Source organism: Mustela putorius, unplaced genomic scaffold, assembly GCF_011764305.1.
Source record: "Mustela putorius furo isolate JIRA1106 unplaced genomic scaffold, ASM1176430v1.1 tig00000166_pilon_pilon_pilon, whole genome shotgun sequence".
NCBI classification, from domain to species: domain Eukaryota; kingdom Metazoa; phylum Chordata; class Mammalia; order Carnivora; family Mustelidae; genus Mustela; species Mustela putorius.
Window position 1 is genome coordinate 5076714 of NW_025421301.1, and position 136943 is coordinate 5213656.

Below are 136943 nucleotides of genomic sequence, written 5' to 3' on the forward strand. Positions count from 1 at the left end.
TGAGATGGGAGCAGATGGTTCATCCTTGGGCTGTGAGGTCTTTGTCTGAGACCTGCGAGTTGGTACACATCTTCTGTGCTGGAAGGCACCACCAGCTGTTCCAATTAAGATAGGGATGCTTCACCACTCACCCCTCCTCCCTTCTCCTCTCCTGCCTCCATCCTCATTCCTAGACTGTTAGCAGCTGGGAACACTGACTCCTCTATAGGTCTAGCATCATTGCCTTTATACAACCCCACCAATCCCAGCACCCCTCTGGCTTTAATTCTTACCCATCCATGACCTCTCTGAAAGAGATTCTAACTGCATGAGAACTTCATCTTCTACTCTCCCTCCAGGAATCCCATTATGACTCCTTAAGGCTGAATGAGAGATTCTGTTTCTGCCTCTCATTGCTTCCTTTTTATATTTCTGATATAGCATTTATTGTAATACAACTCAATTGTTGGTCTACTTATTTGTACACTTTAAACTAGGAGCTTCTTAATTAAAAAACAAAAACAAAAACAAAAACATTATATTGAAAGATAGAAGTATCATCCCAGAGTGGGCTCAAATGACATCTGAAGTTCTGAGTCACGAAAGGGACAAAATTGGTGGGTGACAATAAAGACCGTGAACAAACTTTTCCTACTACTTCCATAGTACTGGGGTGCATGCAGATGTGGGAGGTAGGGAGACTCCTGCCATTTGTGTGGGTCTTGCCTGCATGTATTTAGGAGCTCATCAGGTAGGCAAAATGCCAGATACTAAAAGAGTTCAGTCCATAGACTGTGACTTACAAATAAATTATAAAAATACTCTGTGCTTTCTTATTTTCTTCTCCCTTCCCTGCCATGCTCTCCTGTAGTGTTTATGAGCTCTGCAATGAATCGTAGCATATAAGTAAAATAGAAGATCCATTTCCTTTTGCCTCTAAGAACTTTGTTATGCAATAAAAACAACATTTATTTTCTCCAAATACATCCCCCTAGAAAATACCTTCTAAGGCTTTCCAAATAGCTCAGAAATAGGGTTCCAAACCATCCCTTTAAAGAACAACTTGAGTCTAGTCCTTCTCAGAGGACATGCCAGCATCAGTTTTTCTTGGCTTAATTTAATTTCAGAAATAGTACATTTTCTTCTTCCTCCTCTCATCCCAGGAAGAAAAAGAGTCACAGTAAAGCAACCACAGTTAAGAGATAAAAAAGCTAAAGAGCAAAAGTAAGGACAAAATGGCCTGAACTACAGATTGAGAAGCAGAATCAAAAAGAAGAAAATACTTCAAAAATATTTTTTCCTAGTAAATTAGAAAAGTTAGATGGAACTAACCATTTTGTAAATAAATATGTTAGCAAAATTAACTCAAAGAAAAAAAAAAGAATCATAGAATCTCTGCTGTGGTCAGAATGTTTGTGTTTCCCCCTAGATTCATATATTTAAATTCTACCCCCCAAAAGTGATGGTATTAGCAGACGGGGCCTTGTGAAGATGCTTAAGCCGTGGAGGGTAGAGCTCTAATGAATGGGATTAATACTTTGTAAAAGGGACCCAGGGAGATCCCTATCTTCTTCCACCATGTGAGGACACAGTGAGAAGGTGCAGGCTATGAAGCAGAAGAGGGCCTCTGCCAAAGTGCTACCGTGCTGGTGTCTTGATCTTGGACTTCCAGCCTCCAAAACTGTGAGTGATAAATGTTTGTTGTTAATAAGTGACCTGGTCTGTGGTGTTTTGTTATAGCAGCACAATGGGCTAAGAAAACCCCAAATAGAGTTACAGACATTCAGGACAATCAGTTAGAAATATAAAGCTCTGCCCATGAGGTCAGAGGAAATGTGATGAAACCATTTTACAAACAAGATCTACCAACTGGAGAAGGAACAGATTCCTGCCATATAGGGATTTTCTCTTAAAATAAAAAAAGATGTGTTGCCTACTTCAAAGCACATATAACATGTACCTCAAAGCACATATTACACATAATACACATATTACACATAATACACATATTACATGACCAGGCTACAATGATTAAAAAAAATGCTAATCTCACTTTGTAAACATTGACATAAAACTCCTAAATAAAATATTAGCAAAACAAACTCAATGATTAAAAATATGGTAATAATTATGACCCAAGTGGCCCCAAGAATATGAGTTAAGTTCAGGAAAATCTTTTTTTAAATCTATCTATATTTTATCAATGATCCCATCAGCTGATTAAAAAATGAAAAACAGATTATCTCAGAAACAAAACCATCATTACTCACAGATAGTATTCATTATCATATAGAAACTTAAGGGGCACCTGGGTGGCTCTGTTGGTTAAGTGTCTGCCTTTGGCTCAGGTCATGATCCCAGGGCTGGGATCAAGTCTGACATCTGGCTCTTTGTTCAGCAGGGAGCCTGCTTCTCCCTCTGTTTGTGCTCTCTTTCTCCATCAAATAAATAAAATTAAAAAAAAATAGGAACTCAAGAGAAAAATAGACTAATTATTAAAATTAGTATCTGAGGTCAGAATGTATACTGAACACAAGATAAATACATAAAAGTCAGTTGCATTCCTACATACTGACATATATACACATATTTTAAAGCATACCATATACAAGAACAACAAAATATAAGTACTAGAAATAAACCTAATGAAAATGTTCACATCCTTGTGAAGGATATTATAAAATTTTATTTTTTATTTTCTTTATTTTGTAAGTAATCCCCACACCCACTGTGGGGCTCGAACTTACAATCTAGATCTCAAGAGTCACATGCTCAACCAACTGAGCAAGAAAAGCCCACTATAAAACTTTCAGAATGACATTAAAGAAATTCTAAATAAGTGGAGATGTAGAACATGTTTAATAATAATAATAAATATCATAGAATTGTTAAGTCTCCTTTAATAAGCTTTAAAGCCAGTGTAAATCAGTCACAATCTCACAGCATTTTCATGGAATTTGACAACATTGTTTTAAAATTTACATGAAAGAGCAAAGAACCAAGAACAGACATGATAATTTTGAGGAACTTCACAGTGAGGATCTTCATCCTAGCAGCTATGCAGACATTTCTTTCTTTATTTATTTTTAAATTAAAAAAATTTTTTTATAAGCATATAATGTATTATTAGCCCCAGGGGTACAAGTTGGTGAATCTCCAGGTTTACACACTTCACAGCACTCACCATAGTACATACCCTCCCCAATGTCCATAACCCCACCACCCTCTCCCTACCCCCCTTCCCCTGGCCACCCTCAGTTTGTTTTGTGACATTAAGAATCTCTTACATATTGTCTCCCTCCCAATCCCATCTTGTTGCATTTATTCTTTTCCTACCCCCCAGACCCCCCACATTGCATCTCCACTTCCTCATATCAGGGAGATCATATAATAGTTGTCTTTCTCCGATTGACTTATTTCGCTAAGCATAACACCCTCTAGTTTCATCCACATTGTCACAAATGGCAAGATTTCATTTCTTTTGTTGGCTGCATAGTATTCCATTGTGTATATATACCACATCTTCTTTATCCATTCATCTGTTGATGGACATCTAGGTTCTTTCCATAGTTTGGCTATTGTGGACATTGCTGCTATAAACATTTGGGTGTCCCTTCGCATTACTATGTTTGTATCTTTAGGGTAAATACCCAGTAGTATGCAGACATTTCTAAATCAAGAAAAATGAAACATGCAGTACAGAGGCAGGGACAGGCAAAGAGACTGAGGAACAGAAGAGAAAACTCAGGCATGAATGCATTCATATACAAAAACCTGGCATATGACAAAGTGGCTTCGCAAATCAAAAAGCAAAGGGCACAATAGTCTAGTACTTTTCACATTTTGTTTTACCAACACCCCACAATAAGAAATACATATTCTGGTGGTCAGGAAGATGGTAGAGTAGAAGGATCCTTAACTCACCTCATCCCACAGACACACCAGGATAATCTGCTCTCTCTGCATAAGTACCTCAGAGAACAACCTGAAGACTTGCAGAACAGACCTTCCACAGCTAATTATAGAGAAGATGCCACATCAGAAAGGGTAGGAGGGGTGGAGATGCAGTTGCGAACCAAACCCTCAATAAGATGAACTACAAATGGGAAAGACACTACAAGTATGGATAAACAAAAAGATCGGAGCCCACACCAGGGACTCCCAATACTGAGGACCTGGACTGGGAAGATGAGTCCTCATAACACCTGGCTTTGAAAACCAGTGGAGCTTAACTATGGGAGCTTTTAAAATCATTGGGACTTAATTCCAGATACTTTAAAAATAAGCAGGCTTAACTGGGAGAGCTGGGGGTGATAGGAAACTGAGTCCCCACCCATAAAGAGCCAGCATAATGAAAAACTCTGCCCAAAACACAGTACAGAAGCAGCAGTTTCAACAGTACCTGAGGGATACAGTGAAGGAGATTTATTTACTAATCTCAAAATGTGAGCTGGAGGGCAGGATCTTCAGGAGAGCTCAAGAACAAAAGTGTTGCAAGAGCCATTTCTCTTTCCCTCCCCCCAACCATAGCTCACAGCAGTACACTCTCCAGCTTTTGTGCTAGCACCCATCCCTGGGATGGAACCTGCCCCCCATCCAACTGCCCCACTAGGCAGGCATCTCTCCAAAGTTGCTCCTACCCCACCATATCTTGCAAGCTGTTCCAGCAAGGTCTGGTTTCACTCCAAACTGACTCCTGTCCTAGGAAGTGAAGGAGATAGCCCCCCCCCCACCAGTGCACAGCTAGCTTTACTGCTGTTCCTGCCTACCTATGGGCCTGCTCTGGCCCCAGACAGGCCCTTCAACAACAGTGTAGGAACAAAACTCTAGCAGGCAAAGCAGATCATTGCAGCCAACTGTGCTGAAGTCAAACATGGCTCAGTCACAGCAGAAGATACACACAACCTACAGAGGAGACACCTCTGGAGTACCTGGTTCTGGTGGGTCTTGTGCTATAGGGCATCACAGGACCTCTTCTACACAAAGACACTACTTTCAAGACCAGGAGATATACTTTCAAGACCTTGTTATTACACAGAAATAGAAAGTTAGGCAAAAATGAGGAGACAGAGGAATATGTTCCAAATGAATGAACAAGAGAAAATCATAGAAAAAGAGCTAATCCAAAGAGAGATAAGCAATATGCCTTATAAGGAATTCAAGGTAATGATCATGGGGATACTCACTGGACTTGAGACAACACTAAAGAAAGTCATTAAGCCACAAGGGAAGAGAGCAAAAGAAGAAAGGAAAATAGCATTTTTCACAGAACTAAAACAAATAATCCTAAAATTTGTAAGGAATCACAAAAGACCTCAATTATTGAAAGCAATCTTCAGAAGAAAGAACAATGCTGGAGTAAATTCAAGATTTCAAGTTATATTACAAAGCTATAGTAATCAAAACAATATGGTACTAGCACAAAAACAGACACATAGATCAACAGAATGAGTAGAAAGCCCAGAAATAAACCCATGCTTATATGGGTCAACTAATCTATGACAAAAGAGGTAGGAATATGCAATAGGGGGAAAAACAGTCTCTTCAACAAATGGAGCTGGGAAAACTGGACACTACATGCAGAAGGGTGAACATGGACCAGTGTTTTATAACATACATGATAATATCTCAAAATGGATTAAAAACCTAAATATGAGACCTGAAAACATAAAACTGCTAGAAGAAAACATAGGCAATGATCTCTTTGACATCAGCCTTAGCAACATTTTTCTAGATAGGTCTTTTAGACAAGGAAAATAAAAGCAAATTTAAACTACTGAGACTACTGTAAAATAAAAGCTTTTGCATAACAAAGGAAATCATTAATAAAATGAAAAGGCAACCTACTTAATGGGAGAAGATAATTGCAAATGATATAGAGGTTAATATCCAAAATATATAATGAACTTACATAACTCAAAACCCAAAGAAGTAAATAATCCAGTTAAAAAAATGGGCAGAGGACCTGAATAGACATTTTTCAAAACAAAACATATTGATAACCAACAGACACATGATAGATGCTCAATGTCACTAATAGATCAGGGAAATCAAAATCAAAATCACAGTGGAGAGGCCCCTGGGTGGTTCAATGGGTTAAGCCTCTGCCTTCAGCTCAGGTTGTAATTTCAGAGTCCTGGGATCTGGCCCCACATTGGGCTCTCTGCTCAGCGGGTAGCCTGCTTCCCTCCATCTCTGCCTGCCTCTCTGCCTACTTGTGATCTTTGTCAAATAAATAAGTAAAATCTTTTAAAATTAAAAAAAAATCAGAGTGTATATCCCCTTATACCTGTTGGAATGGCTAAAATTAAGAAGACAAGAAATAACAAGTGTTGGTAGGATGTGGAGAAAAAGGAACACTCGTGCACTATTGGTGAGAATGCACATTGGTGCAGCCACTGTTGGAAACAGTATGGAGTTTCCTCAAAAAATAAAAAATAGAAATACCATACAATGCAATAATTCTGCTACTGGGTATTTACCCAAAGAAAACAAAAACACTAATTTGAAAAGAATTCTGTGTTTATTCCAGCATTATTTTTTTAATATTTTATTTATTTATTTGACAAATAGAGAAGCCAAGTAGGCCAGAGAGGCAGGCATAGAGGAGGGGTGGGGAAGCAGGTTCCCTACTGAGCAGAGAGCCCAATGTGGGGCTCGATCCCAGGACCCTGGGATCATGACCTGAGCGGAAGGCAGAGGCTTTAACCCACTGAGTCACCCAGGCGCCCCATCCAGCATTATTTATAATGGTCAAAATATGGAAGCAACTCAAGGGTCATCAATAGATGAATGAATAAAGAAGATGTGTAATCATTATCTCTCTCTCTCCACAATGGACTATTATTCAGCCATAAAAAAATAATGACTTTTGTGACAATTTTGATAGACCTAGAGGTTATTATGCTAAGTGAAAGGTCAGACAGAAAAAGAGAAATATCATATTATTTCACTTACCTGTGCAATCTAAAAAACAAACCAAATGAACAAAGAAATGAACCAAAAACAGACTCTTCAATACAGAGAACAAACTGGCCGTTGCCAGAGGGGAGGCATAGGGATGGGTAAAAGAGATAGAGGGGATTAAGAGGTACAAACTTTGAGTTATGGAGATGAAAAGTACATGGAGATGAAAAGTACAGCATAAGAAATATAGTCAATAATATTGTTAATAACATACGGTGACTACTCTGTGGTGAGCACTGAGTAATATGTAGAATTGTTGATTCAATGTTGTACACCTGAAAGTTATATAGTGCTGTATATGTCAATAAAAAAATAAAAATTTAAAAAACAGTCACGTATACATATGTGAATATATTGACAGAATATTCAAGAAAGAGTTACAGTTACTACATGTCATGCATTCTGGTATTTCTTATTCATACCATTTTATTAAAAATATAATTCCTGCTACAACCCACAAAGTGGATTCCATAACCATTATGGAGTTGTCACTTGCAGTCTGAAAATTTGCACTGCACAATAAGGTTCTCGATAAAGAATTCTGTGTAGTAGAGTGCTAGTGTGTCAAAGAACAGGTTCTTCAGGGTTGGAGGGGGAGTTCAGTTGCAGTGTTTGCCCATTGCTGTGGTGTAAGTATTCCCACCATGACTACTACAAGCCAGGAATGTGTTTTAACAACCAACTAACAAAATTCCTGAGGATTTAGCAGTGGACTCTCAAGAGTTGGTACAAGGCAACCCCAGCACACCACTGATTCTAGGAAAACTGGTTACACACAGGAAAAAATAATGATTGGACCTCTATATCACACCACACATGAAAATTCATTTCACATGAGCTAAAAGACCTGAAATGTGAAGAACAAAGTTACATGTGAATGTGAAATTCACACCTTATAAAAGTAAAAAATCAAATACAAATTCATGGGTAGAAAAGGATTTTTAAAGAATATGAAAAATACGACTCAAATTTAGTGAGGTTTTGAAAACTAAATGGTATGGCAGTCAGGAGACATAGCTGCAGGAACCCATAGACGGGAAAGAAAAGAATAAAGAGATGGTACTCTCAGGGACTCAGACTGCCCAGCAGGCAGTGAAGGTAAAAGGGGCCATTGGGCAGAGTTGCAGCCATGACAGGGACCGGACAAAGGGAGCTGGGATAGTGGGGAACATGAAGCACTCCTGGAGACCCAACCAGAAGCAGAGTAGATGGGGGAAGGAGCCTGGCTTCTTCCCTTCAATCTCCTATCTGGGCTTCGCATTCTGTACTGAACAAAAATGGCAGCCAATGGGCAAAGGACCTTGGGAAATGTTTTTCAGAGATGAGCTCCCTCCAGATAGAAGACAGCAGGGATATAGGAATAAGGTGTCATATACAAGAATATTAACTATTTGGGGATGGTAAAATATTGGAAACTAAATGTCTATCAATATAAGAATTAATTTTTTCAATGTTATAGATTAATACAGTAATGGAATACAAGGCCATGGTTAAAACAAATGAACTAGTACCACATCTATTAACATGCATTTATTACCTAAACCATGCTATTAAAACAAAGCAAGTCACAGAAGATCATATACAATATTATTCACATGAAGTTTTAAAGCATTTTATTTTATTATTATTTTTTTAAAGATTTTATTTTATTTATTTATTTATTTATTTATTTTTATTTGTCAGAGAGAGAGCGAGCGAGAGCGAGCATAGGCAGACAGAGTGGAAGGCAGAGTCAGAGGGAGAAGCAGGCTCCCTGCAGAGCAAGGAGCCAGATGTGGGACTGTGGGACTCGATCCCAGGACGCTGGGATCATGACCAGTCATCCATTGAAGAGACTGCCATTTTCTCATTGTATATTCTTTCCTCCCTTATCAGAGATTGACTGACCATATAATTATGGATTTATTTCTGGCTTTTCTATTTTTGTGCCATACTGTTTTGATTCCTACAACTTTATAATATATCTTGAGTCTGGAATTGTTATACTTCCATTATTTTTTTCATTTTCCAGATTGCTTTGGCGATTCTGGGTCTTTTGTGGTTCCATACAAATTTCAGTATTGTTCTAGCTCTGTGAAAAATGCTGTTGGAATTTGATAGGTATTGCATTAAATGTGTAGATTGCTTTGGGTAGTGTAGACATTTTAACAATATTGGTTCTTCCAATCCATGAGTATAGAATGTTTTTCCCTTTCTTGAGTCATCTTCAATCTCTTTCATCAGTATTTTGTAGTTTTTGGAGTACAGATCTTTTTGCCTCTATGATTAGATTTTCTCCTAAACGAAACCATTCCTGGCTATCTCTGTTTTTGGTGTAATCTGTAAAGAGGATTGTTTCTTAACTTCTCTTTCTCCTGCTTCATTATCATCTCCTGCATAGAATTGAAACAGATTTCTACATATGGAATTTGTATCTTGCAACTGTACTGAATTCATTTATCAGTTCTAGTGGTTTTCTGATGGTGTTTAGGATTTTTATATGTAGCATCATGTCATTTGCAAATAGTGAGTTTTATTTCTTGCTTAGAAATTTAGATGCCTTTTATTTCTTTTTGTTGTCTGATCACTGTGGCTAGGGGGTTCAGTAAAATAATTGAATAAAATTATTGAATCAAAAGTTGAATAAAAGTGGTGAGAGTGGACATCCTGCTTCTGACCTTAGGGGACAGACTCTCAGTTTTTCCACCAATGAGTATATATGATGTTGGCTGTGGGTTTTTCTTATAAGGCCTTTATTCTGTTGATGTATGTTCCCTCTAAACCTACTCTGTTGCAGGTTTTTATTGTGAATGGATGTTGTATTTTGTCAAATCCTTTTTCTATATCTATTAAAATCATGTGTTTTTTAAAAGGATTTTATTTATTTATTTGACAGACAGAGAAAGAGAAATCAAAGCAGAGGCAGAGGGAGAGGGAGAAGTAGAGAACAGGGAGCCTGATACAGGGCTCGATCCTAGGACCCTGGGATCATGTCCTGAGCAGAAGGCAGATGCTTAACTGATTGAGCCTCAAGTGCCCCGGAATTCTTCATATGGTTTTTATCCTTTCTCTTGAAAAATGAGAAGATATGAACAGACATACAGATGGCCAACAGACACGTGAAAAGATGCTCAAACTCATTCATCAACAGGAAAATGAAAACCAAAACTATAATGAGATATCACCTCCCATTTGTCAGAAAGGCTAAAATCAACAACACAAGAAACAAACATTGGGGAGGATGTGGAGAAAAAGGAACCCTCTTGTACTATTGAGGGTGGGAATGCAAACTGGTGGAGGCATGTGCAAAACAGTATGGCAGTTCCTCAAAAGGTTAAACATAGGACTACCCTACAGGGCAGCAGTTGTACTGCTGGGTATTTATCCCCAAAATACAAAAACACTAATTCAAAGGGATACATGTACCCCTATGTGTATTGCAGCATTATTTACAGTAGCCAAATTATGCAAGCAGTCCATGTGACAGATGAAGAAGATGAAACATGCATATATATGTATATATATATACATCTTTATATATATACACACACACACACACTTATATAATAGAATATTATTTAGCCACAAAAAAGAACAATATCTTGTCATTTGCAACAATGTTGATGGAGCTAGAGAGTATTACCTAAAGTGAAACAAATCAGAGCAAGACAAATGCTATATGATTTTATTCATATGTGGAATTTGAGAAAGAAAACAAGCAAGCAGCAGGAAGGAGAGGGAGAAGAGGAGGGAGGGGGCAAGAGAGAGAGAGAGGCAAGCCTAGAAACAGAATCTTAACTACAGAGAACAAACCATTGGTTACATGAAGGGAGGTGGGGGAGTGGGTTAGGTGAAGGGGATTAAGAGTACAGTTATGATGAGCACAGAGTAACGTATAGAATAGTAGAATCACTGTATTGTAAGCCAGAAACTAATATAACACTGTATGTTATCTACATTGGAATTAAAATAAAAATCTTAATTTTTTAAAAAAGACATGCATGAAGGATGAATACAAAATTCAGAGTAATAATAACTCTGAGAGAGGTATAGAGGAAAATGGAATCACGGGGTTGTCCCCAGGAATCCTCCAACAGTATTTTAATGCTTTGTTTCTCAAGCTGGGTGAGCAATAATTACCTGTCCATTACATTTTCTTTCTACAGTTTTGTGTGTCTGAAATATTTGATTTTTATTAAAAAGATAAGGAAGTGCTGGCATCAAATCCTAATGTTTGTCAAAACTCTATAACATGTTTATAAGAACTCATAACATACAGCTGGTATAATGCTTCATAAATTGTCCATTAAGTAATTACTCCATGCTTCTGAACTTGTGAGCTTTCTTTTGAATAACTCCACTTCTTTGTTTTGTCACGTATATAAAAAGCCAGAACAACTTGAGATGGTATTAGTGGCTAACATTTATTAAGCACCTACTCTGTACAAGAAACCAATCATCCCCTATATTATAGGAGAAAAACATGGCACCAAGAGATGAAGTCATTTTCCCGCCCAGCTGGTCAGGGACCGAGTGGGGTCCAGAGCCTTCTCTATACTTTCTCTTTTGCCCCTCCCAGAGTCTCCATTATGTTTCTGTCTCGTTTATGAGTAACTTTTAAACAAGTATGGGTAAAATAAACACTTCAGACAGATTCTAGAACTGACCACGATGAAAAGCTTTGTAATTTCTGAGACTGAAAAAACAAAATTCAGAGAGCGTCCTTATAAGTGAGACCACCTTATCAGACCTGGCTCTGAGGCCCGAAGTAGCTCCCACCAGTCCGATGACCTCGGGTGAGCTAATCAGACCACCTGAATTCTAGTCCCGGCTCTACCACTGCCGACTCATAACTTAGCTTTTCTAAGCCTCATCACAAAACCTCGTTGAGTTTGTCTGAGTTAAATGAAAACAGGCACAGTGCCAGGTCTATAACCTCCCTGAGGCTGTTGCTTTCTGGGCTGAGCCAATGGTGCCCATCTCTTCCCACACTCAGTCATCTCCCATTTAACCTTAGGGGAAGGATTTATACCACAGAAATTGGCCATTTCCACATTTCAGGGGTTTTTGTTTGTTTGTTTGTTTTCAGAGGTGGTTGCCAAACATTTCCCTGAACCCTGTAAGTGTTGTTGGAAGTTGCTTTGCCAATTGAAAAGCACTATATATATTAGCTACTAGTATTTAAGCTTTCATAGGCAGCAGCACAAAAAGGAGAACTTTTAAGGGTGAATACACCTCCAGTAAGAAATTTGTTCATCTCTCAGAAAACCTCATGCAGTACACAAATTTAAGGCCTTCCTCTGCACCCCAAGCTGGTATGATGGGGCTCCGGGGAACCAGTGGTCTTTCCAGGGAGTCAGTCCAGCTCAGTGGGGCAGAGCTCCAGGGTCTGGTTATGAATGAGCTGATGGCATCTGCAACGTGTTACTTTTGACTCCTGTGCTGTATTCTTTTCTTTTTTTAAAGATGTTATTCATTTATTTGACAGACAGAGAAAGAGCACACAAGCAGGGGGAGTAGCAGAGGAAGAGAGAAAAGCAGACTCCCTGCTGAGCAGGGAGCCCGATCCCAAGGACCCTGGGACCCTGGGACCACGACCAGAGCTAAAGGGAGACCCTTAACTGACTGAGCCAGCCAGATACCCCATCTTGTGTTATGTTCCTCCTGAAACCTCCGTGAGTACAGACAACCTTGTCTTTGGTTTCCTTTGCCACTCCCTAACTGGGTGAGGGAGAATACCTTCTCAAGGTTTATTGGACAAAATTTCCCCCTTTTCAAAGGTTTAGGATAATACATTTAAGATTTTAAATAATGAGTATATATATTAAAAATGCCACATTTAATACAGGAAAGATACTGATGAAAACCTAGAGGTATAATGATTTCTGTGATTTTTTTCTTCTGAACAGCACAAGAATGTGGCTACTCTGAGAACTGCCCTGTGACATTGCTTGTATAAATAAAATATTAAGTTTCTCAGAAAGTGGAAAATCCTAAGCATAACAAACACCTGAATATATTTTACTAAAATTTTCAGCAGCCTCTTCCCTTGGACACATTTAAAAGGCAATTGCAGAGCAGAAATACTGCTTTCCTCAGCACGCTCTCAATCAGAGGAAATGGGGTTGTAATGAAGTCTTCGCAGGCTGCTTCAGCCAACACCACACATAAAAACATTGCCTTTCCTCTTCTAATCACCGCGGGCTGACAGGCTGATTGGAAATTCCCAACTCAGAACATAAGCTCTTAGAATTAGAGAAAAAATGTTGCCAGCTCATTTACAGATCTACCTCCAAGGGTCCAGTTGCTACAAAGCGATGGACAAAATGTGCTCTGTATAAACGGTTTGCTCCATCCAATGGATGAGCGTACAGGAATTGGTATGGTTTCCATTTGCCCTCATGGCAGCAGAGTTAGACGCTCAATATTTGAAGGGTTTCCCAGGGAAGCAGAATCGCAGGTGCTGAATCATGCCCCTACTTGTCCTCAACTGCCCGTCCCTCAGCCTGGCCCCACTAGAATGTCCCCCCTAACTATGCCGCTACAGTTCCCCTCCTGAAATTTCAGTCACTCATAGATCAACCTCGCAGCTGCCTTCTGTATTCTTATTTATTTAACATTTTTATTTTGATCAAATCTCAATGTCTCTAAGCTTGTTTTTGCCCTAAGCTCTAATAGATGTGGGAGCCCACATGATCTGCTGTCACACAGTGGCAGAAAATATTTGCAAAACATTTCTGATAAAAGACTTGTGCTTAGGGTACAGAAAGCATGCTTGCAGCTCAGCGGCAAGAAAACAATCCAATTTAAAAATGGGCAGATTTAAACAGACACTCTACAAAAGACAATATACTGACGGCCAATAAGTACATGATAATATGTTCAACATCACCAGGCATCAGACAAATGCAAATTAAAGCCACAGCAAGATACTACACACTAAGATTTTAAAAGACTAATAGTTCAGTGTTGGTGAGGATATCGAATAAACCAAAGTTTCATACAACACTGTATATAAAATGGCACAAATATTTGGGGAGGGAAATCTTGGTATTTTCTTAAAAGTTAAAACAGTATATTCAAAAGCACAATTATCTACCTAGTAAATACTTGTCTCTACCTTAGACATAGAAATATATACAGAGGGGCACCTGAGTGGCTCAGTCGGTTAAGCATCTGCCTTTGTCTCAGGTCATGATCCCTGGGTCCTGGGCCCATGTTGGGTTCTCTGCTCAGTGGGGAGTCTGTTTCTCCCCCTCCCTCTGCATGCTGTGCCCCCTGCTTGTGCTGTCTCTCTGTCTCTGTCAAATAAATGAATAAGTACAACCTCATAGAAATATATACAGAATAAAACTTTTTTTTTTTTTAATATTTGAGGGAGGGGCAAGCAGGTAGAGGAGCAGAGGGAGAGGGAGACAAGCAGGCTCTCTTCCCCGCTAAGCGAGGAGCCAGATAAGGGGCTCGATCCCAGGACCCTGAGATGATAACCTGAGCCGAAATCAAGAGTCAGATGCTTAACTGACTGAACCACCCAGGCACCCATAAAACAGGGTGGTATTTTTTTTTTTTAAGTTAAATATGTAGTTAGCATGTGACCCAGCAACTGAACATTTAGTTATTCATCCAAGAGAAAGTAAAATCCACAGAAAGATCTGGACATGAATGTTCTAGGGGAGGGGACTGTTCTGGGGGAATAGCGAGCTTCTGTGAGTGACACCTCATTCTAAGAGCTGAGAGCTTGGGGAAGGGAGGCAGGCAGGAGCCCAGGGTGCCCTCGGCTTGCCTGGTATGGACCCCAATCTTGGTCTGTTGCACCCAAGGTACAGCCCTTTAGTCCGTGAGTGGTGACTGGGGGGCAAAAGAGAACCTTAACCAGGAAGGAAAACACATGTCGGCATTTTAGCCAGATCACCCTGGCATTGATTTGAGGTCTGCCAAACTGGCAACCTGGGGTGAAAAGAACTCTTTGTGAAGAGAAAAGCATAAAAGAAACCAACAAACTAGGGCTGGTTAAGGTTTTACTTTTCCTTTTTAAGTTATTAGTCAGAATTTTAAATATTGTAGACCAGAGTCTGGTTCATCTGGCTTATGAGTAGATACGGATCCAAACAGGCCAAGTTTATGGGCCAGAGGTGGTGGATCACAGAGGAAGTTGGAACCTCTGTCAGCACGACAAAGCTGAGCATTCTGAACACGGGAGGGCCTCGCATTCCTCTCAATTAATCACATTAAGGTAAAAAGTGAGAGTCCATAGCAATATCTTGATAGAACACAATGCTCTTACCTTGGACAAGTTTCTCTCCATTCTCTTTGTAGGCTCTAGAAGATGGAATGCTTCCCCCTAAAGGTCAGTGCCCTAATACTCACAAATTTTGAATATGTTACATTAAATGGCAAAAGACCTGGCAGCGGTAAGCAACAAATTTTACGACTGGGAGATTATTCTGGATTATATGGGTGGGCCCAGTTGAATCACAGGAGCCTTTCAAATCACCAAACTTTCTCCAGCTGGGGCAAAAGATGTAGTGGAAGGGAAATTGGGCAATATTCAAAGCCTGAGAGGGACTGGACCAGCCTGTGGCCATAGAGACAGCATGAGAAAGAACACAGGCAGCTTTTATAAGCAAAGACTTGTCCCCACCTGACAGCTGGGAACTGCATCCTACAACTGCAAGGAATTGAATTTGGCCAAAACCTTAATGAGCCTGGAAACACAGTTCTTTCCGAGAGCCCCCTGGGAAGAGTGTAGCCCAACAGACAACCTGATTTCAGCCATGCGAGGCCTTCAACAGAGGACCCAGCTGAGGCCCGTTATGCTCGGATTTCTCAACCATGAAACTGTTTTGGCAACAATAGAAAACTAATACATAAACCCATTTAAAAAAAATTTTTTTTATTTTTTATTTTTTTTTAGAACCAAGCAAGCAACCAGAATTCTTAAGCAAATGTGACTTTGAATACAATCCCCTTTCCTCATTGCCAACACGTGATGTAGGAGTCTTGGAGTCCTTTGATCAAAAAAAAAAAAAAAAAGTTACCATCTATACTCCCACCTATGCCCTTCAGTATATGGCTGTAGACAATGGAAGTCTGAAGCTCTATCTAGAGGATTTTCTTCTACATAGTCTCTGTTAGAAAACCCTGGAGTACAGAATGGGATTCAGTGAGATCAAGACTAACCAGGGTACCATCCTACCTAATCCAGTTGAGGGATGACAGGTGTGGAGAAGTCAGGTTGGAAAGGGAGATACCCAGACTGAATGGTTCTGAAGGGCCAAATAGGTGGAAGGTAGTCCCAGTGAATCCAAGAAATGCAAGAGAAGGGGACTTGGGGTGAGATGCTCATGGTGGGAGTTGAGTATGGGGGAGTTTGTGGAACATCCACAAGGCATCCAAGAGGTGCCTAGATATTGAAAAGTGAAGCTCAGTGATTCTCAATTAAAGACTACAATTTGGGCATGATTATTATATAGGTCCAGAAGATACTTATGGATTTCCTCTTGCTATAAAATACAGTAAGAGAGGGGATGAGTCAAGATGGTGGAGAAGTAGCAGGCTGAGACGACATCAGGTAGCAGTATATCAGCTAGATAGCTTATCAAACCATGCCGAACACCCACAAATCCAACAGGAAATCAAAGAGTAGAAGAGCAAAAGTTCTAGAAACAGAAAATCGACCACTTTCTGAAAGGTGGAGAAGTGAATCCAAAGCAACAGGAAGATAGACCGCAGGGGGAGGGGCCAGCTCCCAACAAGCAGCAGAGCAACGGAGCACAAAATCAGGACTTTTAAAAATCTGCTCCACTGAGGGACATAGCTCCAGAGGCTAAACTGGGGTGATGCCCATGCGGGGTCAGCGTGGCCTCAGGTCCCGTGGGGTCACAGAAGGATCGGGGGTGTCTGAGTGTTGCAGACCTCATAGGTATTAGAGCAGGGAAGCCAGCTACAGAGACAGAACGAGGAGCAAGCTCTCAACTCAGAGTTACCTTGAACTGTAATCCATGGCACAGGCCACTGCTCTGTGAGTGGGGTCCCCACAAGATCCGGGAAGAACCCCCGGAAGAGTTCAAGGATCTGCGGGGTTCAGAGACTCCAGGTGGAGCTGTGTGCCAGAAGCAGAGATGCTTGGTCACAGGCTGGGTAAGCTTGGAGTGCAGCCGGAGGCTTGGGAGATGAGAGTGATTGAGCACTTTTCTCCAAGCGCACCTGGAGGCCAGGGAGACAGGAGTGATTGAGCGCTTTTCTCTGAGGGTGCACTGCAGAGTGGGGCCCCGAACTCTCGGTTCCTCTGGGCCGGAGATTGGGAGACTGCCATTTTCATTCCTGTCCTCCGGAACTCTATGGAAAGCGTTCAGGGAACAAAAGCTCCCGAAAGTGAATGTGAGCGGATTACTCAGCCTGGCCCCTGGTAAGGGCGGTGCAATTCTGTCTTGGGCAGAGACACTTGAGAATCACTACAACAGGCCCCTCCCCCAGATGATCAACTAGAAATCCAGCCAAGACCAAGTTCACTTACCAAGGAGAACAGCGGAATTCCAGAGGAGGAGAAAGCAAAGCATGGAATTTCATGGCTTTCTCCCCATGATTCTTTAATCTTGCAAAGTTAATTAATTTTTTAAATTTTATTTTTTTTTCTTCTGCTAAATTTTTAAACTTTTACCCTTTCCTCTATTAACATTTTTAACTAGTTTATCTTAACAATACCTTTCATAAAAAAATAATAATCTTTTTGAAACTTCATTATTATAATCATATTTTATCCTTCATTTTATCTAACTTTATTTTTTATATACACATAGGGTTTTTTCTTCTAAAAAATTTGGAGTACAACTTCTAATAGATCAAAATACACCCTAAATCTAGCACTGGGCTTGTTCTAGTCTCCAGCCCAAGCAAATTCTCTCCACTTTCTTTTTCTTTCTCCCAACCAACTTACCTTATCAACTGCTTTTTTAGAAATTAAAAAAATTTTTTTTTCATCTTTATAGTCATATTCCATCCCCTCATTGTTTTTACCCTTATATATGTTTTTCATTCTTTAAAATTTTGGGAGGTAGTTTCTTCTAAGAGACCAAAATACTCCCAAAATTAAGTGGGTGACCCTGTTCCAATTACCTAATATATATACATATATTTTTTCTTTATTTGTATTCGTTTCTTAAATTTTTTTTTCTGAACTTTTTTTTACCCCCTTTTTTCCCCGATGATTTGGGGTCTCTTCTGATCTGGTTAAAGCACATTTTCCTGGGGTCTTTGCCACCCTTTTAGTATTTTATTTGTTCCTTCATATATTCTTATCTGGACAAAATGACAAGGCGGAAAAACTTACCACAAAAAAAAAGAACAAGAGGCAGTACCGAAGGCTAGGGACCTAATCAATACGGACATGGTAATATGTCAGTTCTAGAGTTCAGAATGATGATTCTCAAGGTTCTAGCCAGGCTTGAAAAAGGCATGGAAAATATTAGAGAAACGCTGTCTGGAGAAATAAAAGCTCTTTCTGGAGAAATAAAAGAACTAAAATCTAACTGAGTTGAAATTTAAAAAAGCAATTAGTGAGGTGCAATCAAAAATGGAAGCTCTTACTGCTAGGATAAATGGGGCAGAAGAAAGAATTAGTGACATAGAAGACCAAGTGACAGAGAATAAAGAAGCTGAGCAAAAGAGAGACAAACAGCTACTGGACCATGAGGGGAGAATTCAAGAGATAAATGACACCATAAGATGACACAACATAAGAATAATTGGGATTCCAGAAGAAGAAGAAAGAGAGAGGGGAGCAGAAGGTATATTGGAGAGAATTATTGTAGAGAATTTCCCTAATATGGCAAAGGGAACAAACATCCAAATCCAGGAGATGCAAAGAACACCCCTCAAAATCAATAAAAATAGGTCCACACCCCGTCACCTGATAGTAAAATTTACAAGTCTTAACGACAAAGACAAAATCCTGAAAGCAGTCCGGGAAAAGAAGTCTGTAACATATAAGGGTAAAAACATTAGACTGGCAGTGGACTTATCCATAGAGACCTGGCAGGCCAGAAAGAACTGGCATGAAATATTCAGAGCACTAAACAAGAAAACCATGCAGCCAAGAACACTATATCCAGCAGGCTATCATTGAAAATAAAAGGAGAGATAAAAAGCTTCCAGGACAAACAAAAACTGAAAGAATTTGCAAACACCAAACCAGCTCTACAGAAAATATTGAAAGGGGTCCTCTAAGCAAAGAGACACTAAAAGTAGTAGATCATAAAGGAACAGAGACAATATACAGTAACAGTCACCTTACAAGCAATACAATGGCACTAATTTCATATCTCTCAATAGTTACCCTGAATGTAAATGGGCTAAATGCCCCCAATCAAAAGACACAGGGTATCAGAATGGATAAAAAAACAAAACCTATCAATATGCTGCCTACAAGAAACTCATTTTAGACCCAAAGACACCTCCAGAATTAAAGTAGGGGGTGGAAAACAATTTACTGTGCTAATGGACATCAGAAGAAAGCTGGGGTGGCAATCCTTATATCAGATCAATTAGATTTTAATCAAATCAATTAGACTATAATAAGAGATGAGGAAGGAAACTATATCATACTCAAAGAGTCTGTCCAACAAGAAGATCTAACAATTTTAAATATCTATGCCACTAACATGGGAGCAGCCAACTATATATATAAACCAATTAATAACAAAATCAAAGAAATACATGGACAATAATACAGTAATAGTAGGGGACTTTAACACTCCCCTCACTGAAATGGACTGTTCATCCAAGCAAAAGATCTACAAAGGCCTTAAGTGACACATTGGAGCAGATGGACATCACAGATATATTCAGAACATTTCATCCCAAAGCAACAGAATACACATTGTTCTCTAGTGCACATGGAACATTCTCCAGAATAGATCACACCCTGGGTCATAAATCAGGTCTCAACCGGTGTCAAAATATTGGGATCATTCCCTGCATATTTTCAGACCACAATGCTCTGAAGCTAGAACTCAATCACAAGAGGAAAGTTGGAAAGAACCCAAATACATGGAGACTAAACAGCATCCTTCTAAAGAATGAATGGGTCAACCAGGAAATTAAAGAAGAATTTAAAAAATTCATGGAAACAAATGATAATGAAAACACGACGATTCAAAATCTGTGGGACACAGCAAACGCTGTCCTGAGAGGAAAATATATAGCGATACAAGCCTTTCTCAAGAAACAAGAAAGGTCTCAAATACACACCCTAACCCTATACCTAAGGGAGCTGGAGAAAGAACAACAAGGAAAGCCTAAACCCAGCAGGAGAAGAGAAATAATAAAGATCAGAGCAGAAATCAATGAAATAGAAACAACAACAAAAAAAATAGAACAAATCAACGAAACTAGGAGCTGGTTCTTTGAAAGAATTAATAAGATTGATAAACCCCAGGCCAGACTTATCCAGAAGAAAAGGACCCAAATAGGGGCACCTGGGTGGCTCAGTGGGTTAAAGCCTCTGTCTTTGGCTCAGGTCATGATCCCAGGGTTCTGGGATCAAGCTCCTCATTGGGCTCTCTGCTCAGCAGGGAGCCTGCTTCCTCCTCTCTCTCTCTCTGCTTGCCTCTCTGCCTACTTGTGATTTCTGTCTGTCAAATAAATGAATAAAATCTTAAAAAAAAAAAAAAAAGAAAAGGACCCAAATAAATAAAATCATGAATGAAAGAGGAGAGATCACAACTAACACCAAAGAAATACAAACAATATAAGAACATATTACGAGCAACTCTGTGCCAACAAATTGGACAATCTGGAAGAAATGGATGCATTCCTAGAGACATATAAACTACCACACTGAACCAGAAAGAAAGAGAAAACCGGAACAGACTCATAACCAACCAGTAAGGAGATTGAAACAGTCATCAAAAATCTCCAAACAAGGGCACCTGGGTGGCTCAGTGGGTTAAGCCGCTGCCTTCGGCTCAGGTCATGATCTCAGGGTCCTGGGATCAAGTCCCGCATCAGGCTCTCTGCTCAGCAGGGAGCCTGCTTCCTCCTCTCTCTCTCTGCCTGCCTCTCTGTCTACTTGTGATTTCTCTCTGTCAAATAAATAAATAAAATCTTTAAAAAAAAAAAAATCTCCAAACAAAAGCCTCGGGCCAGACAGCTTCTCAGGGGAATTCTACCAAACATTTAAAGAATTAATTCCTATTCTCCTGAAACTGTTCCAAAAAATAGAAATGGAAGGAAAGCTTCCAAACTCATTTTATGAGGCCAGCATCATCTTGATCCCAAAACCAGACAAGGATCCCATCAAAAAAGAGAATTACAGACAAATATCCTTGATGAACACAGATGCAAAAATTCTCACCAAAATACTAGCCAACAGGATCCAATAGCATATTAAAAGGATTATTCACCACGACCAGGTGGGATTTATTCCAGGGCTGCAAGGTTGGTTCAACATCCACAAATCAATCAATGTGATACAATACATTAATAAAAGAAAGAACAGGAACCATATGATACTCTCAATAGATGCTGAAAAAGCATTTGACAAAGTACAGCATCCCTTCCTGATCACAACGCTTCAAAGTGTAGGGATAGAGGGCACATACCTCAATATTATCAAAGCCATCTCTGAAAAACTCACTGCAAATATCATTCTTAATGGAGAAAAACTGAGAGCTTTACCCCTAAGGTCAGGAACACGGCAGGGATGTCCATTATCACCACTGCTATTCAACATAGTACTAGAAGTTCTAGCCTCAGCAATCAGACAACAAAAAGAAATTAAAGGCATCCAGATCAGCAAAGAAGTCAAACTCTCACTCTTTGCAGATGTTATGATACTGTATGTGGAGATCCCAAAAGACTCCACTCCAAATCTGCTAGAACTTGTACAGGAATTCAGTAAAGTGTCAGGATATAAAATCAATGCACAGAAATCAGTTGCATTTCTTTACATCAACAAGACAGAAGAAAAAGAAATTAAGGAGTCAATCCCATTTACAATTGTACCCAAAACCATAAGATACCTAGGAATAAACCTAACCAAAGAGGCAAAGAATCTATACTCAGAAAACTATAAAGTACTCATGAAAGAAATTAAGGAAGACACAAAGAAATGGAAAACATGGATTGGAAGAACAAATATTGTGAAAATGTCTATGCAATCTACACATTTAATGCAATTCCTATCAAAATCCCATCCATTTTTTTCAAAGAAATGGAACAAATAACCCTAAAATTTATATGGAACCAGAAAAGACCTCAAATAGCCAAAGGAATATTGAAAAAGAAAGCCAAAGTTGGTGGCATCACAATTCCGGACTTCAAGCTCTATTGCAAAGCTGTCATCAAGACAGTATGGTACTGGCACAAAAACAGATACATAGATCAATGAAACAGAATAGAGAGCCCAGAAATAGACCCTTAACTCTATGGTCAACTAATCTTCTACAAAGCAGGAAAGAATGTCCAATGGAAAAAAGACAGCCTCTTCAATAAATGGTGTTGGGAAAATTGGATGGCCACATGCAGAAAAATGAACTTGGACCATTTCCTTACACCACACATGAAAATAGACTTAAAATGGATGAAGGACCTCAATGTGCGAAAGGAATCCATTAAAATCCTTGAGGAGAACACAGGCAGCAACCTCTTCCACCCCAGCCACAGCAACTTCTTCCTAGGAACATCGCCAAAGGCAAGGGAAGCAAGAGCAAAAATGAACTATGGATTTCATCAAGATCAAAAGCTTTTGCACAGCAAAGGAAACAGTTAACAAAACCAAAAGACAACTGACAGAATGGGAGAAGATACTTGCAAACGACATATCAGATAAAGGGCTAGTATCCAAAATCTATAAAGAGCTTATCAAACTCAACACCCAAAGAACAAATAATCCAATCAAGAAATGGGCAGAAGACATGAGCAGACATTTCTGCAAAGAAGACATCCAGGTGGCCAGCAGACACATGCAAAAGTGCTCCACATCACTTGGCATCAGGGAAACGCAAAAGCACAATGAGATACCACCTCACACCAGTCAGAATGGCTAAACTTAACAAGTCAGGAAATGACAGATGCTGGCGAGGATGTGGGGAAAGGGGAACCCTCCTACACTGTTGGTGGGAATGCAAGCTGGTGCAACCACTCTGGAAAACAGCATGGAGGTTCCTCAAAATGTTGAAAATAGAACTGCCCTATGACCCAGCAATTGCACTACTGGGTATTTACCCTAAAGATACAAATGTAGTGATCCGAAGGGACACATGCACCCAAATGTTTATAGCAGTAATGTCCACAATAGCCAATCTATGGAGAAAAACTAGATGTCCATCAACAGATGAATGGATAAAGAAGATGTGGTATATATACACAATGGAATACTATGCAGCCATCAGAATGAAATCTTGCTATTTGCAACAACATGGATGGAACTAGAGGGTATTATGCTTAGCAAAATAAGTCAGTCGGAGAAAGACAACTATCATATGATCTCACTGATATGAGGAAGTGGAGATGCAACGTGGGGGGTTTGGGGGGTAGGAAAAGATTAAATGAAACAAGATGGGATCGGGAGGGAGACAAAACATAAGAAACTCTTAATGTCACAAAACAAACAGGGTGGCCAGGGGGAGGGAGGTAAGGAGAGGGTGGTGAGGTTATGGACTTTGGGGAAGGTATGTGCTATGGTGAGTACTGTGAAGTGTGTAAACCTGGTGATTCACTGACCTGTACCCCTGGGGCTAAAAATACATTATATGTTTATAAAAAAATTAAAAAATTTTTAAAAATACAGTAAGAGGAGGAATGAGGAAGAGATAAATATAGAGATAAAGGATTTTGTGAGCTCGAGGTGATTAGAAGAGGATTGAAGAGAAAAATGTTTATAAAAGATGAGAAAAATTTTGGCTGGGGTGGAAATGACTGATATATTCACTAATAAACTACAGAAAGGTTGTGCCCAGAGAGTTTATAATCTCTCTGAGGAGAAACAGGAGGTGGCAGGCAGGCAGAAGATATAGAATGTTCCCGTTAACCAGCAGAGAGCGCTGGCAGCCAGGACAACTGGGTCCCGCCAGGCTCAGGGAATGGCGGAGGCAGGTAGAATGGGCTGCAAGAGCAGGAGGCCAGGGAGATGGGTCCCTCAGCCACCAGAACACGTGCAGCCACATCAGCTGGGGGTTTGTCATTTCAGCAATGTTAATATTGTGTTCCTGGGGAGTACCTCATTCAGTGAAGATGTGGCTATTTGTAACATTTTCAGGGAAATTGGAGACACCTCCCACCGTCCCCTTTCTGGGAAAACCGGGCCACTGTACTGAGTAAGAGGGAAAAATCTCAGTTCCTGTAGCAGCCACTTATGCATTCAACAGTTTCCTCATGAAAAGCTCACAGTGACTTTTCTGGATGTCCTTTGCTAAATCCCAGTCTGGGAAGGTACTTGGAGGCTGCAGGCAGCATGGGGTAGGGAAGAGAATGAATTGCCTACACACCAGAGCACCGAAGGGCTCCCTGCTGAACTGCCAGGTGTGCAGGAAGCAGCCAGCCAGGGAAGGCAGCATTTAGGACACAGTGTGCCTCTGGATGGGCTCAGAGAGAATTACAGTTTAACCCATCCCCAAGCTCCAAATGATTATTTTAGGTCATGGGACCAGATGCCACTTTCATGATCTTTCCTGACACCTCTAATTTTGGCTAGGAATCAAAAGAGTTGTTAAGATTCTCTTCCACTCTCTGACACATCTAATTCAAAACCGCGTATGTGAGGTGTCTCCAGAATCTTCTATTGTTGCCTTTTAAATGCCCCTTAGACACAGAATGGATATTGCTGCATTCAAACACATTTCCACCACAAGAATTAAAAAGTACTAAGTATACTTTTATTCTACTCTGTATCAATGAGACACACACACACACACACACACACACAAATGTTTGGATCATTTGATAAGTTGTAACATTCCAAGTTTTAATAGTATTACAAGGACATAAATGATCATTTCCTGAGTTAACAGTGCAATGTAAAATTTAATCTGTATTGCTAAGAAGACATTTTACGGCATAGAAACATGATCAAAATGATCATTTACCTTATCATGTCATAAAACACAAGAGCTTACTGTAAAACAGTGATACACTTTAAATGGTAAGGAAATTTGTGACTCATCACAAAAGACTCCTGTATGGACTTGTTGCCATGATTGATTCCAGGTCAGAGATCAGTAGTAAAATAAGTTATGGTACAAAATAAAGTCAACAAGTCATCTATACGGAAGGAACATTTGATTTCATTGAAGAAACTGAAACCTGGATTCTAGTTGACCTTTTAGTATGTACAAAAATGTGCTCTTAAAAAACCCTAAGTAATCACAAATTTAGACAAAAACAGTTGAATAAAGGACAATGACAGCTTTTCATTATGCTGTAAAACTATGGATCTCATCTTTGGAAAAGTTCAGCTCATGCAGCAACCTGAAAAACAAATACAGAGTACATGTTTCTTTGGGAAAATGTTTAAAAATAAGTAAGATCAAAGTTTATCATCTTAACCATAGTATTTTTTTTTTCATTTTCCCTGCTTAGTATGTATTTTCTAGAAAAAAAACACAACACTTCTAAAAAAATTTATTATTTTTCAGTATCAACAAATATCTAGTCAGTGTTCAAATTTTTGATTATCTAATAAGTGCCATTATTTTTAAGTTTGTTTAATGCCAATTTAAGTCTACTCATTGTGACTGGCTGATGTCTTTTAGATACCTTTTGATCTACAGTATCCCTTCTCTCTCCCTGCTCTGCAATTTCTTTGTTGACAAAACCAGGTTTTTATGTGGCGAGCCTTCCAGAGTCTTCATTTTGCCTCATTTTTGTGGTGTACTTTAATAATATGTTCTGATGCCCTCTTTTCAAAATATATGTTCTGGGGTGCCTGGGTAGCTCAGTGGGTTAAGCCTCTGCCTTTGGCTCGGGTCATGATCTTGGGGTCCTGGGATCGAGCCCCGCATCGGGCTCTCTGTTGGGTGGGGAGTCTGCTTCCCCCCGCTGCCCTGCCTGCTGCTCTGCTTACTTGTGATCTGTCTCTCTCTCTGTCAAATAAATAAATAAATAACAAATTTTTAAAAACTTAAAAAAATATGTTCCTAAGTCCTCTTATTTCCCACAATTTAATACCCTGATCCAGAGGCTTGATTAAATACAGGTTCAATTCTTTTTTGATAAGACTACATCATAGGCGGTGTTTTTCCATCAGAAGGCACATAATACCTGACTGCTCTCTTTTTGGATGCTAACAACCATTGGTGATTTACGTATACATCCATTAATTCATTAGGAACAGAAGTTGGTGACACATACTACAATTCTTTCTTCATTTATCACCTAAGGAACTACAGAGAAAAACAAACTTCTGCAAATTTATTATGTAGTTACTCAGTAGGAGAGCTCATACAGAAAAGGCAAATAATGTATATTTTCCCCCTTTATTCACCAGTTTTCAAAGTAAGGAGCTGATCCCCCTGGCATTCTATCTTCATTCTCCCAAATTGAACAAGACAAGCAGAAATACTGCTCAAGTATATTATAATTCAACTTGTAAAACATATAAATAGAGACTGAAATCTTAGAAGTAGCTCTTTAAAATGCTGCTGGAAACAGAGAAAGACAACGACCATAGGGTTTCACTCATGTGGAGTTTAAGAAACAAAAAATGTACAAACAAACAAACAAGACCAAAAAAGAAAAAAAAAAAAAAGACTCTCGAATACAGAAAACAAACCAGGAGTTTCCAGTGGGGATGGATGACATAGATAAAGGGCTCAAGAGCCCACTTATTGTGATGAACACTGAGTAATCTATAGAAATACTGAATCATTATCATGTATGCATGAAACTAACATAACTATGTTATAAAAAAGAAAAAAAAGTTGCTGAAAATAAAAACATTTATTTAGTAATCACTGTATGTAGTCCCTGCGCTAATCATTTCACATGCCTAAGTATTATTTATTCCCTTGCACAGATAAGTGTACTAGCTTGGAAAGGCTGAATTGGCTCTACAACACCCACTTAGTGATTTCAAGATCACAGTAAGTGCTAGGGTTGGGACTCAGACTCAAGTTAGCAGCTTCTAGACATACACACATATTCAGACAAAGTAACAGTCTGGCACAGGAGCCATAGGACCAATGGGGTACAATAGTCAAGCCTCTGGCTGGCTGAACTCATCCAACCCTTCCAGCCATGCTCGCTGTCCCTCACTGGCTAGTGGCTTCATACTGGCCACGCCAGTCTTGTCTTTGGAATATCTGACTCCTCAGTGTGTCTGCTTGTTCCTCTACCTACCATACCCTTCTCCACTTCTTCTGACCGGCGACATTTTGGCCATCACTCAAAAAATGGGTCTTCCTCCTCTCTCTCCAATACATACCCCTAGGTAAAAGTAAATTGTCTCTTCCTGAATTTTCAGAACACTTTGTTTTTACCTCTTGTAAGAGTGTTTGTGATATTCTGAGTCCTATTTTACTTATCAGTGTGTGTATCTGTTTCTACCACTAGACAGTGTGGACCTTGAAAGCAGAGATGGTTTTATTTATCCATGTACTCTATAAGTGGGTACTGTGTAGATGAAAGCACATTAACTGAGCAAGTAGTTATCTTGCTCTTTATCTATATTACAGTAAGATCCGTTTCTGAGTCTTTCTCTGTTATCACATCATACAAATTTAACAAATTTTCACCAACATGGAGAGTATGTTTGATATGGTTACACATAAGTAGCAGACATGAGATTAACTTTGGAGGGCCTCAGGGAGGGGGCCTCAGAGTCATTTTTCAGGACAGCAAAAACTATGATAGAATAAGAGACCCAAGTAACTTCCAGGTAAGAGATACGCTGCATCCATTAAGATGGTTAAGGCGAGGAAGTCAAAGAAATGAGAGACCTAAATGAAATGCCACAAGGGAAGGTGCTATGAATTGCAGGTACAGGCAATCTTCAGAGATACTGTGGACTTGGTTCCACATGACTGCAATAAAGCAAATAGTGCCAAAATGGCAAGGCAAATGAATTTTTGTTTTCCAATGCATATCAAAGTTATCTCTGCACTACAGTCTAGTAAGTGTGCAGCAGCACTGTCGAAAAAAACAATGTACATGCTTTAATTTAAAAAATTCTCTCCTGCTAAAAACTGCTAGTCATCATCTGAGCTCTCGGCAAGCTGTAATCACTTATCACAGATCACTGTAACACACATAATAATAATGAAGAAGCGTGAAATATTATGAGAATTACCAAAACAGAGACACAAAGTGAGCAAATGCTGCTGGGAAAATAGCACTGACAGACATGCTCTCTGCAGGGTTGTCACCAACCTCCGATATGTTAAAAAAAAAAAAAAAAAAAAAAAAGGCAGTATCTGCGAAGCACAATCAAGTGAAGAGGAGCAATGAAACGAGATGTGCCTGTACTAATGTGAATCAGGCCACATTTCACAAGCAACTCCATGCAGCATGCTTGAAGGTGAGTAAAAGCAGGGGCCCATACATGACAATCAGTGACAGCCCCGAGCAATCCTAGGCAAGCCAGCTGGGGCAGCACAGAAAGATTAGCTCAGAGGTAAAGCTGAGAAACTAAAACTGGAGAATTATAGTCAATTTTAAAAATGTAGGTATATGAGGATCTTGGCTACCTTCTATTTAATTCCACACCCACCGAGGCTCCTGTGTGCAACGTAGTGGGGTAAGCCTTGCACACACGGCACAAGAATGAGAGGGAAAAGCCTGCAAATAGCCCATCATTCAGGGGAGAAAACAACCCACTTATTTAGGAGGCTGGACAAGGGATTCTTCCTCAGTCAGTTAACTGCATTAAATGGTCTTAAAGACAGTCTCTCTTTCAATGCTGAAGAGTTTATGATTCCCATCATGTAAAAGGATTATTATGCTGCAATCTATAAAGTAAGCCTTAAAATACATCTAAAATAGCAGTGCCAATAAAGTTGAAGAATGTATCTCTTAACCTTTTTCTTCTGGAAAATTACTTTACTTCAAATCATATAGTTAGTTTTCACTATAATTTTAATAGTTTTAACTCTAAAAGATTTAAAAAGTTTAAATTATAATATTTTAAAAAATTTAAATTGAGAGTGATTAAAGAACATTTTTCTGAAGGTATTAAAATCCACAAACACACTTAAATTTAATTAAAATACTTTTAAAATGTAACATGAAAAGAAACAGTTCTCTATGTCTTTATTTATTGAGGTTAGTCTTTTTCTTAATTAAAATTAAAAATAAGATAGCAAGAGAGGAAACTATCCAGAAAATGGTTGGTGTAGCCATATTTCAAAAACAAGGAAAAACCAGGCATTTAAGGCAGTCATATTTTAAAATCACCTAGACTGGGATGCCTGGGTGGCTCAGTTGGTTGGACAACAGCTTTCGGCTCAGGTCATGATCCTGGAGTTCCGGGATTGAGTCCTGCATCGGGCTCCCAGCTCCACAGGGAGTCTGCTTCTCCCTCTGACCTTCTCCTTGCTCATGCTCTCTCTCACTGTCTCTCTCTCAAATAAATAAATAAAATCTTAAAAAAAAATAAAATCACCTAGATACCTAATAGTAGCTACATTTAATGAATTATTTTAAAGTGTCATTTTATTTATTTATTTATTTATTTTTAATTTATTTTCAGCATAATAGTATTCATTATTTTTTTCACCACACCCAGTGCTCCATGCAATCCGTGCCCTCTATAATACCCAACCACCTGGTACCCCGACCTCCCACCCCCCCGCCACTTCAAAGCCCTCAGATTGTTTTTTAGAGTCCATAGTCTCTCATGGTTCACCTCCCCTTTCAATTTCCCCCAACTCCCTTCTCCTAACTCCCCATGCCCACCATGCTATTTGTTATGCTCCACTAATAAGTGAAACCATATGGTAATTGACTCTCTCTGCTTGACTGATTTCACTCAGCATAATCTCTTCCAGTCCCGTCCATGTTGCTACAAAAGTTGGGTATTCGTCCTTTCTGATGGAGGCATAATACTCCATAGTGTATATGGACCATATCTTCCTTATCCATTTGTCCATTGAAGGGCATCTTGGTTCTTTCCACAGTTTGGCGACCGTGGCCATTGCTGCTATAAACATTGGGGTACAGATGGCCCTTCTTTTCACTACATCTGTATCTTTGGGGGAAATACCCAGTAGTGCAATTGCAGGGTCATAGGGAAGCTCTATTTTTAATTTCTTGAGGAATCCCCACACTGTTCTCCAAAGAGGCTGCACCAACTTGCATTCCCACCAACAGTGTAAGAGGGTTCCCCTTTCTCCACATCCCCTCCAACACATGTTGTTTCCTGTCTTGTTAATTTTGGCCATCCTAACTGGTGTAAGGTAATATCTCAATGTGGTTTTAATTTGAATCTCCCTGATGATTTAAATCAGGGCAAGGTGATTTTCAAACAAGATGAACACCACCACTGATATTTCATTATGTAGACTCGACTCTTGGTCTTTGCTTATTTATGTTCTAGTCTCTCCTGTCTTGCTGTCTGGCTTTCAGTCACTGTAATTTACTAGCTTTTGCCCAGTTGCAGGGAATGAAAAAAAGCCAAAAGCTACAATGAGATGAACAATGCTTACTAATCACTCTACGTTCTGAAGCTGTGGTGTAAGAAGAGGTTGAATCCTATGTCCCACCTAAGGCTGTGGCACCAAACTCATGAGTATGTATCCATACTGCCTGTCCTTAGCAGAGATCTTCACTCCCATTTAACTCCACGCATAAACCTGGGCTCCAACTTCCCCCCTGCATGAAGGTTAAAAACTTTACTATTTTCTTAGGCTGTAACAGACTATTGCAGTGCCATTGTGTATGAATGGGAAGAACAGAGAGTTAAGTCAATTGCTTTTTATAAATGATATGCATTTCAGAGTTTTGGGAATTCTTTTTTTTTTTTTTTTAAAGATTTTTTTGTTTATTTGATGGACAGAGATCACAAGTAGGCAAAGAGGCAGGCAGAGAGAGAGGAGGAAGCAAGCTCCCCGCTGAGGAGAGAGCCCGATGCTGGGCTTGATCCAGCATCCTGGGAGCATTACCTGAGCTGAAGGCAGAGGCTTTAACCCACTGACCTACCCAGGCACCCCTAGTGTTGGGTATTCTTTTCCCTACTACAGTACTACTCACCTCATTCCTTGTTCTGTGAATGGTGTTGGTCCACAAATGCAGATGAGGACTTTGGATTTGTCTAAACTTCTTTTCAAAAATTCAGAAAGAAGAGCTGGTGAAATGTGTCCCCGCTTGCCATTCCATTCAGAAGTAGGTGCTGAGAGAACAAATTCAACATCAAATCTAGAGAAAAGAAACATTTTTTAAAAAAATCTATTATTTTAAACATATTATTAGCATGTTTCAAGTTCATGAAAATATTTTATTTTTCCCCCTTGAGAACAACTTAATGCAAGAAGAGTGATACACTTCTAAAAAAGCACTAGAATACATTGAAAGCAAAGACAACAAAAACATACAGGCAAATGCATATTTACTGAGGATTAGCTTTCACTACGGATAAGAAGAGTAGTCTGGCATTATTTACAGGATTCACTAGAAAGAGACTTCCAAGGGATCTCAGAGAACTCCACATTTCTATTAATAATCTGCTTGTATAACCATAAGAGACTCTTAATGTCACAAAACAAACTCAGGGGGGCCGGGGGGATCAGGGTAGGTAGAGGGTGGTAGGGTTATGGACATTGGGAAGGCATGTGCTACGGTGAGTGCTGTGAAGTGTGTAAACCTGGTGATTCACAGACCTGTACCACTGGGGCTAATAATATATTATCTCTATTAAAAAATAAAAAAATTTAAAAAATAATCTGCTTGTATAAATCATAGTACAGGGCGATTACCAATGACATGTGCATTTTAACACATAAGTGCATGTGCTATTAATGACCTGAACCTCTCCAATGAATTCCAGACTCAAGGGCCTATTTGACTTCTTACTATTGCTGTCAATCACTTCAACCTCAACTTATGACCTCCCTACCACACTCCTGATGTTATCCTTATGAGTGGTGCCATTGAACTTGGTTGCCAAAGCCAGGGATTTATTCTGGATACCTTTTCCTGCCTCACCCCTCATAGGCACACCCTCGCCAAGTCCTCGCTCCTAACCGTGTGTCTATCTGATTCTGTCTTCACATGCTGCCCATCCTCTTTCTTTCTGCCAATGTTCCTACCATGCCCCACTCTTCAGTTCTTAGCTCAAGCATCATTTCCACAGGGGGAAGCACTGCAGCCCATCAGTCCTTTGTTATATGTGGTGGAGACATGTCTCCCTTTCCCTTTTCTTCAGCTTGTAAATATGTGGTCATCAAGATGACAAGTCCATGAAGTCCACCTTCCCCATTAGATCATGAGCTCCATGAGAAGAATGCTTTGGCTGTCAATGTGCCCCTAGCGGCTAACACCCAGGAGGTGCTCAAACACTAAGAAATGATACACAGGAAAAAGGAAATGTACAGAATTAAAGTCAGAAAGAAGAACATCAAGCTAAGTCTCACCACGTAACTACAGACCATTTTCCCCCGTAGTTCTGTAATCTGTTGAGTGAATTACTGGTAAAGAATCACAGTAAATTAAACATTTTATGTTGTACCTGCTCTCCAAAGTAGCAAATGCCAATTAATTCTTCCCATTTTTAGTAGCATCAGATCAAATGATTTTCTACCATTTCCAGTGAATAAGATATTTTCTCAAGACCAGCAGAAATGAAATCATCCATTAATGTCAATCTTAAGAAAAAGCGGAAAAAAGTTTCCCTTGCGAGGGGGCCAAGGGAGCCAAGCATCACAAGAGAAACAAGAGGGATCTGGTGCTGCTCTCCCTCACATCGCTCTGCTGCCGCTGAGTCCCCAAAACAGACTGGCATGAAGCACGACAGACCACGTCAGAGTGCCTGCCAGGGGTGAGAAAACCAGTCCTAGCTCTCACCCAGACCCCAGTCACTAGGTCTTATTTGCCCATGTATAGGACAAGGTGGGAGAACTCTATGATCCTTATTCTAGTATTCTGATTTTTATATTTAAGAACCCTAAAGAATTACCTTTTTTTTTTTTTTTTTTAACCTCTGAGGCTCCCAGGTAGTTTCAGCAGCACTCTAATCTACTCTGTACAAAAGAGCTTCCCAAGGGGTGCCTGGGTGGCTCAGTGGGTTGGGCCTCTGCCTTCGGCTCAGGTCATGATCTTAGGATCCTGGGATCGAGCCCCGCATCGGGCTCTCTGCTCAGCAGGGAGCCTGCTTCCTCCTCTCTCTCTGCCTGCTTGTGATCTCTCTTTGTCAAATAAATAAATAAAATCTTAAAAAAAAAAAAAAGCTTCCCAAAGACTTCCTTTTACTAACCGATTTTTTCCTTGTTAGCATGTAAAATTAAGATAGTTTTAGATAATTCTAGAATGTTGTATTTGTTTACTGCTCCATGAGGGCAGGAATGCTTGGCTGCCTTATTTAATACTGGATCTAGGCTTGGCTTGAGGAAAGAGTGCAAAAATGCCAGATGAATGAATAAAGAAATGTATTTACAAAGCCATATTGGTCAAAAATAAAAACTGTACTTTTTTTTTTTAAAGATTTTATTTATTTATTTGACAGAGAGAGAGATCACAAGTAGGCAGAGAGAGAGGAGGAAGCAGGCTCCCTGCCAAGCAGAGAGCCCCATGTGGGGCTTGATTCCAGGATCTTGGGATCATGACCTGAGCCGAAGGCAGAGGCTTTAACCCACTGAGCCACCCAGGTGCCCCTGAAACTGTACTTATTTTTTAAAAATATTTTATTTATTTATTTGACAGAGGAGAGAGAAAGCACAAGCAGGGGGCAACAGGAGAGGGAGAAGCAGGCTCCTGGCTCAGCAGGGAGCCCGATGAGGGGCTCGAGTCCAGGACCCTGGGATCATGGACCTGAGCCCAAGGCAGACACTTAAACAAATGAGCCAACCAGGCACCCCTAAAAACTGTACTTAGAAGAACAAAGTCATGTGTTGGCATCTATGAAATCACATTAAAAAATGTACATGAACTTGTAAGTGTATTTTTCTGGGAAGACATAATCCTTCATCAGATTATCAAAGGAGACCCAAAACAGCTGCTGAACTACTATCTTAAGACATTCCCAATTACACATAGACAACTGGAGAAAAGATAGAAACTGCCTTGTTAAATTAAAGATAAAAAAGTGTCTCCTCTAGCTCTATTTCCAACAAGTCTGTCACTGGAACAAAACTATGAAGACATATAAATCAATAGTGGTGTCCCTCTCATCTGAAAAAAAACCTCACAATTTTCTTTTACTGAGATGTTTAAAAAAAAAAAAATAACAGCCTATCATTGGCATACTTTCTGCAGGTGTCCACTGAAGGGTGGTAAATAACTGAGATCCTTACATAAATGGTGTAAACTTCTCATACATTTCATATTTATTCACACAATGGTCCCTTGACTGTAACTTTTGGGCACTCAATGAAAAAAGTGAACAGTCACACGGATGCAATTTTTAGGGATATTGTGAAAGGCTGCTATCTTGCTTATCCCCTTCACAGGACTAGAAGAGCTTACACTGGAGTAGGAGCCATATCAAGTTAAGACTCAAGAACACTTAAAAGAGGGACTCCTTTTTACCCTATCAAGACACAGATGGTTACTATGGAATCCTCTCTTCTGGTTTATTCTGGAAGAAGGCCAAATTGCCACCTGAAACAATTACAGTCTTGAGGCATAAGAATAAAAGTTCTGAAATTCCTTCCTGCCCTACGATTTCAAAATGCAGGAAAGGTCTAGAACTCTTGAAAATGTTACCGACAATAAATTTAGATCATCTATAAAGTGCAAAGCAACATAAAAATAGAATGAAGAGAGAAGAGACCTGCTCCTAGAAAGTGCCTGTGTGTTCTAAATGTCAATGGCAGTAAATAAGCTTGTGAAAAAAATTCTTTTAGAGTAGATGGATAATGATCTGAGATGAAATATCTTGACATACAATTGTATTCATTCAGTCTAAATCCTATGCAGAGCCCGCAGTCATCCAACAACCAAGTCCCTCCTCCAGGCACTCAGCTTCTGAAACCTACCTCCTTCATAGTTCTTACATGCGTCCCCTACCCTTCCATGTTTACTACAACAACTTCACTGAAGCCCTTAGACCTCTTATCTAAAATACTGCCCTAGGGGTGCCTGGGTAGCTCAATCTTAAGCATCTGCCTTTGGCTCAGGTCATGATCCTCAGAGTCCTGGGATGGAGCCTCGCATCAGGCTCGCTGCTCAGCGGGAGGCCTGCTTCTCCCTCTCCCACTTCTGCTGCTTCTGTTCTCTCTCTTGCTGTGTGTCTCTCTCTGTCAAATAAATAAGTAAGATCTTTTAAATAATGAAAAAGTAAAATAAAATACTGCCCTAATACCCTCAGCCCAAATCTATCTGACACATCATTGCTATTAGTTCTCCTAAAAACCCTGATCCCATCTTACAACTTTGTGCTTTTGAAGCTTCTGTGATTGGTAACTACCCAGAGAATAGTATTTTAGGGTATCCAGGGCCTAAAAGAAAAATACTAGATCATATGGTATCTGTCTTTCTCATTTTCTCCATTCCCCTTACTATTATACTCTCCAGCTCCATCCATGTTGTTGCAAACGGCAAGATTTCATTTTTTTTTTTTTTTTGTGGCTGAATAATACCATATGATTTCACTCACACATGGAATTTAAGAAACAAAACAAATGAGCAAAGGAAAAAAGAAGAGAGAGTGAAACAAACCAAGAAGCCAACACTTAACTACAGAGAACAAACGGGTGGTTACCAGAGGGCAGGTGGGTGGGGGATGGGTGAAAAAGGCGATGAGGAGTAAAGAGTGTACTTATCATGATGAGCACTGGGTAATGTACAGAATCATTGAATCACTATACTCTATACCTAAAACTAACAGAACATGTTAACTATACTGGAATCAAAATTAAAAACTTAATAAAAAATACCAGAAACAGCAAGAAGACTTGTTATTTGCACACAGGAAAATAACTCACAAAATAAATAGCTAGGGATTAAAATTTGATAAAATATATACATTATGGAAACACTTCTCAAAATGAATCTGATGAAATACTGTGTGCTTCCTGATGTTGAATGGTAATCCATGAGAAAAGGCTAACCTATCAAATGAGTTTGGGACTACTGGGTTAAGAAAACTTAAATAGATTTCTTCAGAATTTCTCAAAACCTTGCATATGCTAATTTCCCAGCAAATCTTCAAGGAGGTAATATGGCATATATTCTTTTTCAAATTTATTTATTCACAGAGCCCTTTAGCAGGGAACACACACGAACACTCTAAGAAACACACCATTTGAGGACCATCTGGGAGGAAGAGAGTGCTTAAGGGTCCAGATTAGGGGTCCACATATCTGAACACATCATAGGCTGGAGAAAAAGAAAGGGGTTCGGGCACATTTTCCATTTACTTTTGACTCTCAAATCATCAGCTTTTGCTAGATCAACTGGACTGAAACACTGTGAGTCCTAATGTGGATACCAGAGTAGAGAAACAGAGCCAGTCATTATCCGCAGAGCCTGTGGGTAATAAAGGGAGACAAGCTTCCTTCCCATGTGGCCAGAGCTTCCCATGCCCACTTTGTACACACTTACTTAATATATGAATTACACTCAAGGTCTTCCATTCCCTGATTTTAACCTACCCTGTTTCTTTGGCTGCAAAAGGAGAGGATTTGAGGTGATCACCACTAAGATTCCTTCTAAATAGATCTAATTAATGGTTTTATTTTTGCACAGAGTTATTTCACATTGTTCTCCATTATGCAATGTATATAGTTCAACAAAACTGGACCGGGCTCTTTTGCTAAATGCTAAATCACTCAACATACTGGCCCTTATGGTTTTTTGCTCCTAAAATCCTATCACCCAAATTTCTTCTCCTGTTCACAGAAATGCTAATTGCTTCCCAAAGCTCAGCTCCAAAGCCCCTTCTTCCATTGAAGTTTTGCCATCCCCACCCTCACAAAAACAGAATCACTCTATAACCTTTGTAACATAGGATTTGTACCTCTCAAAGTATGGTCTTTGCTGTTACTACTGACCTTCGGGACTTCTCCACCACTAGGTCCTCTTACTCGCTCTGTATCTTTTCCCAACATTAAGAATGCTTTTCACAGACATGTGAAGTGAGGCACATGACCCACTGGTGCCTATAACGGGGTACACAACACCGTCCTTTGTGCCCCCATTCCTTTGCTGCTTGGAATCCCTTTCCTTTTCTCTTTCCCATATGCCCTAAACATTAATCTCATCCTTTCTAGGGAAAATAAAGACACTAACATATTGAGTGTGTGGGGTGCAATATTCTGTGCTGGGTATTTTATCTTTCTAGAGCCCATTTGCCAAAATATATCAATAGTCTTGGTATTCTCTGACCTGTTGATTCTTTTGATGAATTTTTATCCTTTATAGAGAGGTACAGAACAACTTCTAATCTCTAGACCAAACAGCAGGGGATTGGTTAAATAAATCATGGTATGCTTACATGATCAAATACAATGTAGCTATGAAAAATCATGGTATAGTGCAAGTTTTCCCAAGTGGCAATACTGGCCTTTGGGGATGGGTATTTCTTTGCAGTGAGAGTCTGTCCTGTGTGCTGTAGGAAGTTAGCAGCCTTCATGGCCTCTACCAACTAGATGTCCTCAGTGGTGATGATAAAAATGTTTTCAGACATAAATGCCCCCTGAAGTCATGGTGGCAGACAAAAATTACTCCAGATGGAAAACCACTGCTTTAAAGTAGTCTAATGCACAGAATAGGCATAATACATTAAGTAGAAAATGTAGTTATAAAACATACAGTCAGTATGACTACATTATTTAAAAAAATACAAAACAAAAAGATCAGTATGGGGGCACCTGGGTGGTTCAGTTGGTTAAGCAACTGCCTTCAGCTCAGGTCATGGTCCCAGAGTCCTGCAATCAAATCCCACACTGGGCTCCCAGCTCCATGGGGAGTCTGCTTCACCCTCTGACCTCCCCTCTCATGCTCTCTCTCACTTTGTCTCTCTCTCTCTCTCTCAAAATAAATAAATAAAAATCTTAAAAAAAAAAAAAAGATGAGTGTGTGTCTGTGCACATGTGTTTGTGTGTCAGAAAGAGAAAGAGCGCTTAACTAAAAGAAGGTTATTTTCTCCAAAAATGCTCTGAAAGTGAAGGAAAACACTTGTTATATTTCTATATTACAAAATGTTGCCCAGAAGTCAATCTCCTTGTCAAGCTATCCTACCCCTCAAAGATCATTCTGCAAAAGCTGAGAACTCACAGAGCTAGAGCATTCTGCTGGGGTGGGACCTCATGCATAACACTGTTCAGTAGTCAAGAGAAAGATAAGTGAAGTTCAATTTGCATTCCAGTTTACATAGTAATTAGCTACATCCACTACCATACATATTTGCTTTCTGTTTTCTCTAGAAAAATAAATGTGTGAGATTGTGCTAGATTTGAAAAATTTTTTTTTTAAGATTTTATTTATTTACTTGACAGACAGAGATCACAAATAGGCAGAGAGGCGGGGTGGGGCAGGCTCCCAACTGAGCAGAGAGCCCAATGCGGGGCTCAATCCCAGGACCCTGGGATCATGACCCAAGCCAAAGGCAGAGGCTTCAACCCACTGAGCCACCCAGGCACCCCAGATCTGAAATTTTTTTGAATGGAGTCTTAACCACTGGAGTTAAGTGTCAAGTGTAATAACATATTTAGATAAAATTCAAGTAAGCTATTTTCTGTTCAAATTCTACACTTAATGGAACTTGATTGAAATAGAAATATCCAAAAAAAGTATTTATGATATACCTGTGTTCTGCAATTCTGTGAAGTTTAGCAATGTGGGTCAATGAAGAGATATATCCCCTGGATTGCATGGGAAAATAAGCCAACACAGTATGCTGTTCGCTGTTGTGCCCCTGTATGCAGGCACATGGTAGAAGCTCCCATGTATTTAATGAATGAATGAATGCTACACATATGCTAATTCTGGGTGAGGCATCTACATATACAGTACCTCACTGACCTCCATACCCAAACAATTCTATGATGTAGGTATTGATATTCCTATTCTACAAATGGAAAAACTGAGGCCTTAAATGCTAACAGAAACACAGATGTGAGTATCTAAAATAACTTTATATCAAATCTGAACTTCTACTTTCCTTTTTTGTATGGGACTTAACAATCAACAGTGCTACAAAACCCACCAATAAGCTTTTAAGGTTAGCTTTTTTATAAAGCCTCAGAATATGGTAACATTGCAGAGAGACATTCCACAGCCATCTATACATCTTTATGTCTCCAGGGACCATAAACTATACAACGCTAGAGGTCAGCCTCAAGCAAGGACAGCTGCGTCTCTAGGAAGAAGAAGGAGGAGGTAAGTGAGCAGAGAGAGAGTGAGAGCACAGAAGCAAGAGCGGAGAGCAAGAAGAGAAGGAGAAGGAGCAGAAGAGGAAGGGTAAAGGCAGGCCAGAAGTCCGAACACTAGCACTTTTCTCTGCAAGGTGGAGAGGAGCACAAGCCTGGTGAGTGCTATCAGTCCAGTCACCCAGACGTGAGAAAACAAAAGTGGGGCCTTTCCTCATCCTCAACACTTCAGCCTATGCAATCCACCAACCCAAATTCTGATCATGTACACCAAAACAAAACAGAATGAAAGGAAACACACTGTATATTTAGAGGCTGTCAACAGATTTCTTTAGACCAAATACTTCTTAAATCAAGTTTAACTCCTACTGAAAGACTAAAAGGACAAGGTCTATTCATTCAAATACTGGTAAATGGATCTTCTTGTACAAGGGAACTATCTTAAAAAATAGCTTTGTCAAAATACTGCCAGAAATACTTTTAAGAAACCCTAAAGTTAAAAAAAAAAAAAAAGCCTAGCTATGCTGTTTAAGTTATTTGATATAGGAAAACTGGAGCTCGAACAGTTAATACAGAAATGAAACACATGTAGGTAAAGTTCTTCGAAACCCAAATCCACATATCTGAGGTAGGGCTTCCCAGTTTTCAAGGCACTTATACAATCTTCTCTAGTCCTTGCATTATAGCCTTATGAAGTAAGTAGGAAATATATCATTATTTTATTTTGAAGAGACAGGCTCAAAGAGCTAAGTAATTTTTGAATAAGTTCCAAACCACTGAAGGGTAGAATGAAAACTCAAAATTAGGGCTTTAGGCTTTTTGATACATACTCTTCTAATTTTCCACTTTGAAAATAGTGAAAAAGACACTTGTGAACCCAGGAACTGGTATTTCTTTAAACCATGATCTAAACTGCCATATAGCTATCTGAATCATAGTTAATATTCTTAGGTTTATGGTGTAAGTTTGTAAGAAGACTAAATACTTAAGGATAAGTAAGTTCAAGTCATCCTTAATTTGTGAATATTACTTATGAAGAGAGAACGATGGAGGACAGAAGGAGGAAAAGCAAGAGGAGGCCAAGGCTTCCCTTAGCTAGGACACTCAGAAAGTATTCAATGAGAAATGGAGCCCCAGAATAGCTGAGTTTCTGACATCTTTAGCTCTTTCAAAAGGGCCTAGAATTTTATCTGTACTGCATGATCCTCAACCTATTTAATTCAGATATTTTGTGTGAAGTCTTTCAAAGGACTGAATTTCTTACAAAGAGCTTCAGAAATGCTTTAGAAAGTATGACAGCTAGTCTGAGCCACTCTTCTAAAAAATTCCTTTAAAATTTCCTACCACTTTTAAATCTGTTTAGAGGACTTGGGAATATGCCCGTTTCAAAAATCTTATTTCAGCTGACAGTGCTAGGGCTTTTTTTCAATGAAACAGATTTTCATGTTCTTGTTTTACCACAGTTTGGTCTGACTCAGACTTTTCTCTATTGCCTATTCCAGCATTTCCCAAGGTGTGTACTGAGGACCACAGTCATTAATAAGCATTAATGTAAATAGACAAAAATGAAGAAAATCTTAACACTGTATAAAAAAGCCCCCCATCTTGAAAAGTCACAGTGGACATTAGCATATTAAATGCTCTAAGAAATTTTGTACTAAAGAAAAATACTTATTTTTGCTTGGTCTATCTCATCACATTTATTTGATTTGTGCCCACTATAAAAAAAATCTTGAAATATCGAGTTGGGTATACTACGTCATTTTCGATGAAACCCAACTCAGTATAAGTCACACAATGTAAAGCCCAGTATATATTTTATTGATACATATATGATGTCATGTTAATCTTATTGAACAATACTTCTTTGAAGGAAGGGTATTAACATTACTTACACTGAGAGAATTATTGATTAGCTTATTTTGTTTTTGAAGGAGCTTCCTGGCCAATTAAAAACTCCAATCAAAGGAGTTAAGGCCTAGACTGACTACATATTTTTGAACATTGAAATGCGGAGCGAACACCATTTTAATACCTTTTATCTTTAAATGCTAATTTCTCCAACTGGCTTCTCCAAATTATATCATCCTCTGTTTTATTGAAGAACATCAGCTTCACTTTCCTTAAAAGAAAAAACAACAACAACTCAAAAAGAACTATTTTGATTACATTTAAGATACACATGAATGGAAAAGTCTTAACATAAAGTGGCATGAAATGTTTTCTTTAATGCCGATTAGGTAACCAAAAGTATCCAAAATAAAAGAATCAAGTTAGTAAAACAGCTAGGACTGGAGGACATAGGGTAAGAAATGATAAATTAGGGAATGAGCATATATCCATTAAGGTCCACTGAGTAATTAATTTAGAAGACCTTATACTAATCTAACAGCCTCACAAAGGATAGTAATTAAAAAGATAAAATTACATACCTGAGACTGGGTATGTTAGTCAAAGCATAATTCAGTATTTTAGCCATTGGTGTGAAGCCTGTTCCAGCTGCCAATAAAAAGAGATCTTCTAATTCTTGGAACTGGGATGTTTTAAAATTGCCCTCAGGATTGCTTACAGAAACAGAATCTCCTAAACAATGAAATATAAACTAAATCAGAAAAAAAAAAAAATCAGGGAAACTGAAGTTAAGCTAGTTGCATTTTGAACTCTGATGAGTAAAAGTGTGAAAGCATAACTTTCAGACTATTAATCTTAAGTCTTTTAAAATGTGTAAGGAGTTTTGAGAATACTCATTAATGTCCCCAAGTATACTTGGATTATATCATTCTAACCAAATTAATAATGCTCATTTCCCATCATTATTTTCCCAAACCATCTGGAGTATCTAATTTACAAACTACTGACAAGCATTTAAATATAATTTGTTACCAGAAAATTGACTGCTAAACTAAACTATAAGCACCTCAAAAGCAAAGTCCAAGTATACCTGCCTTGTACACTACAAGGTGGAGAATATATACTCAACTATTTTCATATTGATTCTCAGCCAGAGCAATAAAGCTAGGAGAGAAAATTGAAATAGAAATGTGTTCTATAGTCATACTTCAGTAAATGTGCTAACTTCACCTCCATCAAATCTTTGAAAAGACCTATTGATTAGAAAAACTCTTCTGAATTTAATGCCTATAAAAACAAAGGCCAGAGACCATACTTAGAGCATGCTACTTCACAATCTAGAATAAGAATATTCAAGAAAAATTATTTGCAGTGAATTTGATATAATCACTATGTACCACTCATATAAGAGAACTGCCTTTAGGACATTTCAGAAATTTACAATGTAATTTTAAAAATAAAAAAAAAAAAAGCAAAACATTTAAAAAACATTTTAAAAATTTCAAATACTTTTCTCCCCCTGCCCCCAATGGTCATAAATCTTCCTTCTTGTCCATAGCAGGATAGTAAGAATCCTGCAGTAACTGATGAATTAAGTATTATAAAGGAACAGAAGCTCCCTGTTCTAGTTTAAAAGGACCGTTAAGATCAGAATATCTTCAGGAAAAGGTCAGTCGGTTTTTTACTAAAGATGCCTCAAAGAATGATGCTAGCTTGAGAACTTCTGTGAGCACGCCAGTCCTCCCAATGTCAGAAAACTGATTAGACTCAGGCAAGGGGCCCGATTTTAATCAAGTTCACAAGATATTAAAGTAAACCTGCCAGAACGGTGACTGATTTATGGAAGGCTCTCTGCACCCAGCGACCTGAACCCTACACACCCCAACCAGGGCATCTCATTCCCAGAAGCAGGGCATTTGAAGAGCCAAAATCATCATTAAAGGGTTGCTTGGTGAAATGGAATTGAAACAAAGAAGTGGATAATTTCATAGGGGAGCTCATTTAGGCCGTGATGAGGCTTCGTGAGTGATCACTACCCTCTAAGTGGCACAAGTATTTGTGCTATGTCTAGCTCCCCTGGATGAAGCTGAAAAAACCACTGATCTTGTTCTTTGGGCTTTCCCTTTCCACACTCTAGGCTAATTCTCCACCCTGCTCTGTTTACACAGTCTCTATAATTAGGATATAATAACACGGGTTCACTTTCCACAGGCTGTGTTACAGTCATGTGTCCATCTACCACAAGAGGAGAGTCACTTTCACTAGATTTGCAGGCATTCCAAGATTCTTTAGACTCACATTTGACTTATGTAATCAAAGAGGACTAATCACACCCACTATGTAAAGACTGGCTTAACTTTCACAACACAACAGATTTTCTTTATTTCCAAATTTTAGTGAGCTACTTCACTGGTACCTCGATGTTACTGGTAATGTTGTGTTAGAAACAAGAAGAGCACTTTTACTATTAAACAAAAGGCATTGAACAGCTGCAGATGTAGGGGCGCCTGGGTGGCTCAGTTGGTTAGGCCACTGCCTAATGGTCATGATCTCAGTGTCCTGGGATCGAGCCCCACATCGGGCTCTCTGCTCAGCAGGGAGCCTGTTTCCCCCTCTGTCTCTGCCTGCCTCTCTGCCTACTTGTGATCTCTCTCTCTGTCAAATAAAATAAATAAAATCTTTAAAAAAAAAAAAAGTTGCAGATGCAGAAAAAGGAACAGAAAAAGGAACAGGGGGTCTTGAAATCTTACTAGATTTCATGATAGTCTTTTTTATTAATTCTTTCAAAGTACATTTATTCAGAGTCTATTATGTGCCAATTGCCATGCTAGGTATAGGAACTACAAAGACAAGTTAAGACAATCTTTACCCTCAAATCCAAAGTTCTGTAAAGAAGAAATTTTATTTTTTCTTATCCTGGAGCTATGAACACAGTGTTAGTTACTGAGGGGTTCAGGAGAAAGGAGGCTTCATAAAGGACGTGATATTTTGTTTGGGTCTTTAAAGAAAAGGCTACCCAACAGGTAGAGGAAGGGGTGATAGGCATCCTATGTGAGGCACCTGCATGTATCTATGAATGAGGACAATGAACTTGTGGAACTCTGAGTAACGTTCACATGAGTAGTTACGGCAAGAGATGAAGCTGGACAGATCATGAAAGTCTGGGCTGAGAGATCATGATGTGCAGAGGACTTCATCAGTCAAGTTGTGAACACTCGTGAGAAGCTTCAAAGCTGGAGAGCAACCTGATTAAATCTATCCTCAGGGCAGTTGGGAAAGGCAGACAAACAGAAAGAGAAAGATACCATTAAAGGCAACTGAGAGAGAACAGTTATAGGTCATGAGAGAAATGATGAAGTGTTGATCTGAGAGGGTGGCAGAAGGGATAGAAAAGAGAGAGTAAAAAGTCACTGTGAGGTGGACTCCTTAGAACTTAGTGGTGGACTGGACTTTGGAGGGAGAAAATGGGAGCCTGCAGACTGGGATAAGGATGATCCAGTTATACTGAAGAATGCGGGAATATGAATAGGTTGGTGGGATAAAGAGAACATGACTTTGGTCATAGACATGTTGAGTTTCACTATTTCATGGACTCCCACATGGAGGTAACTAGAGGACAGTGTAACACGTGATCCAATCTAGAATACAAATGAGGTTTAAAAAAGAATACTAACCAATCTGAAGATGATCAAGCTCTGGTGTGAAGAGTCCATCAGGATAGACTTTGATCAAAAAGTAGATGTATTTATTGTTGAGAAGAACTGGTTCCTTGAACTCTGAGAGTAAGAAATCAGATACAGGTGTATATGGCTTCACAATTTCAGTACCTAGAAAAAGTTATGACAAAGAAATTCAATTCTAAAAATCTCAAAAGCTCTGAATAAAGATGAAACATAACTGATTTTATGATGCTATCAGTACATACTTAATCAAATGTGTATATAATTCTATATATATTATAAGTGTGTGTGTGTGTGTGTGTGTGTGTGTGTGTGTGAAATGTGTATTTCAGCTTAAGCACGCTGAAATAATTTACACAAATCAATACTTTACCCATCATATAAACACTGTATATTTATTAAGCGGGGTATAAGATGATAGGGGTTTATGGTAATAAACTTAGACAACCATCTGTTCTATCAGGATATAAACTTTGTAACGGGCTATGAATAAAAAGGCATCAAAAGTTTACATTGTAAACAATGTAAACTACAGACTCACATAATAACTTTGATTATGCACCAAATTGTAATAATGGTTACTGATGGCCACAGTGATCATTTGGGTTGAGAAAGGGAAGAATTTCACTTTTTGCTTTATATATTTTGAATTGTTTTAATATTTTAATACACAATATGTTACTTTGGCAACTGAAGGAAAAAGATATTAATACAACTACCTCTAAGAATATAATATTTAAAAAAAAGGGTAATTTTAATAAGAATTCATGTTATATTTTAGCTAGCCAAATTCCACACAAAGAGGAGTCACCACACATTGAAAAGACCATTTTTTTACATGACTCCTTGACATATATAGAATTAATCTATGTGTAAATTCTAATCCATCGACAGTAACTGTGCTGGGGAGCATACCAGCTATGGAATGACATCCTGGTACTGGTGATGATGACAGGAGGAACGTCCTAGCGCCATGGTAATATGGTGTACCAACCAAGTCAGCTAGACTGACTGAGACTGATGTGAGAATGTGAACTTCTGCAGCTCCAAAAGGCCAAGAAAACGTTAGACGTGGTTAAGGGCATTTAAAACAAGTACATAAGGTAACTTCAGGATGAAAATGAGGGGAAAATTTCCCAGTGAAATCTTTACAGAGCTTCTTATCGCAAGGGCATGTGTAAGGAAATCATTTATAATCATCCACTCATTTTCAATTTCACAGATTCAACTCCATAAGTGACCCAAGCAGACATGGTTACTAAGAGATACTGGCATGTTTTTCTAGTAGTTTCCCCTCACAGGACCACTGGGCACTGCCTCACCTCTTCCCTTGAGGGTTCTGTGAGGAATATATCCCAGTGCTGATGGAACCCTCTCTCCCTGACTAGCAGCAGTGTCTTTGTTCTCCACATTGCATGGTGTGGCTATGGCTCCAACACATTGGAATGTTGCATTTATAAATCTAGAATTGGGCTATCACTCAATCAGCTGCCAGAAACACGTATTAATAACCTAAGCGGTTATCTCCTAAAAGATTAGTACTGATTTGGAACTGCTTATCAATAAAGAAAATGTTTCCCCAAAGCCTCTATTTACCTTACCTGTAATAGTTAGCTTGAGGTAAACATGTTGCCCAGTTGGCACCTGGAGATGAGCACTTGGTGGTAGCATCAAGCAGAAGAGCTTCGTATCATGAGTAACACCTTCCTTGGAAATTAACTGGCACTTTCTATAGTACAAACCTAGAAAGCGATTCATTTTCTCTTATTGATGAATAAATTAAGAAGTAACACTAGACCCACTAAGTGACAGCCCAGACAGATTCAGCTTCTATGCTTTTGCAAGCTTGAATTTCACTAAAATGCCTATGTACTTTGAAAATTCATCAGGGGTCTGAAAATCTTACAGTTGGAATTTCATTTTATTTCCTGAGATATCTATTTTCTAAAACCTGTCAAAACTTCAGTAGGTTGAAAAACAAACTCTACTGAGTCTTATTTGCTCATGTTTAATTACAGCATATTATAAGCATTATATTCTAAGAAATTAAAACCTAACTTATTTCTTCATAAATTCACTTTTTACATAATTTCATCTTTTAAGCCTCATGTTCACAGTTACATAAATATATTACATATGTAAAAAAATATTTGATAATCAACAAACTTACATTCTAAAGTCTTTTCTTACTGAGTGGTCTTGAAATTTAAGTATTTAACATTTAACAATATTAAGATTATTAAATTTAGAAATACTTCTTTGATAAATCCAGGAAAAATAAAGTCTATTTCTCTATGTTTGTGTATGAATTATAGAACAATTTAACTGTCAAGAAATGATTAAAATTAAAAAATGAACTTTTATGTTTAAGGGTGTACATTCTCAAGACCTGAAAAATTAATTTTTTAAAAGATTTTATTAATTTGAGAGAGGAAGAGCACACAGACAGAGAGGGAGAGGAAAAAGCAGACTCCCCACTGAGCAGGGAGCCCGATGTGGGGCTCGACCCCAAGACCCTGAGATCATAACCCGAGCTGACGCCCCATGGACTGAGCCACACAGACATACCTACTTGGAAAATTAAGTGAAAAATGAAAATTCCCAATCTGTGCTACTAATATACATATAAACAAAAAGGAACAAAGTGTTTCTATAAATACTGAAAATACTTGAAATTAATATCCCAAGCACAGGAAATATATACTATTTTTATACAGAGTAAAATAATACCATTTAGGTTAGAAGAACTTGTTATAGAAATTCTGAAAGCATTAATAGTTTCATACAGAACTCCTGTAGACCTAAAGAGCATGCCAGACTACACTGATAATATTGGTTAGTTTTATTATTTCCTCTCTTATAAAACAGCATTTATAGAGATGGAAACGGATTAACTCTGATAATGCATTTCTTTTCTTTTCTTTTTTTTTTGGGGGGGACATCCATGTTTTTATTTAGTTTCTAACCTCCATTAACACTAAGTTAATATTGCAGAAAATAGACACATTTGGAAATTGATCTGAAAAATCAGAACCCATTGGAACTGAAACATGGAAAGTCCCAACAAGAACGACTGCATGATACTTCGTGTTTGAAAGGCACTTCCCCCTTATCTGAGTAATGTTCATGATTAGCCAACTACTCCACGTTTCTCGTCTACCCTCTGTACCATCCACGTAACAAGCAGGAAGGGTCCTAGCTCCGGCTGTGAGCACACAGGAATTCTCTAGAAACTTTGTTTTGCATCCAAGCCCACTGGACAGCTGGCAATGGCTGGATTCCTCACAGGACAGATTCTCAGGAAGCTTTGACCAACCATGGTGGGCCTCCTGGGAGCAAAAAGCAGATGCAGCGGCCCCACAGCAGGAATTCCAATGAAGGTGAAAATATGGGCTCCATCGCTCAAATAATAAAAAGAAACGGTGCCAAGAATCATGTCCAAGAAAATCCCTAGTCAGTGTAAGGTGGGGCTCACCGAGAGAACAATCACAGGCCTGGTGCTGGCTTGGAAGAGATCTCCTTTTCTCAAGCCCACTGTCCAGAAGCCAAGTTCTTCAGATAGCAGAATGGGCCCTGGTCGGTCAGCGGAGTCTCTGCAAACACCAATGTCCCATTTCTTGCTCGTCCCCATGTCCATCTCCCAGTAGTGGTGGCCAGAGGGGAACCCAGGATGCAAAGGGCATAGTAGAACCTCTCGGCTCTGGCCCTCCGGTTCTGTCTGGAATACCCACAGCGGACACTTCTCAGGTCTCAGAAACGATGAGGTAGTAGTGGTTGGTGATGTCGACATCCAGGGTCACCTCCATGTGACCTTGTGCATGTTTGGGTTCTTGTGCAGAATGGCTTTCTGCTAGGGCTCCAACTCCCTCATCCTCAAAATCAGCCTCCCAAGATGGGTGCTGGGCCAAAGGTCCTTCTTCCAAGAGAGCACGGAGGATGAGGGGCACCAGAAACCCTCCCCGCCAGGCTCCCTCTGCAGTGAGTCGAAGCAGTGGAAGCAGCAGGTGAAGCCACACTTCAGGTTCACCGGCGTCTCCAGGTAAGTCAGGCACACAGGTGTGTGGCCATGACCATTCAGCCCTGCTCTGGCCCCAGTTCTCCCCCTGATTGCAGTTCTCTGATAATGTATTTCTTCTCTTAATTATTCCTTCTTTTTTAAAATTTAATTAAAAATATTTAAGTAGGTCAAGATTGACTCCCGATCTTAGGAAGTGAATGCCCAACACCCAATAATGGTTTGTAGAAAACTGAAATTCACTCATAATCCTAAGAAATCATTTTGGGCATGGTTTCATCCAATTTCTCTTCTTCCCTTATCCCTTTGGATCTTAAAGACCCTGGTCACTAAATCTTTCCATCTGCCCCCATGGTAGCTCAGTATGCAGATGAATTTAGAGTGCAGCATTGCACACCGAAACCAAGGGGCATTACTGAAGTCACCTCATTCTAGTGCCAGGGCATAGTTCAGACCAAATTAAAGCTAAAGGAACGACTGTAACATTATCCTAAAACACCTAATCCAGAATTAGACTGACAATGAGATCAGTGGACACAGGCTCACCTAGAAGGACAAATGAAGGTTCAAATGATCTCCTTGTCCCTTCCTTTCTGGGACCCAGAGTGAGAACACAATCACAGACCCATATACAATATGTCTGAACATTTAAAAGTTATAAGTCAGATGAATAACTGTTAAATAAAATATGTTCTATGCTGTATCTTGAAATAGACCTTTGGGGGTTAGGTTCAAATTCAGGATTCCTGAACTCTTGAGTTCTACAAGAAGATGGCAGAGGGATGAGAGCTGTACCCCCAACTGACTGGCTATGGCCTTCTCCCAACCCCTTCTTCTCTCACCTCAGGCTCTGTCTGATACTGAGTGGAGCCTTAACACGGGTGTGGACACACTAGCCCATGTTTAAGCTCATCATCTTGCTTTCCTCATAAACAGCCTTGGCCATTCCTTGAATGCAAGTGGATTTGGAGCCATCTGAGCAGGAATTCTGGGTTGCAGATACCTAAAGTGCAGCTGCTGAAGGAGAGGGTGAACTGAGGTGGACATTTCTTGGCCTTACATACTTCTCATCCTGTGGGAAGGGGTGGGACAAGTAGCTCTCTTACAATGACAGTGAACGCATGCCCTTCTGAAAAACGTTACTGCTAGATGAAAGGTTCAACTTCTGACCTTCAACTCTAGCGTTTGCCAGAAAGGATTTGCTACCTGAAGTATGCATTTCTTTAGTTACATTTCAAACACAATGAAAGCCCCGGTTACAGTCATTTACTGACACTTCTTGTTAAGTCCATAGAGTATCCTTACTATTTAACACCCAAGAGATAATTTCAACATCTTGCCTATTAGTCTGCCATAATTTTAAAGAACATCCAGGTTCTAAAAGTTTAGGAAACACTGAAGAAAGTTTTCATCTTTTAATTACGCTGCGGAGAGAGATGGTACAGACAGACAGCTGTGAAACATATGAGAAGAAAAGAATAGGGAGGAGACACACTGACTATTTCAGGCCGCGCAGTGCCATTATTTAAATGTCAAGTCTCTGGCTTTGTAAGCATAAATAATTATATAAGATAATAAGAAACTGAAATAAATATAAGATGGTGAAACAGAAGCATTAAGACAAAAAAAATTCTGTCCCAAACACCTGACTTCTCTTAATAACACACATATGATATTACTCATGGTAATAAATATTAAGGATAACATGATTAATTTGGGCATACTCTTTTCTTCTGGTTGAAAAGAGATGGCATTTTTCCTTCTAAAGAATAGAATTTCACAAGGCTCAAGTCTAGACAGTCTTCAGTGGGAGAGAGAACACAAAAAGAACCCTGGTTACAAGTCCACACTGCCTTCCATCTGGTCTTCCACTCCTACTTGAACTTAGTACACTTTTAAAGCACCTATACACTCTACTTTCCCTACTAGAAAAAGAGGCTTAGAGAAGTTAAATAGCTTGTGCAGAGGCTGAGCTCTGCTCTCACAGAGCAGCTGGAGAAGATGCGGGAAGAGGCAAGGTGTGATTAAGAGTTTCTTGCCCCAGTTCATAGGCTTTGCTCAAAAAATATGAAAAGCCACTGTTCTAGACTAGCTTATGATTTGGTGTCTTCCTCCCTGCTCTAACCACGTCAGTTCAAGCATAAATATAGACTAAGCCTCCACCCTTTACAACCTCCTACTAACTATTTAATGTACAAATTAAGGAATCAGTTCAGCAAGTCAAAACTCACCCCAGGTATTTCTCTTCTTGAACATTTCCATTCTCTACTGTTCTCACTAACTGTACTTTTTCTTAGCACTCATTACTACTTTCCATCACCTAAATGTCATTTGCTTAGCTCCTACTTTGCAATCTACCTTTATTCATTTATTCCTCCACGATCTTCTGGAACCAACATAGGGCAACCAATTAGTGGTTTTTTAAGTACACACTTAAAAATGCAATCCATGGAAAAGAAACAACCCCAAACACACTAACATCTATAATAGTTAAAAATGTATTTATGTACATACCTACATATATCCACATAGGAAAAAACACAATCTATAGCCATTCAGTAAAATACACATTCCACTTAGAATCTGTCACAGTTCACATAGCAGAGGCCAGGCTCATTTAGCCTTGCTAGCTATTTCTGCCAAGACAGTGATCTTGATGAGCAATGAAGTGACTGCAGGGATGATGTCCAGAACACTTAAGTATAAACTATTTCCAAGTACTGTAAAATGTTTAACATTTTGACTACTGAGAAAATAATTCAATCTTATGAAGTTATCAGACTATCTTCCTATACTGAAGATGCAACAAAGTCGGAATATTACTCTTAAAAGAATTACATAACTTCACTTATTTTTTGTTGTTTTTAAAAAATTATTGAGGCTTTTCACTAATTTTCATAAAGCTTCCACTTAATCTCTAGTAGTTTAATTTTAATATCCTCACTCAAACCCCTTTGTATATATGAATAAGAACTAGGTTTCCTGGGTGGTTCAGTCGGTTAAGCATCTGACTTTTGATTTGGCTCAGGTCATGATCTCAGGGTCATGATATTGAGCCCCACACTGGGCTCTGTGCTAGGCATGAAGTCTGCTCAAGATACTCTCTCTCTCTCAGAAAAAAAAAAAAAAAAAATCCACAACTTGTTGTCAAACACTAAGGATAATACATAACTGTGGACACATGTCTATTCATATTTTAGAATAAAACACAATGAAACAGAATGCTCAAATACTGAGAATTTTCATACATAATTGTTAAATTAGTATTATCAAATCGACAGGAAAGCACAGATTCCTTCTTGTTTCATATTAAGATGTTTTAGTACCTCAGACTGATGGGAACTGAATCTTCCAAGGTGAGGATTTTACAGAGTTAAACTAGGAGAAAGGCAGCTCTTTCTCTAAGACTAGATTCAGTGGAGTTTTTTAGACCACACACCATTTAGGAAGATTGTCACAAAATCTGAACACCGCTATACCTAACACCTTTTGTCTCTTGTTCCGTAACTAATAATGCAGCCAACACTGTATACTCGAGTGCCTGAACACCCTGCATTCTAAGGTTTTAAACCTCTTCCATTTTATTTTTTTAATACAGCAATATTTCTCACTCAGTTATAGCCTGCCGCATCTAGTCTGTGTTTCTTCAGATCGCACATTTGGGCCATTCTAACAGAGATGAAAAAAGACAGGAGGATGCCAAAGCACTGTATTGGTTACCAAGTTTGAGACAACTCCATGTGTGCTGGGCAGAGGAGGTAACTGAAGAGAAAGAAGCACACAGAAATTTTTCTTTGCTACTTGCAAAACTTCTTCATTTCTCATAATTTTGAATGTTTATTTTGGGGCAGCAAAGAAACATGGATGTACAGGCAAAGAATAGGGAGAGGTATAAGGGTGGCTCTTCTGACCCCAACAAGAAAATCTGTTCCATAGCAGCTTGCCTGCAGAATCACAGGCCCCACAAAAAGGCTCAATTAAACGACTGCTTACAGTATGTGTCCATAAGCACATTTATGAGCACAGATAGTACCTTGGTGTGTGAGTGCACACGTGTGTGTGATATCTGCAGTTAAGAAGCCATTACGACAGTATAGGTCAAACCATGTGAAACCGTCAGCTTTCTAGGTTAAAAATAGTAAAATATGAACAATTTCACATAGTTCAACTTAGATTAAAAAGACTAAAGTTACAGATTCAATGCATATATTTAACACAAAGGTTTATAAGTGGCTGCTGACATCAAAATTGTGACAAAATTTTTTTAAAAAGTTTTTTAGAAAATTAAATTAATTTAAATTAATTTAATTAATTAAATTATGACAGACAGACTTCTTTACAATTTTGTTTCCTGATGTTCACTTACTGAGGTGTTTGTTGGCAAATCTATAAAACTAACTCTGTCTCATGATCAAAGGCCCCACAGTAAAGGCAACTACAACTAAAATAAAATTTTAGGTTGGCTATAGAAATAGTAACCCAATTGCCTATCAGTTTCGTGCACGCATACACACACACAGACACACACACACAACTATTCACTTATAATCGTCACTTCTTGGCGGGGGAGGGGGGAATGATAAGCAAACAACTTAAAACTGGTAATCTAATTCCACTGATAGTTTATGTTATCACCTGTTACCTGTGGATTAAAGGTAAAAATGAAGTAGTTTCTCTTCTCAAATTATGTTCTTTGTTTTATTTTAAATCTTTAGTGTAAGTAAATTCTGAATTTGACATGAGAAGGTATCGCATTAAAAGTTTTAGATTTTTACATGTTTATTTTCAAAACTTCATTTAGCTAAGAAATTTTAATAAGAGGAAGGCAGGATGCTAGTATTGTAAGAGTCAATAATTTTAACATACTGAAAACCTAGGACCACGTGACAGACTACGAACATTTGACATTACTGACAGCAAGTTAATCATAATAATTTGATAGAAGTATTCAGCTTTGCTAGTGACTAATCGACAATTTCTGTCATGATTTAAGGAATGGAAAGAACAAAGAAGAAATTACCTTTGCTAATTCAGTCACACACATAAACGCCTCCCCTAAACTCTGAGTCATTTTCCAAAGTGGAAAACCCAATTCAATGAAAAATACCTGCATTGCTCCAATTTCAGACAAGAAACCTAAAACTTAACTGTGGGGATTCATGACTCAAGAGGAAATTTATGGCAGAGATAAAGAGTTCATGGCAAGCCTTGGGAAATTACTGAGAAAACCTGACTGATGCCCATTCTAACAATTTCCAAATGGAGGTCACCCTTCATTCTTAGTATCATTTATTTCTTGGACTTAGCTTTTATCTGGTTTGCTATGATTTTTCAATCACTAGATAGATACTATCAGGGCAAGAGATTTCACTTTAATAATACCTCTTTTCATTGCCACGGTCTTCTATCTATTTTCTTCTGATCTGCTGGATCACACTATTATTTCTCTATGTTCTTTCTCTCTTCCTAATACCACAAAATTCAGACCTCTGCTCCTATAAAAGAATTCTATTTGGCCTTTCCCCACTTGTGGCTTACATTTTTCTTTCTCTACAACTTGCAAAATGCCCTGCACAATAAGTACCTAGTTAACAATCTGAGGCTCTTCCTGGAAAACCATTCCTAGTTCTTGTTATGTGTTTGAAAGTTATTTTCATAGCATTGCTGGAAATTCACCTCGTTCAGGGAGTGGCTCCCAATGAACTCATCTATATCTGTTTGCTTGGGGTTACTTTGGAATATGCTCAGTTTGTATTACAGAACTTGCTCTGTAATACAGAATACTTAGTAAGTACAGAACACTTTATAAAAAAGTATTCTTCAGTCTCATGTCAGTGTGTGTTCTTTCACTTGGGAAAATAATTAGCACAGTGCCTAAAACAGCTTTCTACTGACTGTGGCTATACAAATTAATACTACCTGATAACTTTCCTGAAATTAAATATCCACAAATACAACTTTGTAATTTTAAAAATATTTTTAATAATTTTAAATATTTAAAGATGCTAAAGTGAATACATGTAGTTAATTCCTTCTAACTCCCCTAAAATAATAACAAAGGTGTGTGTGTGTGTGTGTGTTTGGTTATTTTTTAAGGCATAAGCCTGCAAGGACATAAAGAATGGAAATAAGAAAAAGCAGCAAAACTCTAAGAGCTGACAAGGCAAAGAAATGACTGGTAACTGACTCAGCAGATTCAATAATGCTGATCTTAAATTAGAAGTAAAAAAAGCGAAGATTTGACTCACTTGTAACAAAAAATCCCTGAAGGCTCAGAAATTGGCAGGACCAATTATATCTGAAATCAGAGTGACGCTGGAGCTGAAACCACTTTCTGGGTGAAAGTGCATTTAAGCAATCTAGATTGCTCCCACCTCCACCTTTGCTCAAGTCTTCCCCTATTTAGCATAGCCACATGACTAAACTTCTCCTATTCTGGGAAAATATTAGAAGTGTATTCTCTAGAGTGGGTAAAACAAAGGGTCTCTGGGTTTGATATATGTTATAGGCTGAATTGTGTCCCCCTCAATTTTCCTATCTGGCAAATATAACCCCCGTACCTCACAATGAGACTACTTGGAGACAGGTTCTTTTGAAATGTGAATTAAGTGAAAATGAGGTCATTAGAGGTGGTGATCCCTAATCCAGTGTGATTCATATCCTTGTAAAAAGAGGCAATCGGGGCACAGACACAACAGAGGGAAGATCATGTGAAGATGGACACCTACAAGCCAAGGACAGAAGCGTCAGAAAGAACAGACTCTGCCAACACCTTGATCTTGGACTTCTGGCCTCTGGACTGAGGAAATAAATTTTTGTTATCAGGCCACTCAGTCTGATACTTTGTTATGGCAGTATTACCAACTAATACAGTATGCTAGACAACAAACAAAAAAAATTAAGTTTACAGATACCTAGCCTTCTTTCCCCATAAGACTTCTGAAATTCTAGGTGCAAAGTAGGAGACTGTCCATTCTCAAGTCTCTGACAAAACAGAGTCATTGAACTTGGGAACAAGAAAACAATCCACCCCATACAGTTAATATAACTGTCAATAAGTCACACCAACATTCACAATGTTTCTGCGCACCTTTTGGTTAGAGTGACACCCCCAGAAATATGATCAGTTAATCAAGGATCAGCGACCTTCAAAGAAAGCATCTAACATGAAAGATAGACTAAAACAAACAAATGAACTTTGGGGCAAAGGTTACATGGGAAGAGGGAAACTCAAAAGCTCTATCAGTAATTATTAAAAATATAAGAGAGGCTATTAAGAATAGGATACTAGGGGCACCTGGGTGGTTCAGCTGGTTAAGGGTCTAACACTTGATTTCACCTCAGGTCATGATCTTGGGGTTCTAAGATGGGAGACCTGTGTCGGGCTTCGTGCTGGGCATGGTGCCTGCTTGAGATTCTTTCTCTCCCTCTGCCCCTGCCTACACCTCTCCTTCTCTCTTAAGGAGAAAAAAAAAAAAAAAAAAGGATGCTAAAACAAAAGAACAGAAATCAAGAGTTCTTAGAAGTTAAAAATAGGGGAGTAGAAATGAGTAACTCAGTAGAAGAGCTGAAAGATACAGCTAAAGAAATCACTCAAAAAATAGAACAAAAGGGCAAAATTGAAAATAAGACACCAAAAAATGAGCTATTTATAAGTTTAAAAGGTTTAAAGTAAGAATACTTCCACACAGGAAAAACAGACTATGAAGAGAAGGAAAATCAGTATTTCTCAGAACTGAAGGTCATAAGTTTCCATAATGAAAACACAGCACAAAGGAGAAAGAGCCAGCATGAGAAACGAAAACAGACCCACATTAAGGCATATCAAATTGTGAAATTTCAAAATTCTTGGAACAAGTTCTCAAACCCTGCCAATTTTCGAAAAGAAAATATAGTGCCCATTTACTATACGAAAATTCATCAGGTAGAACACTTAAAATATTAATCTCCATCTATAAATGTTATACTAACATTAAAAAACCTAAAAAAAAAAAGTAAAAAGGGAAATGAATGAAGAAGGAAATGAATTACATCCTTTAGGAATAAAGTGAGACAATGGTTTAGATAAGCAGAAAGACAATAAACATATCTTCCTTAATATAAAAAAAATGAGATGTGTATACAAGGTATAAACTTAAACTTGGCTACACATCTTTTATAAAAAGGAACCTGAAAGAGTAAATGGTTGAACAATAGTCTAAGCACAAGTTGGCTTCCCCATTCAGGTATCACTATCTAATAACTTTGTAATGCCTAAATATTAGGTAGTAGAGACTAAAATTTAATCTCTATTAAAAAAAGAGTTTTCCAAACAAGTGAAAGCTAAAGGAGTTCATCACCACTAAACTAGGCTTATAAGAAATGTTAGAGGTACTTCATTAAGCTGAAAAGAAAGAGCACTAATTAGTAACAAGAAAATATATGAAAGTATAATTTCATTGATAAAGGTAAATATATAGTAAAGGTGGTGGATTAATCACTTATAAAGCTAGTATGAAGGTTAATGACAAATGTGATAAGAACAACTAATTGTAATAATTACTTAAAGTTTACATAAGAAAAGGTTCTTATTAAATGTAACATCAAAAACATAAAATGTGGGTGTGGGGAAAGAGTAAAAATGTAGAGCTATTGAATGCATTCAAACTTAAGTTGCTATCAACCTAAAGCAGACCATTACAAATACAGATTTTTATATGTATGCCTCATGCTAATCATTAAGCAAAAACCCAAAGTACATATATGAAAGGTAACAAAAAAAATCTGAAGTGTAACACTAAAGAAAGTCATCAACTCTTTTTTTTTTTTTTTTTTTTTTTTTTTAAAGATTATTTATTTATTTACTTGACAGAGAGAAATCACAAGTAGATGGAGAGGCAGGCAGAGAGAGAGAGAGAGAGAGAGAGAGGGAAGCAGGCTCCCTGCCGAGCAGAGAGCCCGATGCGGGACTCGATCCCAGGACCCTGAGATCATGACCTGAGCCGAAGGCAGCGGCTTAACCCACTGAGCCACCCAGGCGCCCCAGAAAGTCATCAACTCTTAAAGGAAGAGAGCAAGAGAAGAAGAACGGAACAGAAAACTACAAAACAGCCAGAAAACAATTAAAAAGATGGCAAAAAGTATATACCTATCAATAATTACCTTAAATGTAAATGTACTAAATCTACTAGTCAAAAGACATAGAATGGCTGAATGAATTAAAAAACAGGATCCATCTATATACTGTCTAGAAGAGGCTCACTTCAAATGTAAGGAGAGACACAAATGGAAAGCAAAGGGATGAGAAAAGATGTTTCATGAGAATGGAAACCCAAAGAAAGCTGAGGTGGCTATATCATATTACACAAAATAGATTTTAAAACAAGGACTATAATCAGAGACAAGAAGGAATTATTATATAATGATAAAGGGGTCAATCCAACAAGAGGAAATAGCATTTGTAAACACCTATGTATCTAACAGAAGTTACAGTACCTGAATATATCAACCAAATATTAATAGACTGAATGGGAGAAACTGACAATACAATACAATAAAGTAAGGGACTTTCCTATACCAGATAGGAAATCAATAAGGAAACATTGGCCTTAAATGACACATTAGACCATACTGACTTTATAGATAAACAGAACATTCTAACCAAAAGTAAGTAACAGAATACACATTCTTCTCAAGTACACATGGAACATTCTCCAGGATAGATCAAATGCTAGGTCATAAAATAAGTTTAATATATTTAAGAAGATTAAAATCATATCAAATATCTTTTCCTGCTATAATGGTGTGAAACTAGAAATCAATTACAAGAAAAGTGAAAAATTCACAAATGGGTGGAGATTAAACAGTGCACTGAACAACCAATGGATCAACAGAGAAACCAAAAAAAATTTGAGACAAATGAGAAGGAAATACAACATATCAAAATTTATGGGATGCAGCAAAAGCAGTTCTAAGAGGAAGTTCACAGTGCTAAACCCTACCTCAATAAACAAAAAAAATCTCAAATAAACAAACTAGCTTCACATTTCAAGTAACCAGAAAAAGAACCAAAAAAGCACTAAATTAGTAGAAGGAAGAAAATATTAAAGATCAGAGTGGAAATAAATGAAACACAGACTAAAAAGACTAAGAGCTGGTACCCCAATTAGGTAAATATAATTGACTAACCTTTAGCTAGACTCACCAAGAAAAAAAAATAGGGCCCAAACAAACAAAATCAGAAACAAAAGAAAAAATGTTATAAATGGTACCACAAAAATATAAAGGATCTTGAAAGAGTTCTATGAACAATTATACACCAACAAATTAAACAACCTAGAGGAAGTAAATAAATTCCTAGAAACATACAATCTTTCACGCCCAAATCATGGAAAAATAGAAAATCTCAATGAACCAATTACTAGAAAGAATTGAAATTAGTGAGTAAAAACCTCACAACAAACAAAAGTCCAGAACCAGATGTCTTCGCTAGTGAATTCTACCAAACAAAGTAAAGTTATAGGCTAATACTTTGACGAACATAAATGTAAAAATCTTCAACAAAATATCAACAAACTGGACTCAACAATACATTAAAGGGATCATACACAATAATCAAGAAAGATTTATACTAGGGACACAAGAATGGTTCAACACCCACAAATAAATGAATGTGAATTAATTAATAGAAATCATATGATCATCTCAATAGATGCCGAAAAAGCATTTGACAAAACTCAACACCTATTTATGATGGAAACTTTTAACAAAGTGGGTAGAGAGGGAACACACCTCAATGTAATAAAGGTCATAAATGACAAGTCCACAGCTAACATCATCCTCAATGGTAAAAAGCTGATGAGGAACAAGACAAGGATGCCCCTCTCACCACTTTCATTCAACATAATACTGAAAGTCCCAGTCACAGTAAGTAGGCAAGAGAAAGAAATAAAAAGCATCAAATTAGAAAGGAAGAAATAAAACTATCAGTATATTTGCAGATGACATAAAATTACATAGAAAAAACCCCTGAAGACTCCACCAAAAAGCTGTTAGAAATAATAAATGAGGGGCGCCTGGGTTGCTCAGTGGGCTAAAGTCTCTACCTTCGGCTCAGGTCATGACCTCAGGGTCCTGGGATCGAGGCCCGCATCGAGCTCTCTGCTCAGTGGGAAGCCTGCTTTCCTCTCTCTCTCTGCCTGCCTCTCTGCCTACTTGTGATCTGTCTGTCAAATAAATAAATAAAATCTTTAAAAAAAAAAAGAAATAATAAATGAAGTAGTGGGATACAAAATCAATACACAAAAATCTGCATTTCTTTTTTTTTTTTAAAGATTTTATTTATTTTTTTGACAGACAGGATCACAAGCAGGCAGAGGCAGGCAGAGAGAGAGAGAGAGAGGAGGAAGCAGGCTCCCTGCAGAGCAGAGAGCCCAAGGTGGGGCTCCATCCCAGGACCCTGAGATCATGACCTGAGCCAAACGCAGAGGCTTAACCCACTGAGCCACCCAGGCGCCGTCCAAAATTTGCATTTCTAAAAACTAATAATGAACTATTGGAAAGAAAAATTGAGAAAACAATCTCATTTACAATTATATCAAAAAGGAATAAATCTAACCAAGGAGGTGAAAAACCTGCACTCTGAAAACTGTAAGATATAGATGGAAAAAATTGACGATGACATAAATAAATGGAAAGAAATACTATGCTTATGAATTGTAGGAATCCATGAATTTTGTTTTAAAAAAATGTCACACTACACAAAAGAATCTATAGATTCAGTGTAATCACTACCAAAATACCAATAGCATGTTTCACAGATCTAGAACAATTAATTCTAAAATCTGTATGGAATCACAAAATCCTCAAGTAGCCAAAGCAATCCTGAGAGAACACAAAGCTAGAGGTACCACACTCCGTTTTCAAACTATACCACAAAGCTATAGTAAGCAAAACAGGATAGTAGCCATAAAAACAGACATATAGATCAATAGAACAGAATAAAGAGCCCAGAAATAAACCCATATTAATATATATATATGTATAGATGTATCAGTATGCATATACAATATAGGTGTATATATCTATATATAGATATCTCAACTGATTTGATAGATATATCAATTAACTTATGACAAAAGAGGTAAGAATATATATAATGGGGAAAGGACAGTCCCTTCAAATAAATGGTGCTAGGAAAATAGGATACTACAGGCAAAATAATAAAAATAGCCTATTATCTTATACCATACACAAAAATTAAAGTAGATTAACGACATGAATGTAAAGACCTGAAACCACACACTCCTAGAAGAAAACAGATGGTAAGCTCCTTGACATTGATCCTAGCAATGATTTTTTGGACCTGACATCAAAATCAAAGGCAACAAAAGCAAAAATAAAGTAGGACACTACATCAAACTACAAAAGCTTCTACGTGGAAAAGAAAACCATCAACAATATTTTCAACAAACTCAATACCAAAAAACAAATAATCAGTCAAGAAATGGGTAGAAGACATGAACAGACATTTTTTCCAAAGAAGACATACAATGACCAACAGACACAGGAAAAAATATTCAACATCAGTTGGTATCCAGGAAATACAAATCAAAACCACAATGGTTAAAATTAAAAAGTGAGATGTTGGCAAGGATGTGGAGAAAGGGGAACCCTCTTACATTATTGGTGGGAATGTGAACTGGTACAACCACTCTGGAAAACAGTATGGAGGATCCTCAAGAAGTTAAAAATAGAGCTTTGACCCAGCAATTGCACTATTGGGTACTTATCCAAAGGAGATTAGAAGGGGCACATGCACCCTATTGTTTATACCAGCAAGGTTTACAATAGCCAAAATATAGAAAGAGCCCAGATATCCATCAATAGATGAATGGATGAAGACAGTGTGTGTGTGTGTGTGTGTGTGTGTGTGATGGAGTATTACTCAGCCATTAAAAAGAATGAAAGCCACCCAATTGCAATGATGTGGATGGAACTACAGGACATTATGCTAAACAAGATAGTCTGAGAAAGATAAATACTATATGATTTCACTCATATGTATTATTTATTTAAGAAACTAAAGAAATGAACATAGGGAAAGGGAAGGAAAATAAAATAAGATGAAAATAGAGAGGGAGGCAAACTGTAAGAGACTCTTAACTATAGGAAACAAACTGAGGGCTGCTGGAGGGGAGGTGGGTGGGGAATGCGGTAAGTGGGCATTAAGGAGGGCACTTGATGTAATGAGCACTGGATGTTATAGGCAACAATGAATCACTAAATGCTACCCCTGAAACTAGTAATACAATATATGTTAACGAAACTGAATATAATAAAAAAATTTTTAAAAAAAGAAAACCATCAAAATGAAAAGGAAACCTACTGAATGGGAGAAAATATTTGCAAATCTTATATCTGATAAAAGGTTAATATCCAAAATATATTTTAAAAGCTCATACAACTCAACAACAAAAACACAATCTGATTAAAAAATAAATTAAAAATCTAAAAACAAAATTCAAAGGACCTGAAGATATATTTTTTCCAAAGAGGATGTACAGATGGCCAACAAGTATATAAAAAGGTGCTCAACATTGCTAAACCACCAGGGAAATGTAAATCGAAACCACAATGAGCTATCACCCCACACCTGTGAGAATGGCTATTATCAAAAGGACAAGAAATCACACGTGTTGGCAAAGATGCGGGGAAAAGGGTATCGTTATGCACTGCTGGAGGGAATGTAAATTGGTGCAGCCTCTATGGGAAACAGCATGGGGGTTTCTCAGAAAATCAAAAATAGAAGTACAATATGATTCAGTATTCCACTTCTGGGTTTTTATCTGAAGAAAATGAAGACACTAATTTGGAAATGTATGTGTACCACCATCTTCATCGCCACATTATTTACAGTGGTAATATGGAAGCAACCTAAGCATCCACTGATAAATGAATGGGTAAAGATATGGAATGTATGTATCTATAGAGAGATATGATGGTATACTATTTAGCTATTTTAAAAAAGAATAGGGGTGCCTGGGTGGCTCACTGGGTTAAAGCCTCTGCCTTCGGCTTGGGTCATGGTCCGGGAGTCCTGGGATCGAGCCCCGCGTCGGGCTCTCTGCTCAGCGGGGAGCCTGCTTCCTCCTCTCTCTCTCTGCCTGCCTCTCTGCCTACTTCTAATCTCTGCCTGTCAAATAAATAAATAAAATCTTAAAAAAATAATAATAAAATAAAAAAAGAATAAAGGCCTGCCACTTGTGACATGGATGGATCTTGAGGATACTATGCTAAGTGAAACAAGTCAGACATAGACAAATACTGTATGATCTCACTTACATATGGAACTGAAAAACAAAACAAAACAAACAAACAAACCCAAACTCATAGATACAGAAAATAGACTGGTGGTTGTCAGAGGTGGAGGTGGTGGGGTGGGCAAAATACGTGAAGAGGGTTAAAAGGTACAAACTTCCAAATATAAAATAAACAAATCATGGCAATATAACATACTGCATTAGTGATTACAGTTAATAATATAGTAATGAATATTTGAAAGTTGCTAAGAAAGTAGATCTTAAAAGAGCTCATTACAAGAAAAAAAAAGTTTTTGTGACTGTACAGTGACAGATGTTAACTAGACTTACTGTGATGATCATTTCACCAAGTCTATAAATATCAAATCACTATGTTATATACCAGAAACTAGTATAATATTATATGTCAATCATATCTCAATTTGAAAAAAGGAGGAAAACAGATACCACGTCCTTTTATAACTTCTTACAGGGAGATACAAGGGCCCTTCAGCTCCTCCCAAAATAGCCTTCCAAACTCTGGTACAATTGCACTACTGACACAATTTCATCAATACAGGACTCAAAATAATAGCACAGCATACCTGTATCTTTCCTTGGAATAAGTGAATTATGATTCTCAAGGGGGTGACCAAGATGTTTCCAAGAAGTAGTCTCTTTTTTCTTTAGGACAATCTCTATTTTTCCCACATTCTCAACAACTCGCACTAAAAAGAAGATAAATTTCATTTGTATTCACTGAAACTAAATATAACACATTACTTTAAAATCAGTCTTCCTCAAACAATACAAATGTTCTGATCTGATATGAATAACAGGGATCATTAGTAAGATAAGACTTCATATACATATTTGTCAAAACTGTTTATCCCTTAAATGATATTAAATTTAACTTATTTTATTATATGAATCAAATTAACTTTTTTCAAACTAATTTATCAAGATCCAAACTAATAGGTACTGCTAGTTTTCACAGAAGCCCAAATATGTCCATGGCAAGTACTTAACACATAGCTTCAGGGGCGAAAAAAAAGGAGTGGGCTGACATATACAAATTAATCACTGAGTGGACCTATAAAAGCAAATTTAATTTATACTCTTCCATTTCTTAATTGGGATCTGAGAAGTTCTTATGAGTAAATTCAGTAGATCAATTCTGAACTGAATAAACAAAAGAAAAAGCTTCATGAATAATTATGAGGTACATATGAATCTTAAATAATTAAAGGTCTTTTAGGATATCTTTTAATTTTTGACTGAGTTCAGAATATATGGATATAATATAATAATAAAATACAGACTTTTATATACTGATTAAATTTTATGAATTGAACATGCTTTTAAGGCCCTAAAGTGTATTTCAGTCTGTCTTCAGACTGACTGAAAACAGAAAACAATCTGTTCTTCCTCAAGGTAAACACATAATTCAACAGCAACTTAATAATACTTTTTAAGACAGATTAGTCAAATACATTCATTTCAATGAGCACTGATTTGAAGCTTCACAAATACAGAAACATGATCCTGTCTTTATACAATTTACAGAGCTTGCTACCACATATAGGAAAGAGAAAGCACAGAACCAGTATAAGGTACTCTGACAGTACTTTGAAACAAGAAATTACATATATACACACAGATATATATATATATTTAAGTATATATATTTACACATATATGTGTGTACTATCTCTATATATCTATATAGTGAAATATAAGTGAAAAATAATATAAGTGAAAAACAGAATAGAATGGTTGGCTGGGGGGGGGAGGGGCGCAGTAAGGGATCGTGAGAGGATGACAAAAGGGTAAAAACTTCCAGTTAAGACATGAATAAGGTCTGAGGATCTAATGTATAACCGTGGTAACTACAGTTGATAATATTACAATTCCAACTTGCTAAGACAGTATTCAAAAAAGTAAATACGTGAGGTGAAAGATGCGTTAACTCGATTGTGGGAATCTTTTTACAATGCATACATACATCAAACCATCATGCAATTAAATATATTACAATTTCGTCAATTACATGTCACTAGAGCTAAAAACAAAAGACCAAAAAACAATCAAGAAACCACCATTCTGTGAATCTTCTGCTATTAAACAGCTTTGTGAAATCCACACTGTACTTTTATATTTAGCAATATTATAATTTAATATGCTCTGTCAATATTACACATTTATATCTATACACCTAAGAAAAATTTGGATGGTCTAGTATATTTCTACATATTGCATGTCAGGAGGAGGGCAGAGATAAGGAGAATGGAAAGAAGAGAAGAATTTTCTTCCAAGGAGAGAAAAAGGAAGGGTAAAAAGATGAAAGGAACAAGGAGAAAGAAAAAAAAAACAAACAGAAAAAACCTGAAACCAGCAAGAGAACATATTTATAAAAAAATTAATGTATTTGTTTATATAGAAAATGTTACATCTTTGTTTTGTAATTTGAAAATACACATATGAAAAATAAGACAAAGGCTAATTTTTCTCTTTCTCTCTCTCTCTCTTCCTGTGTAGGTATGTATATATGTTCATGTATATATACACATAATTATTTTTTGGTAGCTTACCAGAAATATCTTCCTCAACTTCATGACTTAGCCCTAGGAAAGAAAAATAGGTTTAGTTAAAATCCAACTTCAATTCATACGATCTATGAACACCATGTAAGATCATCTAAACAGTTCATATATGCACTATGTACTATTTCAAATCTCTCCAGATAAATAAAACATATTCTGACAGCCAGGAGAAAGAAACTGTATACAACCAAAATGTCCAACTATCTTAATATAAAGACATACAGTTTTCAATTTCTCTCCTTATTAAAAAGCAAATACCCAATTGCCATAAGTGAGAAGCCACTCTAGTCCAAAGACGGTCCCAGCCTGACAAACCTACAAACCAAGAAGTGAGCAGGCAGGTAGGGACGCAGCCCCTGCAGTGTGCATGCTCTAGTGTGTTCGCAAGTAGATGTGTGTACAGGCCAGGCTTGGGTCTGGCTCTGTTTTTTCTTATTGTTCTCTAAGGCTGACTATGTATTCAGTTATTGAAAGAAAACTATTGAGTCTCTGTATGTTATCTTCTAGGCATTATCGATACAACAGTTAATGAAAGAGAAAAACCACTGCCTTATGGAAATTGCATTCCAGAAGGGGGAGAGAAATGAAAGAAATATTTTTATAGACACCTGCTCTAAACTTCACTATGTTAATATGGTTATCTGGAACTTACAGTTCCACATTATTTTAGTCCTTCCAACCCAATATTGGCATCCAAATCTCATATTTTTTGACTGTGGAAATTTTTTTTCTTTTGTATTGTGCATTACATATTGTTAGCTGTAGTGGGAACAAAATTAGCCATAAAGCCTTTGAAACATAGTAGATGGTGGTGCAGAGGTTTTACTTAAAGAAAAATCAAGCAGTGCTAACAAGTAATGTGTACTTTTCTAGACATCTGAGTGTCTCTCAGTGACTCTCCCAATATACATTAGATCTTTTATTTTCTTTTAAGATTTTTTATTTATTTATGAGAGAGAGAGGGCATAGGTGGGGGGAACGGCAGCAGGAGAGTGAGAAGCCAACTCCCCTAAAGAGTGGAGAGCCAGATGCAAGGCTCGATCCCAGGACCCCGAGATCATGACCTGAGCCAAAGTCTGACACTTTACCATTGGAGCCACCCAGGCACGCCTCCCTACATGTTAGATCTTACGTTAAGAAAAAATAGGATGAGTTATTATTTCTACAAGAAAAGTTCAACATTCCAGTTTGATTAATCTACTAAATGGAGAAAATAGGAAAGAAAAAAACATTTATCAACTCTGATCAAATTCAAGACAAAAGGAACATCATTAATATAGTAAAGCAGTGAACAGAATCCTCAGTCAGCTGATGTCTGGGCAATCAGTCTCTGTTTTGCAAAGTAAATGATATAAGAACACCTGCTTCACACATAATTTTCTTGTTATCATAGTTTCTATGTGCTTCATTTCTACCTTCTAACTAGAATAACATCACCTTCATTAGAGTAGAAAAGGGTAAAATCCTAAAGTCAGTTGGGTGAAAAGTAGATTAAGAATCTGGTACTTTTGATTCCAGATTTTAGTCCTAGTTTGTTTCTTCTGATCTCTTAATTTCTCAAAGCAGACAGAAGGGACTGTGTGGTTTATCTCTGGTCATGAAGGAACAGGAGGCTGAGGAATACAGTACAACCTTAACAATCTCTACTGCAGCCTCTGACTTCCCATGACAGAGCAGGCAAAAAACAGGCCCATAGAACTAGCACTTGGTGATGGCTGCTCGGTAGAAGCTCATGACGGGCCTCCAGAGATCTGTCTGTAGGTGTCAAGTAAAAGACACTTAACAAAGCTAGGGCAAAAAATATTTCATATTATGATTGATTTTGATTGCATCCAATTATTTAAACTTGGGAAAAATGAGGTCATGCTGCCATTTCCTAGCCCTATCTTTAATATAAAGAAAAAACAGAGTAGAAATTGATCAGAAATGACAAACCAATTGACAATATCAGATAAAATATTATAGCTCTCTAGACTGCAGACTGAGTTATTGCCAAACTTAAAGGAAACTGGAGTTGTTTCCATTAATATAAAGTACTTACCAACATGTATAATATATGAAAAATCCTTGATAACTGTTTCTGCTCTAAAGGAATTATCCTGATGATCAACTATTATTGAGTCTAAATTAATATCCTTAAACAGAAAGCAAAAAGAGAAAGATTATAAAGTAAAATTTTCCCCAAATTTTTAAATTAAACTTTTAAGATAATCCACAGATGTTCATATGGCCCTTCTTTATAGGATCCACAAGATGAGTAAAGGTTACACCTGTTTTTTTCTCATACAACACAGTTCTCCTTCAAAACACACAGTGCAATTTTAATTATAAATTTGTCTCTCCTTAATATCTACGTCATCCACTCATCTCTAAGCTCTAAATGTATGGGACTGTCTAGAATAGTGCTTAGTACCTAGTAGGTGCTCGATAAATATTTATTGAATAAATAATTTGGAAAAAATTAGAATCGGACCAGCAATCAAGATACATGTTGATTTTAATCTTTCTACTATTATGTGATGCTGGGCAAATTACACAACCTCTGACTTCAGCTTAAAAAATTCACTAAAAAATTTTTAGATAGCTCTAATTTCTGCATAGCCTTTTCCAAGCTATTTTGGTACCTATCTTTTATACCATACACTGAACACATTATTCCACATAGAAATCTTCCACCTTCCCTCAGTCATTCATCCCCTGTGCCTCACTGATACTACCAAAAGAAGTAGACCCCAACCTCCCTAGGCTGTGCCCTCTTGATTTTGGACTGCGTGAGGAGGAGAAGACAATAACAAGAGGGAGTGGAAGGGGTTCAAGTGGTGTCTCTAGCCTTCCAGGCTGTATCAGGCAGAAAACAGAGCCTGGTCACTCCACAATTCAACAGCTCATATGTGATTCTGCTATTACAGAAGTAACATGCAGTCTCAGAAATTCCTAGCTGCCGGAACTTGTCTTTAAATTTACATGGTTCAAGTGTGAGAACCTTGCCAATTGCTGAAGGATCTATTTGGAGATGCTATATGTTGTCTGTGTACTTATCTGATTTCCCAGACAGACTAATAAGTCCCATGAAAGCCAAGTATCTACATATCTGGCTCATCATTAGATCCCTGAATTCTTAAATAGTATTGCAAATAAAGTAGGAGTTTGATAAGTACTTAGTAAACCAATTGTGTCCTTAATTTTAGTTTCAAGGGGGCATTTGAATCCCATTTGTGGCTTAGTATTACTAAACCACAGTAATACAGTCTCTACTATATTCTCAAATTCCAATTCATGTGCAGGAAGTTAGTTCTTACAATAAAGTTAACTGCAATTCTCACTTTTGTTATCCATGCTTAAAACACATAAAACACACACACACACACACACACACACACACACAGTGTGTAATATACTTCCTAGTCTAGCTTTTTAAAGAGGCTACAGCATGGTTGTTAAGAGTGTATACTCTGGAGCCAGCCTGCCTGGGTTCAAAATGCTAGACCTACCATCACTTACTGTGTGACTTTGGGTAAATTATTTAATCTACCTCATGGAGTTTCTATGAGTAAAAAGTTAATATAAGAGTGCTTAGAAAATAGCTAACATTTATTGAGCATTTACTTTTTTTCTGATTTTAAAGTTTACCTTCTGTTTAGTATATATAACAATGGTGACTAAAGAGTCTGTCTGGAACCAGTCATAGCTGTGAAATAGTAAAAGAATGAATAATTACATTGACAATCATGTACTAAAATATTAAATCATTAAATATATGACTTAAAAATATATATGGCTTAAAAATACACAATATGACTTAACATAAATATATGATTTTAAATATATGGCTTAAAATCTGCTGTAAGAAATATATTTCTCTAGGTAAACATTTTTCTAAATAACGGGGGGGGTGTCTTACCCTTATATAAGTGGTAACTACTTCTGAATTTAAAATACCGATACTAACACATATTCCAACTTGGATTAAAACAAATAATATCCTTGACAAGATACTTTTTAGAAAGGTTACAAGTACCACTAAAATCTTTTATCAGAGTAATAACATATTTTCTTAAGAAGCATGAAAAAAATCTACATACTTATTACCTTCACTCCCTCCCTGTCACAAATATATTATTATTCAAGATATTAGTTCATCAAGGTCTTTTAATGGCTCAACAATAAAACTTAAGGTAAAACTAAGTCTTCTGTTTTATAATAGTGGTTCATCAAACTGATACTGTTTTTGTACTTCTTACATATATAAGGACACCCACCGGTAAACCCTAGAGATATCCCTATGCCCTTACATTAAAACTGTATATGAAATACTTTAATAGATTTAACAAATATAGCAGGATGCTGCTGTTATAGACTGACAGTAGAGAGAAAAGCAGAAAGAGAAAAAAAATGGCAAAGAATGTTTAGAACTCTGAAGGCATCCGCAATGTTAACATTAACAAAAACACATATGGATCAAATAATTTACTAAGACTGTTGCTGTGCAGTGCATTTTAAAAACAAAATATAGTAATTGAGCAAATAATGGTATGGCCATTTGATAGCAGGCAGACAAAAAATGCTCTTGCAGAACATTTAATAACCTAGGAAATTGCTCATAGAACACATTGCAATGCCAGTATTATCGAAATAGAATAATACAGAAATAGGGGTTAAATGAATCTAAGTGGGTAGAATAAACCAAATATTAAGTATATATCTAGATAGAATATGACTGATTTTATCACCTACTTTTTTGTATTTCTCCATATTTTTCAAGTTTTCTACCATGAATGTAGACTTTATAATCAGAAAAAATTTTTTTGAATAGTTTGTTAAAGTTAAAAAATATTTTTAAGTTTAAAGTTTTTTAAATATAAAGATTTAAACACCGCAGTCTTTAAATTGGATCAAACTTCAGTTATACTAAAAATTCACATTAACAGGAAACAGCTCATTCTCCAACAATGCCTGATAAATGGGACACTACGCTCTTATGTCAAAGAAGCATGATTAATATAGTAGGCAATAACTCAAAGTCAGAGCTGTTTATTTTTTTTTTAACGTGTATGTTTTGGTGTAGAACTGATTTAGCTTTAAAAAAGCATAACAAGAATGCATACCTTGGAGAACTAGGGCCTTCTTTGGCAAGTGCATCTGACACTTGGCTCTTGGGAAGCATGCCTTCACAAAGAAAAACAAAACAGCCATAGTTCATCTAGAAAGCATTTATCTTTTTTGTTTTTAGTAAAGGTATTAAAACATCATAAAAGGACACAAATCACAGATGTACTACATAATGAATTTTCATAAAGTAACACATACCCTTGAAGTAAGTGCCATTCTCTGCCTCCTTCCAATCACCAGCCCTCCTCCAAGCACCCATTATTCTGACGTCTAGTAGCATCATTAGTTTCTGCCTATATTTGACCTTTATAAAAATGTAATCATACAATATTTTCTCTTTTCATCTGGCTTTTTTTGGTCCTGCATTACAGACCTTACGTTAAATAAGAATGATTGATAGTGAGCAATAAGTCAAACCTTGAGGTTTCTGAGATTTTACCCATGCTGTTGAAGTCAACAGTAGTTCATTCCATTTTATTACTAAATATTACTAAATTGTATAAATATATAGAATTTACACATTCTCCTGCTGATGGACATTTTAGATGTTTCCAGTTTTTGGCTCTTAGACACAAATAGCACTGTTATAAACATTCTTATATATGTACATGTACATTCTTAAAGAACGTGTATCTACATTTCTGGTTATGTTCAGCTTCAGTAGATGCTGCTAAATGCTTTTCTAAAGTGGTTGTACCAAATGACATTTTTTACCAGAAGTGTCTTGAGAGTTCCAGATGTTCTACAACCTCAATGACATATGGTATTGTCCTTTTCCCATTCCAGTCTTTCTTGTGGGCATGCATCAACACAGCATTTTAAAAAGCCCACTAAAACTGCCATTTTCAAATGAAAACTCTGAGACATGCAAGAACTCTGGAGATTCTGGAAGCACTAATGTTTCCCTCCCACAACTGGAGTGCATTGTTACCTGCAAGGTTCAGTTTGGAAAAAAGGAGGACTGCTGCTAAAACACTTTTGAAAATCACTGTATCGGGGCGCCTGGGTGGCTCAGAGGGTTAAAGCCTCTGCCTTCAACTCAAGTCATGATCCCAGGATGCTGGGATCAAGCCCTGCATCGGGCTCTCTCCTTGGTGGGGAGCCTGCTTCCTCCTCTCTCTCTCTCTCTGCCTGCCTCTCTGCCTACTTGTGATCTCTCTCTGTCGAATAAATGGATAAAATCTTTAAAAAGAAAGAAAGAAAGAGAGAGAGAGAGAGAGAGAGAAAGAAAGAAAGAAAGAAAGAAAATCACTCTATCAGTTAAATTTCTATCCCTCAAACTCAGCAGGAAAACAAATACTATGTTTAGTCTCTGGTGAGTCTTAGAATTCCCACATTAGAAGTCACAGTAATTAGATAAGGTCAGAGAGGGGAGGCACCTTTCAGACAGGCTAGTTGAGAGGTTTAGTTTAGAGGTTTCCAGGATTCTTTCAGGCCAAGAAACTTCTGTTTAAATCCAACTTAAGTGCAAGCACAGGATATCAAGCAGCCATATTTTGGGGGATGAGGCTGATCATCAGTTCTGAGCTCAGGCCTTATGCAGTTTCCATCTCTTCTTATGTAACTCCCAGGATACAATCAACTTTCAGGTAAACAAAGAAAGTCTCAGAGATTTGACATAACAAAGCCAAAGTTATGAACTAACTAGTGGTGAACCCTAAAGAAGAATGTTTTACTAGGAAACTGAAAGCATAAGAAAAGAACTATAATAATTAAAATGTATTTTGGTCTAAAATGACAAAAAATAAGAAAAGATAACCTTATTATTTGAAAATAATTGGAAAGATATTTTACTAAGAGATTAATGTCATTTATCTTTTGGAGGCCTTATACGAATGTATCACAATCTAACAATTTGTGTAAGAAAAAGCCATCAGCAGGATTCATAGATTGTTAGTCAATTTTGATCTTATTAGGACCTGATTAGGACCAAGAAATCTGGATTTGAGGTGTCAGCACTGTGACCTTACAAAAACAACCATTTCTGCTTCCTCAAATTCAAACTAATAAAAAAAATCTGCCCTGCAATCTCATGAGAGAGGAAAGGAGCCAACTTCCACGCCTTCTCAAAACCTATATGGTGTCATACAAATACAACTCTTTAGAACAGAATAATGTCACAGGATGTGGAATGTGTCTTGACTTCAACATTTACCAAGCAGAACAAAACACCTTATATATAATATTCTTCTAGAAAAGTTGAAGAAATCTGTGGCAACTGTGGGATGGAGCAAAATAGTTAGGTGAACTAAATGAACATTCTTCTCCCCAGAAGTGCTGCTTTATGACTGACGTTAATTTGAAGGGATCAGGTCTCTCATGGAGCAGTTTATCTCATCCAGGATTTAAAACAGCTGTTTGAATAATGACAGTGCAGGCAGACATCACATCTGCAAATACACAGACTTACCACATACTTAAATGAGCCAAATATGGGAAGCAACTAACAAATATAAACATTAAAATCTTATAGAATCCCAGATCATAATAGGTAGCTGAGCTGGCCAGATCACATGTGGAGTGTTAATATTCCATTCTCAAGACCACCTTGAACTAATGTCTAAGTTAAACGCAGTGCATCCAGGGGAGGGCAATAGGAAAGTAAAGGTTCTGGAAGCCATATGTGGTGGGAATGGAAATGCCCAGTCCATCATCAGTCTTTAAGTGATGAGTCTTTAAGTGAAGCTTGGATGTCTAGTATCACTAAAGAGTCAATCATCAGATGAAACCCAAGATGCGCCCTTCACTGAATGCAGCCAGTGTTACACTTTGAGACAAAAAGCTTCTGGTATTACATCACAAAGGGCAATATGTCAGTCTACAATACACACTTGTTTTCTCAAGTTAAAAAAGAAAAGGTAATTCAGTAATCTAGTTTGTAGCTGTATTTCTATAACTTTTTTTTTTATAAATATGGAGGAAAAAAATCTATAAAATAGTGCAATCAGAGTAGTGCCAGGCATTTCCTAGGAGTCAATACTGACCACTACACCATATTTATTTTGGCTTCCTTGGAGGGTAGGGGTGGGGGCGATGCATGGTGGACAAAGGTAGTTGTAATTCTGAGTCAAAGGGAATGGTTGAATAAGCCAGAGCTGCTGAGCCTGGTAAAGTAGTTTAATAGGCTACTCAGGATCTGGATACAAACATCAGTGTTGAGCTCCATGCCAGAGGGATGTGACTTGCTCAATATTGCTTCTGTAGGTAGAACTCCTCATCACTACAAATATTCAAGATGCAGGCAGATGAACACATATTCGGGGATATTACAGGAGAGACAACTTACTGTAAGAGTAATGGCTGGAAAATGGGATCAAAAATGTTCTGCCAAATCCCCTAAGTTAGGCAAGTAAAGACATCTTTTGTATAAAAAAAAAAAATCTAAATACTACCCCCAAATAATTGTGTAAAGCAATTTTGTATGTGAATAAACCCATGTGAATGTGATCCATTTTTTTTTTTTTAATATGACTTACCATTTAAGACTTTCTTTTCTTCATGATAGTCTGTATAGTGATTTAGGGGAAAAAGCCAGGTAAGAATAGTATAACATCAAAGAGAATATCAGTTAATATTATATTTGAAGATAACAGCCCTGTTTTTGAAGGGTTTTCTTTTAAGGTCTAAAGAGAAAAACAAGACTAATAAACAGCTGACTATGTTAGAAATAAGGAAAATTCCTCTCTGAAAATTATCAGGCCACTTATTCTTCAGGTGTTTACCTCCCACTTAACTGAGCTTTTTTCTACTTCTTTGAACATTTGTTTTCTAATACTTAGGTTAATTTCTTCAGAAAACAGATAAAAACCCAAGTTTTCCCCAGGTTATCATTCTCTAAAGTAGTCAAAATTATCCAGAACTTATTACATTATACTTTATAAATAAGACATACATGTTAACAACCCAAAAAAAGACACCTTAATTATCTTTCTTATCTAGGACAGTACTTAAAAATGATTATTGTTACTCCAAATTTAAATGGCAAAATAATAAAAATATAAGACTTGCACTGTATATACAATGCACTACAATTAGTGTTACAACCCAGGAAAATTTAACAGGTATTTTCTTTCAGGATGGCAGCCAACTCACAAACCTACATTGTATTTTGATCACCACAGATACCACACCATATGGTCAAAATAAAATCCTCAACAAGTTAACAGAGTTTAAAAAAAAAAGAAGACAAGCCAACAAAATATTCAAATAGAAAATGACATATCAATTGTTAAAGTGAACTTGTTTATGGAAAAGAAACTCAACTACTTAAATGAAAGCTTTTAGATTTTTTTATGTTCTGATTTTCAATCAACCAGAGATCTTGTAATTACTTCCACTTCACCCAACTACTATAAAATACTCATGATTCAGGAGGCCAGATAAATAGTTATTATTTTCCTTATTTTACTGAAATAATTTCATAGCTGAAAGGGATCCTTAACAGCATACAGCAAATTACCATCTGATCCCCTCATTTAAGACTGAAAACCAGAGGTCAAGGACTTGAATGAAACCCACAGCTCTTCAGCAACAAAGACGAGGTTGGACTTTGTCTTCTGAAACTCAGCATCATATTTCTTACTATGCTATTGCTAGTGTTAATACTTAATACCTCCTAGAAAGACAAAAAACAAAAATCATTTAAATTATACCTCAAAACGAGCTTTGTTTATCAAGTGCCAAGTAAAAAGCTAGTCATTACAGTTCGCAAGGGATCACTGATGTCGCTACTTGATCACTTACTTTTATCAGTGGGTTTCATCTGTCTTACCCACTGAGTTTGTGATTGTTTTATCTTAGAACAAACAACAAACTCACAGATATAAGTAAATTAAATCTATTTTCTGTGCACCACATAGTTGGCAGTTTGAGGAATCTCATTAATCAAGTAAAACAGTTTGTTTTTAATCTAAGAGGGTCACAGATTTTGAAAAATGGCCCCAGGTAATTTATTTCTAGGGGAAAATGTACATTTATCTCATATGACTTACTTTCTGCCTGATGTGAATTGATTGGACCTGTCAGAACTTTCTGGATCCTACTAAATAGGTAATTTTTTCCTGAGTCTTTTTTTTTTTAATACAAAGAAAAAGTACCAGTAGGAAGAAATCTTCTATTTAAATAATCTAAATCATGTTTAAAAACTCTACTAGTCTTTGCAACTCTTTTAATAAACTGAGACACAGAAATAAGAGACTATTTTGTATTATTAAGCATATTTACATCTGAATCATCTTAGTCACATAAGACTGACAAGAACTCTGATATTCTGCCTAGATAATTAATTCCATCATTTGATTGGTTCCATGACAAAAAATTGTATTTTTTCACAATGTTGGTTAAATTGCATTACTCTGGTAAGAATCTCTGCTTTCTGGAGAGATCACAGTCATTTTGAAAACTAACACTGCAACTTATAGACTGAACTCAACTATTTTTTGGTAAGAGGGTGGATGAGAATTTTTAATTGTGACCCCAGTCTAGTTTACCTCTGCTGGGTGGAGGCATGGAGGACCCCTCCATGATAAGAAAGAAAAATTCTTTTACCAGTATGCTCATTCTTTAATAAATATTTGTTGATCATCATCTTAATAGAGCTGTTGGTATAATATAAAATCATTTTGATAAAAAGTTAGGAAAATATAAATATATTCTGTCTGCTTACTGAATTACCAAAATTACCCAAAAATTTGGAACAATTCATAATGAAAGTAGTGACGTGGTTACCTTTGGGTGTGTATGGGAGGGGAAACAAGTAGATGGGAGACAGGTATGACAACGCCACTACTCATAATTGAATCATGTGAATGTATTATTTATTCAAATAAATTAAATAAACAGAATTAAAAATAAAATGATACGTTCTTTTGAATACATACAATATGATAATGCTTTAAAAGAGGTATGTAGGTTAGGTATAGAAGCATAGAGGAGGGTATCTCTACTTGGAAGGAATCTGAAAGGACTCCATCGAGGAGGTAATATTTTAGCTATGTTTTGAAAACATGCAGGCATTTGTCACAAGGCCCTGAAGAAAAGCATTCTAGGAAGATAAAGGCTGAGGCTTTATACCTGAATGTTTTACATTTGTCATGGAGCTACAAACCTCATTTTCTTTTATTTCAGAAACCCTCTGGATTTGGGATTGGATAATTTGGGGCTGGTAATCTCCGCTGTGGGGGTCTATCCTGTGCACTATTGGGTATTCAGGGACATCACTTGTCCTTTCCTCTTCCCACTGGAAGGCAAGTAGCACCTACTTTAGTTGTGACCACCAGGATGTCTTCAGACATTACTCCCTTGTGGATTTTGGCATATATAAATATAAGTATAAATATAAATATAAATGTGCAAAACTGGATAACTTTAACGAGGTGATTCTCTGCCTTACAGAAAGAAGAATCCATGTGTTCTTCAAATGGCAGAATTCTCTAGTTGATAACTATAGTCTTTAAGTAAGGTACATATACATACAAACCTCAGTATCTTCACTTTTATTTTTATTTAAATTAAAAAAATTTTTTTGTTTCAAGCTTTTATTGAAATCCCAGTTAGTTAAAAAAAAGGGCAGCAAGTGGGAGAGGGAAAATTCCAAATTAATTAACATACAGTATCTTCATTTTCAAAGTGAAGGTGTTAGAACAGTTTCTTACTCCTCTTTCACCGGTAGTAGTCTACTGATCTTTGGTACCAAGTGCTTTATTGTAAGTAACTGCTTGAGTGAGCAGATGTAAAAATGAAAAACATAAAGTATTAGAAACCATGATAAAGCAGTGAGAAATTAGGAAGAAACATTTGTAACACTGGAAAATATGAGTACTTTTAAAATATGACTTCCATTAAAACTTTTTAAAGTATACTTACGGTCTAAAACATTGCTGCCCAAAAGAAATATAATGCAAGCTACAAGCATAATTTTGATTCTTCAAATAACCACATTAACAATATAAAAAGGGGCAGGTTAATTTTAATAAAATATTTTTACTTAACACAATATATCCAGAACATAGAATACTATCATTTCAACATGTAATCACTGTAAAATTTATGAGACATTTTACATTCGTTTTTCCAACGAATTTTAAGCCTTGAAATGCAATATTTACACTTTTAATGCATCTATATCTGAAGGAGGCATATTCTAGCACTTGATAGCCATAGGTGGTGTGTGCCTATAATAATGGCAGCAAAGGACTAAAATAAGGGTAAAAAGCAAGAACATTTTTCATCTTTGCCAGAGAATGAAGTGTTCCACATAACTAAGTAATCAAGAACTGAAGCTTTACCTTTTTAAGCAAAATTTCTCCTTTTATTCATTATTAATATCTTTCTAAAGCACAATACAAACCATAATACTTTTTAAACAAAGGATTATTTTAAAAAGCACTGATTCTTTACTTGATAAGGATTCACTAGTATTATGTTTTGGGGTTTTTTGGTTTTTGTTTCTGTTTTTTTAAGATTTTATTTATTTATTCATGAGAGAGAGAGGCAGAAGCAGAGGGAGCAGAAGGGAACCCAAAGCAGAACTCGATCCCAGCAGCCTGGGATCATGACCTGAGCTGAAGGCAGACATTTAACTGACTGAGCCACCCAAGCGCCCCACCATTATTGTGTTTTATATTCTACACAGTTAAGCTCCTGTTTTCTTCCTAGACACCCACACATTTTGCCACTGCCACACTAGAAACCACCAGATAAACTGAAAATTACCCTTCCAGAATTGGCCAACTGTAGGGATGCCCATAAAATGCCTGGATTTTGGATTCCCTTGGTTTGGGGTCTGGCACGCCACCTACCTAAAAGAGGGTGACAGGGATCTTGTATTGAAAGAAGGCGATGAATAAAATTCCTCTTTGGTATAGCCCCTGCACCCCCCCCACAAATCCTCACGCTGGCAATAGTTTCTTTTCACCTACTGTTCGCACCTCATCTCTGGTTTCAGTCTTTATTCCTACTTCATCTGTTTTTATCCTCTGTTTCCATCTCATCTAGAAGTTCTAACCGTGGACTGAACACATGTTCTGGTTTACCCCCGTCACATGTTCTAGTATATCCCCTGTCATCCCAGCGCAATTACTAACAGAGCCTCCCTGCAAACTCAGAACCCCCCAGTTTGGACAACTACAGTTAGCCCATTCTAGTAATTTTCTTTTAATGGAAATGCTTTTTTTTTTTTTTTTACTATTAGGTTAGTCACCACACAGTATACCATTCTAGTAGTTTCTATCAATAAGGCCAGCTGAGTTTGAGGATCAATCCCTGCCCAAGGGCACAAGTGGTACTTACATTAAAATGGTAGTTCACCTTAATTATCATGAATATTCCTTATTTCTGACACATTTAGATCTTCCTCTTTAGTTACTCTGTCCCTTTTCATATGCTCTACTTCTGAGGGCTAGCCTGGAGTTCAAACTGCATCTTGTTAGATCTTATGTCTCAACTATTTAATAAACCCGATCCCTTACTTGCAGTCAACACCTTTCTGATTTGTGAAATTCTTGTTTTTGTTCCCTAATGCTTTTCAAGTTGTCTCTCACTACCCACTACTGGCCTCACCCTAGCAAAACACAGATTATGCTGAGTGAAATAAGCCAAGCAGAGAAAGTCAATTATCAGATGGTTTCACTTATTTGTGGAGCATAACAAATAGCATGGTGGGCATGGGGAGTTAGGAGAAGGGAGTTGGGGGAAATTGGAAGGGGAGGTGAACCATGAGAGACTATGGAATCTGAAAAACAATCTGAGGGGTTTTAAGTGGTGGGGGGTGGGAGGTTGGGGGAACCAGGTGGTGGGTATTAGAGAGGGCACGGATTGCATGGAGCACTGGGTGTGGTACAAAAACAATGAATACTGTTATGCTGAAAATAAAAAATTTAAAAAACTTTTAAAAAGAATATATAAATATAAATAAATAAAAATATATAAACTATATAAAAATATAAATATAAATTTAAAAAAAACAAAACACAGATACTCTAAAAAGGCTTTAAAGCATAACACAGATTCATAGCCCTCCTCTTACATGTCATGGCAATAGGAATGATAACACTTTCGTTTTCACAGAAACAGAACCATCTTTCAGGTGAAACACACTAGTTCATGCTAGTTTGTATGTAATAATTGTAGGAATACAAGAAGGAATAGAAAACGGAAGCAGCCTCAGTCCTACAGGAGTGGAGGGGCAAAGGGAGGACAGCAACCGCTAACTATCTCTACCATGTATGGGTCAGCAGCTTCTCCTGCGCTAGGCGCTCAGCAAACATGACTTCCCTGAATTCTCACAGTGACAGGAGGATATTTCGTTCTTAAGCCCCATTTTATTCCTAAGGAAAACCCTCAGATCTGCTCACTGATACCAAAGAACGTAACAGCTTATGAGTGGCAGAGATGTGATCTGAACCCATGTTAGTGTCTATGAAACTTGTACCCTTTCTGTAGATCCTCTGCTGCCTCAGTAATCAATATCAGGGCCAGGGAAAGTGTTAAAAAGGAAACTTTTAATTTATGAATACATAATACTGACTCCATATCTCATTCTGGGTAAGAAATGTGCTTGCATTCCCCTGAGCCAGGAAGAGGAGGAGGAGGTGTCACTTCTTTATGATTAGGATTTAATTAGAAAGTCTGTGTCCCAGACCCCTCAAACCCTCCTGATTTTGGTTTCCAGGTTGTTTTATTTTTCTGCCTTGTATTAACTACCTGTATTTCATCCTTATTGTTACTGAATGATTTTAAGTTGCCAATTATTTTCTCTCAGCATTTTTAAGATACTGTTCTATTGTTTTCTGGCTTCTACCATTGTTCTGATAAATAAACGGTAACAGCTAACAGATTACAGCAATGGCCACAGTCGCCAAATTGTGGAAAGAGCCAAGATGCCCTTCAAAGGATGAATGGATAAAGAAGATATGATTCATATATATAATGGAATATTACACTGCCATCAGAAGGATGAATACTCAACTATTGTATCAATACGAATGGAACTGGAGATTATACTGAGTGAAATTGTCAAGCAGAGAGAGTCAATTATCATATGGTTTCACTTATTTGTGGAGCATAAGGAATAACACATTGGACATTGGGAAATGGAGAGGAGAAGTGAGTTGGGGGAAATCAGAGAGGAAGACAAACTATGAGAAACTGTGGACTCTGAGAGACAAACTGAGGATTCTGGAAGGGAGGCGGCTGGGGGTTTGGGTGAGCCTGGTGGTGGGTATTAAGGAGAGCATGTAGTGCATGGAGCACTGGGTGTGATGCATAAACAATGAATTCTCGAGCACTGAAAATAAATTAAATTAAATTAAATTTTTAAAAAAAGGTTACACGAATTAGCTGTCGATTCAGCAGGCACTGGTTTGTTAGAACATCTGTCTCTTGTGGCTGTTTCCAGATCTTCTCATTGTCTTTAGTGTTCTGCAGTTTTACTACAAAGAGTCTATGCATGGGTTTCTTTTATCTTGTTTGGAATTGCTGAACTGGCTGAATTTGAGGATTTATGACATAATTTCTGGAAAATTCTTAGCCATTATCCCTTTAAATATCCTCCTTCTCCCTACCACTCACTACTGGAAATCTGAATACAAGTGTCAGATCTGCCACGTCTCCTGACGGTTTTTCTACCCATTTGTTTCTCTGTGCCACATTCTGTATAATTTCTGCTGCTCAATCTTGCAGTTCACTGAGCTCTTTTGCTATGTCTAAACTCTTTGGCTAATTGTGCTATGTAGTTTTCACTAGCTTTATTTTTCATTTCTAGAAGTTCTATTTATTTTTATTTTTTTTAATCAACATGATTCTTTTTAATCTTGCTTTTTACTTGTTACTAATACATTCTTTTAAATGTAATTCTTTTTTTTGTTTGTTTTGATCCAAATATTATTTATTTTATTTTATTTTTTTTAATTAAATTTATTTTCAGCATAACAGTATTCATTATTTTCTCACCACACCCAGTGCTCCATGCAATCTGTGCCCTCTATAATACCCACCACCTGGTACCCCAACAAATGTAAGTCTTTTAAATATGTTTCTGATTATATTTATTCTGTATGCGAATAATGAAGTCCTGGGGTAAAAATCTGCTTGTTTCTTCTGCCCCACTTCCTCATGTTGTCTAATTTATTATTTGTACTAATAATTACCTGTTGTGTACCTGTGGAAATTTTGAGGGTTTTAGGTTGAAAGGTGTTTTGCCATTAAAGATTTGTATATACCTCTGCCAAACAGCCTGGGAAACCACTAATGATAGGCCATTTTACTTTTGGTTTGAGGTTTCTGAGACCACATAGATGGAACATACTTGAATTTCTAATTCTTATGTAGGCAGGGTTGTGTTTACAAATTCTCAGAAGAAGTCTCTTTCCTCTCCCCTATCACCTCATAAACAAGGTCAGGGAGGACAAGATAACTTAATATCTCCCTTGTTGTTGGACAGGGTTTGTTTTTTGTTTGTTTTGGTTTTTTTGTTTTTTTTTTTTTTTAAAGCTTTCCCATTTCACTGACCATCTAGACCTTCAACAGTCCAAGCCATAGGCAGGAGTCTCAGTTCTACTCTCTTCCTTTACAGACCCATAGTCTGGTCTCCCATCCTGTGTGGCCATTAAAATTCCAGTGTGGCTCTTAAGTTCCTAATATCTAGATCATTCCTGGAGGGAAACAGAGGTAGCTTATCACCCTCAATTGCTGCTTCTACTTACTCTTTTTGTATGGAGAAATATCTGGAAATTTCCTTTTGAAGTCATCTGCTTATTTTAAATGGTATTTGTTATATTTGGTGAAGCATTCTGAGGATGATCTGTCTTCATTTCCAGGGAGGTGGAAGGAAATCAGTAAAGTCCTTTTACTAATTTCATGTCTCCTATGGACTAAAAACCTAAGGAGCCTGCCATACTTTCTGATTACCCTGAATGGTAACACAGAAGAACACACATAGCTAGTACAAGATTATGTAAATGAGATAAACAACAGTCAGGATGAGGTAACAGCAGTCATTTAGAAACTTCAGTTAATATCATGTCTCCTGCTAACAGTGAATCGGTGAACTTAGGAGTCAATTAAAAGGAGAAAGGAATTGGTTTACAAAAGGAAACGGATTTGGGCGCTTGGGTGGCTCAGTCAGTTAAGTATCTGCCTTCAACTCAGGTCATGAGCCCAGAGTTTTGGCACCAAGTCCTGAGTAAGGCTCCCTGCTCAGCAGGGGAGTCTGCTTCTTCCTCTACCCCTCCCTTGCTAGTGATCTTTCTCTCTCTCTCTCACAGACATACACACACACACACACACACAAATAAAAAAATCATTAAAAAAAGAAGTAAACGGGTTTTCAAGAATTTCCACACACTAGAGGAGAGACAAGGTCAGACTAGTATGCCTTTGTTATACACACATATTGGTTTGTGTGTAGGAAGATAGGAAGAAAAAGAATCCTTTCTGAGCATCTGTTACAGCAACAAAAGGAAGTTCACTCACGTTAATTCTTAGCCCTATGTATCATTATATAGATTAGAACTGAGGCTCAGAGGTAGAAACTGGCCCAAAGAAGGCACAGCCAACAGGCCATGGAGCCAGGGTTCCAGTCTAGGTATGCCTGTGCTGCTTCCACACTGCTCATGGAGGCCTCTGGCAACAAGGCCTTGAATTATGAAACTCACCGAACTAATAAACAGAAGATTCAGGTCAAACAAGCCGATTTACTTCTAATTTGAGTGTCAAAGTCAGGAGTTATTCAAAAGAAACAACTACCATTTCTTCCATAGTAAAGAATCAAGCAAGACAATTCTGCTATGCCTACTGCATGTCTAAAACTTTCAGAGAGTGCTCTTCTGAAATAAGCTTGGGAGGTAAAGAGAGGATCTCCAACACCACACAGATTAGAGAGTCAGGTCAGAAGGTAAGGGGAAGAAATTGGTGTATTTTAAAAGCTTAAAATCAGAACATGGGTTTTCCATACTAAAGGAGGGAGAAGGTTCAAGGCAAATGAGAGACAAATTTTGGAAGGAAAAAATTCACTATATAACTTGATGTATTTTCTGATTGAGTCATGTGAATATATTGCATATTCAGAAAGCAAAATTCTAAAAAACTGGTCTAAAAGTCAACTCTAACGAAATGTCCTGGCTAATCTATATAGCAACAGAATAAAAGACTAATGAAAACTATCTGAAGAGTAAATAAAGTTGGTTTACTTCCATATAATGCTCATTCCTCACACTAGGACTGTTTCCTCAAAACAGTCAAAAACAGGTCAAAATTAAGATAAAGTCATTGCTTCATTCTAAAGAACTAAAGTACAATCTTTACAGTCGCTAGATTGAGAGGCCAGTGAAAAATAAGAATAATACTGCAATTTATTTAAAACTGTCTGTTGAAATCTAAGTAAGGGAAAAAAAAGGTACATGCTAGTCACATGTCCACCGCCAGGTTAGCACCGGGACTGCTTACCTTTAGAAACAGCAGGCTTAATGGCCATTCTGCCAACCAGGCATTCTTTCAGCATGGATTCGTAATTGACCCAACGATGAACCTGGTATGGGATATAAATCAAAGAAAAGCAACATGACTCTAACTCCATGAGATGCTCTAATTTTATTTGCAGCCAAACTAACCATTCTTACATAGACTGCTCTGGAAAATTAAGAAGCAGGATTCAATTAGCCACTAAGGGAGCAACAGAAAGGCAGCATTCAAAGGGATTCCTTAGAACAATGTTTTCTAAGTGTTGTCTGCAGATCTCTGGAGGTTCTTGACACCCTTTCGGATATCCATGAGGTCTCAATTAGATTCATAATAATACTGAGATGGTATTTTTCTTTTTTGCTGGTGTTGACGCTTGTACTGATGTGGAAAAAGCAACGGTGGGTGAAACTGCTTGGATGTTGGCATGAATCAAGGCAGCGGTTTCAATCTTTATATTCTTCACCATCATATTAGTTTCATTTAAAAATATCTTTCATGAAAGGGCACCTAGATGGCTCAATCGGTTGAGTGTCCAACTCTAAATCTCAGCTCAGGTCTTGATCTCAGGGTCATGATTTCAAGCCCTGTATTGGGCTCCATGCTGCACATGGAGACTACTTTAAAAAATATCTTTCATGAGGTAGAAAAATGATTAATTTTCTTAAATCTCAACACTTGAGTACAGGTCTTGTTGAAAAAATGAGTTCTCAAAAATATTTCTGCTCAAAGTAAGATGGTCACCTTGAAGAAAAATACCGAAGTAATTATTTCATTTGCAAAAATGAAATGAACTTTTGTCTCAGAAGTCTGTTTATATGTAAAAGAAAGAAAAAGACTGATAAACAAACTGGTTATTCAGACTTGGGTATCTGACAGACATTTTCTTGAAAAGGAACAGACTGAGACTGTCACTTCAAAGAAAACAACTGATAGTATTTGTTGCCAGACTCACCAGTGGGAATTAAATTTAAATACCCCCTGGAGGACACGTGCTCAATATACATTAAAAGCCTCAAAAAAAAGTTAAAAGCTCTTTCATTAAAATATTCACATATACACAAAAATGTGGGTACCAGGATATTCATCATAGCAGTATTTATACTAGCAAAATACTGGAAATAATCTAGAGTCCAACTATAAAAGAGCAGTAAAGGAAAACTAATACATTATTCAATAAAATATTAGCTCATCAGTAAAACAATCAGGTCAAATAACACTGGCGTGAGCATCTTTGTATATGCTTCTAAGTAAATAAATATATGCTCAAATAGCAAATACATACTATATAATTATAAATGGGCACTCATTTATTAATAGAAATTAAAATTTCATTTACCAAATATTTATAGAACATCCAAAGACATGTAAAGCAATATCCCTGGGGCTATAGCACTAGGTAGAATTTTGCAGATAAAAGAAGGTGAAACATACTCAAGGAGGCAAAAATATGAGGTTTGTGAATCATGGAACTAGTGATTTGCTCAAAGCACTTCAGTTTGCTCAAAGCAAAATGCATGTTGAGAATATTTGCCTTAATACAGTCTTTTAAGGCCTCAAAGGCTACACTAAGGACTTTCAATTCATCCCACTGTCAATGGTGCACATCTGAAGATCTGTAGAATGAGGTGCTAAGATGACTGTCTTAAACAACACTCATGCAGCTGTCATGTTATTTACATTGGTACTGAAGGCAAAGGATCAGGACAGTATTAAAATAGTAGGGCCAGAGAAGGTGATGATGACTTCATCTAAGGCAGCAGGAAGAGAGAAAAGGATGTAATGTTTACTGGATTTCGCCAGTGACTGGATATTGGTGTGCAACGAGGAAGGCAAAGATTATTCAAGTGGCTTCAGGTCCCCATTACCAGAAACAGGAAACAGCGGAGGAATAAAAGGGAAGAAGATGCATTGATATAATTCGAAGGCAAAACGACTACGTGCCTATGGGTAATCAAACTGCCCATCAGGCATTTGGAAATAAAAACACGAGGTCAGAAGCGCGATCCAAAGTAGAGACAGAAATCTGACAGTGAAAAGATAATTTAATGTTTGCTATACAACTCAAATACTAGCCCTGAATAAATACTCAAATATTTAAGGATATAAGAAGCTTGCCCACAGTTTCTAGAATATAAAGTTGTTTACTTCTGTAGTAAGTAAAGTCTTAAATAAACATCACTGGTCCTGTTAAAGGCAAATGGAATGCAGTAATCTGATAACTAACATACTGTTTAAACTGCTAAAGAATTTAACAGTACAGCAGTTCTTGTGACTTCTCCAAAACTTAAATAAGGTTTACTTAAGTAAGTAAGTATAACCTCACGACTGAGATCACCTCTGTAACGTCCTGAGGCTGAATATACTCTTCCAAAAGAAGAGTTTTCCGTAAAATCTTGGTTATAGAACAGATATAAGAAAAAGGTATGGCAGACAATTTTCACACAAATGTTCCTAAACTTTTCTACTTAGCTTGCATTGCTAGACAATAACAAATAACAAATGACAATGGGAATTTGCCTTAAATTAGCGTTAAGAACCTCCCAAGGGGAATGCTATTATGACCAATGGCCAAACACGACTTTCCTCCAACACATGAAGAACATGAATAGCAAATGAGATTCTGCTATTTAAGTAGATGCACTTCAGCACATTTAAATATAAAATAAACTTTATTTCTGGCAACCTGGTCAAAAAATAAATTCTAAAATAGATGAGAAGGTAGGAGGGACAGGTATCAAATTATATTTGTTCAGGAGTCAACTCGGGGTACCTAGGTGGCTCAGTCAGTTGAGCATCTGACTCTTGGTTCAGCTTAGGCTGGGATCTCAGGGTCATGAGATACAGACCTGTGTCAGGGTCTGTGCTCAGCAGAGTCAGCTTGAGGATTCTCTCCCTCTGTCCCTCTACCCACTCATGCTTGCTCTCTCACTCTCTCTCTCTAATGAATAATCTTTATTAAAAAAAAAAAAAAAAGAAGTCTACTTTAAAAATAACCCAATCTCATTTCACTATCTTAATGGTAAAATCCCAGTACTACAACATGGATCATCATCATTAAAATACAAAGTAAAACTTATGTGAGACAAAGACAAAGTTCTATTCTTCTCAAGATTGTTGTTTCAAAATAACAGTTCAGCTGACTGACTGTAGTTAACATAAGGATATTACTATATTACATAGGTATATATGTTACATATGTACGTTTCATCTATGTAACTTTTAAATAGTACAAAAGCTAGTATTTGTTTTTAGTAAATGTAAGGGGAAATATAAGGGAAAAGGTCTAATATAAATATCTTTTGAAATATACATACAGATTTTCTGCTACCACTCTAGAAATAGATTTTATCTTATAAATTATATATAAATATATTTTGTTACATATAAAATGTATATAAAATATATAAATTATATAAAATATTATGAATTTTATATAACATATAAATTATATATTTATATTATATAATCTATTTCTATTAATATCTATAATTTATAATATATATGTAATATTACATATGTACTTATATACATAAGTATACACATAATACGTATATACATAAGTATTACATACTTACATATGTAATATTACATATATATGTATATTATAAATTATAGATATTAATAGAAATAGATTTTCTATTCATTAATCATCTAACTTTCTACATGATATGCAGACTCAGTATAGCAAGACAGGCCAGTTACTTAACATTCCCCAAAGGAGAAAAAACTGAGTACAGAGAAGCTAAATTTCTTGTTTTTTCTTCTAACCATTACTGTCTCCCATGACCCAATCATCATCATCATCATCATCAAAATCAATCCAAATTGAGTAAACAGCTGCAAATAGAGGAGAGAGAAAGCACTTAAGAGCAGATGCCCAGATACAGATTTGGAACAAATCTGTACAGCTCTAAAATTTTAGTAAAATCATTCAAAGGCAAATTAAAAAAAACAGTTGTTACTTACGAGCATCTTCCTACCTTTCAAAACTCAAGCCAACACGTGTGAGAGTTGTGCAACTATTTTCTTTTTTTCTACAACAGTCATACTGTTTAATCTAAGAGAACTTTTCCCCTGTGATACTAGGATTACCTTCACCACCTTACCTGATCGAAGAGGTCAGTGCCATCGGATCCTGCTGCTCTCATTAGCTCATCTTCTCCACCAGGATGATACTCCATATATGGGCTGACGTTATAAACAAAACCTATCCAAACAAGGGGAAATGATATCCTAAATGGACTTCGTAAAAGTTGTACAAACAAGAAGTGTAAGTTTCAATAAATCTTTTCGAATACATTCTATTCAACAAATCATTATTATTATTTCAAAGCAGTAAGTACATCAAGGGTCTAAGATTTCACCAGACTCACAAGTTAACAAGTTAGCCTGCCAGTTTCATGGGTCCTGGTCAGAAACTGTCAGACATAAAGGCTAATTTACTACACACATCACAAGCAGTAGCACGTGCATGAGTTCTCCGAACCCCAATTCCTACAGACTTATGTGAAGAGGGCCAGATAATTCCTGTGCGCAAATGTGCTGTACGACAGGAAGGGAAGTCTGAGTTTAGGAAAGTTGAATCTTTTATAATGAACAGGAAGTACATGTGCCCTCTGTTCTGGGTGGGGGAGATATTATCTTTATTATACTAAACAGTAGGCAAGCCTGTCCTCTATACTCTAGTAGGAGTCTCGAGTTCTACTATGCAAAGTTGTTTACTATGCCAACATCCTCAAAAAGACTGCCCCTACTTATAAGATGTGCAGGTTATCTACAAAACCTAAAAAAAAAGCCTCCTAACACAAACGAATAATGAAACACTGTTAATGATTTTTCAAAAGTTCTCTCTCTCTCTACTCCATCCTTCTTTATAGCCCTGGTACGAAAATCTGATGAGAAGGAATCAAACTGTCACCCATGTGTCTGATCATCTCAGCAAGCACTAGGCAAGCAAGGGTGACTGGGCCACTGAGATATGCTCTGAGAAAACAAGCACAATCCTTCCCTGCAGCTGTCCAAGGAACAAAGATTCTTGCTGAGGTCTTTTTTTTTCTTTTTTTTTAAGATTTTATTTATTTCTCAGAAAGAGAGAGATAGGGAGAAAGAATGAGTAGGGGGAGTGGCAGGCAGAGGCGAGAGCATGCTCCCAGGTAAGCAAGAAGCCCAATGTGGGACTGGATCCCAAGACCCTCGGATCATGACCTGAGCCAAGGGCAGCAGCTCAACAAACTGAGTCACCCAGGCGCCCTTATAGCTGGGATCTTAACAATCCTTTTATCTTCTCCAAACATTTATCTCATCTGTTCATACATTTAAATGTATCTTTATCTTTAAAAAAAAAAAAAAAAAAGGAACAACAAATGGAGGAAAATTCACTCAATGAATAGCCTTCCCAAGGAAATGAGTTACTTTTTAATACTAGACAGTAGACAAATCCAGCCCTGAAGATATCTCAAGAGTACAATGAGAATAACTGGTTTTCTTATACCTAGGACTATTCCCTCTTTATATTATGACCTCCATGAATTTAAATAACTTTAGGTAATTTAAAATTTTCATCCTATATGATAATCTTGGGACGAAAGAAGAGATTGGATTTCAGCCCCAAAAAGGTATTGTAGTTTTTCCATATAAGTTTAATTTTAGAGAATAACCAACTAGGTAGATTTCTTTATAAGATGGCTTAAAAGCAACTTAGGCAACAAAAATAAGTAAATTCACAAAATCTCTTTCAGCCAGTCCTCCAAATAAGTCTGAGAAAAAAAAAAAAAACCAAAATGACTGCTAGAGTTCTCTCCTTTCTTCTTCCCTATCCACCTTCTCTACCAAATTTGGAAGGAATTTTTCCTACTGTTTATTGCTTAAAATCCACAGACCACAAATGCCAGAGGTAATGATTAGGATCAGAATTATTCCCAATAGGTTTTCTGTTTTGTTTTGTTTTGTTTTTAAGACAGAATGCCTTACTTGGAATTTCAAACTTTCTCAGCAACCAAACCTCAACTAGAGTTTCTCAAGAACATGAAACCTACAACACACAATCATGAACCTTCTGTGACAGAATTTCATGTTTCAGCAACTGGCAGAAGGATAAACGGGGCTTTGCCAGTTGTCCATAATGAGCATATAAAACCTAGAACGTCCCATATGTGTTCTCTTTGACCTCTCAATCCTTTAGATTGACCCTTATCCTCTCATATTCTCACTCCAGACCTGAACAGCTTCCATGCCATTCAAATGGACAAATCTAGGAATGCCTATAAAATCCCTCACTGTAAGGAACTGAGAATGTTAGTGTCTCAGTCCAAGGAATATTAGAGCCAACCACACTTGGCAGTGTTTGTCACTGTTTTTTATGAGACGGAGCTCCCAAAATGCAACTGATGTTTTTCCTCTGGTGCAAAGGGCTCTTTCTTCTCTTTTTTCCTTCCTCTATCTTATCTCCTTCCTCTTCCCTTTTCAAAAGCATTTCCTAACACTAAAACTTCAATGTGGCAGAAGAAAACAAATGCAAAGAATCTAACTTTATGATTTTCTTTCACGCTTGGTTGTATTCTATTTGTACTATACCTGGTTTTTAGGCAGTAATTTCTTACATATAAGCCTCTAGCCCCCTATGGATTCTTACCACCTGGTTTTTGAAATTAATTTTGCTTGCAACTTCCTAAATTTTGTGATGACAGAATTAACTTCTTCCTATAGCTCTAGTTGCTCAAGTATGGCAGATTTATAGAACCGACTTCCCATTAAATAAAAATACGTGGTATTTAAGGACCCACAGGCATAATCTCAACTTAAAGCTAGGCTATTAATAAATTCTGCACAACCTAAATCCTAATAATGACATTAAGAACAAAAATGGGCAGGAAGATATTCATGAAACACCAGCCTTGAATGGCACAAAACTGCTATGACCAAGATCCCCTGGTCACAGACCAACAGGTGCTTTCAGATCATTTACATGGGTCACCTTCAGTTGCAGAGGGGGAGATAGGGAGAACATCTGCTGACCGATCAATCAATCTACCTAAGTATCCACCCACCCTCCCACCCACCCATCCATCCATCTTATCTACCCAACCTGATATTTTATTTTTTGTTTTGTATTTTATTTTTAAAACTCTAACCAGGAGTAGATAACAAGGATTGACTGAGTACTGTTAAGAAGAGCAAGTTAATTTCAAAATATACAGACATACCAATCACAATGTTGTACACCCTAAACTTATAAAGTGTTATATGTCAAGTATCTCTCAGTGTAACTGAAAAAAAAAAGATAAAAAAGAACTTATTAAAATTAAAATACAACAATTTTATTAAGAACATCTACTCTAAGGTTTAAAAGACATCACTTTTTAAATGCCCTGGCAATATTCAGGAGTACATTTTCTAGCTAATTCATCCTATCTGAGCTGCAGCACAACCAAAGGCACACATTCAGAAAAACAGCTACACTGAGTTCTTTAGGCAATGTACTGGTAGTACCTGTTCTAGTATTTTAACTCTAAATTATCTCGTGTGTTACATATCTAGAACTCTGAGCTCTCAAATAAGTTATTAGAATAAAAATTACTCACTTTAAAATTACCACTTAGTGCTTTGTATTACCAGAAACTTATACAGCTAATTTAATCACAGAATGAAAGAGTCTCAAGATTGGGAGAGCTCTAAAGGTAATTTTGAGTCTGATTTCTGATCCAATACAGGACTTATCTCTATAAGATCTACAGATAGACCATTGTTCGGCATCTGCTTGAATAGTAATAGTGTCTAGGAGCTCACTGCTTATTTAAAAACTAATAGTTTAAGGATCAATATCATTTTTATACCTAAAACCTAATGTTGCCATTTTTCACATAGAGAACTCTTCCTTCTTGGTAAATGCTGCCCCTAGTTTTTCACATAAAATTTTTATATTGATTGTAATTTAAACTCTAGCTGTTACACAATGAAATATTTGTGTGTAAAAATTTTAAAAACCCACAACAAAATGTGTAAAAAGAAAATATACTAGTCACCTAACCCAACTAACAATGTTACCACGATTGAGCATTAAATGTAATCCTGAACTTCCTAGAAGCCAAGATTATAAAAAAACACTAGTAATACTGGTTGCATTGCCTGATCTTAAAAATTATTAAAAAGAAACAAACAAGGATGTGGAGAAAGGGGAACCCTTCTACACTGTTGGTGGGAATGCAAGCTGGTGTAACCACTCTGGAAAACAGCATGGAGGTTCCTCAAAATGTTAAAAATAGAACTGCCCTATGACCCAGCAATTGCATTACTGGGTATTTACCCTGAAGATACAAACGTAGTGATCTGAAGGGGCATGCGCACCCAAATGTTTATAGCAGCAATGTCCACAATAGCCAAACTATGGAAAGAACCTCGATGTCCATCAACAGATGAATGTATAAAGAAGATGTGGTATATATACACAATGGAATACTATGCAGCCATCAAGAGATGAAATCTTGCCATTCGCGACAACATGGATGGAACTAGAGCGTATCATGCTTAGTGAAATAAGTCAAGCGGAGAAAGACAACTATCTTATGATCTCCCTGATAGGAGGAAGTGGTGATGCAACATGGGGGCTTAAGTGGGTAGGAGAAGAATAAATGAAACAAGATGGGATTGGGAGGGAGGCAAACCATAAGTGACTCTTAATCTCACAAAACAAACTGAGGGTTGCTCGGGGGAGGGGGGTTGGGAGAAGGGGGGTGGGGTTGTGGACATTGGGGGGGGTGTGCTTTGGTGAGTGCTGTGGGGTGTGTGGACCTGGCGATTCATGGACCTGTACCCCTGGGGATAAAAATATATGTTTATAAAAATAAAAAATTAAAAAAAAAAGAAACAAATAAACAAAAGGAGACTCCTTACTTCTTCTTTAGAAAGGAGAAAGCCCTTTGAGTTTTTGACATTGATATTGTGTTGAACATGAGTTCCTACATAAGGGTCACTGACAAAGCAACAGATGATATGATTTAACAATATGCAGAAACCTTCTTCAGGCAGCATTCCTACCAGCCTTCCCAGCCCTGCATTACCACAAATGTACATTCTGTCTTTTGAGACTTGCAAATTTAGGGCATTTCATATAAATGGAAGCAGACAATATAGGGTCTTTTGTTTGTCTTCTTTCACTTAGTATAATATTTTCAAGGTTCATCCATGTTGTAGCATGTGTCCATACCTCATTCCTTCTTATGGCTGAAAAATATTCCATGTATGGATACAGCCCACTTTGTCTACCTGTTTCTCTGTTCATTGACATTTAAGTTGTTTCCACTTTGGGGTTATTACGAATAATGCTGCTATGAACATTCATGTATACATTTTTGTGTGGACACATATTTTTATTTCTTTTGAGTATATACATAGGAGTAAATCTGCTGGGTCATATACAATTTATGTTTAACTTTTTGAGGAACTGCCAGAATGTTTTCTATTCTCAGCAGCAATGTGGGAAGTTTCCAATTTCAGAGCACTCTTTTCTAGTCACCACTCTAACTTCCCATAGACAGAAAAAGTCTTTTCCCACCTACAGAACCTGAATCACTTATCTCAGATAACTGAACTAACAATTGGATTGCAACAAGCTCCAACTCACTCTTAACCCCAGCCCCACATCTCACATCACAATGTAAGCCTCAAGTGACAGTTATACCTATTAATCTATCTCCCAGATGAGGCTCCACAATTTTTCAGGATAGGTAACCACATGTGAACCATAGTAGCCCACTGATAGGGACTAAACTGCATCCCCATGGTTCAAGGTAACACCCCCAAGGATAATTTGACATTTTCTTTGTTCTATTTTACATTAGAGAGTCTCAAAGCATGATCCAGACCTTCCTAAGGGAGCTTAAAAGTCTTTTGATGGGTGGTCCAAGGCCACAACATTTTTGTAGTAATACTAACAAGATAAGATGTCATCTGTCTTTTTTAAAATCTTTCTTCCACAAGTCTATAAGATTAAGTGCTGAACCACTGTTGATTTTGTTGGCTCTAAAGTCAATGAAGGAAAAAGGTGTGTTCACATAATAAAGTCATAGCAATATTTCTCTGTATTCAAATGTACAGATCCATTTTTGCAAGTACTGTGACCACCTTGCCATCTTGTGTTCACTAAAGAAATAGCACAGTATTTTAATTTTAAGTCTACTGATATTTACCTAGTTCTATCAACTGCTGAGAGAGGGTGCCAAAATATGCAACAATAACTGTGGATTTTAATTCTACTTTTCAATACTATCAATGTTTGCTTCATATTTTTTGCAGCTTTGTTATAAAGCATAAACAGTCTTCATAATGAACTCTTAACATTACGAAATGTTTTTATCTCTAGTAACATTCTTTGTCTTTGGGAGTATACTTTAACCAATATTAATATAAGCCAACCTTGTTAGACTTACTGTCTAGATAGTATACATTTTCCTACACATATACTTTCAACCTCTCTGTGTATTTATATTTAAAGTGTATCCTTTCTACAGAGCACCTAAATAGACATTTCTACAAAGACATAAAAATAGCCAACAGACACATGAAAACATGCTCAACATCACTCATCATTAGAAAAATGCAAAGCAAAACTACAATAAGAAATCACCTAAAAAAATTTAAAAAAGAAAGAAAGAAATCATCTCATACTGTTCAGAATGGCTAAAATAAAAAACACAAGAAATATCAAGTGTTGGCAAGGATGTAAGAAAAAGGAACCCTCATGTACTGTTGGTGTAGCCACTCTGGAAAACACTAGGAAGGTTCCTCAAAAAAAAAATTAAAAGTAGGAATACCATATAATCCAGTAATTCCACTATTGGGTATTTACCCAAAGAAAACAAAAACACTAATTTGAAAAGATACATGCACCCCTACGATTATTACAACATTATTTAAATAGCCAAGATATGAAAGCAGCATTAGAGTTCATCAATTGATGAATGAATAAGACGTGGTACATATACACATTGGCATATTAGTCACAAAAAAAAAAAAAAAAAAAAAGAATGAGATTTTGCCACTTGCAACAACATGGATGAGCCTAGAGAGTAGTGAAATAAATCAGACAGACAGACAAATACCATTTGATTTCACTAATACTTGGAATTTAAGAAACAAATCAAATGAACAAAGAAAAAAAGAGGCAAAAAACCCCTGACTCTTAAATACTAGAATTAACCAGTGGCTGGCAGAGAGGAGGTGGGTTGGAAGATGGGTGATAGATAAGGGGGATTGAAAGTACACATATAGTGTTGAGCACTGAGTAATACACAGAACTGCTGAATCATTATATTATATATCTGAAACAATGTAACACTCTACGTAATTACACTTCAATTAAATAAAAACAAAGAAAGAAAGAAAGAAAGAGAATTGACTTAAGTAATTTTGGAAACCAATGTTTTGACTGGGAATGTGAAACCAAAGACAAATAATTATATAAAATGCTGCAAAATAAACAAACGAAACAAATAAATACAGTGTATCCCTTCCAGCCATCATGTAGTTAGGTCTTGATATACATAAACACACAATCTCTATCTTTCAATTCAAATGACTGTTCCATTTAGGCTTAATTACTGACAAGGCTGAATTTAGAGCTACCATTTTATCAGTCTTCACCCTTACCCTCAAATTTTCTTTTTCTTCTTCCAAGTTTTCTGTCCGTGTCTCTATACGTCTATCCCTGCCTTCTTTGGGGTTAACAAAGTATTTTTTTAGCATTTATTTTATCTATTGACTTTTTTACTATACCTTCTCTCATTATTTTTAAAATGATTGTTCTAGATGCCTGGGTGGCTCAGTTGGTTAAGCAGCTGCCTTCAGCTCAGGTCATGATCCCAGCGTCCTGGGATTAAGTCCCACATCAGGCTCCTTGCTTGGCAGGGAGCCTGCTTCTCCCTCTGCCTGCCACTCTGTCTGCCTGTGCTCACTCTCGCACCTCTCTCTCTCTGACAAATAAATAAATAAATAATCTAAAATAAAATAAATAATAAAATAAGATGATTGTTCTAGGGATATCTATATATATCATTAACTTTAACCAGTTTACTTGAGGTAATACTGTACCCAGCTAGGTGTTGTATAGTAGAGTACCTCAGGATTTCAGAATTAAAAGCATTCCTTTGTTTCTTACCCTCCTGAAAAGCTTCTAAAATGACTGGAAAGGGTAGATAACACTTAAAACCAAAAAAACACAGAGAGCAGAAGAGGAGATGACTGCAATAAGCCAAATGGATGAGTGATAATATACTTAGCAGAATGAAGAAAGGTGAAAATAAAGCCTGTGTAAGGTGGAGGGGGATCTATAAAAGCCAATGTGTGCAATAGAACACCCCCCCCCCCCGCAAGTGTAAGAATCAGGGATTCCAGGTTAGGGGGCAGGAAGATCTTGAATTCAATAGAAGCAGCAATACAAGCCTAATATTGCCTTTACTATCCTAAATACCAAGCAAGCAGCCCCTTCCCTACCCTGCAAGAAGTGTACATTTATTCTTAGGCAGGATGAACCAAAGAAACATTACACTGAAGGAAACATGCTTGGGAGTAGGGGAGAGGTTTGAACTAAAAACCAGAAGCAAAAGTCACAACATTAAGATCCATGTCCTACCAACACCATCCCAGCAGCTTCCATCCCAGATAACCTTCAGAACACTTATCTGCAGATGTCTGGGGGTGAGGGAGGGAATTCCAGCCCAAAAGACTGCTTGCATACAGTCTGTTGGGGACACCTGCCAGTGCAGCCAAACCCATGCATAAAAGAGTTCTGCCCACACACATGGAACTTCCATTTAGCTCTCTGGTTCATCCCTCTCAAAATAAAAGGACAGACGTTTAAAGAAAAGCCCTCTAAAATTAAGATTAGTATCTAAGCAACTTAAATTGTGGACCTCTGGTGTGCAATTTTAAAAAGAAAAAGAACTATGAAAAATGAGACCAGCACTGCCTCACAGAAACTAGAAAAGAGAGAGGTAGCAACTGTCCTGAATATAACTTGGAGCTTCTAACTCCACCAAACAAATTCAGTGATGGTGAGTCCAATTTACAAAAGAGCTAAGACAATCAGAACTGAATGCCTCAGTCTGCATGGGGAAATTTAAATAGGATGTGATAAAGTCCTCTATACACTTCAGAACATCAACAGGGCATAATTACCAAAGATAATCTTATGCGACATTCGTATCACAAAAAACAGCCCTGATATTTAACTATGAAATTGATTTAAAAGGAAATTGATCAATAAAAGCATTAAAAATTAACCAACAAACAGTCTGAGGGATCAGTTATACTCTAAATATTTTGAAAAAAATTCACAAACCTCTCCTAGGGAGAACAATGACCAAACATCATTAGCAACAGCCACATTTACTATACTTAGGGTTGATTTACAGTTTATGTCAATATTAAACAAGACACCCTCTCTCTAAAAATTAGTTTTCCCTATTCCATGAGATCATTTCCCTCTGTCTGCCTATGCCTTAGGTCTACCTCCGACAGCTACCAACCAGCCCTTGACTGCACTGCTGTTAATTATGTGGGCGGAAGAGGAGCAGATATGTCCTTGTGTTTGGGATTATTTCTTATTTTCCAAAATAAGTTAGGTGCAAAGATTATATCAAGAAAAATGTGTTCCTACCTTTAACCAAAAGAAAAACCAGGAGTGCTTGAGTAGCTCAGTTGGTTAAGCATCTGACTTTGGTTCAGGTCATGATCTTAGGATCCCAGGATAAGCCCCACCTTGAGTCCCACATCGGGCTCTGCGGTCACTGGGGAGTCTGCTTGTCCCTCTCCCTCTGCCCCTGCTCCCTGCTTGTGCTCTCTCTGTTTCTCTCTCTCAAATAAATAAATAAAATCTTAAAAAAAGAAAAAAAGAAAAAGCCAGACAATCCATAAAAACCATAAGTTTTTGAGCCCATCAAGAAATGGAGCATACAAGGTCATAAGGCAACAAATAATCTAAAATCCAGAATGATAAGCCGGTCTGAGGAGATGGGACACATGAGTTGTTTCATCTTTGATAGAGCACAGGAAAAAGAGACATTGCTATAAAACAACTGAAATTTTACCACACTCTTTAAGGGCCAAATGTGCACTGATGCTATTTTAGAACCCTGAAGGCCTCAGAAATGGGATTCTGTACACACCCACTCACAAATTTCTTTTTCACACTTTCCCACCTCATGAGATGCTCATGAAAAGTACGAGCAGGGCAGGTCTGAGAAATGATACTGTTGGTTCTGGTGTATAATGCCTGCTCCAAGATTTGCGGGTAGAGCAGGAGTACCAAGAAGTCAAATTACTCTTTTGGACTGCCCAAATCATCAGCTACTGGTGGGGCAGAAGCAAGAAATTCACCCGTGCTTCACAATGAAACCCCGCATGCAGCAAAAGTTATTCATTTGCTGGGAAGGTACAGTAAAGCCTCTCATCCTTGAGTTCCTACACTGATACCAGGAAGAAGTTAGCTGCTGCTGGAAAGGGAAGGAAACAACACATCCCCCTGTGCTCTGGTCTGACATTAGGCAAATGCAAGATAAGCACTGGGGGAGGCACCCAAAGCCTCCGGGGCTCGGGGCTCTGGGCTGATACAAAATGGAGGACTTCTAGCACTGGAAGGGAGGCAGGGCAATTGCTTACAGCCTTCTCCCTCTGCCCTGTCCTCCACTCCAACCCTACAGATAGAAGGCAAAGCTCCGCTGTCAGGAGAGGGGTAGGTTGGGCAGAGGCAAAAAAACCTGTCTGCGTTCTAGATCTCGTGCTGAGGATGAGGCAGAAGAGAATGTCCACTGGGGAACTGACACAAGGACTGAAAAGAGTTCAGTCTCTGGGGCTCAAGTGCATAGAACCCATCTGAGCTGGAGGTTCAAATAAGAAAACTGCACAAACACTTCTGCCTCAACCACAAGTCTTACACCATGTAACAAGCAAGATCATCCAGGAGCACAGAGAGAGCCACCCCTACACAGGCAGTCAGGCAGGCTGTTGGCTAAGAGTGCAATAGGAACAAGGAGAAAGTCCTACCACTGCAGGACCCACACAACAAACAAGCCTAGCAGCAACCTGATCTGGAAGGAATCTGAAGTCTGTGGTATGCTGGTGGTAACAATGGCAACAATAAACCCCCTAACCAGCTCAACTGCTACCCAGACTGACTCAATTGAATTGTCTGCCAGAAAAAGTGTACTCGTTTCTAAGTGTAAATACCTCAGGTTCTACTGTGCACATTATGCAATGTGGGACATTCAATCAGACATTACAAGTCACACTGGGAAAAAAAAAAAAAGACAAGAACCCATTGTCAAGAGAGAAAAACAGGGGCGCCTGGGTGGCTCTGTGGGTTAAAGCCTCTGTCTTCGGCTCAGGTCATGATCCCAGGGTCCTGGGATCGAGCCCCGCATTGGGCTCTCTGTTCAGCAGGGAGCCTGCTTGCCCCTGCCTCTCTGCCTACTTGTGATCTCTGTCTGTCTGATAAATAAATAAAATCTTTAAAAAAAAAAAGAGAGAGAAAGAGAAACAGCAACACAATCAGACTTTAAGGTGGTGTATATGTTAGAACTATTACACAGGGATGTTAAAATAACTATAATTAATATCTTTTAAAAAGTCTAGTAGAGAATGTGGATGACATTTAACAAGGTAAATTTCATCACAGAGACAGAAACTATAAAAAGGAGTTTAATGGAAATAGTGACACATTTTAAAATCAGGCTCAAAATTCAATAATGGACCATGAATCTATATAAGAAAGCTATCCAGAAATAACAAAGTTTCAAACTGATTAGGGAACTCCAGGGACCAATAATCTAGAAACATTATATATCAAGTTTCTCAACTGGTTACTACTTTGTGAAATAATTAAAACCATACCATGGTTTAAAACTCCTACACATATCAAAATATACAAATGCTTCAAGGTACATTTACTGAACTCTAAACCAGGAGCCGTGCCCTCTGCTGGAAGCTAGGGGTAGGGTGAGAAGCAGTATATTAGTATTCCCAAACTCAATTTAAATAGGAGAAATACTAAAAATGGTAAAAAATTTATAGATGTTCTCACAGAAGTCCAACACCAAGTGCTAAAGAAGAAAGTTCAGGTATGAAACACAGCCCGAGAGGGCAATGTCATGAAGAGATTAAAGGACAAAGCTGTTGGCAGAAAGAAAGCAAAAAAGTAAAGGGTATTAAATAGTGCTAGACAGACAACTGCCCAAATTCATGAGGTGGCTGGAGAGGGTTGATAAGAGCACATAGAGATGAGCCCTAGGAAGGAAAATGGTCTTAGAAAGAGTGGGATCTTTGAAAAGAGTGTGTCTTGGGAACCCGGGAGACTCAGTGGCTTAAGCATCCACCTTTGGCTCAGGTCAAGCCCCACATCGGACTCCCTGCTCCATGGGGAGTCTGTTTTTCCCTCTCCTTCAGGCCCTAACCCTGCTCATGCTCTCTTTCTCTCTCTAATAAATAAATATAATCTTTAAAAAAAAAAAATAAAGTGTGTCTTTCCAATACAAAGGAGAGAACAAAGACAGGAGACATCAGTAACTTTAAGCACCTTCTATTCAAGGTGAACTCCCACATGTGTGTATGTGATCTCTCTCTCACAAGATCACACCACCCAGCCTTTGCACAAGCTCCTTCCCAGAGCCCCGGAGTGCCATTCCCATTCCTCTTTGCCTAGTTAACTCTCATTTAGTTTTCGGATCTCAGTTCTATCTTCTGTAGTCATCAGTCGGCACAGTGTACCTCTCCTTCACAATCCTTGTCAGACTTGATTTAATGCTTTGTGCTCCCCACCACATTATAAATTCCCTAAAATCAAAAGTCATCTCTGTTTTATATTTCCATGTTGTCCCCAGAGCCTCATAGAGTGCATGATGAGAAATATTGATTAAATGAGGGAGCCAAGATAGAGCAAAAGTTCAAAACTATCTTCTCTATTTGTTTATGGATGACAACCACACCCGGGTTAACAAAAAAAGCAAAAGCTATGCTTCATTAAATTACTAGAAATAAAAACTGTCCCAGAAGGATATCCTATATGGCTGTTAATTAACATAAAAAAGAAATACAAGTAAGAGGCACCTCATGGTAATTTCTTAATGAATTAATTTACATATGCACTCAAAGTGAGCAACACACAAATGCTAAATCAGGATTCAATCCAGAGTTAAATATAATAAAACCAGAGAAAGTATACTGTAATAGTTTACGCATAAAAGCTTAGAATCAGGTAATGCAACAAGAACACAACAAGAGTAACTGCAAGTTATCTCTGTAAATATATTGATGCCAATTCTGCAGGAAAAAGAGTCTTAAAATAACCATCTTCCTAACTATGATAGGAGTAAAAATTAATGAAATAGAAAATGGACAACCAACAAAGAAAATCAAAACCAAAAGTTAATAAAATTGATAAACTTCTAGTAAGACTGATCAGTTAAAAAAAAAGAAAAAGAGAAGCCCACAATAGCAATATCCAGACTGTAAAAGGGTTTATCTCTACAGAACCTAAAGACACAAAAGATGTAATAAGGGAACGTTGTAAACAACTTTATGTCAATATGGTCAATAACTAGAATTAAAATGAACAAATTCACTGAAAAAAATATAACAATTGACATAAGAACAACAGAAAATTTGAATGGCCCTGTATCTCTTTTTAAAATTAAATTTATTATCAAAAACATTCCCACAGAGGAAAAAACTTCAAAACGTTGGCTGAAGTTTGTAAACTGCTATGTCAAGCAAACAAAAACCCTTGTGGGTCAGATGAGGCCCCAAGACCACCAGTTTTCTTCCACTACTTAATTTTTAGTGGATGAAAGGGAGGGACGGAAAGAAGAAAACTGAAAAACAAAAACAAAAGCAAGGAAAAGACTGACAGTTTAGGAGATAAAGAAAGCAAATCGTCTTCGATGCCAGCAGCACAGAATGATTAAAATCGACAAGGTTGAGATTACTTGCATTTCATAGGGGAGAACAGACAACATGAAAATCTATGAATCAGATTAGAAATGAGTAACAGGAAATGTAGCTATAAAAAAATGTTGATTTGGATTTCCTAAGCAAGCAAGCGATAGCAGAAGAGAGGTGTTTGGCAATCTGCTGTCGAGAAGTAATGAGGACTGCGTACAGAAGACTGAGCTACCTGTAACAGTAAGTACTTTACTGCTCGGATACGCTCTGTACAGTTGTGATAATACACTGCATTTAAATTAAAAGGTCAACCCAAATTTGAAAAGCTGTTCTTAGAAGAAAAATGTTTCTCTGCTAGAGACAAATAATACTGTAGTTTCTCAAAATAAAAGTGAAGCAAGGAGCTAAGGAGACTTCAGGAAAAGAGCCTACTGTTGGAAAAATCAGCTCTCTTCTTGGCAGACTTGAATCTAACCCCAAAAGTATAAAACTTATTTTATTTCTGGAGTATAAATTAAAAAAAAAAAAACAGCCTAGTTGGTTCTCTTTTTTCTTGGCAGTTACGTTCTACAAAGTCACTGTGAACACTGAATTAGCAAACAGGGAACCATTGCTTCTTGGAGGAAAAAAAGGCAGCGTTAGGTTCCTGCAAGCCTCTGGTCACATTTTTGTCAAAAGATACATAACCACGGTGCTCAAGGTGTATTTCTGTTTAAAGACACCTTAGTCAATATGTATTGTGGCTTCAAGAACATTTAATTCACAGTCAACAGCACTGAACTCATGCCGGAACAAAGCTTATTTAACATATTTTCTCTGTGAGGCACAGCACAGTCTTTAGCACTATACTTGGCGGGCTCTTTAAACCAAAAACATCAACAAAAAACACAAAATATGAAAAACACAGCACTAAACAGACCTCGAAAAAGATACATCTTTACAGTATGAGAGTAGAAACAGGAAGGCAGAGCATCTCCTTGTGCAACCTCAAGTAGGAAGGGCCAAACACATTTTCCCCTCTGCTGCTCATGTCTGCAGATAATTATGAAAACACTGTGAGTATTGATTTCTGGGGTTACAAAGCAATTTTAGTGAGCAGGCAAATTTGTAAATTTGGAATTCACGAATAATGAGAATTGACTGTATGCATATAAATTCACACTACCATCCTACAATGTAAAATTTAAAAATGTTTACTATAAATGTATCTAGAAATCTAGGAAGCTGGACTAGAAATATAATAGGACAAAATATTTCTCAGAATCAATTTACCAAGATTTTCTTTTTCTTTTTTTTTTTAAGATTTTTTATTTATTTGAGAGAGAGAGAGCAGAGTGAGCCAGAGAAAACACAAGTTGGGGGAAGGGCAGAGGGAGAGGGAGAAGCAGGCTCCCTGCTGAGGCTCGATCCAGGACCCTGGGATCATGACGTGAGCTGAAGGCAGACTCTTAACCAACTGAGCCACCCACGTGTCCCTCTTTTTTATTTTTCTTTGAGAGAGAGAGAGAGAGCGCGCGCATGCGAGCATGGTGGGGAGGAGTGGAGGGGGTGGAAGAAAGAATCCCAAGTAGGCTCCATACCCCACATAGAATAGAGGCAGGGTTCGATCCCAGGACCCTGATATTATGACCTGAACTGAAATCAAGAGCTGGTCACTCAACTAACTGAGCTACCCAGGTGCCCCAAGATACTCTAAATAGTAAGGAAACACAAAAGTATGGACCCATTTGAAATCACTTTTACAGTGATCTCAAGCAGGCCTCTTTAATTTACTAGGATATGATAATCAGCATTAGGAGAAATCAAAGCATGTTTGTTTCTAAGCTATAAATGAAATCCATTAAATCCCTTATGAGTAACTTAATCTAATAAATTATTTAAAGATTTTACTTATTTATTTGAGAGAGAGAGAGATGGCACAAACATGCGCAGCATGTGTGTGTGCGCGCACATGCGCACGCACTTGCGCGCCAGTGGAGGGAGGGGCAGAGGGAAAGGGAGAGATCTCAAGCAAACTCCCCACTGACCACAGAGCCCAACCCAGTCTACTGACCATAATCAAATTTTTCTAAATACCATTCATTCAAATGGTTGTTACAGAGTATCAGGCTGCACTCACTCTCACTGAGATCAAAGGCCATATACCATGCTGCCAAAAAATGATTTCATAACAATATATCATTACCCACACTGACTACATTCTGCAATAAAATATACTACAGGGGAAACAAAGTCTGATCTAAGCTCTACAGAGCTTTCACAGATGAGTGATTCAGATGTTTGCTCAGTTTCGCATACTTGTAAGTCACCTTTAGTTCTCGAGAACGAAACAGCAATAATGGAGGAAACCACGAAAGTATGCCTTAATGGTAAATTCAACAAGATTTTTAAAAAAGCATTATCACTCCTATCTATTCCCTCAACATTCCAATTCCTTCTTACTGCATTACAGTAATTACATACTTCACAGAAAATGGTGATTAACTGAACAAACTGGAAACCCCATACACTGCCTTGCTGATCATCCTAAGCCAGTACTCTCATTTTAGTTTACATTTTACAGTCTGCTGCCAACCAAGTGTTATTTACACAGTATTATTTTTAGGAATATAACTGGGCTCAACACACCTGAACATGTGCATAAGTACTGATATATACTCAAGAAAAGAAAATAATCTCCATAATATTAGCCATAAAAACCCATACCCAAATGTATATTGTCTAAAATCTCTTAGAAAAAACTGTGTCTACCTTAACCCGATCAGCTGAAATTGAAAGCGATCTAAATATGGGGCAATTGTCAGACAAATGAGAAATTTAATATTTTATCAAGGAGTGAAAAATGATACCATGATACCATGTTTCCCTGTGATACAGCTTTGATTAAAACTTGGGCCCAAATATTATCTCTGACCTTTGAAGCTACATTTGGCATACATTCCCCTTTTAAGAAGATATCATTTATATTTTAAACTAGAACAATAAGAAAAAGATAGTAACATTTAGTCATATGCTTACTCTAAATTATGATTGTTTTAGAAATTACCAGTAATCTGTTTAATCTTTTTGCCTCACATCCATCCTACTTTCCATTGTCTTTGTCAACATCCTGGTTCTCCCAATACCACCTGAACTTCTATAATGAGCTAAATGCTTTTTGTCCCATTTAATTCACCATACCCACCACAAGACTAATATTTCTAGGGCATACCCTTTCACATTGTCCCCATATCCATATACCTTCTAGAGCTCATACTGCCATCTAAATTAAGGACATATTTCTCAGCCTGACTTCCAAGATCCTTTTCAATCTGACCTAGCTCACCTTTCTAGTCTTCTTTATAACTGTCCACTAATTCACCTAAGTCCTAGAATATATCTCAAGCTTTTCTGTGTCTGTAGGTTAGGATTTTCCCTCCACTTTGATGTTCTTCCTCCTTATTTTCTGATGAAAACCTGTCCACAGCTTCTAAGCTATCACTACCATAACAGTGTCTCTGTTTTTCCTAACCCACACATTTCCCTCCTTCCAATCTGATGTCATTTTCTTGATAGCTTCTTACGGCACTCTCAGATGTGTCCCCTCATCAGTCATTTATCCTCTCCTATTAGCGGGTAAGCTTAAAGAGCACCACGTTAAATTGAGTGTTTCTTGATGATATAAACTGAACTCATCAAAAAAGGGGGGGAAAAAGACACTTAACTTTTTGCAAAGGGGAAAAAAACCTTACTATTAACAGAATAACAGAGACTTTAAACAAATTTTATCTTCTAATAAACAACCTTACCAGAAGAGGTGCCATATATTCAATCCTTATATGAAACAGTGTACATATTACTTCCAAACACAGCACACTAGTCCCTTATGTCTATCAATACACCAAATGAATAATAAAGTATGACTGCGTTATATCAATGCCTCATTTATCTAACATCACTAAGACACAAAGGGTTCACATAAGTGAGTTTTCTGGAGAAGCAGCTTCCTACTGTAGAAACAGAATTCACATGCCTAAGCCTGGACCAGCTGAGAGACTCTTCTGGACACTGACCTCCACCTCACCCAGCCTAGCAGAAAACACTCAGGCAGAGTATGGTGGTCATTTTCTACCAGATACTTACACCTGGTAAAAAGAAAAAAAGAAAAAAAAAAAAAAAAAAGGCCAGTATGGAAAAGAGCAAGAAGAGTATTCAAAACCCTATGGAATGGCAAAAGGAAGGGGGCCTGGGTGGCTCAGTCAGTTAAGTGCTTGACTCTTGATTTTGGCTAAGGTCATGCTCTCAGAGTCCGGAGATGGCGTCCCATGTGTCAGGCTCCCTCTCCATCTGTCCCTCCCCGCTCTGAGGCACACACATACACATGCTCTCTCTTTCTCTCAAATAAATAATTTTTTAAATTACATAAATAAATAAAATAAAATGACAAAAGGAATTTTTAGTATCTAGCAGAATCCTCATTCCAAGCTACGAGTACTATCCACAGCTGTAGAAACTCTGAGGAGAACCTTTGAGGGAACTTTGGGGAGAAACTTTGGGGAGTTGAGCAGCTGTTCTTCTATCTTAGAACGAGCTATGTCATCACCTGCTGAAGAATCCACCCCCTTTGCCACTGAAAAAAATTTCACACTCTGTGTCTTTTATGGGTTGAACTGCGTACCCTCCAAATTCATATGTTGAAGTCCTACCCTCAAGTACTTCAGAACGTGACCCTATTTGGATAGAGGTCAATGCAGATATAATTAGATGAGGTCATTCTTGAGTAGGGGAGGGTCTTAATCCAATATGACTGGGGTCTGTATAAAGATAGGAAATTTGGACCCAGACAAGTATACAGGGAGAATGCAAAGTGAAGTTGAAGGCAGACGGGTGTTGCTACTATAAGCCAAGCAACTCCAAAGATTGGCAGCAAACCAGCAGAAGCTAGGTGAGAGACACAGACATTCTTCTTCTCACAGCCTTGTGAAAAAAGCACCTTGATCTCAGACTTTAGCCTCCAGGATGATGGGGAGGTAATTTTCTGTGGTTTAAGCCACCTAGTTTGTGCTGTTTTTTCTGGGCATTCCTAGCAAACTAATAGTGCCTACTGATACCTTTCCATCTTTCCAATCTACCATGACAACCACACAACCTCTTTAAGTACCAAAACTTCTTTAAAATGTTAAGCAAATTCACTCAACAAACAACACATATTGATGACCTCTATGCGCCAGCCACCAAGGACAGAACAGTCTGACTGCCATGACAGGGTCTCTATCATCATACAGGTCACAGTGTAGTCAGGACAACTGACAACATACCATAATTATACAATAATAAAATTACAATTGTGTAACACCAGTGAAGGACTGACACTTTAAAGACCGTGGCATATTTAACCATGTCTGGATGACTCAATGACATTGCTACAGAAGCCCACTGCACATTCCCAAGCCCTTCATTGCCTTTGTTCCATGTGAGATGCGAGGTTGTTGATTACCATGAGGTCTACTTTTATCAGCTACTCTCCTATCTCTCTGCTCACTCTCTCCAATCCACTCATTTCTACTTCGGTGCTTGTACTTTGCTATGGGCTACAAAAATCAGGTAATCAATAAGCTAAGAAACTTACATTAAATAATAAAAATGGCTTCATGCAAGAACTTAAAATTTGGCTTACACACAGGCTTTCTGATTTATTTTCGATTCTCAGAGACATTTTTTTCTGGCATTTCTGGCATTTGAATTTCTCCCATTCAAAATGATTCTGTTATGAGGCACTAAGGTGGGACATGAATGTATATAAACTAGTGTTACTGAATAACTGCCTGGCAAGCACTTGCTTTCTTGCTAAGAAAGTGCCAGTATGCTATGTAAACAGGTACCTAAGAACAAAATACTGTCGAAATTCAGAACTATTTACTTTGTGGCCCAGTTTAAGGCATATTTTTGTTATCTAATTGTGAATCTTATCATCAAATAATAGGATCATGAAGTCATATGGCATTACAACTGAAAAGTCCAGCCAAAACTTTTTGCAGTACATAATAAATACCACATACCTCTTATGCATATCCAACAGTCATCTTTCTTGTTGTGTTTTTTAAGTTCTTCTTCGGTTACTTCAATTAACCTGCCTTTTAATCCCGTTAGATCCTTTCCACTTTTGGTGAGGCGAATCCAATCCATAAGACTTCTGCCCTGTTTTAGAGGTACCTGAAAAAAAAAACAGGGAAGAATTCAATGTGGCTTGAGTCAGCTGCTTCCCCCTGCCCCACCTGCTGCTTCTCTGTGGGCTGGATCATTTCTCTTACTCTCATTCAAAAAGATAAGAAAACTCAAATACAACAATTCTACAATTTTTTTAACAGATCTAGGTGATTGTCAAAATCATCTCTGCTGTATTAGAATTATAAACAGAATGATATAAAACAAAGGACTATGAGGTAGGGCTTAGAAATTCTGGCACATAATCACCATAATGGTATCTAATAAAACAAGAGCAGTATTGAACCTGGAGTCAGAAAACAAGTTTTGGTCCTGGCTCTGCTTTGTCACTAATATGTTGGAGTCACCTTACCAACTTGGACCAAAATTTCTTTCCCTTAAAAATCACAAGAGATTTAACAGGGAAAATATAAATGGCCAGTTAAAGTTGATTTTCTTTGTCAATATACATAGAACATTAGAAATCATGAGGCAGCAATCTGTTTTCTAAGAATTCGTAAAGAAACAAAGTTCTAAATAATGGGGGGGGGGGACTGTAACACTCTAGGGATGGGTTTGGCAAACTGGCCCATGCCTGTTTCTGTATCACCCTGGAGCTTAGAATCATTTTCACACGTTGTGGTGGTGATGGTGGTAAAAACGCTGAATTGTCGTGTGGCCCTAAAATATTTATCATCTGGCCCTTTGCAGAAAAGGTTTCCTACCCCTGCACAGAAGATTTGGTAAAGGATGTTTGGTTTTGATAGTTTTTTTGCTTTTTCAAAATACACTTTAAAGGCTTTTGGATGGGAGGTATTACTAATATTTTAACCAATTAAGACAACTTAGTGGAAATTTTTCAAGGATGGGATTGAGCTACTGTCTGAACTTGTACAACTCATTTGTAACATAGTACCAGAGGAATGTTTAATGTAAAAGAAGGCCTATTTGAAGAGATATATTGCTACAGAATGACTGACTATGCCCCTCCAAAATTCATGCTGAAATCCTAACCTCCAATGTGATGATGGTATCAGGAAGGTCTCTGGCAGGTGATTAAATCATAAAAGTAGAGCCTTCATGAATGCTACTAATGCCCTTATTAAAAAGGCCTCAAAGAGCTCCCTCATCCTTTCTGTCATGTGACGATATGTGGAAAAAATGGCTGTGAACCAGGAATCAGGCCTTCATCAGACACCAAACTCATTGGTGCACTGACTTTGGAATTCCCGGTCTCCAGACCTGTGAGAAATAGATTGCTGTTGTTTATACTCCACTTTATGAAGTATGCGGTTCTCTGTTATAACACATTGAATACACTAAGATATTTATATACTTCATTTTCTGGAATCTTGTCTATTGTAGACATTCACTTACCCCCAAAATAACCAAGTTAATAGGTCTGCAGTACCACTGCAATTTTACCTTCCTTCCTACCAATTACATCATCCCATTCTCACCATCCTGAAACTTTCTAGGTCTCTTGGTTCCCATAAATGAAGTAAAGTACAAGAATATGATCGTTCCCATCCCAAACCAAAAGCACTCATCTCTTCTCTCGTTTGTGTGGATTCCATAATCCACTGGGTAGTTAATGCATAATCTTCAGAAAATGCAGATCTAACTATGGGCCCTCCCTCTTTTAGTGGCTCCCCACACTACTTTATAATAATGTCTCTAAATTCCCTAGAGTGGCTTACCAGGCCCTTTATATCTGCTCATAGTTTACCTTGCTAGCTCTGAGTTTTAATTTCTGCTCCTTCCTATTAAATACTTTAGCAAAATAGGAACTGATTCCTTGACTGCTAAGAAACACCTGCTCCTTGGCCTGGTCCAATTCCTTCCCTTTCTTCCACAGACAATGTCTCCTCCAGAAGCCTCCTCTGACCGCAACCGCTCTGTGGTCATAACACACAGTTATAGTACATATGACACTTATAACCAACTCTTTATTAGTCTGTACAGCCTATTATACTAAACTTCTTGGAAACAGAGATCACATCTCCAGCATACGGTAGGTTTTCAAAAAATAATTATTTACTAGTGTTAGTAGAATAATAAAAAATCATATGTAGAATATATACTCCATACCAGACACTGTGCTCAGGGCTTAATAACAACAACCATACAACAATCCATGGAATCTGAATGAAAGTCTAAGAGCAAGTAACACAGTGAGTGCTTACCACATACCAAGAAACATCACATTTAATCCTATGAAGGGCCCTATAAAATGGGTACTATTATTCTCTTTTACACCTGAGAAAATTGAGACTCAGAGACTAAGTCACAGGAGTTGGGAAAAAAAATCTGGGTCTTTCTCACCCAAAAGTCTATGCTTTTCACTATTATGATATACAACTTCCTGAACCGGCTTCTATTTTTTTCAACCTCTTCCTATTTCACACAATCCTGAATCAGGTTCTGATATGTGCAAGATTACCTCATTTCATAAAGGGGGAGAAAAAGTTTCAGTTTCCTTTCAAATTGTGCAATAACTGTATTTCGTTCTCTTTTTGGATCCAAAGACTCACCTTTGCCATCACCTCCTGTGGACCTTCTGTCTTTGCCTCTGAGCTTTCTCCTTTAAAAGGATGCTGAGAATGCGGTTTACAGTTTTAAAACAGAAGGCCAGCAACTCTTATATTTTAATTCAGAAATTTTTTCTCCAAAAAGACTATACTATGAGTCAAGCATTTAGTTCAAGGACAGAAAAGGTCAAACATCAAGAAGGAGGGGACAGATGATTAGAAGCTGGATGATATATGGATCTATGGAGCAATAAATGTGATATATAATATCACAGAGTCACATCACATCAAATTTTTAGGATCCAAAGCAACATTGCTTAACCAGTTCTCTTTTCTGTGATACAGAGATAACAAAAGCAACCATTTTGTGGGATTATTGTAAAGGTTAAATGAGTTAATACACTACACATGAAGCACTCAGTATACTTAGAACATACATACATACATACTGTAAGCACTCAATAAATCCCAGCTTTATTATTCTTATATCTGGAGTTACAAACCTCTGAAAAGCTAATGAAAGCTACAGATCCCTGAATCCACAATTCTGATTTAGAGTCAACTCCAAGTTTAAGTGGAGAGGAAAAAAAAAAAAAAAAAAAAAAAAAGAGTCAGCAAATACCCCAAATTATTCTAAGACATAAGAGTCCAAAAATGCGGGGTTGGGGGGAGTAGTCCAAGTAGGTAGAAGTTTCAAAAAGAAAATATAAACAAAACATGAAGATGAACTTACAGAACGAGGAACTAACAAATAACTGCACAAGAGACAATTTTATTAAGTTTTATAAATATAAAAACACATTTGCGTTCCACCTGTTGCTAAGAGTAACTATGTTCAACAAAAAGAGTACTATATGAGCTTCCAAGTCAGCAAGAGATATCAATAGTAAAGGCAGTGTGATAAAACAGGTACCAGAAGAAGAAAGCCAGCATGACTCGGAGAAGTGTCCGTAAGACCACGGGAGGATTGTAGACATTTGTTCTGGCTCCCCTCATTCTCCCTAGCTCTGGGAGTCCCCACCTTTGGAGGATGGTCACTGGTCAACGTCGCTGCCGCCCAACCTTTCCCTTCGCCTAGGGAACCCAGATCACTCACAACTCCTTTCAGAAAGGGCAGTACGAAAGACCGAAGACGGGGATCGATTGAGGGAAGGGAGCTAATACTGAGTACCTGTGGTAACGGCAAAAGCACGGTGCTGGCCCTGTCATTTACAACTCAGTTTAATTCGCGGGAAAAGACTTCCCAGGAGGGGAAAAGAGGATGAGGAGGAAAAGGGGCCAGTGGGTGAGAGAAAGGGAGGTTAGGATAGTGCGAGGACTGCAGACGGCCGGGGAAAGAGATAACCAGCAAGGGCAGGAGGAACGAAGGGAGGAGGACAGGAGGTGGAAGAGGGGGCCGAAAGAGAGAATGGACCGTTCGGTAGTACCGAACGCCGGGCGGGCGGCGAGCTGAGAAAGAGGCACGGTGTCACCCACTTACCTTGCTACGCCCCCCGGAGGCGACGCGCTGCTGCGAGCTGGGGGCCGGGAAAGACTGGGAAGGGACGTTCAGCATCGTGGACCCCTGGCCCGGGCCCTGCCCGGGGTCCGCCGCCTGACAGGATCGCTCAGCTCGACTCCTCTACGGTAACACCTCCCGCTCCGGCTCCGAGGCCGGGCAGAGGCCAAGCCCCCAACCCACTTCCGGGGTCGGCCGGGGTGAGGCGCGCCATGACGCAGCACGTCGAGGCCGCGGGGGGCGGAGCCAATGGGAGGAGCGCCGCGCCGGCAGGGGAGGAACCCGACAGAAGTACGCGTGCGGCGTTAGCCCTGCACCCTGAATTTCAGCACCGTAGTGAGGTGACAGCTATTCCGTGGTAGGGTTAAAGACTGAGCGAAGCGGTTCCTTAGCCTTGGTGCTGACAGAATCGGAGTATAAATTTTTGTAGACTCGTCTTAACCCAGAACGCAAGTGTCTGTTGTTAAGCACTACCCTCACACTACTTGAAATACGGAATAAAATAACACTATCAAAACATTTTTATTTCTCTGAAATTCTCTCCTCTAAAGCACCCGGCTGCATAGGAAAGCGAACTTTTAGAGTTAAGGCGTCAAATGCAAACAGCCACAGCCACTCTTATGAGGTGAAGCTTCACCTTCAAGAACCGCCGCTAATGACAAACGAATGAGTCAAAGAAGTTAGTCAAGTCTCCTGCTCCATTCACCCACTCACAGGTTCTTCCTCCTCATCCAACTTCCTCTCTTTGCTGAAAGCTACAGGGAAAGTGACAAAGTTATGTCAAAGAGGTTTAGTTTGAATGCCATCTCTGCACTTAATAAATGAGCAGGCTTGTGCAAGTTATAAGTATCTCAAAGTCTCGTTTTCCCTGTGGACTTAGGTTTCAGTAAGAATTAAACAAGATGTCATATGTAAACTACCTAGTACAGTGCCTGGTTAATAGTAGGCACTCGATAAATGGCAGTAGCTCGTCATACTATTCGGACAGATTAAAAGAAGCTCAAATACCGAGCACCTAAAAGAAGTCCCTAATGATCAAGGTCGAGACTGGTGACCTGGTGGGGTTTTTTGCATATCCCTTGCAGAACACACACACACCCCGCGTGTAGAATCCAGTGAGGGGAAAGCTTTCAGAAAAAATACAGTTCTAAATAACTCTCCCTGTTCACCTGCCATTGATTTGAACTTGTTCTATTTCATCTGCCTCTGTCATTAGATTGCCTGAAAATCAATCTTTGTAGTATCTTTTCAATTAGAAGGAAAAGTGTGTGATCTATGTAGCCATTCAAGTAAGAGGTATTTCTTAGCCAGGTAACCATCTCTGACCTTCACCTCTACCCATCATCATTCTGGGATACTAAGAATCATTTGCAATTAAAATGTTTATTGTGAGACCGCATTTGAGTTAAAGAACTCCATGACCATAGTCTACGTTACCTCTACTTGCAATGTGCTCCTGTTTTCTCTGTCACTAAATGATCATATATTCTTCTGTAAGTCTACATTTAAAAAAACTAGTCACTGAGAATGTCTTATTTCACTTCCCATGAGAAAATCTGTACATGACGATACCAAGAGCAAGGAGCCGGAACAAAAGAGGTGATGCTATAGAAGAATGTTTCATATCTGCTAAATGTCTTAGCTCCTCCTTACACAAAAATGGAAAAAAAGATCAAATTCTAGCCTTTTGACTCTCCTTTTTTAGATTCCATACAAGTCATGTTCACGTAAACATTTTTTTTTAAAATTCTGGGGGTCCCTCAATGAAGTGCTCTAATTATTGTACATCAGTGCTATTTTACTACTGGATTTAAGGGCAGCAGAGGAGTATTAAAGTGAGTATTACTTGATTCATCATTCATTAAAAATCCTTAAGATTTAATAACCATGGCATTAATTCCCATTCTCAATTATGGGCAATGATTTAAAGTGTTTTCCACCATCTGCTAGCAAACACATAGTATTGTGTGATTGATAGCATGACTTATAGTGTAAGGGTAAAAAAAAGCCAAACTACTATAGAATTACAAAATATTTAATTTTATTAATAATTTATATACAAATAAATTAGTTTGAATGATTATGATACATTTGTACACTAAATTTAAATCCTATAAGCTTTGAATGTCATCACAAGTAACTAATCAGGTTAATTTTCACAGATCAGCTCCTCAATATCATCTTCGCTATCAGAATCTTCATAAAATGAAATTGTGGCTTGAATTGGAAAATTTTTCAGAAGAGCTTCTGCTTCTTGATATAAGTAATCATAACACTTTGACTTTGGCCAAAATAGTCTGAAAGAAGCAGACAACATAATATGCTTTATTTTTTTTTTCACATTCAGAATCCTTATACTCATGAAATGTTCAAATTTTAAGAGTTCCATATACTTAACAACTGATGAATGACTTTAGATAGTTTAAAATTGCTCAGGTGTCATGGAAGTCTAGTTGACAAAGTATCAAAAACTAGTTAATCATTTTAAATCTTTATCCAAGCTGTAAACTGGATCAAAAAAATTCACACCCTTTGTGGTAAATATTTAGCTCACTTCAGGTGTTATATATATATTTATTCTTAATAGTATACAGATGAGGAATTGTCTTCCAATTTCCAAAATCCTTTGGAGAAAAAAAATGAATTCTACAATTATATTAAAAATTCTCAAACCCAACTTTATAAAGACAACAAAATATTATGCACCTTCCAGAAAAGCAGAAATCACCTAGTATCTTAAAACTCACAGATTTAACTGTTAGTTGCAGATGTAGCTAACAACGTACATTTAGAAGAGTACAAAAAGCAATATTTTAAAGTTTTTCTATGTAATCACACCAGGGCTATAAGAAGGCTTCCTCTGGGACCAGCCTTGATCCCATCTCCCTCCCCTTTCCCCATACAACTGAATTTGGAACACTATTTTGGGATAGTGAGAATAATTCTGGCTTTATACAATTTGCATATAACAAAATTGCCTCAGAATTTCAAATTTTTCACAAATATTAATTTTGCCATCTAGTCTTCCTTTATTTTCCTCCAAAGCAAAGAAGGAAGAAGGATATGGCTGACCCACCAACAATACTACATTTTAGTGTAGGGTAGCTAGTCCCATGTACCCATTTGTAACAGAGTGCTTCTAACAGAGAGGTCTCATTATGCTCAATATACTCCATTGTAAAGGGCAGAAAAGTAAGCAATGTAGTTTATAAATGTTTCTAAGCGAATGACAAAAAGTTTTAATTTTGGTGCCTAAATAAGCAACCATCAATAATTCAGTCATTCAATAACAATTTTAGTAATCTCTTGTGCCAGATGAAATTCATAATTCAAAGATGAAAAAAATCCCAGTTTCTATCCTTAAGAAATTGACAACTGAGTAAAAAGAATGAGAAATACTCAACAGTATTCAAGATAGAAATTAATAAAAATAAAATTAAAAGAAGTACAAATAAATGGCTATAGTAGTTCAGAAAAGAAAGGGATTTCTTATATAGGAAACATGATTTTCTTTTTTTTTTAAGATTTTATTTATTTATTTGACAGACAGAGATCACAAGTAGTCAGAGAGGCAGGCAGAGAGAGGGGGGCAGCAGGGTCCCTGCTGAGCAGAGAGACCAATGTGGGGCTCGATCTCAGGACTCTAAGATCATGACCTGAGCTGAAGGCAGAGGTTTAACCCACTGAGCCACCCAGGTGCCCCTGAAACATAATTTTCTAATGCTTAACTAGAACTGTCAAACCCAAAGAATGTTGTTTAACTGTTACCACACTCTGCCCAGAATCTCTGAGTAACCACTTCTCTTTTGGGGACTTCACACTTTCCTGAATTCTTCCCTGTTCTGAGTGATATTTCTCAGTATCTTTCGAAGATAGCTTTTTCTCTGTATACAGGTTGGTATTGGCCTTCCCCAGTGTTTTATCAAGAGTGATCATCTCACCTCTCTCACTCCCCTGGAAGACTTGGTCTACTGACATGATTTCTTTAACTGTTCATTTATTGAAGACTCCCAACTGTCTGTATTTCCACTTAAGATGTTGACTCCAGGCCCCTTACGTGTGTGGGTGCACAGCTCCTTACTGGACATATCTATTTTGAAACCCCATAAGCACATTAAATAGAATATATGAAAAATTGGACTCATTATCTTGTTCCCCAAATCTGTTTTAAGCCTTATTTTCCACTCTGTTAATACAGCATTCATCTGGTCGCTAGCCACAAACTCGGAAGCCATTCTGTCTTTTCAACCCCTCCTTACCTACCATATCCAATACATTATATATACATAACCTATTATGTCACCTAAGCATTCCCCAAATTCACCCAGTCTCATCCCTACTTCTAATGCCTTAGATTGGCTTTTTATCATAGCTTGCCTGAATTACAGTAACTTCCGATTTCATTTTGGTTTTCTAACTAATTCTATATACCATTTTCTTAGTGCATTTTCTGAAACATAAATTGATCATACTAGCTTTGAGTAACCCCCGGTACCATCCACAAAATAAAGGCCATGGATTCCCAATGCCACACTCAGGAACAGGACAAAACTCTACAACACGGTGTAGAAGATGTGGCCTATGGCTTACCTGCTAGAATGATCACAGCTTCATGCACCCAATTCCAGGTCCTTGAGGCTCCCATTGGGAACCATGTTGTTCCATGACTCTGTATCCCTTCACCTATGCTATTTCTTCTGTCCCATTTCCCCACCTACCATCCATCTGGCTAACTTCAAGGTTCAGCTAGGTAACCACATCCTGTCATACACACTTCCCAGATCTTGCCCCACTCCGTCTGGCCCAGTTAGGTACTTCTCATCCTTTACATACTGCTAAAACTGACCAAACTAAACTATTACAACACTTGCCAAAGGGGTGTGGTTATTTTTTTTCCTGTGTCCATCACTACATAGAAAATTAATCAACATTCATCGAGCTCTACAAGCTACTTATAAACATATACATACAAATACAAATACCATGGGCTGTGCATTTCACAGCCCTCTGAAGCCAGCAAACTGCAGAATGAACCTTTCACCTGAGTAAACGCTTACAAAGATTTCCACCGAAAGGCCGACTTCCCGCGGCTAGCAACGGGGAAACTAGCTCTTCACTGTCATGTTAAGTAACCTCGATCCCTTTTAGGAAGCTTCTTGATCTTTACGATTTTCATCACACTCCATTTTCTCTTCCACGTCAAGCGCGATCTGCGGTAAAACTGCAACTATGAACACCATTCTTCCTTCTGGCGTGCAAAAGAGTAAGAATATACACACTCTGCCCGTTGTGAAGTCAATTTCTTTCGAACCCTTTAGCATTAAACAACACAAAACTGGCTTGCAGACACAAGATGTCACCGGTCGGCTTGGACGATGCCAACCACTTTCCCTCTTTATAACAGACTGAATGGGCACGGATTAACAGTTTACTTGAAGAGTTTACTGAGCGGGCACGGATTAACAGTTCTTTTAGGTGAGAGCGTGAACCACCTTTATCAATTCGATGAGTAAAGAACCTCTGGGGATCCCTGAAGACAGATTTTCCCAGAGAGAAGAACCGCAAGGCCGGCCAGGGACCTACGCGGGGAGATGCCGGCTCTACCCTGCGCTGGAGGAGCGGGAGCCCTTCCGTGAGGCCTGTCACTCACCTGACTGGGTGTCTGTATTGGGAAGGCTTTCCTGAGGCTTCGGTCACCCCGGCGTCGTCCGGCATCTGGGGACGAAAGAAAATCAATCACCGTGATCACTCACCTTCTAGAAAGGGGAAAAGCGGTCTAGTGTTCCTCGCGCTCGCGGGGAACGGTGACCCCGGGGCTCTGAGCAGCCTCGCTCCCGGCGGGATCCGTGCGTCGGTGGCTCTGGAGGACACCCTCGCAGCATCAGGACCCACGGGGCCTCCCGTAGGGCCCCGGGCGGGCGCGAGCGTACGCGAGGGGCGGGCGGGGCATGTGTCTCCCTCGGGCAGGGCATACCCAGTCCCGGTGGCTCAGCCGCCCTCCGGGGAGGCACGGCCCGGGGCGCGCGCTCACTCACCGCCCCCGCCGCGTGCTGCGACGCCCCCTCCTCCTTGTAGCCTCTGGCGTCAACCCACGGTCTCCAGAAGCTTGCAGATCTGCGGGCTGGGGGGCCCGAGGCCCGCCGAGGAGACGGGAGCCCAGACCCGGGAGGACCGCCCGCAGCCGAGCGCGGCCCCGGGGCCGGCGGGGGGCGGAGAGCGGAGGGGAGGAGCTGGGGAGACGCGGGCGGTAGGGCCGGGGTGGGGGAGGCGCCGCCGCCGGAGTCCGCGCCCCGGCGCCGCGGCGGGCGATCCCGGCCCGCGGGCGGGAAGCGGTGGCAACGGCGGGGCGCGCACTCGCAGGCTCCGCTAGCCGAGGGCTCCCCGGTTTCCATGGCGCGGCGGAGCCCAGCAGAAGGCGGCTGCCAGCTCGCGGGCCAGCCGGGCCTCTTCTCTCCGCCAGACCCGGGACCCGAGCTTTATATATATACCCCGGCTGCCTGCTGCATACTGAGAGCTGCGCTCCCTCTCCGCCCCTCTCTCCCCAGCTCGCCGCATAAACAAAAAGGTTGCGCGTGAAGGCACAACGGGCTGAACCCCGGGTGCGAACGCGTGCAACTCCCAAATGGCCCGGGAATGGGTTTTGTTGAGCGAGTGTTAATCGCTCTTCGACACATGGCTGCGGGGGGAAAAAACAACATTCGCCCGAGCAGCCAATTTCCAAGTGAAGAGTCTAGGAGGAGATAAAATTAAGCAATTCTACACGTTTTGTGTATTTCTGCAAAAAAGGCCAAGTGGCTCGTCATTGTTTGACTCGAGGCTTTTTGGGATGTGGTCAGTGCAACAAGCTCTGCATCCCGTCAGCTAAACACTGGGATGCGGACCGAATTAAAAGGAATGGGCTTAACTCCACTTGGGGCAGAATGAGAGCTGGGAGAATGAGCAGACTCCTGTCGAAAGAAAATTTTTTGTTAATGTAGTGACAGACTAGGGTCTGCCTGTTGTTATTTGTAGGTAATAATTTTTAAAAATAACAAAAGGTAAATTGTAAAAAGACTGAATATTCCAGCGGCGAGATCCTAAGATTGGAGTCATGTGATTTAGGCTTAGAGGTCTATATTATTTTCTATTATTTTTGTGATTTTCCTCAACATCTTACCAGTGTCCCTTGAAGAGAAGCCTTAAATTTCCTGTATACACAACGACTTGGCGTTTTGTTCCTCAGTGATAATTAGAAATTATTTTGTGGAGGCAGGGTGTGTGAAGAATGATTATGAAATCTTGAAAAGTTTATGGGACAAGTTGTCAGCCTCTCTGTGACCCTGTTTTTTCTTATTTCAGTTGAACTTCACCTATTACAAAGGCATTAAACTTGATAAAAAGTGTTACGCTTCAAAGGAAAGATGATGTATATAAATGCCATAATTTTTTTCAAACTGTTTTAAATAATAGAGCTGAACTTCTTAAAAGTTGTAGATAAAAGCTTTTAATGTAAGTTAACAGTGTCCCAGCTGTTCATTCAGTTACTGTGTAGGAAAATAATTTATCTAATTAATACATAAGGATCTATACTGATCTACTCAACAGGAAAGTGAGATATGGTTTGTTTCAGGTAATGAAATCAGTAAGGACAGGTACCAGTACATTTCTCAATGCCCTGGAATTATTGTTGGCAAGATAAAATAAAACTTAGCAGAATGCTTTGCCTACAAGGCCTCACACATAAGAAGCTTTCAACAAATTCTAAGCTATGTTGAAAAATGAAAGTCCTTAACAAATGTTAAGCTACCCGATGAAATGTTCACCATTTCAGTTTCATAAACGTCTTTTACGGAGTCTGTAATGTGGTAAGTACTGTGCTTTCCAGGTGTAATGGTGTAATGGTGAATAAGATATCTACCCTACCCCACCCCCAAGAAGGTTACAGCCATTGTGATCTATGAGCATCACAGTGGCCACATAAGCAAAAGATTTTAAAAAGTGCCACGTTCAATAACAAAAGAACATTTTAACCAGAGAAGTGGTATAAGGAAAGGAATTGGTAAGTCTTTTTGGGACAGCCACAAAAACTTTTTAGAGTAAAAGAAATCTAAATTGGGTTTTCTAGAAGGATGAAGAAATGGTGTGGTCTGTGTGTGGTGCAGGAGCAGAAAGAGAAGACAGGAACGGTGCTTCTAGCGAGTAAGGATTGCTGGAACAGAGATGTGGCTGAAGAGATAGAAGGGCTTGAGCTAATAGGAGCCTGATGTACCATAATAAAACATTTTGGATTTAATGTGTAAGCAGTGGTGAAATATTTTAAGGAGGAGAATGGAATGGTCAAAGTTTTCATTTTTTAAAATATTATTTATTTATTTGACAGAGAGAGCACGTGCACGCCCACACAAGCTGGGAGACTGGCAGGTAGAGGGAGAAGCAGGCTCCCCACTGAGCAAGGATCCTGATACAAGGCTTGATCCCACGACCCTGGGATCATTATCTGAGCCAAAGGCAGATGCTTAAATAACTGAGCCACTCAACAGCCCTAAAGTTTATATTTTATAAAAGTCTCTCTCTAGCAGCCATATGGAAGACAGATTTAGGGAAGGCTGATACTGGAAACAAGGAAATCATTTACAAAGTCATTGCCATAGTTCAGGCAAAAGGTGATGAGAAGATGTATAGTAAGGATGGGAATGAAAGAACATATCTGAAGGATACTTAGGAAATAAAATCTACAGTACTATCTGCATCATAAAATGTGAGGGGATGAAAGTGGAGTCTAGATATGCTCCCAGGTTTCTAACTTGGTTAACTAGGTAAATGGTGACAGCTCAAACAAAGACAGAGAAGACAAGGAATAGAAAAGGAAGAGCAGGTGAGATGCTTGTAGGTTGTTTTATTCCATTAATAGTGTTCAGGGAAAAATAATGAATTTGGTTTTGGATCTTGAATCTATCACATCAGGCTGGGCTACACAGCAGTAACAAGGAACCCCAGCTCTCATGGCCTTAGAATATAGAGATTTATTTCTGACTCATGCTATATTCCATTTTTGGTGGGTAGGATTTACTCCAATCATCTTCACTTTAGGATACTAGCTGACGGAACCTCTTTCCACTGTAGCAGTGCCATTTGTCATAACGCGGGGGGTGGGAGGGGGGAGAATAAAATTAACCGGTTTTTAAAGACTTATAAACATGTAGGTGGAAAAAATATCCAAGGCACAATCAGATATGAGGTTTCAGAGTTCAGGAGAGAGTTTAGGACTAAAGATTCAAATGTGGGAGTCATAAGAAAAGAAATAGGAATTTAAAACTGTAGGGACTGATTCATTTTCCCAGGAAATTTTGTAGCTTGAGAACAGGACCAAGGACAGAGCTTTGGAGAGCAACATTTGATTGTGAAGTGAGAAGTGCAAAACAAAATAAAGCAAAACAGAACCTCCCTGTAAAGGAATGGTGAAGGTAGTAGAAGGTGCATTTGTACAGCAGGTATGATGGGACCATGAGCTGAAGGAATTCCAACAAGACAGGAAAGGAGGAAAGGCCTAAGGCATTAAGCGTCACCACTGGGTCAAACAAGATAAGGATGCATGTTCATAGAATTTGTCAAGTAGGAGTCATAAGTGACTTTAACTTTTTTTTTTTTTTTACAGTAAAGTGAGCTGAAAAATTAAAATAGTAAGTTGAGCTACCTTTTTGAAAGGAAAAAGGGGAGAGAAGAGGAACGTTGGGTCAGTAGAGGGGTTTTGTTTTTAGAGGTCAAGAGGCAAAAGAATGTTTATAAGATGAAGAGATGAGGCAGTAGTGGAGAGGCCTCTAGAGAAAGACTGCGCAATGGCTCCAGGTCCCCTAGGAGGAAAGAAGAAACGAGATCAGGAGCTGTGGGGAGGATTCTCACGCAGTTGAAGGGTACGAACCAGTGACTACTCAAGAAACGAGTTTAATCAAGTTGGCTGGATCTGGCATGAAGAAGGAGGGGGTAATGGGATGATGAGACATGAATCTGAGTGAACACCGATTGTCTTAAAATTGTGAAAAAAAATGAATTACTAGAAGGTCAAAAGGGAGAGCCAATTAACAAAAGTATGGTAAAATATATATTTGATCAAATTTTGGTAAACTGAGAAGTGGAAATGCATATCGCTGGAACGAGACTGTTTATATATTGATGCATCTGCTCCCCATATTTATACAGATGCTGCTGCTCATTTCTGGTGAGTACAAGACCAAAAGAGCTTAGTCATGTTACATTCAAAATTCATTTAGAAATCTATAGGAGTACCACTAGTACATTTGAAACATGTGCTTTTAAAAAAAATTAAGATATAATTCACACATAGCATTATATTCATTCCATGTGTACAACATGATGATTCAGTATGTGTATATATTATGAAATAACAAGCACAGTAAGTCTAGTTAATGTCTTTCACCACACATAGTTGCAATTCTTTTTCTTGTGATGGAGATTTTAAGATCTACTTTATTAGCAACTTTGAATATACAAAAGATTATGACTAACTATAATCACCAGGCTATAGATTACATCCCAGGACTTATTTATTTTATAACTGGAAGTTTGTACCATTTGACAACTTTCATTCATTTCATGAACACCCATCCCACCTTTGTCAACCACCCATCTCTTCTCTGTATTTATGAGTTTGGGCTTGTTTGTTTGTTTAAAGATTCCACGTATAAGTGAGATCAAATGTTATTTGTCTTTTTCTGACTTATTTTATTTAGCATAATAATGCCCTCAAGTGCCATCCATGTTGTCCCAAATGTCAGAATTTCCTTCTTTTTCATATCCAAATATATATATAACATAATATTATGTATATAATATATATATTATATTTTGTTTATCCATTCCTTTACTGATGGGTAATTGGATTGTTTCCATATCTTGGCTTTTATAAATAAAGCTGCAGTGGGTGTGCAGATACCTTTTCAAGTCAGTGTTTTTGTTTCCTTTGGATAAATTCCCAGATATGCTATTGCTGGGTCATGTGGTAGTTCTATTTTTTATTTCTTGAAGAACTTGTATATTGTTTTTCATAGAGTCTGCACCAATTTGCTTTCCTACCAATAGTGTACAAGTGTGTCCTTTTCTCCACATGTTTGATAATATTTGCTACCTGTTTTGTTTTTTTTTTTGTAATAGCTATTCTAACAGATGTGAGGTGACACCTCATTGTGGTTTTGATTTTCGTTTCCCTGATGATAAATGATGTTGAGCACATTTTCATTTACCTACTGGCCACTGGTATAGCTTCTTTGGAAAAATGTCTATTCAGATCTTCTGCCCATTTCTTAATTGGCTTGTTTGCTTTTTTACTATTGAGTTGTAAAAGTCCTTTATATATTTGGGATATTAGCTTCTTATCAGATGTATGATTTGCAAATATTTTCTTTCATTAAGTTCCCTTTTCATTTTGTTGATGGTTTCCTCCTCTCTAGTTGGATGTGATCCCACTTTTGTTGCCTTTTAGTGTCCAATCGAAAAACTCATTGTGAAGACTGATGTTGAGAATCTTATAGCCTAAGGTTTTTTTTTTCCCCTAGGAATTTAATGTTTTCAGATCTTATGCTCAAGTCTTTAAACCACTTTGAGTTAATTTTTGTATATGGTGTGAGATATTGATCCAGTTTTATTCTTTTGCATGTGTCTGTCCAGTTTTCCCAACATCACTTATTAAAGAGACTCTTTTTTTCCCATTGTATATTCTTGCCTCCTTTGTCATAAGTTAATTGATCATACATGCATGGGTTTATTTCTGGGCTCTCTGTTCTCTTCTAATGATCTATGTGCATGTGCTTATGCCAATATTGTATTGATGAGTAACGCTTTGTAATATGGCTTAAAATCAAGAAGAATGATGCCTCCAACTTTTTTCTTCTTTCTCAAGCTTACTCTGGCTATTCAGGGTCTTTTGTGGTTCCTTACAACTTTTAGAGTTGTTTGTTTGGTTTCTGTGAAAAATGCCTTTGGAACTTTGATAAGGATTGCCCTGAATCTGTAGATTGCTTTAAGTATTATAAGGATTTATACAGCATTAATTCTTTTAATTCATGAACACAGAATCTTCCCATTTATGTGTGTCTTTTTCAGTTTCTTTCACTGGTATCTTAAAGTTCACAGAGTGTAACTCTTTCACCTCCTTTGTTAAATTTATTCCTAGGAATGTAATCTTTTTAATACATTTGTAAGTGGGAATGTTTCCTTAATTTCTCTTTCTGATAAGTTGTCATTAGTGTATAGAAACCCAACTGATTTTTATGTATTAATGTTGTATCTTGCTACTTTACTGAATTCATTTATTAGCCAACATTTTTTTTTTTTTTTGGAGGAGTCTGTAGGGTTTTCTATATATCATGTCATCTTCAAATGGAGATGGTTTTATTTCTTCCTTTGCATTTTGGATACATTTTATTGCTTCTTCTTGCCTAATTATTATGATTAGGTTCCAGTTCTGTGTTGAATAAAAGCAGCAAGAATAGTTATTCTTGTCTTATTCCTGATCTTGAAGGAAAAGCTTTCAGATTTACACCATTGAATGTGATGTTAGATATAAGCCTGTCATCTATGACCTTTATTATGTTGAGGTATGTTCCCTCTATAACCTTTTTGCTGAGAGTTTTTATCATAAACGGATGTTGAATTTTGTCAAATACTTTTCCTGAATCTTTTGAAACGACGTGATTTTTATCCTTCATTTTGTTAACATTGTGTATCATGTTGATTGATTTATGGATGTTGAACCATCCTTGCATCCCTGGAATAAATCCCACTTTGTTATGGTGTATGATCCTTTTAACGTATGGTTGAATTCAGTTTTTTAATATCCTGTTGAGGATTGTTGCCTCTATGTTTATCAGAAACACTGGTGTGTAACCTTGTCTGATTTTGGTATCAGGGTAATGCTGGCCTCATAAAATGAAGTTGGAAGTATTTCTTCCTCTTCTGTTTTCTGAGAGTTTGAGAGAGATTGTCATTAATTCTTCTTTGAATGTTTGGTAGAATTCACCAGTAAAGCCATCTGCTCCTAGACTTATTTGTTGGAAGGTTTTTGGCTACTGATTCAATCTTCTTACTAGTAATTGTCCTTCAGATTCTCAATTTCTTCATGTTTCAGTCTTGATAGATTGTACATTTCTCGGAATTTATCCATTTCTAAAATATGTACTTTATGTAACATATTGATACACTCTTCATAACATAGCAATGAGGTAGACAGATCTACATAATCTTTTAGGATTAAAAATATTTAAAAAACCCTCATTCATTCAACAAGTATTTATTGAACACCTACTATGTGCCAGGTGCTGTTCTAGGAGCTTGCCAGGGAGCAAAAGAAACAAAACTCCTTACCTTTGCAAAGTTTATATACTAACTGACATCTAAGCCACCAATGTTTGTAATTTACTAAAAAGAAAGTATTATAAACTCACCTTACACATGATGCCTATGTGTCTGACATGTTCGGGGTCTTTTTTGTTTGTTTTGTTTTTTTAGTTTGGGGATTTTTGCATGACTATAAGAGAAGGGAAGAAAACCCTGGAGAAAGGATGCTAGGCAATGGTCCTTGAGGAGGATGAATGGAAAAAATCAAAAGCCCATAAAAACGATGAGTATGTGCTTCTTTGTTACCCAGAAAATAATATTAAATGAAAAGATAAATGAGAGCTAGAACTAGGTTCCCATTTTTAATGTAACCTGATGTTGCTCCAACCTTTTCAATGGACAGGATGACCTCAACTAGAGTATGACTTAGTCTCTACATAGAGACTAAGGTGAGAAACAGAAGTGTGAAAGAATGAGAGGAATATAATGACTCACATCTGCTATTGCCACCCTGTGCCTCCCAAATGCCACTTTTGCTTGTATGAAAGCAGGGCCAGTCTCAGTTTATGCACATCCTTTTTTATCCATGATTTTATGAATATTATTTAAGGAAAATTATAACATATGCTTTAGAAGCTAGACTCCTTTTTAAAAGACTGTACATATAAAGTGTGCTCCTTTCTAGGATAATTATTCATTTGTGTCTGAATGCCAACAGAGTCAAATTTATTAAATTACTTATTTGGGGTATTTTATTTTGGTTATGTAATTATGTCTTCATGGAAAAAGATAGTGAAAAATTCCAACACAAAACACATAATATGTATGAGGGATCTTTTTGGAGTGACGGAAAGGTTCTAAAATTGGATCACAGTGGTAGTTGTGCAACTCTGTAATTTACTAAATGTCATTAACTTGTTCAGTAAAAATGGGTGAATTTCATGGTGTGCAAAATATGGCTCAATAAGAGAACTTTAAATATGACATTAAAGTATTGTTTCCTAACCATACTCAGTCTAGGCTTGAGAAACTAAACACTGCAGTCAGAATCAAGCCTATTGGAGGTCTTTCTGATTTGGGGCTTTAAAAAATATGCATCTTGGATAGAAAAAGTGGTTGTTACAATGTCTATTATAACTTTGGAATTTGCTTTAAAGCATGTGTTATATTCACACTGGCCTGGACAGTTCTAGTTTTATTGCATTGCAGTCTCTGTAAGACTCTACATCAATGTTTTGATGCCTGGTGATCAGAGCAAATCTTTAGAAAAAAATGTCCTGGGTCTACAGTAAGGACTTAAGGCCTCCAAACTATTGAGTGCAGTGACAAACTATCTGTCAGGTCTCTGTCAATAAATTCTCCACTATTGCTGATTTGTCAGGAACCAGGCCCTCATACTGAGGCCATTATAAAAGAAATGTCTGCATCACTTCAATTTGAGATCGAACTAAAGAGCAAGCAAATGTTTTCAAGTAACTAGAATTTTAATTGTGCATTATCAGAAGGCTAAACACTTGAATGTGTTCTGAACTTATTAGTAAGCTAAAATACTCTTTTCCCCCCTTACAGTTGGGTTGAAACTTCTGTGGTCAACCCTTTATGCCCATAAACTCTTATTTGAGATAAGTGATTGCATAGAGGTCTTTTTTCAGTTCGAAAATTAGATTCTTCGTGAAAGGTGGCATTTCCAATCTTCAGGCATTTGAGGCTCTTCCCAGGTTTCAGATAAAGATAACAGTGGTGGTAAAACTGACTTAAAACTGAGCAGAGCTCCCGTGTGTTGTTTTAAACCAAGAAGGTGCTCACAGATGGCTCAGAGAGAGATTTAGCAAGTCTGTGCTAATCACACTCATACATGGGAATATCTCCATTGAAAACAGCCAGATTTCATTGTGCTCCTTAAGCAACTTTCTTACTTGGTAAATAATAACAGTAAAGTATAATATGTAATGGCCTAAAAACTATATGATTTATATTATAGTTAGATGTATATTATTAGAGCCACAGTGAAAGTTTATGAAAGGTGATTCTAATTCAAAATATACTGAAGATACAAAGTATTTGCAGAAGTTAAACTTTGGACAAGTAAACTATTCAGACTTCTTAATGGCTTCACTTCTAGACATTTCTAAACTTCTATGCTAGCCCCAAAGAGACTAATTTCTCCTACCTAATCAATTACATATAATAAAAACACAATATGTAAAAATATATTCACTTGACATAAAAGGAGATTGATCTTCTCATTATAAAACTGTATTTTACCAAGTTTTGTCACTTCTGACACTTTATGTTAAATGTCATTAACTATGCAATTTTAATATCCTATATTATTAAATGTCAGTGGCCAAAATATAATAAACCATCAAGATTTAGTTTTAATTTTTGTTTTTAGAATTTTTGTTTTAGAATTTTTGTTTTTAGAACAGAGGATTCAGAAAAGAAAATTAAATTCAGCTAAACATTTATTGATCAGCCACTATGTATCAAGCACTGTATTAAGCATTAAGCATACAGTTTGAATAAGACCAACATGTCTTGTTTCCAGCTTTCATAGTGCTTGTATTCTGGCTGGAAAACAGAAAATAAATAAATGAAAGAGATAATCACAGATTTGCAAGAGTGCTATAGACAGAATTGAAGAGGGATTTAATACAAAGTAATTGGAGGAAGCTTCTCTTAAGAAGGATGGTAAAAGAAGGCATAGGAAGAGATGACGTTTTGGCTGAGCTTTGAATGAAAAATGAAACAGGGCCATTTTCTAACTGATCTATAAATCATTTGTGCTATATCCAGACCATATAAAATCATAGCAGAAAATACGTATCTTTCCTGGTTGGTTCATGCTCTTAGTGGGAGACCAGACAGCTGTTGGTTGTATCAGATAATGAAAAATATATTGAATAGAATTTTTCTGTATTTGTTTCTGAGTCTTATTAATTACTTAGAGAATTACTTGGATTATAGAAATAAATTCATTTTTCTTAAATATGTAAATAACTCCCAGTTTAATGAGGAGCCAAATCTTAACTAAAAGTATTAAGTTTAAGAGGTGTCATACTAAAATATGGCAGCAACAATATATGCATGACATTTTAGTAGAGAAACCAAAAGTTAGTAGTATGAAATTGAGCAGAATTGAGTTTTTGTTATTACTGAATTAAATATATATGAAAATTTATAGAAAGCTATAAGGTAAGAATGAACTATCAGTGAAGATATAAGAAAATGAGACTTTGTACATCTTTAATGCTGTTAGGCATTCATTAGGCTCTTGGTGATGACTAATTAATTGAAAGAAGAAAAGTAGGCAAGTGTGGACTTCACAAAACTTGTCTAAATTTTATCTGTTATCCCATACTTGTCTTGGTTACTACAATGAGATATTTTCCTTGTCATGACAGTTCAAGAACATACTGGTTGCCTATCTCATAGCTCTTCCTCACCCCCCACTCTCATTCTTGCTAAAAGAACCCCGATTTTGTGCAGATATGAAGAAGTCAAGTGCTTTGGGAAAAACTAGTCTCTTCCTCAATTACAAAGAGAGGATCATGATGTGATCTTGCCAGTGACTAATTTAGGCAGTCACATGACCCAATTCTGACCAGTGATGTTTAAAAAATAGTCTGTATTATGGTGGCAGGTTGATCGTGGGAAAAGTCTCTCTTACTGCCTAAAAGAAAAGCATGGGAGGAAACACACCAGTCCTCCATATTCTACCTCTCAGTCCTGTATTTACTTTTGATACCAGGATTTGGGGCTCATGAAAGCTTATATGGGCTAAGATCCTGAAACTAGTAGATTGGAAGGATGTAAACATCCTGGGAACATTTTAATACCCATCTGTGGAAATATCCAACATCAGGACTTTTGGTATGAGAATGAATTTTATTATTTGAATTTTACCCCCTAAAAAGGTGTTTTTGTTTTTTGTAGCTGCATATATCTTCATTCAGTGACTAGTTCTATTTTCAGGTAATATTCAATAGATTAACTGAGTGTACTCTTTTGTAATCCAAATAGCCAGTTGATTTGAAATTTTAATATAGGCATGCCAAACTACTCTTCCCAGCAATGAGATGTGGTTCCACAATGCAGTGCTCCTTGAGCAGGTAAATACAAATTGTTATCATTATCCCACTGATCCTTAAAATCTTCATTGTAGAGGAAGTGCTATTTAGTTGTTCTGTCTTTTTAAAGTTTACACTGAAATTTAACAAGGGGGTATTATCTAAGATGGTGGTTCTTAAACTTGTTGTCCTTTAAAAAACAAAAAGCCAATTATTTTACCAGCAATATGAGTTTCTTTGGGAACAGCAGAAAATTGCAATTTAAGCAAAACTATGGTGAACCCTGGACAAGCCCAGAAAACAAAAGAGAGGGGCTTGCTTTTATAGGGGAAAGGAGGAAGCTAGAAGGTCTATTACAGCTTCCCATTGGCTGAGTGTGGTAATTTCCCATTAGCGGAGCTGCTGCTAGTCAAAGAGAAATTCTTCTATCCTCCCACCTCCTAGGTAAAGTAAGCTTCTTCCTGTTGGGGAATGCAAACTATGCTTCTTATTGTGAGTGGTAGTGCACAAAAGCTCCCCACTCCAGGGCTTCCTGACTCAATTTTAAATGAGGTTTCCTTTAATTTACTTTCACAAGGCTTTTAGCCTCAGGACCCCTTTAAATACAAATGGCTAACAGACACATGAAAAAATGTTCATTATCATTAGCCATCAGGGAGATTCAAATCAAAACCACATTGAGATTCCACCTTACACCAGTTAGAATGGCCAAAATCAACAAGACAGTAAACAACAAGTGTTGGAAAGGATGTGGAGAAAGGGGAACCCTCTTACACTGTTGGTGGGAATGCAAGTTGGTGCAGCCACTTTGGAGAACAGTGTGGAGATTCCTCAAGAAATTAAAAATAGAGCTACCCTGTGACCCTGCAATTGCACTACTGGGTATTTACCCCAAAGATACAGATGTAGTGAAAAGAAGGGCCATCTGTACCCCAATGTTCATAGCAATGATGGCCACAGTCACCAAACTGTGGAAAGAGCCAAGATGCCCTTCAAAGGACTCCATATACAATGGAGTATTACGCCTCCATCAGAAAGGATGAATATCCAACTTTTGTAGCAACGTGGACGGGACTGGAAGAGATTATGCAGAGTGAAATAAGCCAAGCAGAGAGAGTCAATTTTCATACGGTTTCACTTACTTGTGGAACATAAGGAATAACACGGAGGACATTAGGAGAAGGTGAGGAGAAGTGAGTTGGGGGAAATCAGAGGGGGAGACAAACCATGAGAGACTGTGGACTCTGAGAAACAAACAGAGGGTTTTGGAGGGGTGGGGGGTGGGTGAGCCTGGTGGTGGGTATTAAGGAGGGTAGGTATTGCATGGAGCACTGAGTGTGGTGCATAAACAATGAATTTTTGGATCACTGAAAAAAAATAATAAAATTAAATTTTAAAAATCATTGAGAATAATTACTTCAAAATGAAAAGTTAAATGAAAATTATTGAAGACCCCAAAGACCTTTAGCTTATGTTGATTATATCTATCAATAGTGTCTTTATTAAAAATTAAACTGAGCAAATTGTAAACTATATGTTTATTAATTCCTTTAAAATAACAATTACCCTTTGCATATTAACATGAAATATGTATTCATATAAAAGTGACTATATTTTCCAGAACTATTTTCTTTTGCAGATTTCTTTAATGTCTTGCTTAATAAAAGATGACTGGATTCTCATGTCTGTTCTGCATTCAATCTGTTGCAATATGTTGCCTTCATTGAAGTGAAGGGAGAAAATTCGGTCTCCACAAACAGGTATGTTAGGAAAAGGAAGCATTATGTGAACCCTTAACTGCATTCTAGGGACACCCCAGGAGTCCTGCACGCTTAATGAAGCACCGATCTGAGATAACAGAGACTACACTGACTTGACAGGACTTTGAGAAGTCATGTTGTTTTGTTTTTCATCAGCGGGTAGTTACAAACAAACACTGGCAGATTAGGAGAGTTAGAGCTAAGTCTGTATTTCCTCCAGAAAATTTTACTCTCCATAATCGTAATAAATGGAGCTGGGTATTCTATTTACCAATCAGATTTTTCTTATATTTAAAAATTACTGAAGGCATGGACCCCTGGGTGGCTCATCGGTTAAGCGTCTGCTTTCAGTTCTGGTCCTGATATCAAGGTCCTAGGAAGGACTCAGAGGGGAGTGTGCCTCTCCTTCTCCCTCAACCCCTCCCCACTGGTCGTTCTGTCTTTCAAATAAATAAATAAATTCTTTAAAATCTTCTAAAAAATAATTGAAGGCAAATTCAGGAAAACACTGAAATGAGAAGATGTGAGCTCAGAATTAATTATGCAATCTTATGTCTGATAATCGTTAGTGTTCTCCACTAATTCTGGAATGCTCATCCTGGATATATAGCAGGATGCCCTCCCTGCCCCTTGAAGTCAGGTGTGGCCATGTGATTTCTTTAGTCAGTGATATATGAGTGGAAGTGAAAAGTCTCATTTCTGATCAAAGTCACAAGAACAAATAAGCAATCTGTCACTTTCCTCTTCCTCTTGTCCAGATGGAGGGGATTCCATCAGCTGAATAAGAAAGATAGGGAGCAGGACCGTCTGCTGAAGAAAACCCTTGTGGTTTTAAACTAGTGAGATTTTGGAATTGTTTGCTCCTGTAGGATAACTCAGCCTATGTTGCCTAATTCCTTTTACTTTATGATCCATTAAAGAAAAATGCCATGAAAGCAAACAGTATATTCATAAAATTCTGCATTTAACAAGTTGAAATACTAGATGAGGATTGCATCTCTTTTGACCAAGATTCATAGGGAAAGAAAAATATTTAATGTGATCTTTGAAGCAAATTATAATCACCAAAACAATACCAAATTAGGATGAATTACTAATGTTACCATAGGCAACATTTTGGAGTCATTTTTACAAAAAAGAATTTTCGTTCATCCACAGAAATATTCATCACCTAAAGTTATGTGAAGCCTCTGCTAGGCTCTAGAGTGAGACATTGATGGGATCCACCCTTATGAAATGAATCATTTCCTGAAAACTTTATAGAAATTATTAGTCTAAGTCAGATCTTAGCCCCTTATTTAAGAAAAAAAAAAAAAAACCTTTTGTTTTATGACACATAGTAGAAACTTGAATTAGCAGTGACTTAAACAAAATGGATGTTTATTTTTTTCTTGCATAAAGTTTACTAGATAGATATTCCAGGGTTGGTATGATAGCTTTTTTTAAAAAAAAATTATTTATTTATTTATTTAGAATGCCAGTGGGGAGAAGAGAAGCAGGCAAGGGAGAGAGAGAATCTCAAGTAGACTCCACACTGAGTGCAGAGCCTGATGTGGGGCTCCATGTCATATCCCTGAGATCATGACCTGAGGTGAAATCAAAAGTTGCCGCCTTAACTGACTGAGCCACCCAGTCGCCCTGTGAGAGTTTTTTTTAATGAAGGACCCACATGGGTTCCTTCTGTCTCTCTGTGCCATCATCCCTAGGACATAAATTTTGTGGTTTTTTGCACAGGATAGCTGGTGGAAATCCAAACATCAATTTACACTGCAGGCAATATTTTGTTAGAAGAGACAAAGAAGAAGGGAAAAAGGGCCAAAGGCATATTTTAAGGAGGTGTCTTGGAAGTTGTTCTGTAATTTTTCCTTTTAGGCTCTTTGATCAGAATTTAGCCATATAGCCACACCTAGCTGCAAGGAAAGCTAGAAAACACAGCTTTTATTGTGAGCAACCCTGTCCCTACCTAAAAACCAGGAGGTTTGTTACCAAGAGAGAATGGATATTGGGGTAGTAACTAACAGATTGTGTCACACTCTTCCACATCAGGTACAACTTAAAACTACTTTCAAGAAATTTAATCAGAAGAATAATTCATAAAACAGTTGATTCCCTTCTTCATCATTACAAGTTCAGTGGACTCTGGGAGTCTGGAGCTATCTTGCTTTTGATCATAGCACTGGGTATAGTTTGAAAGCAAGTTTTCTCTAAGTTTCAAAGGTGAGATGGCAGGATGAATTGTTCTTTTGGGATCACCCTTAATCACTGAATGCTAACTGTAGAATATTATATCCAGGAGGCAATCTTTTGGCCATGGTATATTTATTTTTTAATAACCTTTAATATTGTATCATTTCAAACTTACGAAAAGATTGCAAGGCTCCTATATTGTATGCTCTTCACCCACGTTCACCAGTTGTTAAACATTTTGTCCCACTTGATTTATTGTTTTCTTGTCATACACCCCGCTACCCCTTCCCACATTTTTTTCTCAATTATTTAAGAGTAAGTTGCAGACTTCATGCTCCTTTATGCCTAAATAGTTTGTGTGCATATGTTAAAACCAAGGACAATTTCTTTTGGAAACAAAGCACAATTAACAAAATCAGGAAATTCTACATTGATACAATAACTATTATCTAATCCCCAGTCAATACTCAAATGTCACTAATTATCCCAGTTATGCCTTTTATGCCTGTATTTCTTTTCCTGGCCTAGGATCCAATCCAGAATCATACACTGAATTTAGTTTGCCTGTCTCTTTATTCCTCTTTAATCTGTGGCAGTCCCTCAGTCTTGCTTTGTCTTTCATGACCTTAGCATTTTTTAGAACAATTATTTTGTAGAAGTCTCCACAAATTGGGGGTATCTGACATTTCCTCATGATTAATTCAGGTTATGTAGATTTGGGGGGAATAACTCAGCAGTGATGTTTTATATCTTTTAGGGCAATCTAATAGGTGGTACATGGTATGACTTTGTCTCATTATTTGTGATATTAAACTTAATCACTTCCTTAAAGTAGTATTTGCCAGGTTTCCCCATTGTGAAGTTATTTTCCCTTTATAATTAATAAGTAGCTATGGGGAAATACTTTGAGGCTATATAAACACCCTGTTTCTCACTAAATGTTCACCAATGGTTTTGGAATCCGCTGATGATTCTTGCCTAAATTAATTACTATGATGATGGTTTCAAAATGACAACTTCTTGCACCATCATTCCTTCCACCTGTATTAATTGGCATTTTAGGCCACAGTGTTTTGATTTTTTTTTAAATCCAGATATCCTATTATTCAGAATTCTGTTTGATATTTAAGTCTGTGGGCATGGAAAGGATAAAGCAATCCATGGTTTTGTAAACAAAGTGTCTTAGTTTAGGCCTATTTGACAAATTGCCATAGACTGGGAGGCTTATAAACAATAGAAATATATTTCATACAGCTCTAGAGACTAGAAGTCTGAGATCAAGGTGCCAGCATGGTTAGGTTCTGGGGAGACCCTCCTTCCTGTTCGCAGACTGCCATCTTCCTGTATCCTCACATTGAGGAAAAAGTTGGGGATCTCTCTAAGGTCTCCTTTATCAGGGCACTAATCCCATTCTTGAGAGCTCCATCTTATGAACTAATCACTTCCCCAAAGCCCCATTTCCTAACAGCAGCACATTGAGGGGTTGGGATTTCAACGTATGCATTTTGAGGCAGCACAAATATTTACTCCATGAATGGAAGTTCTTAAAATTCTGTCTTCTAGCACAGTGTGATTTTGATGGGTGATTTTTTTGATAGAAAAGCCTGAAATCTTATAACCACCAAAGAGTTGGAAGCATTTTAAAAATTCAGTGATGCTGAATTTCAGTGCTTTGTCTAAGATCCCTTAGTGGTTAACTGGCAGAGCCAAAGTTCAAACCCAAGCAACTCAGCTCCAGAGATTGTGCTCTATAAGCACTGTCTTATAAAGAACCAATGAGCAGAGCTGAACCCTAGAAGTACTCACAAGAACGAACAGTTTCTGGGTGGCTGGTCTATTGAGCAGGTTTCCTTTCCGAGGCTGGAGACCATGATTATGAACTCATCCTGTTCCCAGAGCAGAGGATTACCAAAAGCAAGGCAGGACTGAGTCCTACAAGAGCCCAAAGTTTTATATATATATATGTATATACATGTATACATATATATGTTATATATACATGTATATACATATATATATATAAATTAAAGATTTTATTTATTTATTTGACAGAGATCACAAACAGGCAGAGAGGCAGGCAGAGAGAGAGAGGAGGAAGGAGGCTCCCTGCTGAGCAGAGAGCCTGATGTAGGGCTCGATCCCAGGACCCTGGGATCATGACCTCAGCTGAAGGCAGATGCTTTAACCCACTGAGTCACCCAGATGCCCCCCCAAAGTTATATTTTAAATGATAGTTAAGAAAGACTATGTTGAAATAGACTCTTAGATAGTGAAAATGGTGAAATTTACATGACAAGTAATTATTTATAGCCTATCTAAAGTTTTTAGAATATAAGATGCTTCCTTGTCAAAGATACATTTAACCCCCATCATGTCAGTCTAGCGCCTCACCCAGACCTCAGCTATACCCGTTGCCCTCAAATCTAGAACTTATCAGGGTTGACCTTTCTAGCCTTCAGCCCTGGTCAGGGAGGGGTATTTGTCTGGTGCCTATGCTGGGCAAGGGGTGTCTAACTGTGACAGACTTTCAACTAATTCTTCTGTTTCCAGCATCACCCCCATTCTCATCTCCAAAGATGATGGGTACCGCAATTCTTGAGACTGCCCAGGGGTCTGCAGCATGAATCAGCTTGTTTCTGGGTGTTGTTTTCTTCCACTGTTGGCTCAGGTGTCAGCTTTCTTCAAACTGATGACTCAGTTACTAGTCCTCCATACTTTCCTTCTCTTTGCCCTTGAGCATGTGTGCTTTTTTCCACTCCTTCACCATCATCTGAGTAGGGTGTTAAGAGAGACAAATGTATGACCTTTAATTATATCATTAAAGGTCAAGTTAGACTGAAGCAGACCCAAGAACAAGCCATAGGTTGGTATAATATCGGGTGTATACTTTTCTTCTAATACAACAATTACTGATAAACTGCTGTGGCAGAAGTTTGAGGGTTTCTTTTTTTTTTTCCTTCATGAATGTTAATGCTAGCAAGTTATGCCAGAACTGGTTTCTAGAGACAATTGAATTCTCCTCAGCCATATAGCTGCCATAATACCCATAATGCGTACATAATACACACATTATATACTGGATATT

At 37.9% G+C, this 136943-nt stretch overlaps 2 protein-coding genes across 7 annotated transcripts; both read right to left on the reverse strand.

Moving 5' to 3' along the window:
- Positions 1-15809: 15809 nt before the first annotated feature.
- LOC101688264 (cytochrome b5 reductase 4) lies at positions 15810-112722 on the reverse strand. 5 transcript variants are annotated; one of them, XM_013046369.2, is made up of 17 exons: positions 112495-112722; positions 108339-108492; positions 88479-88579; positions 84358-84439; positions 74391-74420; positions 70911-70971; positions 69436-69493; positions 67847-67940; positions 65794-65826; positions 63808-63930; positions 46510-46650; positions 44903-45055; positions 41810-41960; positions 41413-41499; positions 31105-31269; positions 16911-17130; positions 15810-15932 (listed from the first exon to the last, which is right to left on the reverse strand). In XM_013046369.2, the coding sequence occupies exons 1-17, from the start codon at positions 112567-112569 to the stop codon at positions 15825-15827; spliced, it is 1836 nt and encodes a 611-aa protein (XP_012901823.1). In that variant the 5' UTR covers positions 112570-112722; the 3' UTR covers positions 15810-15824. The 5 variants fall into 5 exon arrangements, with proteins under 5 accessions (XP_012901823.1, XP_012901824.1, XP_012901825.1 ...); XM_013046370.2 differs by lacking the exon at positions 74391-74420; XM_004773593.3 differs by lacking the exons at positions 15810-15932; positions 16911-17130 and adding an exon at positions 24866-25389 and having other exon boundaries at positions 112495-112720.
- Positions 112723-114588: 1866 nt separating this feature from the next.
- On the reverse strand, positions 114589-119065 carry RIPPLY2 (ripply transcriptional repressor 2). Of its 2 annotated transcripts, none has more exons than XM_045075870.1 (3): positions 118548-119041; positions 118163-118227; positions 114589-114809 (listed from the first exon to the last, which is right to left on the reverse strand). In XM_045075870.1, exons 1-3 carry the CDS (start codon positions 118902-118904, stop codon positions 114662-114664), a joined length of 570 nt encoding a protein of 189 aa, XP_044931805.1. In that variant the 5' UTR covers positions 118905-119041; the 3' UTR covers positions 114589-114661. The 2 variants fall into 2 exon arrangements, with proteins under 2 accessions (XP_044931805.1, XP_044931806.1); XM_045075871.1 differs by lacking the exon at positions 114589-114809 and adding an exon at positions 116156-117760 and having other exon boundaries at positions 118548-119065.
- Positions 119066-136943: the final 17878 nt, after the last annotated feature.

What these genes read in the sequence shown, in the direction of transcription:
- LOC101688264 (XM_013046369.2), bottom strand. Translation starts at nt 112,569, where the DNA reads ATGCTGAACGTCCCTTCCCAGTCTTTCCCGGCCCCCAGCTCGCAGCAG. An exon ending in GCACTGACCTCTTCGATCAG is followed by an intron (nt 84,440 to 88,478) that starts GTAAGGTGGTGA and finishes ATCCCATACCAG; the next exon opens with GTTCATCGTTGGGTCAATTA. An exon ending in TTAGCATTTAAAGATAAAAG is followed by an intron (nt 31,270 to 41,412) that starts GTATTAAAATGG and finishes TCTTTTCTCTAG; the next exon opens with ATTTGATGTTGAATTTGTTC.
- RIPPLY2 (XM_045075870.1), bottom strand. Translation starts at nt 118,904, where the DNA reads ATGGAAACCGGGGAGCCCTCGGCTAGCGGAGCCTGCGAGTGCGCGCCC. An exon ending in CGCAGCACGCGGCGGGGGCG is followed by an intron (nt 118,228 to 118,547) that starts GTGAGTGAGCGC and finishes TTTCGTCCCCAG; the next exon opens with ATGCCGGACGACGCCGGGGT. An exon ending in CAATACAGACACCCAGTCAG is followed by an intron (nt 114,810 to 118,162) that starts GTGAGTGACAGG and finishes TGCTTCTTTCAG; the next exon opens with ACTATTTTGGCCAAAGTCAA.